Source organism: Bos indicus, chromosome 7 (assembly GCF_029378745.1).
Source record: "Bos indicus isolate NIAB-ARS_2022 breed Sahiwal x Tharparkar chromosome 7, NIAB-ARS_B.indTharparkar_mat_pri_1.0, whole genome shotgun sequence".
Classification (NCBI taxonomy): Eukaryota; Metazoa; Chordata; class Mammalia; order Artiodactyla; family Bovidae; genus Bos; species Bos indicus.
Genome location: NC_091766.1, coordinates 96,292,465 through 96,436,643, shown reverse-complemented (window position 1 = coordinate 96,436,643; position 144,179 = coordinate 96,292,465). Strand labels below are relative to the sequence as shown.

Here is a 144,179-nt window from a genome sequence, read left to right as displayed (position 1 = left end):
TGGGGCATCAGAACATGGGTGTGGTGACCGAGGCATCTGCACAAGAAACAGAGACACTGATTACATACTGGGGGGTGAACAAGCAAGTAAACCTCAATAAAGACAAAGTCATGAGATCCGGAGTCAAGTTTCTGACCATCTAGGAAGAGCAACCAATACAGAAGGGGCCAAGATGCAAATGAATCCTGAGGAATTTTGTTTCAGAATCTAAAGTCAGCTGCAAGAACAAATGGGTAAGTCGAGTTTACAATGTTCTAAATTTTAAAGGACTTGAAGAATTGATTATCAGGATCTTTTGAATATATCATAGTATATTTTAAGTCATATTAAAATGTTTATATTATAGTGTATTCATTTTAATAGATTTAAAGTTTTGAAATAAAGCTTCAAAAATATCAGTGGCATGAGGAGGGTAATTCACTAAACCTGGTAAATCCAGACCTTGGGAGACCTAGGGTGCTTTATTCCAGTTTCCCTCCTCTCTGGCCCCACTCCCTGCCCCTAGGGTACAGAGTTGGTATATCAAGTGGGTCCCCTCACCCAGTAGAATGCCTTCTGATATGACATTTAATCCCATTCTTATGGCTTTGTGCCCAGTTGCCCCACAGGACACTCATACATGGCCACCTTTCCTGTAAACCACAGGAATACAGGCTGACTACTGCAGCCCCCTGTCTGCTCATTGTCTCTCCCCAGTTGTCCTGTTCAAATAGCTCAGCAAATCAGCCAGTCAGCTGCAAGCCTTTTTTGCAGAATTTTTTGCAGATTTTTTGCAGAATCCCCATTCTCTATAAACAATTCACTTGGAAGCCAAATAAAACCTTCTTCTCTCTCTCCCTGCCTTCCTCTATCCACAGAGTTCTCTTACATAAACTGCTGCTGCTGCTAAGTCGCTTCAGTCGTGTCCGACTCTGTGCGACCCCATAGACGGCAGCCCACCAGGCTCCCCCGTCCCTGGGATTCTCCAGGCAAGAACACTGGAGTGGGTTGCCATTTCCTTCTCCAATGCATGAAAGGGAAAAGTGAAAGTGAAGTCGCTCAGTCGTGTCCGACCCTCCGCGACCCCATGGACTGCAGCCTACCAGGTTCCTCCATCCATGGGATTTCCCAGGCAAGAGTACTGGAGTGGGGTGCCATTGCCTTCTCCGCTACATAAACTAGAGGAGTCTATAGTTAGAAGGGGCTGGTATGTGGTTGGGAATTGCCCATCTGGTTTGAGCCCTGGAGGGTGTGTCTCACTCCAGCTTCTCCAGAATATGAGATGCTGGCTGTCCAATGTGTCCTTGGTTTTGTCCCCTAGTCCAGAGCAACAGAAAAAAAGAACGAGAAAAAAAAAAAACAAATTCAAAAGCCTAATACATAAACTAATGCAAAGGAATATGTAACACAAAACTGGTGCCCATGGTTAAAATCCAGGAGGAGACTGATTGTCACAGGAAACCAGAAAAAAAGGGAATTTACATAGGTGCTGTCTGAATATTTACCAAGACTGTATTCACATATTATTTGTGTAATTTAAAATAAATCAAAAGCAATGAAAAATTTAAAAACTAATTATTAACAGCCAAAAAAGTAACAGTGAATATAAAACACAGAATGAACTTTGTCACCATAAAATCAATGAAGAAAATTAAAAGATGAATAATTTGACAATATAAAGTAAATAAATGTATACCGGCTTAGCTCATATAAATAGATTTTTTTTAAAAAACATTAAAACCCTAATGGTTAAATGAGCTAAAAAATATGAGTTAACTATTCATAAAAGAAGAAAAATAATTGTATAAGTTTGAAAATTAACCAATATCTATTGCTTGCCTCGGGTATTGGATTATTGGTAGGGTTTCTTCCCTTCTTTTTTCTTATAAAATTTCTATAATAAATATTTACCTCTTTAAAATCAGGATAAAAAAAGAAACTTTTTAAACAGCCCCTCTCACTTTATCCAGCCCAACCCAGCAAAAAAATATATATGTTTATATATACCAAATATACATTTTTTATAAGAGTCTCAATACTAGTGAAATAAACAGAGAAGTATAGAAAGAGCCCTTTTCCCAAAGAGACAATTTTTTAAAAAAAGCTTCAACCTACCTTATAGATTATAATTGATTTTATACTAAAAAACAGTCACTGAGTCTTTATTACAGGAGTCTTATAAGAAATATCAAAACATACAAAGAAATTTAAAAGTTGTTGAGTTAAACAATAACTATGTTACTTTTTTCCATCAACTATGTCCTACAGCTTCTTACTGAGAAAGAAAATTTCTTTCCTCTGGCCTTCAATAATTCTGACATTTAATTTACTTCTTTTTTTATTTTGAAACTTTATGTGCTTTTTTGCCTTCACTTAATTTCTACATAAGAGGATCAGCTACTAAAACCAAAAATATCATAAATTTAAAAACTAAAATGTCAATCTGTTTATAGAATATGGATAATGAAAACTCAATACATTCATTACAGTCATGAAATATAAATAACTTTACATAGTATATTTCCCCAAGAATAAATGAACTATAACTTTTTTAACTTCTATAATGTATTTTCTTTTTAAACTTATAGAGCTAGTCTTGTGTCTAAAATTAACCCATGAATCAACTAGCCAAGTATCGAAGTATGGTCTATATCCACACAGAGAATTTTCTTCAAGAAGTTAACCCAAAACAAATCAAACATCAAGACACTTGCACCAATCATGCCAGCTGTCTGCTCTAAGGAAAAGTAGAAATGGAAGAAAGAGGCAGTGATCAAACAGAAGACATGGGAGACGCCTATGAATATTAATGGAGAATCCTGACTTATTCACAAAAGCATTCTTTGGCAATTCAAAGACATGAAACCTGCCAGTCAATTCAATCTTTCTATCCATGCAGCTGCTAAAACCCTATCAACTGAAAAAGGAATGATAAATTACATATTTCTTGAAGCAGAGATATGATCAAAGGAAGTAATGCAGTTTTATGATACTATTTTAAGAGTTTATACCAATCTTGAGTTATCCTTTTTAATTAAATCAAAAAGAACCAAGCTTTTTTTAACCTAATATAAAGTTAAATACTACGCAACAGGTACCCTGACACGTTTATATTTTAAATAGTGGGAAATTTTACTATTTTTCCCCACATTTGAAAGTATTACTTTCATTATTCTACTGTGGACTCAACTTCACCCAAACTGAAGAAGATAAACAGAGGAGTGTTAAGCAAACTCTTCTTAGTGAACTGAAAAATATCTCATCCAGTTTCAACTTAGAGCCTGTTAAAGAGGAGTTAGACTTTTAGCAAACTAAAAATCTGTCAAGTAGAAAATAGCAGGCAGTCCTCCCCAGAGATCTGTGGGCACCGGACACAATGCGAGCAAGTAGCGCGCCCCTGATCGCAGCGGGAAGGCTCGCAGACATGACACGTTCAGTGCCAAAGCAAAGGCTCTAATTAGCGAAGGGTTCCGGTCTGGCAGTCAAGGGCTTAACCTTCGTTGGGAAATAATGAGTCAGACAATGTTTGAAGCCTCCATGTAAGATTTAGAGAAGAATGGGGGTGCTGAGAACTGCCTTAAATGTGCTAAACTGACAGACACAGGTGACCGAACAATGAACTGCACACTTTTGGCAAAGGAGGAGAAAATATTTGGTATATGCTTACGTCCTCCTGAGCAGCGTTCCTCTTCAGTCCCTGAATTAAGATGAAACATATTGATAGGCCATATTATTTGGTTGAGTTGCTTTAAAGAAAGTAGAAGACTTGGTGGAGGATATATATTTTCTGCAAACGTTTCTTAGACAACCAACTTTTAAGATAAGGGAATATCTGGGAACTTCTCTGAAGATGAGAGACAAATCTCAGGTTAAAGGCTATAAAAAGTTCATTAGCAAACACAAATACTCTGTAATTAAACATGTACACCCATGGCGGATTCATGACAATGTATGGCAAAACCAATACAATATTGTAAATTAAAAAAAATAAATTAATTAAAAAAAAATCATATGAATTCTAAAAAATAAATAAATAAATAAAATTACCTAAACGGAAGGCCAAGCCAAAGACCCAAAGTCTAGGCAAATTAGAATACTTCCTTCTTGTCTTCTAATCTAAAAAATTACTACAGCTCCCCAAAGTTTCTTGTATGCATGATTTTTTTAATTCTTTTCCATTTGGGTTTATTACAGTATACTGAATATCCCTGTGTCATAATCTGGACCTAGTTGTTTACCTATTTTGTATATATAGTAGTTTGTATCTGCTAATCCCAAACTCTTACACCCCTCTTACTCCCTTTCTCCATTGGTAATGGTAAATTTGTTTTCTGTCTGTGCATCTCTTTCTGTTTCATAAGTAAGTTTATTTATGTCATATTTTAGGTTTCACATATAAGAAATATCATATGGCATTTGTCACTTTCTGACTTAGGCATACGTGATTTTTTACTCTTAACTGCACAAACTCTTTAAAGAGTAAAAATTATAGTACTTTGATTTTTTACTTCATGTAACTGAATCTAGGGGGAAAATACTCATATCTGATTGCTCACCCTAACAATATGCATTCTTTGATAAACTAAGTAAACAACTATTAATCACTGTTTTTTTCCTACTTCACCCACTCAATGTTATACCCAAAATGTGCTAAGTCGCTTCAGTCATGTTCAACTCTTTGCAACCCCGTGCACTGTAGCCCACCAGGCTCCTCTGTCCATGGGATTCACCAGCAACAATACTGGAATGGGTTGCCATTTCCTTCTCCAGGGGATCTTCCCAACCCAGGGATCAAACCTGAGTCTCTTACATCCCCTGCATTTGCAGGTGGATTCTTTACCACTGGCACCACATGGGAAGCCCTATACATAAAATAGTTAAGCCTTTTAGGATGTTTTATAAACTGATATATATATTTGAAAACTCATACATACTTACATATATATATTTACACACACCTACATACATATATATATACGTATATATATAGTCTATGTTATCTGAAAGCAAGTTACTCAATTTGAAAATCAATTGCTCATAGAGAGTGAATGTAAACATTGTGGGCAACAGAAGGTTTCAGCTATATATTGAAGGCATATATGTGTGTGAATACATATGTATACTAACATTTCGCTAGTGCTAATAATGCTGAGCTGTCTTCCAGTATTTGTTTAGAAGGTATAAAATCTCTCCACTCAATAGTAGAATGCTAATTAGGTAAGCTAAAAGATGCCTCTTAAGAATTATAAGCCCTAAGTAAATAAAGTAATAAACCACTAATAATAATCTTAAAGTCCAATAATTGGGGTTAAAATTTTTAAATGAAGAACACTGCAAAACAAATAACTGGTATAGGACTGTATTACCTTTCTAAAGGGCAAAAAATGTGAATTCTGAAATATATCTGTCCCCATGGATTTCAACTTAACTAAAGGATTGAAAATTGTACATTTGTTTTCCCAGTCAAAACACTGAGAATCAGGGTTATTGTTTTCTCTAATAGAAATATTTCTAAATAGAATGCATGCATAGACTCCAGAGAGAACAAGAAAAATGCCAGACTTGCATAAAGCTCGCCTTGTTTCTTTTTCCTTCCCTCTCTGGACAGGGAACAGAGTTCTCTTGGGGCAACATAGTAAAGGCTCTGATGAACCATGACTCCAGAAGAAACAAACGCACTTTATCTGCCCTATCACTTGTCAGGTGAAGGGAGAATTATACTTGGTGAACGTTCAGAAGCACCCTGAGCCTTCTATCAGACCCTTCAGTGTTCAAAGATCTCACGGAACAGAAATTCAGTTTAACCAGAATATTGGGGAAATGACTTGGTGATTTTAAAAGTTACACTAAGATTGAAAATCAGTTGCTTGTAGGGAGTAAATATAAACATTAAAGAGCACCGCAAGGTTTCATTAGTTCATAGATATAAAATTGGCTGTTAAAACTTTATATTGTACATTTTGTTCGCCAAGAACTTTATCTGGAAAATATAAAGTACTCCTATTTGTGACCAAAGAAGGTGATAGTTGTTATTACCTTCTACAGCATTGCTTTGTTTATTAACTATATACATTACCTTAAATTAATTAAGTACATATTAATTAATATAACTTGTTTCTTAGTATAATAGTATCACATATTGTATCATTATGTGTCTTCTCCGCTAGAATATAAGCTCTGCTCTGGTGGAGATAGTCTGTTCACCAAGCATGTAAAATAGTGCCTGGCATACTCCACAAAAATTGTGGAATGAGTAAGTAAAATGTAAAAGTGAAAATTAAAAGAAGGAAAATAATTCCATTGAAGACATGTTGAAATACAACAAAATCAGATAATAATTTTTAAAAATCGTCTCCAGAACGAGTTAATCTGTTCTCATTAAAGAAAAAGTGCCATACAACCAGGGTCTCCAGCATCGTTCTCAGCGGGAGAAAGCCTTCCTCATGGTGGACAAGTCTTAACACAGGGGTCTCTCCTCCCTGCAGACCTTGGCTCCAGTTCACCACTCTCAGGGTAGTAATCCCATACCTGGCTCTGGTACTTTCCATCTGAACTGATTCTACCATAAAATTTATACTGCCACTTATTCAAGGGAATAAACATGGATTAAATGTTTAGCCCCAAGGTCCTGGAAGGATATTTGAATAAGAGTTGGAGCCAAAAAATTAGACATGGATTGAGACTATAAAGATTTCTGTGTTCTCTCTGCTTATTCAAGCTTGAGTTTTGAGGTAACCACTGAAAAGTACAACTGCAGATTTTGGTTCGATCACAACTTGATCATTAAATATCATTTAAATATGAGCTATAACTTTCCCGAAACATACGAACAAGTCAAAATGTTTGGTAAGCTAGAGATAACAATTGAGTATATTAGACAAGTTAGGAAAGATTGTGATGAATTTTGTGACGAGTAAAATTGAATCCCTGTTTCCTAATTACAACACCTCTCCATCTCAACATGTACATCTCAACATGTACAACTACAACCTCCACCCACAGCCTCAGGGCCACTACTAAACAAAGTATCGCCTTGAAGACATCAATGACTTCCTACTCAACAAATCTTCTCAATGATTCTTTGGCCAGCATTTCATAACTTGTATTGCCTTAGTTTAGGTAACCTTCCACAATCCCAGATATTTTCCTGATTTTACAAAGATCTGAGACATTTAAGAGCAGTCCTCACTGAAGTTAGCCAATGGGGCTAAGTTTTCTCTTTTGTTCTTTTGATTTCCATTGACAACTCACACATTATTATAATATCACCTACTAGAAAGTGTGTTTTCTTCGAAGTTATAATTTTGATGCTCAATGAGCATTTGTTGAATTAGTGAATCCTATTCTAGCTATCATCAAAATTGTCATGCTTGTCACATGGAATTATGAGACGCTGCTTAAAAATATGCCAAAAGAAAAAGTTAATAAATATTAAATCTTAACAAGCAAAGAATACGTAAGCTTACATAAATACTTACACAAAGTAAGAAATCACCTAATATGCTTCCTATTAAGGGAATAGGGTTCTCATCCTCCAAAGCCCCATAAAAACAAACAGTGGAGTTGCAAAGGTGAGTGGTTCAGCCTTGCTATCATTGCCACTGCCTCCCATGATTCTTCTTTTTGTGCTTACTTGCTCATTGAGGCTAGAAAGTGAAAGTGAAAGTCACTCAGTCGTGTCCAACTCTTTGCCACTGGAGTTGACTGAGTGGGACTGACTATGCAGTCCATGGAATTCTCCAGGCCAGGATACTGGAGTGGATTCTCCAGGGGATCTTCCAGATGCAGGGAAGGAACCCACCTAGAGGCTGGTGTTAAATAACACAACACATTCCTGAATGTTCACTGTGAGACTAGAAGAAACAACAGGCACATCTCAGAAGACCCTGGATTTAGACCTGTCTTAGATCCATTTCTTCAGACCTCCAACACTATTCACCTACAGAACACTTTGAGCCCTTCCATTGCTTCAAAAAGCAATAGATTCAACACATCTTCCTATTCTAAATAAGGTTTTCCCAATTTTTTCAAAAGTTTAAAAAAATGTCTCTATCTTGCATTTTAAATAGCTCATCTTAATGATTCTTCTTTTTATTGGCCAGGCTATTCCCTTCAATTCCCACAGCCACCATATTAGGCTAGCTTCATAGCAGATTTGAAGTAAACATGTTTTTTATATGCTGAATCATACTCACCTCAAAAAATTAACCTGTTGAAGTCTTTATCCCTTCATACATTTAAAGGACTCATGACTAAGTCAGACTCACTCAGATGACTCCTCCCTGTTTTAACTGTTTGGGATCTTAATTACAGCTTCAGAATCCCTTCACTGTCATTTGATTGAATAACTAGGTGAATGTATGTATGTACACAGGGACCAGAAATCTTAAGGACCATCTTAGAGTTCAGGCTACTACTCTAATATTTTTGGTTTTCCTTTTAAGGAGGATAGAGTAAAAGTGGGTTGAAGGGGATAGAGAAGGGCTCTGTTTCTTAACAAATCCATTTGTTTTGTGGAAATACACACAAAAAATGAAAGTTATGACACAAGAGGAATAGTCTAAAATTTTAAATAGCATGAAAAACATAAACAGAAAAGTATAACAAGGAGGAGAGTCTGTGTTTTTAGTTTTAATTTTGGATTTTTCTTTTTGTTTGTTTTTTTAGCAAATCAAGTGACAAATCTGGAACCTTAAGTCAAAATGTTTTTTAAAAGAAAGAAAGTTTACCTTTTGAAAAAGAGAATTCAATTATATCTAAATGTAGAGTATAGGTCAAGTTCTAGCTATGCTTTCTTAGAAAATAAAAAAGGAAAGCCAAAGAAATCGTCCCTCAAAATCCAAATCCAATATTAGTTGGATTAGTTCTGATTATCTTGGATATTTTCTGGTTGAAAGTATATCTTGTTAAATGTCTCAGCTATACAATATATTTTAAAAGAGAGAATGAGTAAAATGAACCATTTCTAGTCTCTTAAGACATAAAGCTGTTCTAAAATTTTTCTCTGGATTAGTGATACAAAAGTGAAGCATTGCCCTCTAGAGGATTAAAACAGCTTTCTAGACCAGGCAACTATTTCATAATAATGTAATGTTGCTGTATACATACTGTCCTGCTAATTTCAGGTGTATGTTCTTCTGTGGGGCACAGAAAAGAAATAGAAAATAGCTTTGGTGTAAGGCGTGCCAAGAACCTTTTTTAACTTAGAATTTCTCAAGAGTTTGGTAAACTCTAATATTTGGTACATTACTTTATAAAATTTTGACCAATGTGTTTGCACTGTAATCATGAAATAAAGGTCTGTCTTAGAAAATGGAGAATTTTCAGTTTTCTTGAAATGTGTAGACTTAAATCTGATAAAGTCTGGTAGACTTTTAACCAGCCACTAAAGCAACAGAACCATGTGTATGTATCATACACATGATCTTACATTAAATTATAAAGTGACTACAAAACTGACCCATATAATTTTTCTACCATATTCAACCTTAATATCTAGGAAGTTTAAAAGGAAGTGAAAAAATAGAAGAGAATATAAAATTTCAATGGCTATTTTGGCAATCCATGTCAAGAATTTCCCTATTACCAGAAGTGTTTTCAGCCTAATCACATTCCCCCAAGAGTCAAAATCATAAGCCAGAGCTAGTTGTTTAAACATCGGGGTCTCTGCCTTTAACATAATTAATCAGTTATTCTCAAATTATTCTCCCCAAATGGGCATGTCTCATCCATGTTTCTGCCAGAATAGACTTTCCCTTATCTTCCTGTTAGGGTTTCATACAAACCTAAACAACTGCAGGCTTTAAAAATGAAGACGGGAAGGGAAAAAGGAAAGGAGGGAAAGAAGAAAGGAAGAAAGAGGGAAAGAGGGAGGGAGAGGAGGGAAGAAGAGAAGAAAATGCAGCTTAAAAAACTGTTGGCTCTTTGCATTTCTTTCTTCAGGTGTATAATTATTTCTTTTAACTTTCATTTCTCCAGCATTGGCAACAGTGAAGATCTGGTTGCTTCAATCTGCTTCCCAAAATGACAGATAACAGCCTGCCATTGCAGGAGACTTAAGAGACGTGGGTTTGATCTCCAGGTCGGGAAGATCCCCTGGAGAAGGAAATGGAAACCCACCCCGGTATTTATGCCGGGCATGGCATGAGGGCATGGCAACTCACTCCAGTATTCTTGCCTGGAGGATCCCATGGACAGAGGAGCCTGGCGGGCTACAGTCCATGGGGTCACACAGGGTCAGATACAACTAAAGAAATCTAGCGCACAAGCAAACTCTTCTTTCTGTCTTACTCCTGAGTTCCATGGCATATTTACATATTATAAATGTCTTCAATATTTACAGACCTACGAATACGTCACAAAACAGTAGGATGAAAGGTTTTGATGAACTATAGAGGGAAACTACCAACAGAAGTTTCTGGTTTGCCTCTCTCTGTGGATTTTTCACAAGCAAAGGATTCAGTTCAGTTGCTCAGTCGTGTCCAACTCTTTGTGACACCATGGACTGCAGCACACCAGGCTTCCCTGTCCATCACCAAATCCCGGAGCTTACTCAAATTCATGTCCATCAAGTCAGTGATGCCATCCAACCATCTCATCCTCTATCATCCCCTTCTCCTCCCGCTTTCAACCTTTCCCGGCATCACAGTCTTTTCCAATCAGTCAGTTCTTCGCATCAGGTGGCCAAAGTATTGGAGTTTCAGCTTCAGCATCAGTCCTTCCAATGAATATTCAGGACTGATTTCCTTTAGCATGGACTGGTTGGATCTCCTTGCAGTCCAAGGGATTCTCAAGAGTCTTCTCCAACACCACAGTTCAAAAGCATCAATTCTTTGTTACTCAGCTTTCTTTATAGTCCAACTCTCACATCCATGCTACAGGAAAAACCATAGCTTTGACTAGATGGACCTTTGTCAGCAAAGTAATGTCTCTGCTTTTTAATATGCTCTCTAGGTTGGACATAGTTTTTCTTCCAAGGAGCAAGTGTCTTTTAATTTCATGGCTGAAGTCACCATCTGCAGTGATTCTGGAGCCCAAAAAATAAATCCCGTCACTGTTTCTATTGTTTCCCCATCTATTTGCCATGAAATGATGGGACCAGATGCCATGATATTCGTTTTTTGAATGTTGAATTTTAAGCCAACTTCTTCACTCTCGTCTTTCACTTTCATCAAGAGGCTCTTCACTTTCTCTATAAGGGTGGTGCCATCTGAATATCTGAGATTATTGGTATTTCTCCCAGCAATCTTGATCCTAGCTTGTGCTTCATCCAGCCAGCATTTCGCAGGATGTACTCTGCATATAAGTTAAATAAGCAGGGTGACATTGTACAGCCTTGATACATTCCTTTCCCAATTTGCAAACAATCTGTTGTTCATGTCCGTTTCTAACTGTATGCTTCTTCGCCTGCATACAGATTTCTCAGGAGGCAGGTAAGGTGGCCTGGTATTCCCATCTCTTTAAGAATTTTCCACAGTTTGTTGTGATCTACACAGTTAAAGGTTTTGGCGTAATCAATACAGCAGAAGTAGACGTTTTCTGGAATTCTCTTGCTTTTTCTATGATCCAATGGATTAAACTACAGCAAAAGAGTAAATTACTCTTTAGAACAGGATCTGGAAAACACAGTCTCTTTTTTGCATCTTGAAATTCAACCATGCTGTAAAATTTTCAGTTACTTGTTTGGAATGCAAAGATTCTTTGACTAGGGTGTAAGGAATCTTAGGACACTAATTACTTGGAATCATGGAATCCAAATTGGCTAAGACTTATGATAATCCTGGTCTGTTTTCATCCTCTCTTCACCAGTCAATTATCAGATGTGGTGGTACCATCACAGAAGAAATGAAACCTTTCTTGAATACGTCTTAAAACATCCCTTCCACTTTCTCCTGACATTTGCAGAAGTTGCTTACTATTCTAAACTTGAAGTTAGCAAGCGTTTCACAAGTCCTTCTATTTTCTTATCAAATCAGTTGAGTACAATTCCATCATTGCTCGATCTTCAACCTACCCCATCCTTTCCTAGAAACCCACCTGGTTAGCCCTAAATCCCTTCTTCCCCACAACTCAGTCACCTCATCTTTGTCTACTGCCAAATAATTTGTCTTCACATACAGGATATAAAAATAACTCTCACTTAAGAAAATATCTGATAAACTAAGCAGAAATGCAATTAGAATAGACAAAGAATTAGAGAAGAATGAGATTATATATCAGAAATTTCTACAAAAAATATTGAGGAGTACTGACGTTTAAAATTAGTCCGTGATTCTGGCCACAACCCAGTTGTCTGTTCAAATCCTATCCATGATTTCTTTTCACACAAGCTTAGAAGATGCAGTAATGTTACACTAACTATCTTCAATAAATTATTTTCAAAATTAATCATGCTCTTTAAAGGTCCCCCTAAATATGATCAGATCCTAAATATGTGAATGACTGCATGACAGGTTAAACAATATACAACGAATACTAGTGTTCCAAAAATATCCAAACCACCCTGGAAAGAAAGGAGGCCTGGTACTATCCCCTCCATACGAGTGTGTGTGGGTGTGAGTGCTAAGCTGTTTCAGTTGTATCCAACTCTGTGCTATCCTATGGGCTGTAGCCCGCCAGGCTCTTCTGTCCATGGGATTCTCCAGGCAAGAAAAATGGAGTGGGTTGTGATGCCCTCCTCCATGGCATCGTCCCAAACCAGGATCAAACCTGCATCGCCTGTGACTCCTGCAATGCAGGTGGATTCTTTATCACTGAGCCACTAGGGAAGCCGACTATCCCCTTATTGTTATTCAGTCACTCACTCGTGTCCAACTCTGCAACCCCGTGGATTGCACCACTCCAGTCTTCCCTGTCCTTCACCATCTCCAAGACCTTGCTCAAACTCGCAACCATTGAGTCGGTGATGCCCTCCAGCCATCTCGTCCTCTGTTGTCTCCTTCTCCTCCTGCCTTCAATCTTTCCCAGCATCAGGGTCTTTTCCAATAAACTGGCTCTTCACATCAGGTGGCCAAAGTACTGGAGTTTCAGCTTGAGTATCAGTCCTTCCAATGATTACTCAGGGTTGATTTCTTTTAGGATTGACTGGTTGGATCTCCTTGCAGTCCAAGAGACTCTCAAGAGTCTTCTCCAACACCACAGCTCAAAAGCATCAATTCTCTAGTGCTCAGCCTTCTTTATGATCCAAATCTCACATCTGTACATGAGTATTGGAAAAAACATAGCTGTGACTATACAGACCTTTGTCAGCAAAGTAATCTCTGCTTCTTAATACATTATCTAGGTTTGTCATAGTTTTTCTTCCATGGAGTAAGCATCTTTAATTTCATGGCTGCAGTCATCATCTGCAGGGATTTTGGAGCCTCCCAAAATAAAGTCTTTCACTGTTTCTATTGTTTCCCCATCTCTTTGCCATGAACTGATGGGACCAGATGCCATGATCTTAGTTTTTTTAATGTTGAGACTTAAGCCAGCTTTTTCACTCTCCTCTTTCACTTTCATCAAGAGGCTCCTTAGTTCCTCTTCACTTTCTGCCATAAGGGTGGTGTCACCTGCATATCTGAGGTTATTGATATTTCTCCCAGAAATCTTGATTCTGGCTTGTGCTTCATCCAGCCTGGAATTTCACATAAGGCACCCTGCATATAAGTTAAATAAGCAGGGTGACAATATTCAGCCTTGATACACTCCTTTCCCAATTTTGAATTTGTCTTTTGTTCCGTTTCCAGTTCTGTTGCTTCTTGACCTGCGTACAGGTTTCTCAGGAGGCAGGTAAAGTGGTCTGGTATTCCCATCTCTTGAAGAATTTTCTGCTGGAAAAGATAGTAGGTGCTAGAACAGCGGCTGTGCAGGGCTGGAGCAACTTAGAGGAGATACCCCACGTCCAAGGGCAAAGGAGAAGCCCCAGAAAGACCGTAGGAGGGGTGAAATCGCATTTAGAATCAAACCCCATGCCTGCCAGAGAAGCTCAGAGGGCTCAAATATACCTTGTGCGCACCAGGACCCAGAGACCCCACAGAGACTGAGACAGAATTGTGTTTGATTGTCTTCTGAGGAGGTACAGTCAGCAGTGGCCTGCCGCAGGGGCAGAAGCTCTGGGTGCAGCAGACCTGGGTATGGCATAAGCCCTCTTGGAGGAAGTCACCATTAACCCTACTATAGAGCTGCCAGAACTTACACATGAGTGGGAAACAGACTCTTGGAGGACACAAACTGAACCTTGTGCACACCAGGACCCAGGAGAAAAGAGTAGTGACCCCACAAGAGACTGACTGAGACTTGGCCGTGAGGGTTTAGGAGTCTCCGGTGGAGCTGTGGGTCACCGGTGGCCTGCTGCAAGGTTAGGAGCACTGAGTGTAGCATTGTGTGCATGCGTTCTTTTGAAGGAGGTTGTCGTTATCTTCATTACCTCCACCATGAAAGTGAAAGTGAAGTCATTCAGTCGTGCCATGTAGGGTCACCCAAGATGGATGGGTCATGCTGCAGAGTTCTGACAAAACGTGACCCACTGGAGAAGGGAATGACAAACCACTTCAGTATTCTTGCCTTGAGAACTCCATGAAAAGTTCACTTCAGTTCAGTCGCTCAGTCATGTCCGACTCTTTGCGACCCGGTGAACTGCACACCAGGCCTCCCTGTCCATCACCAAATCCCAAAGTCTACCCAAACTCATGTCATTGAGTCAATGATGCCATCCAACCATCTCATCCTCTGTCCTCCCCTTCTCCTCCTGCCTTGAATCTTTCCCAGCGTCAAGGTCTTTTCAAATGAGTCCAGGTGGCCAAAGTATTGGGAGTTTCAGCTTCAACATCAGTCCTAACAATGAACACTCAGAAATGATCTCCTTTAGGATGGACTGGTTGGATCTCCTTGTAGTTCAAGGGATTCTCAAGAGCCTTCTCCAACACCACAGTTCAAAAGCATCAGTTCTTCGGTGCTCAGTTTTCTTTAAAGTCCAATTCTCACATCCATACATCACTACTGGAAAAGGCTTGACTATATGGACTTTTGTTAGCAAAGTGATGTCTCTGCTTTTTAATATGCTGTCTAGATTGGTCAAAACTTTCCTTCCAAGGAGAAAGCATCTTTTTATTTCATTGCTGCAGTCACCATCTGCAGTATGAAAAGGTAAAAGGATAGGGCACTGAAAAATGTACTCCCCAGGTTGGTAAGTGCCCCACGTGCTACTGAACATCAGTGGAGAAATAACTCCAGAAAGAATGAAGAGACAGAGCCAAAGCAAAAACAACACCCAGTTGTGGGTGTGACTGGTGATGGAAGTAAAGTCAAATGCTGTAAAGAGCAATATTGCATAGGAACTTGGAATGTTAGGTCTATGAATCAAGACAAATTGGAAGTGGTCAAACAGGAGACGGCAAGAGTGAACATCGACATTTTAGGAATCAGCAAACTAAAATGGACTGGAATGGGTGAATTTAACTCAGATGACCATTATATCTACTACTGTGAGCAGGAATCCCTTGGAAGAAATGGAGTAGCCATCACATTCAACAAAAGAGTCTGAAATGCAGTACTTGGTTGCAATCTCAAAACCAACAGAATGATCTCTGCTCGTTTCCAAGAAAAACCATTCAGTATCACAGTAATCCAAATCTATGCCCGGACCAGTAATGCTGAAGAAGCTGAAGTTGAATGGTTCTATGAAGACCTACAAGACCTTCTAGAACTAACACACCAAAAAAGATGTCCTTTTCATTAAGGGGACTGGAATGCAAAAGTAGAAAGTAAAGAGATACCTGGAGTAAGAGGCAAATTTGGCCTTGGAGTACCAAATGAAGTAGGGCAACAGCTAATAGAGTTTTGCCAAGAGAATGCACTTGTGATAGCAAACACCCTCTTCCAACACAAGAGAAGATTCTGCACAAACATGGACATCACCAGATAATCAATACTGAAATCGGGATGATTATATTCTTTGCAGCCAAAGATGGAGAAGCTCTATACAGTTAGCAAAAACAAGACTTGGAGCTGACTGTGGCTCAGATCATGAATTCCTTATTGCCAAATTCAGACTTAAATTGAAGAAAGTAGGGAAAACCACTTTTATACCACTTTAGGTATGATCTAAATCAAATCCCTTAAACAGTGGAAGTGACAAGTAGATTCAAGGAATTAGATCTGATAGATAGAGTGCCTGAAGAACCATGGAAAAGAAATGCAAAAAAGCAAAATGGCTGTCTGGGGAGGCCTTACAAATACCTGTGAAAAGAAGCAAAGTGAAAAGCAGAGAAAAGGAAAGATATAAGCATCTGCATGCAGAGTTCCAAAGAATAGCACGAAGAGATAAGAAAGCCTTCCTCAGTGATCAATGCAAAGAAATAGAGGAAAACAACAGAATGGGAAAGACTAGAGATCTCTTCAAGAAAATTAGACACACCAAGGGAACATTTCATGCAAAGATGGCACAATAAAGAACAGAAATGGTATGGACATAACAGAATCAGAAGATATTAAGAAGAGGTGGCAAGAATACATAGAAGAACTGTACAAAAAAGATCTTCACCACCCAGATAATCACAATGGTGTGATCACTCACCTAGAGCCAGACATCCTGGAATGGGAAGTCAAGTGGGCCTTAGGAAGCATCACTATGAACAAAGCTAGTGGAGGTGATGGAATTCCAGTTGAGCTATTTCAAATCCTGAAAGATGATACTGTGAAATTGCTGCACTCATTTTGCCAGCAAACTTGGAAGACTCAGCAGTGGCCACAGGACTGGAAAAGGTCAGTTTTCATTCCAATCCCAAAGAAAGGAATGCCAAAGAATGCTCAAATTACCACACAATTGCACTCATCTCACACGCTAGTAAAGTAATGCTCAAAATTCTCCAAGCCAGGCTTCAGCAGTACGTGAACCGTGAACTTCCAGATTTTCAAGCTGGTTTTAGAAAAGGCAGAGGAACCAGAGATCAAATTGCCAACATCCGCTGGATCATCGAAAAAGCAAGAGAGTTCCAGAAAAACATCTATTTCTGCTTTATTGACTATTCCAAAGTCTTTGACTGTATGGATCGCAATACAATAAACTGTGGAAAATTCTGAAAGAGATGGGAATACCAGACCACCTGACCTGCCTCTTGAGAAATTTGTATGCAGGTCAGGAAGTAACAGTTAGACCTGGACATAGAACAACAGACTGGTTCCAAATAGGAAAAGGAGTATGTCAAGGCTGTATATTGTCACCCTGCTTATTTAATTTATATGCAGAGTACATCATGAGAAATGATGGGCTGGAAGAAGCACAAGCTGGAATCAAGATCGCCGGGAGAAATATCAATAACCTCAGATATGCAGATGACACCACCCTTATGGCAGAAAGTGAAGAACTAAAAAGCCTCTTGATGAAGGTGAAAGAGGAGAGTGAAAAAGTTGGCTTAAAACTCAACATTCAGAAAACAAAGATCATGGCATCTGGTCCCATCACTTCATGGGAAATAGATGGTGAAACAGTGGAAACCGTGGCTGACTTTATTTTTGGGAGGGGCTCCAAAATCACTGAAGATGGTGACTACAGCCATGAAATTAAAAGACACTTACTCCTTGGAAGAAAAATTATGACCAACCTAGATAGCATATTGAAAAGCAGAGACAGTACTTTGCCAACAAAGTTTCAACTAGTCAAGGCTATGGTTTTTCCTGTGGTCATGTATGGATGTGAGAGTTGGACTGTAAAGAAAGCTGAGTGCCGAAGAATTGATGCTTTTGAACTGTGGTGTTGGAGAAGATTCTTGAGAGTCCCTTGGACTGCAAGGAGATCCAACCAGCCCATTCTGAAGGAGATCAGCCCTGGGATTTCTTTGGAAGGAATGATGCTAAAGCTGAAACTCCAATACTTTGGCCACCTCATGCGAAGAGTTGACTCATTGGAAAAGACTCTGATGCTGGGAGGGATTGGGGGCAGGAGGAGAAGGGGACGACAGAGGATGAGATGGCTGGATGGCATCACTGACTCGATGGACATGAGTCTGAGTGAACTCCGGGAGTTGGTGATGGACAGGGAGGCCTGGCTGTGCTGCGATTCATGGGGTCGCAAAGAGTCGGACACGACTGAGAGACTGAACTGAAGAATTATAGACAGAGGTTTGTGACATTGTACAGGAGACAGGGACCGAGACAATCCCCAAGAAAAAAAATGGAAAAAGGCAAAAAGAGTGTCTAAGGAGTCCTTAAAAATAGCTGTGAAAAGAAGAGAAGTGAAAGGCAAAGGAGAAAAGAAAGATATACTCATTTTAAAGCAAAGTTCCAAAGCATAGCAAGGAGAGATAAGAAAGCCTTCCTCAGCGATCAATGCAAAGAAATAGAGGAAAGCAATAGAATGGGAAAGACTAGGGATCTCTTCAAGAAAATTAGACATACCAAGGGAACATTTCATGCAAAGATGGCACAATAAAGGACAGAAATGGTATGGACCTAACAGAATCAGAAGATATTAAGAAGAGGTGGCAAGAATACACAGAAGAACTGTACAAAAAAGATCTTCACGACCCAGATAATCACGATGGTGTGATCACTCACCTAGAGCCAGACATCCTGGAATGTGAAGTCAAGTGGGCCTTAGGAAGCATCATTATCAACAAAGCTAGTGGAGGTGATAGAATTCCAGTTGAGATATTTCAAATCCTGAAAGATGATGCTGTCAAAGTGCTGCACTCAATATGCCAGCAAATTTGGAAAACTCAGCAGTGGCCATAGGACTGGAAAAGTCAGTTTTCATTCTAATCCCAAAGAAAGTGAATGTCAAAAAATGCTCAAACTACCGCACAGTTGCACTCATTTGCACACACTAGCAAAGTGATGCTCAAAATTCCACAAACCAGGCTTCAACAGTATGTGAACCGTGAGCTTCCAGATGTTCAAGCTGGATTTATAAAAAGCAGAAGAACCAGAGATCAAATTGCCAACATCCACTAGATCATCGAAAAAGCGAGAAACTTCCAAAAAAACATCTACTTCTGCTTTATTAACTATGCCAAAGCCTTTGACTGTGTGGCTCACATAAAAACTATGGAAAATTCTGAAAGAGATGGAAATACCAGACAACCTGACCTGCCTCTTGAGAAATCCATATGCAGGTCAAGAGGCAACAGTTAGAACTGGACATGGAACAACAGACTGGTTCCAATCGGCAAAGAGGAACATCAAGGCTGTATATTGTCACCTGCTTATTTAACTTATATGCAGACTTCATCATGAGAAATACTGGGCTGGAAGAAGCACAAGCTGGAATCAGGATTGTTGGGAGAAATATCAATAACTTCAGATATGCAGATAATACCACCCTAATGGCAGAAAGTGAAGAAGAACCAAAGAGCCTCTTGATGAAAGTGAAAGAGGAGAGTGAAAAAGTTGGCTTAAAACTCAACATTCAGAAAACGAAGATCATGGCATCTGGTCCCATCACTTCATGGCAAATAGATGGGGAAACAATAGAAACAGTGACAGACTTTATTTTTGGCGGCTCCAAAATCATTGCAGATGGTGGCTTCAGCCATGAAATTAAAAGACACTTGCTTCTTGGAAGAAAAGTTATGACCAACCTCAGATCAGATCACATCATATACAGAGAGACTATAAAGAAAGCTGAGTGCCGAAGAACTGATGCTTTTGAACTGTGGTGTTGGAGAAGACTCTTGAGAGTCCCTTGGACTGCAAGGAGATCCAACCAGTCCATCCTATAGGAGATCAGTCCTGAATATTCATTAGAAGGGCTGATGATGAAGCTGAAACTCCAATTATTTAGCCACCTGATGCGAAGAACTGACTCATTTGAAAAGACCCTGATGCTGGGAAAGATTGAGGGAGGGAGGAGAAGGGGATGACAGAGAATGAGATGGTTGGATGGCATCATTGACTCAATGGAGATGAGTTTGAGTAAACTCCTGGAGTTGGTGATGGACAGGGATGCCTAGAGTGCTGCAGTCCATAGAGTCGCAGAGTCAGACAGGAATGAGGGATTTAATTGAACAGAAGAATTTTCCGCAGTTTGTTGTGTTCCACACCGTCAAAGGTTGTTTGGTAATCAATGAAGCAGAAGTAGATGCTTGTCTGGAATTCTCTTGCCTTTTCTATGATCCACTATCCCCTACCGAGAACCAAATTATCTATTATTCCTGAACCATTTTAATAAGAGGTCACATTTATTGTGTAGCTACTGTATGCCACATCAGTCAGTTCAGTCAGTTCAGTCGCTCAGTCGTGTCCGACTCTTTGTGACCCCATGAATGGCAGCACGCCAGGCCTCCCTGTCCATCACCAGCTCCCGGAGTTTACCCAAACTCATGTCCATCGAGTCGGTGATACTATCCAGCCATCTCATCCTCTGTCGTCCCCTTCTCCTCCTGCCCCCAATCCCTCCCAGAATCAGGGTCTTTTCCAATGAGTCATCTTTTTGCATCAGGTAGCCAAAGTATTGGAGTTTCAGCTTCAGCATCAGTCCTTCTAATGAACACCCAGGACTGATCTCCTTTAGGATGGACTGGTTGGATCTCCTTGCAGTCCAAGTAAGCACTATCAAAGCACTGCTTTGTATATATTAACCAATCTTAAAGGGATGATTATTATGAGCAGTTTAAAGACAAAGAAGAGAAACACAGACAGGTTAATGATTTACTTAAATTCACCAGTGGCAAAGCCAGGATTTAAACTCATTCAGTGACTAAACAACAACAAAAGCTCTGACTGTGGGCCCCAACTACCTTGAAAAGTCTCTGAGAAGTCTCCAAAAATCTTTAAGACTGTGTGCTTAGATCCTAAACATACTGCACAGATTTCCCCATCTTGGCAAGCTAGTCTAAAAATCATACAGCACCATAATAATATTCTTTAGAATGACAATAAATATTTTAAATAAATGAAGAGAGACCCTAGTGAAATGAAACAGAAATTCTCTCAATATAAAAGAAGAAATATTTGAAATTGACAGGCTGTCTACGAATATTCTTAAAAATTTCAAAACAGAGAAAGGATTCTTACACTTGGAACTTGAAGAACTCTGTCTTTTCAAGATGACTCTAAGTTCCTCTGCATTCTGTGGAAAACCTAAGGGTAAGTTTTTCCATTCCTGAAAATTTCTAAAAATTCATTGTAAAAGCAAAATAAGGAGCAAAAGAATGTGAAGGAACTTAACTTGGAATCAAAGCAACAAAGATCTTAATTTTTGGAAAAGCATATGACATATCTATATAGGAAAAATAGTATAAAATCTGAAGCTGCCATGTGGCATAACTCTTGTTTACTTTTCTTAAAAAAAGGTATGTGTTTCATGACACTGTCAAAGAGATTGATTTGAAAATGGCCCATCTGGTACTACATTGGACAATTAAAATCCACATAAACTATTTAAAAATATAAATATAACTCATCCTTTATAAGAATTTGACTTTGGAAATTGCATTACTCTTAAATCTACCAATAGTAAAGAGTTTTCTTTGACCTGAGGGTTTTAAGAGGCCTGGAATTTTACAATATGAGGCCCCTGTTTAATAAAAAGAGTAACAAATGTAAAATTCTTTAAAATTGGAAATTACAACAAATTATAAATTTTTAAAAGCTGAAAAATACAACAAAAATTTCAAAACAATGAAGACAATATATTTTTATTATCTATCTATTGCCATGATACTTTTTTTCATATGTTTTTTTTGCTGTATACCCTCTAACCACTAAAATATCAATCATTTGAAACATCATTTCCTATGAAGACAGGAAATCTAATTTGGTATTTTATTTCAGCATGTCAGTCTTTTAAAAAGCCCCCTCAAGTGAGGATCCTTAAAGTTTAAACTTCATTATTTAAACCATAAATTCACCCCTATTTTGGACATAAGTTGTCAAATGGCTTTGAAATATATATACATTTTATTGAAATATAATAATGACTACACATAGCTTCTTACTATGATTGTGGTTTTTAACTAAGATATTCCCTTCAAGTCCTTCAAACAAACTTCTTCTTGCCTTAAGAATTCAATTCCAGATTCACGTTTTTCACACTAAATCATTTCCATTTCCATTCCATGGGAACCTTTAAAGCGTAATATATTCCGATCACTGACGTCATACCATGCTAAGGTTTCCAATTCTCATCCTGAAAGGAAAAGCAAATGTGGAGCTTTTTACTTCTCCTTTTCTTAAAAGTATGATAGATCTTTCAAACAAAAAAGCCTCTGAATCACAAATCTTTATAATTACTGCAGAAAAGGCACTTTTTATATATTGTGTTATATTCCAATAATGGTACCAATGGAAATAGGTAAGGAAATGTGTCTAAGTTTAATTTTTCTCTAAACATCAATTTCCTGAAATATCTTAGTTATGCAATGAGCTTAAAGGTAAGTTCATCAACTGTAGTTCTTACACAGAATAAAATATTACACACAAATTTCTTCAGAGGTCTTGAATACATTGTTATCATCAGTATAATTTTAGATTTATTTTATGTTTATATTATTAAATTTTATATAATTTTATTTTTATTCAGTAACAATAGCTACCAACATTCCCTTCAAATAACTCACCTCTTTGTTTTTAATTTTAAGAGAAAATTATACATATATTTAATTAAGGCAAAAAATATGAAATTTAATTATCACTGAAAATGTCATTTAAAATTCTAATTTTTCAGTTTTAATGGAAGACTAAAATACCCATCCATGCCCAGATGTCTATCAAAGGTACATTTCTCATTCCTTCTAATATGTAGTCACCAAAAATACGTAAAAAACATTTTTAGAAAGGGAAAACAGCTCTGAGATAAGTGCCACTTGATTAAAGTTCAGGTAATACATTATTTCTGTGTAAAAATTAAAATTGTGACTTTAGCTGTTTACCTTCACACTTGTGATAATACCTAGAAGAGTTTTATGTCAGAAGGAAAGACATCTGAAGTCACTGACAGACAATTATAATTTCTCTCAATATCTAAAAATTTTCTTATCAACAAGGACAATTAAGCACAAGTGTTAACTTAGAAATTAAAGGAATATTAAATAAACAGTTTAAGAAAATGAAGGAATGAATCAAAATTCTATTTGAAACCAAAACATTTTAAATAATTATACAAGAAATAAAATTAAGATTACTCAGTTTTAATTACAAGAAAAATGTAATGGTCAGATACAAGAATGTTGTGTTTTTGTACATAGTACTCCTCATTACTTTTTCATTTCTACATAGTTATTACACACTCAATACTTAACTTTTTAGTTATACTAAGCAAAGTAAACGACTGTGGTATTCCTTTATTTACCATGTGGTTAATGTAATGAATAAAATGTGCTCTGTGTGCACAAAACCAGATTCAAATATTTAATCAGCAGCTGCCAAAACTATCTAAAGTTATTTTTATCAAAAAGTGTACAAGTTGGGTAGGACTGTTTTGTTTTGTTTTGTTTTTTACTAGAAATTTTGTGCTCATTAGTTTTCACTAATGTAATTTGCAGAGCTCTAAAGCATCTGGTAATTGGAGCCAAGTTTCACAACTCACATCATCAGTACACAAATATTGACATTAGATGTCCATTTCATCTGATTTGTGAAATTCTGCTATTCCTGTCTTCCATGGTACCATGATAGAGACTTGTAAAATCTTTCCTGGTATTTTTGCCCTTATCATATAAAAAATCAAATGAGTCACACTTTGCTGTCAGATCAACAGAATAACAGATTTCTTGGTAAACATCATAGATATTTTCCCCAGAAAAACTCTAAATAAAAAATAGACTATTTATATTATCTATAACAGCATCTATCTTTTTTTTACTTCCTATAAATCAGTACACATAAGGTCTACTCTATAAATGTGATCCCAATGTTGTTTTCTAGTCTAAACAAATCCTTATAAAATTCTATGACCCTGCAGTTTTCCTGTAACATTAAGTTCTCAATTTCTTATAACACATGAATATATTATTTGCAATTTGAGTAGGATAAATACTCTTTGCAACTTTGCAAAGCACTAGAAATGAATGGGCTTTGGAAAGCACCAATCATAAAAGAGAAAATTAGCAAAGTAAATATCCTCTGTTATAAAATGTAGCACAAGAACAAAGTATTTACAAGAAAACCACTCTAATATCACCACTCCTTTCCTCCTTATTTCTCCTTTCTTTCCCAAATGTCCACAAGGCACAAAGAAATTATGACCAATATTTCTTTTCCACTAACATTAACCTTTTTCACTCTCGGTGGTGTATTCAGGGACTTCCCTCATGGTCCAGGGGCTAAGACTGCACTCCCAATGCAGGGGGCCCAGATTTCATCCTTGGTTAAGGAACTAAACCCCACGTGCTGCAACTAAGAGCTCAAATGCCACAACTAAAGGTCTAGCATGCTGCAACTAACACCCAGCACAGCCAAATAAATAAATAAGTCTTTTAATAAAAGAAAAAGAAAACCAGCATATACAGTAAAGGATTTATCACTCTGTTTGTAAGTGGCTGATCACAAGGATCTGAAGAAAGTGTCCACAGCCTCAAATTTGTCCCCATAATGTGCTCAATAATATCCACATACCAGAACAATCCTGCAGTGCCTTTGGTTTCTTCAAGTAGAACTGTTATCTTAAAATAATTAAAATAACCCTGTCCTATATTTTTAGAGGAGAAAATCAATGACTAAATGCTATTAAGATAAAAAGAAGTTAATAAAATAATTAAGAATTCAATGAGTTCCTATGATGAAGAGTGATACTTAATGCTCGAAATGCCATGAAAACATCTAATACTTTATGATATATCATACTTTGTTTATCATTAGCTCTCATTTGTTTATTATGAACAGTCTATGAGGTTGGGAGGTCAAAGTTTACCATAGTTTACAAGTAAAGATGGGCTTTCCTGGTGGCTCAGATGGTAGAGAATCTGCCTGATATGAAGGGGACCCGGGTTTGATCCCTGGGTTGGGAAGATCCCTTGGAGAAGAGAATGGCTACCCACTCCAATATTTTTGCTTGGTGAATTCCATGGACAGAGGAGCCTGAAAGGCTACGGTCCAAGTAGTCGTGAAGAGTCAGACATGAGCAACTAACACTTTCACTTCACAAGTAAGGAAAATGAAGATTAGAGAATTTAAGCAACTTACTTAAGGTCACACAGCTAGGAAGTAATAGAAGAGAGAGAGATGCCAAACTTGTTAATGATGCTTTCAGGACTATTTCTACCTCCACTGAATCCATATCCTTAGATTTAATTTCACAAAGTATTCATCACTAAAAAAGTTCTCAATAAAGGACCCATTATGTGCTTATACTATGCTGAAGACCATGATCAAATTTTTACCATTTCTGTAAAAGGAAGTACCATCTGATGAATTCCCCTAAAATTTTTGAAATTCCACTTGTATTACTTCTATTATATCTATTTTTTTAACTTTGTTTTATTTTGTAATGAGAAAAGCTATTAATATAAAGGAATGCTTTGGTCTTCTCTGGCAGTCAAGAAGCTCTATTTTACTGCTAACATTGAAGGCTGATGCTAATATAGCTATAACAGTGTGTTATTTAGAAAGGAACTAAGGCTTCTATTTTGGACCAGAACTAGAAACTGTGCACACTGTAATGCCAAATCAGTAACAATGAGAAATTTATTTAGGATTTTCCTCTGTAGTTTGAAAGCTAAAGCAGAAAATGTCTATTCTTCCAGCCCCTAAAATTATACCCAATTAAATAAAGGTTGGTAGTTGGCAATTACCAACCAACCTCCTCTGGATAATATGTGAACTTCTAAGATTCTCTTCCCATTGATGTTTTCCCTGATGCTTCTTTCACTTCCATTTACCACCTTAAATGTTCATGTCACCCAGAAAAGATGAAGGTATCTCATCTTTTTGAATCCCAGAATAAAGCTCAAAACTATTTTAGGTACAGAAATAAAAAGCATCCAACAAACTAAAATCACAATGTCTGGCAGTTGATGAAAAATTACCAAGCAGAAAAGTAAGCAGAAAAGTACAAGCCATAAAGCTTGTATTTATGAGAGAAAAATTAATCATCAAAACCAACCCAAAAATGACACAAATGGTAGATTTAAGAGGCAAGGACATTTCAATAGTTACCATCACTATATTCTGTTCATAAAGAAAATAGAGGAAAATTGAGCATGTTATGTTTAAATGTAAAAGACATAATACCAATCCCAAATCAAACTTCTAGATGTGAAAACTACAAATATCTCAAGAAAAAATACACTGAATAGGACTAATACCAGATTGGAAACTGCAGAAGGAAATCGCAAAGTAAAAGTCTGGAGACATACAATAGAAACTATTCAAAATGCAACACAAAGAGAAAAAAAGACTGAAAAAAAGTACATAGGGTATCAGTAAGCTATGAGGCAACTTCAAATAGCCAATATGTGTGTAATTAGAGTTGCTAAAAAAGAAGAGAAAGGAAGATAGAAAAATACTTTAAGAAATAAAGGCTGAAATGTTTCCAAATTTGATGAAAACTATAAACTCATAGATCTAAGAAATTCAACAAACCCCAAGCAGACAAACTCGAAGAAATTATACACAAGCACATCAAAACCAAGTTACTTAAAACTGATGTCAAAGAGAACATATTTAAAGCAGCCACAAGTATAACTTTTTAACAATAGTATGTTTTCCTGTGGTCATTTTTTTTAAAACCAATCTATACTCTTTCTGTAACTTTTCCAGTTAGGATCAATATTTTATTTTTTAAGCTAGAATATGATATATACATATAAATACATAAAATCTATGTAACTATAGATTATATAGATATGTATAACATAAATTACATATATATAAAATTCAGAAGCAGTGCTAGGAATACTTTGAGTCAAGAGAAGAGAAGTTCCTCTGTAATAAAATTTAAGGAGGCACTTACCTGACCCTGAAAGGGACTGGTTCCTTAAATTTTCACCTAGGATCCTCTCTTGCCTCTCCTTAGACCTGGCCTTGTTCTACAGCAACCATCAGAGAACCCCCTCTTAAAGAGTTTTACTCTACTACAAGCAACTGTATTCCAATAAAATGGGCAACCTGGAAGAAATAGACAAATTCTTTAAAAAGCACAGCCTTCCAAGACTGAACCAGAAAGAAATATAAAATATGAACAGACCAATTACAAGCACTGAAAGTGAAACTGTAATCAAAAAACTTCCCAACAAACAAAAGCACAGGACCAGATGGTTTCACAGGCAAATTCTATCAAAATTTCAGAGAACTAACACTTATCCCGCTCAAACTGTTCCCAAAAATTGCAGAGGGAGGAAAACTTCAAAACCCATTCTATGAGCCTTACCCTGATACCAAACCCATTACCCTGATACCAAAACCAGACAAAAATATCACACACAAAAAATGAAAATTACAGGCCAATATCACTTATGAACACAGATGCAAAAATCCTTAACAAAGTTCTAGCAAACAGAACCCAACAACACAAATCATAGCAGCATGATTAAGAGGGCTTTACCCCAAGGATGTAAAGATTCTTCAGTAAATGCAAATCAATCAATGTGATACACCATATTAATGAATTGAAAGATAAAAATAATATGACCATCTCAATAGATACAGACAAAGATTTTGACCAAATTAAACATGTATTTGATAAAAAAAAAAAAAAACTCTCCAGAAAATCAGCATAGAAAGTACCTACCTCAACATAATAAAAGCTGTATACAACAAACTCAGAGCAATCATTATCCTCAACAGCAAAAACTGGAAGCACTTCCTCTAAGATTGGAAACAAGACAAGGGTGTCCACTCTCCCCACTATTATTCAATATAGTTTTGGAAGTCCTAGTCATGACAAACAGAGAAGAAAAAGAAATAAAAGGAATCCAGATTGGAAAAGAAGTAAAACTCTGTTTGCAAATGACATGATACTATACATAGAAAACTATAAAAACACCACCAAAAAAAAACCTACTAGAGCTAATCAATGAATTGAATAGCCACAGGATATAAAATTAATACACAGAAATCCCTTGCATTCTTATACATTAAAACTGAAAAATCAGAAAGAGAAATGAAGGAAACAATCCCATTCACCATTGCAATAAAAAAAACGAAATACCTAGGAACAAACCTATCTAAACAGACAAAAGACGTGCATGCATAAAACTATAAGATATTGATGAAAGAAATCAAAGATGACACAAGCAGATGGAGAGATATACCATGTTCTTGGATTGGAAGAATCAATATTGTCAAAATCGCTGTACTACTCAAAGCAATCTACAGATTCAGTTTAATCTGTATCAAATTACCAATGGCATTTTTCACAGAACTAAAATTTAAAATTTTCACAATTTGTATGGAAACACAGAAGACTTCAAATAGCCAAAGCAATCTTGAGAAAGAATAATGGAGCATGAGGAATCAACCTCCATGACTTCAAATTATATACAAAGCTACAGCCATTAAGACAGCATGGTATCGGCACAAAAATAGAATTATGGACCAATGGAAAAAGATAAGCCCAGAGATAAACTCACATACCTACGGTCACCTTATCTTTGACAAAGGAGGCAAAAATATACAATGGAGAAAAGACAGCCACTTCAATAACTGGTGCTGGGAAAACTAGGGAGTTATGTGTAAAAAAAAAAAAAGAAAAAGAAATTATAACACTTTCTAACACCATACACAAAAATAAACTCAAAATGGATTAAAGACTTAAATTTAAGGCCTGAAACTATAAAGCTCTTAGACGAAAACATAAGCAGTGTACACTTTGACATAAACCACAGCAAGATTCTCTCTGACCCACCTCCTAGATTGATAGAAATAAAAACAAATAAATGAAACCTAATAAAACTTAAAAGCTTTTGCACAGCAAAGGAAAGTATAAACAAGATGAAAAGACAACTCTCAGAATGGGAGAAAATAACTGTGAATGAAGTAACTGACAAAAGGTTAATCTCCAAAATATATAAGAAGCTCCTACAACTCAATATCAGAAAAACAAACAACCCAATCCAAGAAAAAAAAAAATGGGCAGAAGACCTAAACAGACATTTCTCCAAAAAGACATACAATTGGCCAATAAGCACATAGAAAGATGCTCAACATCGCTCATGATTAGAGAAAGGCAAATCAAAATTACAATGAGGTATCACCTCACACCAGCCAGAATGGCCATCATCAAAAGAATCTACAAACAATAAATGCTGGAGAGGATGTGGGGACAAGGGAACCCTCTCACATTGTTGGTGGAACTGTAAACTGACACAGCCATTATGGAAAACAGTATGGTGATTCCTTTAAAAACTAGGAAACTACCACATGACCCAGCAATCCCACTACTGGGCATATACCATAAGAAAACCACAATTCTACAAGAAACATGTACCCCAATGTTCACTGCAGCAGTATTTACAATAGCAGGACATGGAGGCAACCTAGGCAGATGAATGGATAAAGAAGTTGTGGTACATTTCTACAATGGAATATTTTTCAACCCTAAAAAAAGAACGAATTTGAGTCAGCTGTAGTTGAGTTGGATGAACCTAGAGCCTGTTATACAGAGTGAAGTAAGTCAGAAAAACAAGTATTATATATTAACACATATATATATGGAATCTAGAAAAATGGTCCTGATAGGGACCTCCCTGGTTAAGTGAGTTGAGAATCCACCTGCCAATGCAAAAGACACGGGTTCAATCCCTGGTCCAGGAGGATTCCACACGCCACCAGGCAACTAAGCCTGTGTGCCCTAGAGCCCATGCTCTGCAAGTAGACAGTAGCTCCCACTTCCTGCAACTAGAGAAAGCCTGTGCACAGCAACAAAGACCCAGCACAGCCAAAAACAAAAAAGTAGTAAACTTAAAAAAAAAAAATGGTTACTGATAAACAGTAGAGAATGAACTTGTGGACACAGCAGGGAAAGGTGAGGGTAAGACAAATTGACAAAGCAGCATTGACATGAATACACTAACATGTGTAAAACAGATGGTTAGTGGAAGGTTGCTAAAGAACACGGGGAGCCCAGTCTGGCACTCTGTAATGCCCTAGTGCGGTAGGGTGAGGGGAGGGAAAGGAGAGGAAGAGGAAAGGTATAAATATATATGACTGATTCGCATTATTGTATGACAGAACCCAACACAAAATTGTAAAGCAATTTTCCACCAATTAAAAAACAAATAAAGTATTCAAAAGAAGCAAAAAAAAATTTACTGACATACATTAGAACCTCATAAGAAACTAAAGATTCCTAAAAATTCACTTGTATCCTAGACTTTATATTTTCCAGGAAATATTTAAAATTTACCTCATTTATCAAAAAACAAGCAAAAATTCAGTACTATTTAAGTGTCTGAATCCCTTGAGAATACAACACAAAACCTTTATTTTAGAAAGTTCATATCTAGCAAGAAAAGTTATCAAATGAACACTTAACAATAAAAAATGGTAAATATTAAAGGGAAGTATGGACTAGGAGTTACACAGGCACTGGAAAGAGAGGGCCTAACACTAACGATTGCAAAAAGGGTTCCAGGGAGAGTCTCTCTAGGAAGAACAGTTGTGGTAAGGGATGCAAACTTATGACTCCAGACCAAATATAAGAAAAAGCAGCAGTGCATGCACGATGGCGACAAGTCAGTGTGCAGGGAGAAGAGGCAGAGATGGGAACTATGGCAAACTGGAGCATGGCCCAGAAGATCCAGCCACTCAACTCAGCCAGTGAGTGCTTATGGGGAGCAGGTTCACCATAGTCAGATATTCTGATTTTCCAGAGGTTGGAAACTTGCATTTTTGTGCAAAATTTCTGAACTGTAAAGTACTTGCCATTAATTCACACTTTTAAAAAACACCACGCAGGCCAAACAAAATACATCTGTAGGCCAGATTCAGGACAAAAACCAGCTATTTTAAATCTCCACTTTTTATTTCTCTCTGAGCCCTGCACAAGAAATTTAGGAACTGAGGATCCAAGTATTCACATTAATACAACTTCTCAAAACCATTGAAATGTTTTTAACTGTATTTTTTCTTAACTCTTGACTTTCCCAGGTTGGAGAATCTTGATACATGGAACCTTGATACATTTCATGGCCCTGTATATAGGTTTTCCCCTATTATGTCATGTGTTTCTTAAGGAATATTAATCTAGAAGTGTTTCCAATCTTAAACTATACTAAAAGAGTAAAGATATAAACACCCTATTAGATATAAACACCCTATTAGAACATCCAACCAGAATTTATACTTGAATGATGTCAAAGGCCAAATGGTCAAAATGCTCTACTTTAAAATCTACTTTCTATTCATAAGATTAGTTAAAAGTCCTTTTAAAATTGATAATCTCAACTGAATATTGAGAGAATTATAATGCAAACACAAAGAGAAAAACAGCCAAAGTTATCAGTTGTTTAAGAGCTAATAATGAGTGCCTTAGTTTTTCCTTCTGCTGTTTCTCTTTCATGCATAAGAAAAATAAACAGATGGGATATTTATGAAATAAAAAAAAATCAAGTCATACTAAAATGAAGGATATCATTCTGTACACTGAAACTTAGGATACTACAGTTGGATGAAAAATCAAGAAATCTTTATTAAATCCTGCATTTCATGATTAACATTCCTTATTACTCAGAATTCATCTGCATATATGACTTGGTCACAATCCAGTAAGAATGAAAATACTGACCTTAAAAAGTTCAATGAAGGTAAATTAAATAGGAGATAATTAAACATATTCAAAATGAATTATTAAGAAATTAATTTATCACAGTTTGAACAGACCAATATGTGAATTACCTAAAAATGATCACTATCTTATTTTATGCTTAATCTGGTATTTCAGAACTGAAATATTTTCAGAAACAAACTATGACAATATAACCAACTTTTCTCTCATCATAACAGAATAAATTAAAGCATTAAAAACAAACTACCACTGCTGCTGCTTGGATTTTTCTTTACAGATGTAGGGTGGGGGAAGACTCAAGAAAGTAAGAAGTTTCAGGGTCATGAAAACATATGACCCTGATGATATCTCTTGATAAAACAAAAATTTACCCATGTATGCTGCTTCAGTTTAGTTCAGTCTCTCAAGTCTTATCTGACTCTTTGCAACCCCATGAACCACAGCACGCCAGGCCTCCCTTTCCATCACCAACTCCCAGAGTCCACCCAAACCCATGTCCATTGAATTGGTGATGCCATCCAGCCATCTCATCCTCTGTCATCCCCTTCTCTTTCTGCCCTCAATCTTTTCCATCATCAGGGTCTTTTCAAAGAAGTCAGCTCTTTGGATGAGGTGGCCAAAGTATTGGAGTTTCATCTTCAACATCAGTCCTACCAGTGAACACGCAGGACTGATTTCCTTTAGGATGGACTGGTTGGATCTCCTTGCAGTCCAAGGGACTCTCAAGAGTCTTCTCCAACACCACAGTTCAAAAGCATCAATTCTTCAGCACTCAGCTTTCTTTATAGTCCAACTCTCACATCCACCCATGATTACTGGGAAAACCATAGCCTTGACTAGACGGACCTTTGTTGGCAAAGTAATGTCTCTACTTTTTAATATGCTATCTAGGTTGGTCATAACTTTCCTTCCAAGGAGTAAGCGTCTTTTAATTTCATGGCTGCAGTCACCATCTGCAATGATTATGGAGCCCAGAAAAATAAAGTCAGCCTCTGTTTCCACTGTTTCCCCATCTATTTGCCATGAAGTGATAGGACCGGATGCCATGATCTTAGTTTTCTGAAAGTTGAGCTTTAAGCCAACTTTTTCACTCTCCTCTTTCACTTTCATCAAGAGGCTCTTTAGTTCTTCACTTTCTGCCGTTAGGGTGGTGTCATCTGCATATCTGAGGTTACTGATATTTCTCCTGGCAATCTTGATTCCAGCTTGTGCTTCCTCCAGCCCAGCGTTTCTCATGATGTACTCTGCATATAAGTTAAATAAGCTGTATAATTTATAATACATATAAATGTATGCTGGTAAGATAGAATAAAATCTGAATGCAATTAGAGTATTTTCTACTCCCAGTGATAAGGAGGCAATGATGGCAGCCGGGCTCGGGGCTGGGGGGTGGACTGTAGTTCTGAATCTCTGGCGATAACTCTAGCTTACTCAGAAAACCACGAGTTCTTTAAGAGCAGGAGCCAGGCTTTCCTGGTGGTTCAGTGGTAAAGAGTCCACTTAACAATGCAGGAAAACACGGGTTCCATCCCTGATCCGGGAAGATCCCACATGCTGCGGAACAACTAAGCCCATGTGCCACAACTACCAAGCCTGTGCCCCAGAGCCTGGAAGCTGCAACTACTGAAGCCCCCAAGCTCTAGAGCCTATGCTCTGCAACACGAGAAGCCACTGCAATTAGAATCGCACACACTGCAACTAGAGAGTAGCCCCAGATCTCTGCAACTAGACAAAAGCTGGGTCAGCAACAAAGACCCAACGCAGCCATAAACAAATTAGCAGGATCCATGTCCATTTTATTCATTGTGACATACCCAGCACCTAGCACACGGCAGTACACAACTACTTTAATACGTAAGTGAAATAAGTAAGCATATTGTGTGCTAGCCAATAATTATACGAATTAGTTGCTTAGTTGTGTCCAACTCTTTTGCAACTCCAAGGACAGTAACCCCCCTGGCTCCTCTATCCATGGAATTCTCTGGGCAAGAATACTGGAGTGGGTTCCCATCTCCTCCAATTATACTATAAATTTAGCTAAATATTTTATTCAGTATGGTAATGGAATGAGACTTCTGATTAATTCTGTTAATAGAAAAGTACCCTTTAAGTTAGAAACAGTTTTAAACACACACACACAGACTTTGAAATCAAGCTTATGAGTTTAATTTCTAGATCAGTTCAGTTCAGTTCAGTCACTCAGTTGTGTCCGACTCTTTGCGAACCCATGAATCGCAGCACGCCAGGCCTCCCTATCCATTACCATCGCCTGGAGTTCACTCAAACTCTCATGCATGGAGTCAGTGATGCCATCCAGCCATCTCATCCTCTGTCGTCCCCTCTTCCTCCTGCCCCCAATCCCTCCCAGCATCAGAGTCTTTTCCAATGAGTCACCTCTTCGCATGAGGTGGCCAAAGTACTGGAGTTTCAGCTTTAGCATCATTCCTTCCAAAGAACAGCCAGGACTGATCTCCTTTAGAATGGGCTGGTTGAATCTCCTTGCAGTCCAAGGACTCCCAAGAGTCTTTTCCAACACCACAGTTCAAAAGCATCAATTCTTCAGCACTCAGCTTTCTTCACAGTCCAACTGTCACATCCATACAAGACCACTGGAAAAACCATAACCATTTAGAATTACCTAACCTTTCTGAGTTTCAGTTTTCCTCACTGATAAAATGGCAGTAACACTGTCTATCCACCTCATTAAAGAGGGCAAGAGGGCTAGCAGAAAACACATGTGAGGTACATAGAATATCATTTGATCAAAAGTGATAGTTACTGTCTGCTTCCCCCCCTTAAAGAAATAATAATTTTTAAAAAATGAAACTATAAAATCCACACCAAAGTTTTAGGTGTTTTTTGTTCATTCAGATCATACTGTTACCAAAATGGAAGTCCCTGTGTCTGACACATAGTGAAGCCAAACAATGCCAAGACATTTAGAACAGAGCAAGGTTTATTGACGGCCATGCCAGGAGATGGGTGGCTCATGCCTTAAAACCCTCAAATTCTCTGAAAACTTTCAGCAAAACCCTTTTCTAGGAAAGGTGAGGGAGTAACAGAGTTGATTATTGCCAACTTCTTGGTGTCAGAGCCTTTGTTCTTAAGGTCAGTTCATGGTTTCCTAACCAAGTTTCTATAAATCTCCCCCAAACAAATGTGATTCTCTGTTATGACAAGAGCAAGGCTCCACCACATGACTTTCACCCTCTGAGATCCAGATCCTGCCTGAGGAGGAGGCAGGTCTCTAGTTCGCAGTTCCTTGGGGCCAGGGCCCTAGACTCTTTCCAACTGTCATCTCTGAAGGAACCAGGCACCCAGCACCCAACTGGTCTTCAGGTTCCTCAGGCCACCCAAACTGTGGGAGCCAATTCGCTCAGACTGCATCCCATGCAGACTGCCACTACCATTAGGTCGTAGAGACGGGATGGGGGAGAAGTTTAACCCCCTCGCTTCAAGGCCGGGGCTCAGCCAGTAGGCGGCATTGGTGAGGGCTCTGGAGCCCTGCAGGACACAGCCCCCAGTCTGCTCCCTGGGCTCCCCCAGCTCACCCGCTGGGCCTGAGGCTGCATGAGTTGGAAGCCCCTGGGGAGAAGGCTGGGATCTACCTCTTTCCTCACTCTCCGCCTGACGACCGCCACTCCACTGACTGGGACCTGAATGGGACCTCTAACGGTTGTTCCTTGACCCTTGGTCGCTGGTGGGAGGAACCCACCGGGAGCAGAGCTGACCAATGGCTAAGAAGGACCACTAACGGCCGCTGTTTTGCTGGGGGCGGGGCCCACCACGGTGCTGACCAATGGCTGAATGGGACCTGTAACTGCTCTAACCCTCCTGCATTAGTGTGTATGTGTTAAGTCGCTTCAGTCCCACCTGACTCTTTGAGACCCTATGGACTGTAGCCTGCCCGCAGGGACTTCCCTGGTGGTCCAGTGGCTAAGACTCCACACCTCCAATTCAAGGGACTTGGGTTTGATCCCTGGTCAGGGAACTAAATTCCACATGTTGCAACTAAGAGTTCACATGCTGCAACTAAAAATCCTGCATGCTGCAAAGAAGATCAAAGATCCAGTGTATCACGACTAAGACCTCGCACAGCCAAAGAGAAGTGCTTTATAAACTGTGAGCAAATTACAAATATTAAAAAAGAGACAGAGAGAGCAGACTATGGGAAGACTGCGAGTACAGAGTTGGTGGGGATACGATTATAATTTCAAATAGGTTGGTCAGAGTAGGTCCCATTGGAAAGAGAATATTTAGGGCAGGATTTGAAGTAGAGTGGAAACTTGGCTATGTGAATATCATTCTAAAAATGGATGCGTAATCAATAATTTTCTTAAGTTGTCAATTACTGATTCTCAATTCTAATTCTCTGTAATTGTTAATCATTATCAAATTTTTCTTATTTCTTCTTACTCAAAAAATTCTGCTGATCAAAAAGAACACTGTCATTTAGTGAGCATACATAAACATATTTTTAATAAATACAATTTAAGAGGCAAATTAAATTAAATTACCACTTTTAAATTTCAGAGATGATCCTTAAATATCTTTTTAAAATAATTCATTTTATTAAATGCATTGTTTCTCTAAATTCTCAAGTAGGTGACCAATATTTTTTAGCACAACATACAAATATGACTGCCATTCTAAGTAGACCAGCAGATTTGTGTTTCTTGAGAAGCAAGATAACTATAAACTATGCAAATTTCTACAGGAAAGCATAATAAAAAGAGTTGAGAAATAAGATTCTTGGAAATAACTACATGAATTTTTTAGCTCTCATATCTCTGTGTATGCTCCAAAAAAGAAGAAATTATATAATCAGACTAATGAAATAAAATCACTTAAGGAAACAGAGAAATGCTAAAAAACAGACAAGATTAGAAATGTTTAACAGAAAAAAAAAATGAACCATATAATTGAGCTATGAACTCCCTAACTGTTCTGAAAAATGTTCAAGCTAAATTACAAAATAAATGTTCAAGTATATATTTTAATATCCTCCCAGCACATTTCAGTATTTCCCTGAACCAATTTTATATACATGTAATTTATGTCCTTGTGTCAAACACCTGCATGTTATAAATATATTAGCACAAAAACCTATTTTGAGGATTTTATTAAATCAAAAGTATGTACTAGTACATTTCCATTCAGTTGAAGAAGTTAATACAAGAGTTGTTGGCTAGGTATGGTACAAAACTGAGCCAGGAAAAACATTCATATATTTATATACTGTAGCACCTGAAAATGTTTCATTTACACTGTGCCCAGAACCACAAAATTTATCAAATAAATTTTCAGACTCTTCCATCCAAGTAAAGGCTACATTTCCAAAGACACTGTAAGATTCATATTTTTAAAAGTAAGAATTAGCATTACATGATTATATCTAAAAATCATAAAAGAAGAAAAATAATATTCTGTAAATGATGAAAAATAATGTACAGATGATTTTGTAAAACAAAGTATCGTACACAGAGATTGGGGGAATAATGATCCTAAGAACATTTTATGCAAAAAAATCAAGACTGCATATGATAAGATGAAAAACCAGGGGGGCTCGGGATTAAAACAAGTTTATATTATTACAGGGAGACAAACATGTTGGGAGAGCCTGAAATTTTCTATTTTAAATTATTATTTATTTATACTACTTACAATCAGCCTTTTAATACAGCATGGAAAAATTATTAACACCTAAAAACCCAAATCAAGTCAGCCAGCACCCACAAGGACAGAGCCTAACTAAAAATTCACATTATTCACATATTTCAGTGGTTCACAACTAGGGGCAGTTTTGCCCCCCAGGGACTTGTGGCAATGTCTTGGAACATTTTTTGGTTATTACAACAGAGAAGGAGGGAAGGTGGCACTACTGGTATTAGTGGGTAGTCAGGAATGCTGCTGAACATCTTCAAGGTACAGGACAGAACTCTATACAAAAAACTACTCAGTCTAAACTATTAATATTCATTGGAAGGATTGACATTGAAGCTGAAGCTCCAATACTTTGGCCACTTGATATGAACAGCTGACTCATTAGAAAAGACTCTGATGCTAGGAAAGATTGAAAACAGGAGAAGGGGACGACAGAGGATGAGATAGTAGGATGGTATCACTGACTTGATGGACATGAGTTTGAGCAAGCTCCAGGAGCTGGTGACGGAGAGGGAAGCCTGGCAGGCTGCAGTCCATGGGGTCGCAAAGAGTCGGACACGACTGAGCGACTGAACTGAACTGAAAATATCAATAACGCGCATACTGAGACACTCTGCTATATAGATAAATGACTTTGTTTAAGACCCCTTCCCTGGGTCAGTCAGCTCTGCCCAGAAGAGCAAAGTCAAACAGAACAATGAATAGTGATCCCTAGAAAGAATCCCTGAGAAAAGGTCCATGTATTAGAAGACAACATGATTGGCCTGTCCAATTTGCTGAGAAAACACAGGGTACTTTCTTTGTGGCCATCACTCAGTCGTTCCTCACACCTCTGTCCCACCTGTCCAGGACCTCTATTTGGCTGACAGTTAATATGTTTGAATTCTCCATGTGTCCTCCTTTTTCATTTTTTATTATGGAAAATCCATACATACACAAAATTGAATAGAATAATATAATCATCACCCAGCTTTAACAAATGTCAACAGACTTTCATATTTCAATTTTGTCATTTTCATTTTTGGTTCTACCACTCCTGCTTAGTAGTTTTGCATGGATATTTAAAAGAAAATCTGAGACAACATATTGCTTGACCAATTAATATTTCACTTTCTTCCTATGTAATTAACCCCTGAAGAAAGATATTCAGGATGAACCAGATACGATCAATCTGGGAAATGGGCAACAATATAATCAGATAAGTTAAATAAAGTAAGGAATTAATGGGAAGGACCAGAACAGACATTCCAGATCCAGATATGATAGGGCAAGTCTTCCATGGCTATAAGAAGTGAGCCAAGGGCTGCACACCAAAAGATAGTGAAAAAACAAAGGCACTTATGGTGGATGCAGCCAGACATAGATAAAATAGTTAGACCTGCATGCAGAGTAAGGCAGCAGTGAGATGATGTCACATAGTTGCCAAGGGTCTGTATCAGAAATGTTGATAAGTCCTAATGTTCTTGCCAGTTCTAATCATTTGATAGCTATCTGGAGTGATCTTATAAAGATTTTGGCAATCAAAAGATGGGGAAAAAAAATCCAAAATCAGTGAGGAATAGGGAAATGGTAGCACCTATGCCACAGAGTTGCCAAAGTAATAAAACCTGGAAAGGAAACTTAGCTTCCATGTAAATGGCAGGCATTACCTGAGACTCCAGGAGACCAAAAGAAAGTCAAAAGTAGCATACATTATCCTGTAGTCAAATGAAAGGCTGGCGGGCTCCTTGGCATTCTGCCTATTCTCTGCCAAATGTGGGTGGCCCTATACAGACAAGCTTGTTCATAAAATACCAACAACATAAGAGCTTCGTGACATGCAAGCGAACCACAACTACGTCAAAATAAAAGAAGCCAAGATTCCTGCTATATACTTATGGGAAGGATTTAAAACCACAGATTTAAATCAAAGATACTCAACTTACAAACATACTGTCCAAAGGAAAGAACACCTACCCTGGCTTCTCTAGTTTCCAGTCTCCAAACAGTGGCCTCTAAGTTATTTTCAAAACACAAATCTGTTTATGTCACACCTTGCTTAAAATCTTTCAGTGATTTCACCTTACCCTAGAATAAAGTCCAAAATCCTAACACATCCTAACCTGGCCCTTGCCTAATTTTCCTCCTCCAGTGGTACAGCATTCTACCTTTCCCCATCCATACTAACCTTCTTTCAGTTCCTCTTCCTCTCTCAGATAAAAAAACATTGTACACCTGTAATGCCTCTGGCACTGCGTTAAACATTTTACATACACATTTCATTTAATCCCCTCAAAACCTTGTGGGATAGGCGTAGTTATCATCTGCACAAGAGAGTAAGTGCCTTGCCATGGAAGAGCCAAGTACAGTGCTTAATAAAAGGTACTACACCTCAACAAGTGCTTCCCTCGTAGCTTAGCTGTTAAAGAATCCACCTGCAATGCAGGAGATGCCAGTTCGATTCCTGGGTCAGGAAAATCCCCTGGAGAAGGGATAGGCTACCCACTCCGGTATTCTTGAGCTTCCCTGGTGGCTCAGACAGTAAAGAATCCATCTGCAGTGTGGGAGACCTGGGTTCTATCCCTGGGTTGGGAAGATCCCCTGGAGGAGGGCATGGCAACCCACTCTAATATCCTTGTCTGGAGAATCCCCACTGCAGAGGAGCCTGGTGGGCTACAGTCCATGGGGTCACAAAGAGTCGGGCACACCTAAGCGATTAAGCACAGCACAGCACATACTTCAACTAAAGCCTTCTGCAAAAGAGACTTGCCAAAAATATAAGAAATTTATTTTTAGATCACAAGTGTTTGGTCACATTTAAAAAAATTATTTTAAATATAAAAATACAATAATGTCTCCACTTAGGTCACAACTCTGACAATCTATAGCCTCCTATATAAGTTGGTTTAAAGAAAAAAAAAAAAAAAACAGCTGGAAGGCCTATTGTGAGACCCATGAACTTTTATAGCACAGGACAAGCAAAGTTATTAACACATTGCAGACACCAACGGAGTAAACCATATCATGATAAATGATACATGGATATAATAGCCAGTGAGAAGTAAAAGCAAGTAGACAACCTAGAAAGAATAGACCAGATCTTGTCTTTTTTGGGGTTCTTCTATACAATGTAAAGGTGTTCACTTTGGTTGTTATTTTTTTCCCCCTTTTTTTGTGAGGCCACATCACACAGCTTGCTGGATCTTCCCAGACCAGGAAGGGAACCACAGCCACTGCAGTAAAAACCCAGAATCCTTGCCACTATGCACCAGGGAAGTCCTATGGGCATTCAGTTTTAATGAATAATAAAACAACATATTCAACAACATGTCAGTGCATCACGGTTTAATTTTTGAGATTCAAATACCATTTAAGTCAAGGAAGTCAAGCATTGTGCAAATACTTTCATTGTAAATAAGTAAAGTAAAAGCTTTGAAATTTAAGCTTCAGTTATTTTAAAAGTCCTAAGTTATCCTATGATATGGCTAAATGAGGTGTTGTTGTACAATGTAACAGCCATCCAATTGTTAAAAATTTAAAGTATAATTTCTTTAAGAATTGAAAATTTACTGCACCAAAAATAGGACTTGAGGATGCCTTATATTTCTTTTGCTTGTCTAATTGCCCTAGCTTGATCCTTCAATATAATGTTGAATAGATGAGATTAGAGGACACATCTTCAACTTGTTCCTAATTTGGGGTAAAGCTATCAGTCTTTAACCATTAAGTGAGATGTTAACATTGAATTTTTTATAGATGCTCTTTATCAGGTTTAGGAACTTCCTTGTATTCCTAATACACTGAATGCTTTTATCATAAAAATATATGGATTTTTTTCAAATGTTTTTTCTGTTTTGAGATGACCATGGGATTTTATTCTATTGTGCAGGCTCCTCTGTCCATGGAATTCTCCATGCAAGAATACTGTAGTGAGTGGCCAGGCCCTTTTCCAGGAGATCTTCCCAACCCAGGGATCAAACTCAGGTCTTCTGCATTGTGAGTAGATTCTTAACCATCAAGCCACCCGGCAAAGCCCATTCTATTGTTACAATCTATTTTATTGGTTCCATGAGAGATGGGAATACCAGACCACCTTACCTGCCTCCTGAAAAACCTGTATGAAGGTCAAGAAGCAACAGTTAGAACCAGACAAGGAACAACAGACTGGTTCCAAATTGGGAAAGGAGTGCATCAAGAATGTATATCGTCACTCTGCTTATTAACTTACATGCAGAGTACATCATGTGAAATGCCAGGCTGGCTGAAGCACAAGCTGGAAACAAGATTGCCAAGAGAAATATCAATAACCTCAGATATGCAGATGACACCACTCTTATGGCAGAAAGTGAAGAGGAACTAAAGAGGGTCTTGATGAAGGTGAAAGAGGAGAGTGAAAAAGCTGGCTTAAAATTCAACATTCAAAAAACTAAGATCATGCCATTTGGTCCCATCACTTCATGGCAAATAGATGGGAAAACCATGGAAATGGTAGCAGACTATTTTCTTGGGCTCCAAAATCACTGCAGATAGTGACTGTAGCCAAGAAATTAAAAGACGCTTGCTCCTTGGAAGAAAAGCTACGACAAACCTAGAAAGCATATTAAAAAGCAGAGACATTACTTTGACAACAAAGGTCCATCTAGTCAAAGCTATTGTTTCTCCAGTAATCATGGATGGATGTGAGAGCTGGACCATAAAGAAGGCTGAGTCCTGAAGAATGGATACTTTTGAACTGTGGTGTTGGAGAAGACTCTTGAGAGTCCCTTGGACTGCAAAGAGATCCAACCAGTCAATCGTCAAGGAAATCAGTCCTGAATACTCATTGGAAGGACTGATGCTAAAGCTGAAGCTCCAACAATTTGGCCACCTGATGCGAAGAACTGACTCATTAGAAAAGACCCTGATGCTGGGTAAGATTGAAGGCAGGAGGAGAAGGGGACAACAGAGGATGAGATGGTTGGATGGCATCACCGACTCAATGGACAGGAGTTTGAGCAAGCTGCAGGAGATGGTAAAGAACAGGGAAGCCTGATGTGCTGCAGTCCATGGGGTTGCAAAGAGTCAGACACGACTGAGTGACTGAACAACAACATTTTATTGATTGGGTTTTGTATATTGAATCAACTTTGCATTCTTAGGATAAACCCCACTTGATCACAGTATATAATCCTTTTCAAAAATTTTCTTGCTTCTGTTTTTTAATATTTTGTTGTGAAATCCAGGGCTCTACATTCACAGAGATATTGGTCAGTAGTTGTCTTTTCTTGTAATGTCTTCATCTGGTTTTGGTATCAGAATAATACTGATTTCACAGAATGATTTGAGAAGTTTTTCCTCCTTTTCTAGTTTTTATAAGAGCAGAGTAATAAAAAAAAGATTTGTAAGATTTTATGTACTCATTAAGAATTCAGATTTTGAGTGAAAAAAGATAAAAAGATAATTATAGAAAGGATTTGCAGGAGCACAGACTTCTGCTTTGGGTCATTGTACAGTAACTAGTATTGGACATATCCATTATAAAACTGGGCAAAATATATGACTACTTCTTTTGTAAAATGGACAGCCTGTAGCACAAAAAGAAATAAGTCAGGTGAGCCTCTGGGGCTCTTTCTGCACCATGGCACAGTGAGGAGGAGCTCAAGTAGAAAGTATCATTCTCACTGAGCTGACACGGCGAAGACTGGAGATTGGGGTGTTTATTGCAGCAACTGGAATTTATGGAGCAGGAGTCACAGAGAGGGGAGCTGTGGTGAGGAGGTAACAGAGAAGCATGCACCATGGTGTCCTTCAGGGCTCTGGCCACAGCCAGAACTGTGTATTTCAAGCTAAGACTCCCTGAGAACTAGCCGACAGTAGCTATCAAGAGTCGAATGGAAAAAGAGAAGTCACACAAAGTTAGAAAACGTTTAGGGCAAAGGGAATGGAAAGATCTTGTAAAGTTTCTCAGGTACTCGGTTGCAATTCCCAACAGGATCTGCCCTAACAGTAAGACTCAAAACCCAAAAGAAGAGACAAACCTTAGGACTACAGACATCTAAATTGGACCTACACTAACAAACCATTATTCTAATTCTGACAGATCAAAAGGATCTTCCAACAATTTGTTTAATGGGAAAAACATTTTTTTCTTTTTTTAGGTGAAGTATAATTTATAATGCTGTGTTAGTTTCAGTATACAGTAAAGTGATTCAGTTAGGCATACATATGTATCTATTTTTTTCAGATTCCTTTGCCTTATAGGTTATTACAGAATATTGAGTATAGTTCCATGTGTTATACAGTAGATCCTTGTTGTTTATCTATTATATATATATATTTTTTTATATTTTATATGTAGTTGTATTTCTATATGTTAATTCCAAACTCCTAAGTTTCTGCCCCCACCCTCCCACCCCTTCCTTTGGCTTTGGTAACCTTAGGCTTGTTTGCTATGTGTATGGGTCTATTTCTATTTTGTAGATAAGTTCGTCTGCAGCCTTCTTTTTTAGATTCCACCTATAAGTGATATCATATGACATCTGTCTTTCTCTGTCTGACTTACTTCACTCAGTCTCTAAGTCTATCCATATTGCTATGAATGGCATTATTTTGTTCTTTTTCATGGCCAAGTAATATTCCATTGTAAAAGTATACCACATCTTTTATTATTATTTTTTTTATTGGGATACAGTCGATTTACAATGTCGTGTTATGGGTATACAGCAAAGTGAATCTTGTATGCATATACATATACCCACTCTTGTTTTAGATTCTTTTCCCATATAGGACATCACAGAGCACGGAGTAGAGTTCCCTGTGCTATACAGTAGGTCCTTGCTGTTTACTTACTTTACATATAGTTGTATGTCTATGTTAACCCCAAACTCCTAATTTTCCTCTCCCCCTTACCGTTGGTAATCATATTTACTACATCCATAATCATATTTTCTATATCTGTAATCATATTTTCTACATCTATTTATGTTATGTATAAAGTTAATTTGTAGCCATATTTTTAGATTCCACATATAAGTGATGTCATACTCTGTCTGACTTACTTCACTCAGTAGGACTATCTCTAGGTCCATCCATGTTACTGCAAATGGCATTATTTTGTTCTTTTTAATGACTCAGTAATAGTCCATTGTATATATGTACCACACATCTTCTTTATCCATTCATCTGTCAGTAGACATTTAGGTTGCTTCCATGTCTTAAATATTGTAAACAGTGCTTAAATGAACATTAGGGTGTATGTGTCTTTTCAAATTATGGTTTTCTTCAAATATATGTCTGGGAATGGCCTTGTAGGATCATATGGCAGCTCTATTTTTAATTCTTTTTAAGGTGCCTCTATACTGTTCTCCTTTCCTGGTGGCTCAAAGGGTAAAGTGTCTGCCTGCAATACAGGAGACCTGGGTTCGACCCCTGGGTCAGGAAGATCTCCTGGAGAAGGAAATGGCAACCCACTCCAGTACTCTTGCCTGGAAAATCCCATGGAAGAGAAGCCTGGTAGGCTACAACCCATGGGGTCACAAAGAGTCGGACACGACTGAGAGACTTCACTTTCACTTTCATACTATTCTCCATAGCAGCTATACCAGTTTACATTCCCACCAACAGTGTAGGAGGGTTCCTTTTCTCCACACCCTCTACAGTTTTTATTATTTGTAATCTTATAGCAATTTAACTAGCAAATTTAATGCATCAGGAAAAACAAATTTGACACCCAAAGGATAATAATGTAATACAAAAACATAATACAGAATCCTTATACCCTACCATTGACAATGTCCACTATCAAATAAAAAGACACTATATTTGAAAAAGGCAAGAAAATCTGGCCCATATCAAGAGAGAAAAGAATCAACAGAAAATATCCAGATATTGAGAGTAGCAGAAAATACTTTATAAATATACTCAAATACTTTAAAAAAAAGAGAGAGACACACACACAATAAGTGAACAGATGGGGAAGTTCTGTGGGGAAATGGAAACTATTCTTAAAAAGACTCAACCAAAAGTTCTAGAAATATAGATACACAGAGTTATTTAAGTCAGTAAGATAGCTGTAATATTAAACACTGTAATATATTTTTAAATTATTGTTAAAATTCTTAAAGATTAAATCAAAGTCAAAAGTGACAGATTTAAATGAGTATGCTAATGTCTAAGTGCAAATTAAATTATAAATGTCATTATGCAAAGGTCATTTTAAAAGCTAACAAACTAATATCAGAAATATAATATCCAAAAATAAAAAATACCCTATCAAAATTAAATTTTAAATGCTGGCTAGCATAACTACCAGATATAGTTATGCTATACATAATAACTACTAGAAATTCACCAGTAGGAAGCAATGCAATGGGTAAGAACTGTTGAAATGTTAACTATATATTTGTGTTATACATTCCTCATCAGAGGTATGAAAATGGTGGTAGAGACAGCAATGCTATATTATTTGGTATATTTAAATATCAAGTGGAGAATGAAATACTAATGTATGGCTCCTTGCTTAATTAAATTGTGATTTATGACACACTTATGTGCCATAATATATGTCAGGATAAGTGATCTCCTATTTTTTCAATGGCAAATCCAATTAAAAAGATTTTTTCCAAAATAAATATATAAACTTTTATGTAAGTGGGTGGAATCCCCATATATCTATTAACAATATCAAATTAGTTCATTTAGTTATATATTAAATTACACATAAGATTACATAGTAATCTAGAGATATTGCTTTGTTCCACCTAGAGTTTGATGAAACAATCTTATTCAAACTCTTCACATGTACGTTCAGCAACTGCTTATTCACTATTACCACAAGATTTCAGAATAGGTAGCTGAGAAATGGATAGACAACTCACCTTTATAAAGAATTTTGTTGATGAGGATTATGGAAGTATTTGAAAAGAGGATTTCCACTAAGAAAGTTGTCATTCTGACCCATTCTGGAGAAGATGTGAGTGGTATCCTCACTTTACCCCAAGCCTAGACAGAGAGATTTGAAAAAAAAAAAAAAAAACCTGGAAATTTCTCAGGTATTCCCTGAAGTCAGGGGACAAAGTAATCTATTGAATGACTTGTTCCTGAGAAAACTAAAGCAGATTATGATAGCAGAATAGACAGGGCTGCATCTGGGAAGTAATGCACTCCCCTCCAATGAATGACCAAAATGTGTGCATCCTAAAAACAAAATACAGAATTCATAGTAGATGTAAGAGTTGGATTATAAAGAAAGCTGAGTGCTGAAAAATGGATGCTTTTGAATTGTGGTGTTGGTGAAGACTCTTGAGAGTCCCTTGGACTGCAAGGAGATCCAACCAGTCCATTCTAAAGGATATCGGCCCTGGGTGCTCATTGGAAGGACTGATGTTAAAACTGAAACTCCAATACTTTGGCCACCTCATGTGAAGAGTTGACTCACTGGAAAAGACACTGATGCTGGGAGGGATTGGGGGCAGGAGGAGAAGGGGACGACAGAGGATGAGATGGCTGGATGGCATCCATGGACATGAGTTTGGGTAAACTCCGGGAGTTGGTGATGGACAGGGAGGCCTGGCCTGCTGCGGTTCACGGGGTCTCAAAGAGTAGGACACGACTGAGCAACTGAACTGAACTGATGTTGCCTTGGAATCACTCAAACCAAGATCCTATCCAAAACAACACTTGGCCCCCTATTGCACTCTGTCCATAGGATCACCTGACGAAAACTAGAGGAAAGGAGGAGAGGAAGCAAATTGGCCTCTTCCTGTGTGTGCCCTATTTCTGTCAGAATCTTCCAGCGATGACACTTGGCTCTCAGCAGAAACAGTTGATCTTAAAGCAGTAGTGGGTGGCAGTTTCACTCTCACAACCACCTTCCTTGTACCCTCAGATAGGTCAGTACCAGATGGCCAGTGCCCCTCACCGGAAGTGTTGGTCCAGCCTCCACATCCCTAAAGTTCCACAGTGACCCCACCTCAGAAGTCTGACTCCCAGCTCAAGTTCCCTTCTCTCAGACTTTAAGATACCAACCTCTTCCCTTTTGTACCCCCTGACTTAAAGAGGTTATCTGTTCTCTAATACTTGGTTAATAATTATTTACATAAAATTCTCCTGTAAAAATAATTGGTTTCATTTTTCCTGCTTCCTGACTAGACTCTGACTGATTCATAAGTTTCACTGTCTTCAGTAAAACCTGATGCATAGCCCATGAACATGGCATTACAGAATATGACATTATCCCCAAGTTCATGTTCAGCAAGTGGTGACCACAAAGAGACCCACCTGGCATGATACAGCTGTAAATGGGCAACGTTCTGTAAACCCTTTGAGTAATGCCCAACTAAATGTTGGGTGCACAGAATGGCCTCAAAAGAACCCTCTCTTGTTTTTCATGAAGACCTCTCCCACCAATCTTTTGACTTAAGACTCTTAGAAGTGAGACAGTCACCAGGCCCTATATACTCTAAATCTTCAGTGCCAAATGTGAAGTTCTCTAAATGGGTCTCTTCAAGGCCCCATCACTTGACTTGAGGTACAGGCCAGTACCACTTCCCTCTCCATGGAAAAGATGAGAGAGGAAATATCATTAAACATTGACATTTCTCTCTCAAGAAATATTCAATACAGGCCTTCATCTTTCAATCTTCAATATTCCTCAGCCTTTTTATCTGTAGCATTTATAAGCCTTGATCCCTAGAGCCTCCTCTGAAACCTAAAGTCATAAGGAAAAGTTTTCACTTGAAATCCTATCTGTATTAGCTAGGGTATAAATTAATCTTCTATAACAAAAGACCCCAAAATGCAGCAACTCAAATAAGGTTGAGTTTTACTGCTCTCTCTTGTTAAGAGAGCAATAAACTTCTACCTTATGGAAGAATAGACTTCTACTTCATGGCAGGAGAGCTTGCTCCATGATGTCACCTAGGACCAGGACCCTTCCACCTCTTTTTTTCAGACATCCCCTCAGAGTACTGCCACACCTGCATAGTTGAAGTTGGCTCACTATTGTGATGGTCAAAGTACAGCCTTCAGAAGAACTGAATTAAACAGGGAGACCTGCATATCCAATATTTTAAAGGCAAGACTCAGAGAGCATGTTTATAATTTGCACTCATATGGCATAGGAAAAACTTAGACATGTAATCACATCTAGCTCTAACAAGGCTTGGACATGTAATCTCTGGCGCAGGGGCCATGTGCCCAGCTGGAAGTGAGAAGACTCTATTGCTAGACAGGAAAGACATTTGGGATAATTAGCAGATTCTGCTAATGTTCACTTATAAATAAGTTCAAAATTCAAATAATACTAAAATGAAATTACTGAAAAATTTTAACATGAAATGTTACATTCAGAATATACTTTTAGAACTAAAAAGTTTTCTTTAAAAATTTAGTTCTAAAATATCTTAAACCTGCATAAATTATAATCTACCTTGATATTTAAGAAAATAATGTTGAGATCTACACCTGAAAACAACAAAAAAGATCCTCAGATGAGCCAGGACCTTTAGTGCAACGTTTTCAAACTCTGAACCATTTTACCAGAGCCAATAAAATTAAAACAATAAAAACAGCATAGTTTTCACTTCACCTCATTTTTTCAATCTACCTACCCTTACTTAAACAGGTAGGAAAATGCCTAGAGTGGGAGCTATGAGGAAAAACTCAAGAAAAGGGTACTGTTCATTCACAAACTAAATAATCAATCCCTCCAGTGACTATAAAGAGACCGTGTATTAAGTACTACAAGGCACCACCTCTAATATTTATAGAAATAGTGAAAGTCCTAAAAACTACCAGCTAACAGGTTATTTTTGGCTAAACTATACTGTGTCAGCTTTATTCCATGCAGGCTTAACATATGTTAAGATGTGTTCAGAAAAACAAATCTGTTCAACATGAACTAATATTCAGGCGGCAACCACAGATCAATTAAAGCCAACTTCTGACTTCCTTGACAGGAAATCCCTCATATGTCAATAAATGAGTTTGGACTATCAGAATATTAGTGACTATGGTAACCCAAGTCACTTTTTAAAAACCTAATTCCAAAGCTTCCAGATGTCCTCTGACTATAGATAGTTGAGAATTCCAAGATAACTAAACAATCTTATCCTTGGGAAACCTGTTTGAAAAGGGACACCTTTAATAATAAAAGTAGAATGATTTGAACGTGTCTCAAGAAGAGTGGTTTTCCCAAAGCTAGGATGAAAGAATCCAGTGTATAAACTGCCCTGTTAAGGCTAGACTTTGAGAAAGCATATTGAGGTATTTATAAATCTACCTATGGAAAAGAATTTGCAGCATTTGGAGGTCTGGCATGGTTACTGCCTTTCATTAGCTTAACTTGAACCCATTTTCACAACTGGGATCTTAGAGAATGTACATTTTTGGACCATCAAATTTTAAACAAAATAAAAATTTTAGATATATAACAACTTAAAGACAAAATGTAAAAACAACAATTTTTCATAGATTATAATAAAGTTTTAATTGATAAACACAAGTGACTAAATAATTACATTTTCATGTTACTTTATGTCAACAGACATTTTTAAGTACTTTTCAGGTAATTAAACCACCATTGCTCTTTTGAACACTTCATTGTTAATACTCTCTACTTGACCATTTCCTACTGAAAGTTTAATATCACAATTTATATAAAGTCTACTTTCATGAGGACTCCTCGTGAGCAAATAATGTTTTCATGTTAAAGACTAGCATATTAAGCCATATTAAAAAAGGAATGATAAGAATGTTTAACCAAGTTTGGAAGTTCGGCAGTAGCTTAGACTAAAAATAAAGCTGTTCTAACAGAGGGCCAATTAAATACCCCATAGTCTGAAGAATATTTTTAAAACTAAGATTCATTATTCAAAGAAAAAGTAATAAAACTATGTAAAATTTAACGTGTGGAAACATTTAAAATTCCACCATTTGAAAGAGTAACTTGGAATAATACATTAAGTGTTCTAATTTGGAATCAAGATAATTACACTATTTTAGGTAAACCAAAAGCCCTTACTTAATAAAAATCTCTATTAGAATAATGGGATTATCTTTAACTCTTATAGACAAAAAAAACACAACAAGAACAAAAGAACAGGAACAAAGCAAGGACACTCATTAAGTCAAATAAGGCAATGAAGTAGATCAAGAATATGAAACAAGTTATTTACTCTCTGAATCAAAGTACATTAAAAAACAAAAGCAAACCATAAGATCCCTACTCAGGTATTACCCTGTGCAGGTCTAAGAGACAGATAAATGGCATATTAAATCTCAAAAACATCTCAGAGATTGTGTCAGTTATTAACCTATTGTCTTTTAGCTCCAAACCCAGACTTCTACATTACACTTTCTGATGGTAGAGCTGAGATCCTGTAAACCACATTTCTGTTTTTCCAGCTGTCTCCACGTTGGATTCTGCTGAAAAGCAATCCTAGAAGGATAAAAAATCAACTTTGTGCATCTCATTTGCTTCCTTCAGGCTTTTTAGGTACATCATTCTTGTTGGCATTGTCCCAATACCTCAGTCCGGCAGCAACACCCTTTCATAGCAACATGTGAATCTAGTTTGCGGTTTCTGCCACACCTGCTAAACCAATCCTTATCTTATCCTCCTGGTAGCCGTGGTGTCTTACTGTTCTTTTTTTCCCTTACAGTTTTCCATTTAGTTTTACGCCAAGTTCATTATTCTTAATATTAAATTTTCTTCTTACATAATGAATACAGTTTCTGTCGTCTGACTGAACGTGGTCTGACTGGCCACCTCTCCAGTAGCTGCAAAGGACAACGGTGCTATCCAAGTCATCAATATGAAAATAGGTATTATTTCCATAAAATTCATCTTAATCAAACATTCTTGGTTCCCAGGCATGCACAGAAGAGGGTGATTCTCAACCAGAGCAGAATGGACATTAGGAGGCCAATTATTAGGACTTACATTAACCAAAGGTTTAGAAACAACAAGGCCAACCCTTTCACAATATAAAGGAACCGATGAATTCACCATCTATGGCAAAAAAAGAAAAAACAAAACAAGACTTTTCAGATGTGGTTAAGAATCTTAGAGGGCTCTAAATGCAATAGCGTATATTTTTTATAAGATACAGACAGAGAGACACACACAGAAGTGGGGAAGTCAATGTGATACAGAAGCAGAGAGACTGGAGTGATATAAACACAAGTCCTTGTGATGAAACCACAAGGAAAGAAATAGTCACCAAACCCTGGCAGAAACTGGAAGAGACAAGAAACAGATTCTCCCTTAGAGACTGCAGATGGAGCATGGTCCAGAACCATAAAATAATGAATTTTGATTGTTTTAACTCACCAAGTTTGTGGTACTTTGTTAAGGAGCACTAGGAAACCAACATAAGGATATTAAACAAAAGCTTTATGGAATACACCACATTTTAAGAACGGCAGGTAAGGTCTACATACACAATGAGTATAAAGAAAAAAACAAAAAGGGAAGGAAAGGTGAGAATTAGAAACAGAGGGGAAAAGCAGTGAGACAGAAAACCAAGGGAGCTGTGCAATGTAAAAAATAAAGTAATTCAATTAGCTAAGAGAACATGCTACTCAGAATTTATAACACAGATTCCTGAAGATCTTAAATGGCAGCCTAAGAAGTTTGAACTTCAGTCTAAGTCTGAACTTTAATTTCTGGACAGTCAAGATCCTCTACAGCTTGTGAGTACAAGCTCTGTGTGTGGTGGGGAAAAGGATAGGAGATAGTCTGGGAGGAAGAAATAGCGATGTAATAAATCCTTTGCACACCTTTATTATACTATTCTCTAACTTTATACTCATATCCTTCAACCACAAGGCTTAACTATTGGGACTGAGTTTCCCCAAGATTGAGAAAAATTCTGACACATACGTTTGGTGAAGGGTAAATGAGTTGATGGTGACTGCAGCCATGAAATTAAAAGACGCTTACTCCTTGGAAGAAAAGTTATGACCAACCTAAATCGCATATTCAAAACCAGAGACATTACTTTGTCAACAAAGGTCCGTCTAGTCAATGCTATGGTTTTTCCAGTGGTCATGTATGGAAGTGAGAGTTGGACTGTGAAGAAGGCTGAGCACCGAAGAATTGATGCTTTTGAACTGTGGTGTTGGAGAAGACTCTTCAGAGTCCCTTGGACTGCAAGGAGATCCAACCAGTCCATTCTAAAGGATATCAGCCCTGGGTGTTCTTTGGAAGGAATGATGCTAAAGCTGAAACTCCAGTACTTTGGCCACCTCATGTGAAGAGTTGACTCATTGGAAAAGACTCTGATGCTGGGAGGGATTGGGGGCAGGAGGAAAAGGGGTCGACAGAGGATGAGATGGCTGGATGGCATCACCAACTCAATGGACATGAGTCTGAGTGAACTCCGGGAGTTGGTGATGGACAGGGATGCCTGGCGTGCTGTGATTCATGGGGTCGCAAAAAGTTGGACACGACTGAGCGACTGAACTGAACTGAAATGAGTTAAATGAAGAAGACGTGCATTTTTTTTATTTTAGTCATTACTAAGCAAGGTATGGTAGAATAGAGCAGAATACTGAACAGTACTTGAATCACTTTTACTTTTCAAGAGTTTGAGTAAGATAATTTTATAAAAATATATATTAATGTTGAAAGTTTAAGATATTTGGGAAGTATTCCCTGATTAACCCCAGGGAATACTCCAGAATCAGCACAGCATGTTTAGCCAAATCCAATCAATTAATGGCTACTGTCTGGAGCAGAGTTAAGAAGTAAACAAAGATTTTTGCCACAACAAATTAACAATGTCTGCTAAAGTGCTGGATTAGGAGTAGACACTCAAAAGACGTGTTTCCCATCCCATTCTTATTCCATAAATTAGTAATTTGGTTTCTTTAAAAACTTTTCATTTTATGTCTTTTGTGAATTACAGAAAGAAAAATTCCATTTCAATAAAGATTTCCATTAGTTGAGCTTAGTTAATCAAAGATTTACTGCATTCAGGGCTTCTCTGATGGTTTAGTGGTTGAGTCCACCTTGCAATGCAGGGGACACCACAGTTTGTATCCCTAATCTGGGACGATCTCACATGCTAAGGAGCAACTAAGCCTGTGTGGCACAACTACGGAGCCAGCGCTCTAGAGCCCCAGAGCTGCAACTACTGGGCCCAAACAATGATATTACTGAAGGCCTCGCATCTTAGATCTGGAAGGCCCCAGCAAGAGAAGTCACTATGATGAGAAGCCCTGGCTGCAACTAGAGAAAGCCTGCCCTCAGCAATGAAAAAGAAGGCAAAGGTGTGTCAAAGGGATAGAGTTTGTTCTGCTTTCTTTATTTTCTGATTTCAGGATATTAACTATTCTGGCTGTAAAGATACAGATGATTTGACTATATGCCTTAGAATCCCAGTGCATGTTCTACGAAAGGGCTAGTTCTGTGATTCAACACAGCAACAAACTCAGATCGCCTTGGAGAAGAGGAAAATCAACACTTGGGTCAGTGAAAACTGGAGGGGGCGGGGCGGGGATGGAGGTGAGAATACCTGCAAATACTGAGTTCCAAAGTTTACACTGAAAGTTTTGAGCCTGGACCCAGGGAGAGGCTGAACAGCAGTGGTTTGAAATGTGGCCAAGCCAGGAGTGGCCCACAATTCTCCTCAAACACATGCAGTGCCCTCACCTCCCGTGATGGGTGAACCAAAATAACTGCCTTTTAAAGATTTTAAAATATCTACTTCTGCTTTATTGATTACACCAAAGCCTTTGATTGTGTAAATCATGACAAACTGTGGAAAATTCTTCAAGAGATGGGAATACCAAACCACCTTACCCGCCTCCTAAGAAATCTATATGCAGGTCAAGAAGCAAGTTAGAACCAGATATGGAACAGACTGGTTGCAAATTAGGAAAGAAGTACCTCAAGGCTGTATATTGTCACCCTGCTTATTTAACTTATATGCAGAGTACATCATGTGAAATATCGGGCTGGATGAAGCACAAACTGGAATCAAGATTGCTGGGAGAAATATCAATCAATAATCTCAGATACACAGATGACACCACCCTTATGGCAGAAAGTGAAGAGGAACTGAAGAGCCTCTTGATGAAACTGAAAGAGGAGAGTAAAAAAGTTGGCTTAAAGCTAAACATTCAAAAAACAGATCATGGCACCCGGTTCCATCAGTTCACGGCAAACAGATGGGGAAACAATGGAAACAGTGACAGACTTCATTTTCTTGGGCTCCAAAAATCACTGCAAATGGTGACTGCAGCCATGAAATTAAAAGACACTTGCTACTTGGAAGAAAAGCTATGACCAACCTAGACTACATATTAAAAAGCAGAGACATTAATTACTTTGCTAACAAAGGTCCGTCCAGTCAAAGCTAGGGTTTTTCCAGTAGTCACGTGTGGATGTGAGAGTTGGACTATGAAGAAAGCTGAGTGCTGAAGAATTGATGCTCTTGAGAGTCCCTTGGACTGCAAGGGGATCAAACCAGTCGATCCTAAAGGAAATCAGTCCTGAATATTCACTGGAGAGACTGATGGTGGAGCTGAAACTCCCAATACTTTGGCCACCTGATGGAAAGAACTGACTCACTGGAAAAAATGCTAATGCTGGGCAAGATTGAAGGTGAGAGTAGAAGGGGGCGACAGAGGATGAGATGGTTGGATGGCATCACCAACTCCATGGACATGAATCTGAATAGGCTCTGGGAGTTGGTGATGGACAGAGAAGCCTGGCGTGCTGCAGTCCATGCACACCACTGAGCAACTGACCTGAACTAAAAGGCTTAAAGTATAGTTCTTGAGATGAGACAAAAATGCAAACATTATCGTACAAGTTTTGTCATCCTTGTAAAAAATAGTTCCGTCAGTCAGTTCAGTCGCTCAGTCGTGTCCGATTCTTTGCAACCCCATGAACTGCAGCACGCCAGGCCACACTGTCCATCACCAACTCCCAGAGTTCACCCAAACTCATGTCCATCGAGTCGGTGATGCCATCCAGCCATCTCATCCTCTGTCGTCCCCTTCTCCTCCTGCCCCCAATCCCTCCCAGCATCAGAGTCTTTTCCAATGAGTCAACTCTTCGCATAAGGTGGCCAAAGTACTGAGTAGGCACCCTTTTTGTCCGGGTGCAAGCTGTTAACGATCCGGCTCAGGTTACATTTTTGTTTTCCTAGGGAGAAGTCCCTGGGCTTGTATCCGCAGTTCTCCGAAAGCCTTTAAATTAGGAGCTAGCCTCGGAACCTCGATAGCTCCACGGGGAACCGTCCATGTGCGCCCTTTCTCTGGAAAAGCGCAGGAGGGACGCCGACTGCAACCCCGTCCTCCAGTGTCACTCCAGACCTCACCCCAGGCAGCGCAGGCGCGCTGGTGAGTCCAGGGAGCAACTCCGACCAAGTACGCCAAGTGACGCCCGAGTTCTCTTCCACCTTGGCGGCCCGTCCTGAGCATGCGCAGGTAGACACGGACCCGATCCTGCGATTACTCTTACTGAACAGCCTTGGTTTTCCTGAATCCAGCTCAAGTTCTTTTTGTCCCTTTCTTGATGTAACTCACTTCATCTAAAGAAGGAGTTGCTGTTTGGAGATAAAACTTGGTCTTCTCATTAAATTACCACTCTGCTCTTAAGAGGCAGGTCACGGGCCTTTCGACAGCCGGTCCTGACAGATACGAAAAAAAAAAAAAAGTCCTATCATCTCGAGAACACTTAAAGAGTCAGCCAATTCAGCTGCATAACAAAATCAATTTACAAAAAGTACTCTGCTTTGTTCCATACTGTGTACTTCATCAGGCTCAGAAGATGTTTCATTGCCCCAAGGCAGTGAGAACGGAACATCCATTTAGTGACAAGGACCTGTAGGATAAACTACGCGTGCGCGAGCCGCCCGGCCGCTGTGAGAAGCGTGAGACCTGCGTTAACTGCGCTCCTGGTCTCCCCGGTTTGCCTGAGTTCCGGTCCGCCATGGGGAAGGTGAATGTGGCCAAGTTGCGTTACATGAGCCGGGATGACTTCAGGGTCTTGACAGCGGTAAGAAGTACCCCGTTTTTCCCCCCTTCTCTGCCCTTTTCCGCCGCGCGTGCCCTTCCTCTTGCTCCAAGTTTGCTGGGAGTTGAGCAGGGCCCTAGGCCCCCCCAGAACGCAGCCGACACTGGGACTGAAGAAAAGAAGATCGGAGAGTCGGGTTTTTCAAAAGCCTTTGTCCATAATCTTTTATTTTCCCCTACTTGAAGCAAAGGCCCTCTCTTGTCCTTCTTTTCTGCTCCCCCTCTCCAGAATCACATTCCAGTCTCTGTGGCCTGGGAAGTTTCTCTGACCCCGGGCTTCTTTTTCCGACAGAGAAGGGTTTAAGACTTTTGAAGAGGATTAATTGGTAGCTGAAGAAAAGTTATGACCAACCGAGACAGCATATTAAAAGGCAAAGACATTACTTTGCCAATAAAGGTCCGACTAGTCAAAGCTACGGTTTTTCCAGTAGTCACGTATGGATGTGAAAGTTGGACTATAAAGAAAGCTGAACGCGGAAAGATTGATGCTTTTGAACTGTGTGTTGGAGAAGGCTCTTGAGAGTCCCTTGAACTGCAAGGAGATCCAACCAGTCCATTCTAAAGGAGATCAATCCTGGGTGTTCATTGGAAGGACTGATGCTGAAGCTCCGGTACTTTGGCCGTCTGATGTGAAGAACTGACTCATTTGAAAAGACCCTGATGCTGGGAAAGATTGAAGGCAGGAGGAGAAGGGGAGGACAGAGGTTGAGATGGTTGGATAGCGTCACCGACTCTATGGACATGAGTTTGAGTAAACTCCGGGAGTTGGTGATGGACAGGGAGGCCTGGCATGCTGCAGTGCACGGGATCGCAAAGATTTGGACAGGACTGAGCGACTGAACTGAATTGCATTTTCTACTCACAAACTCAGTCACATAACATTCCTTCAGTTTCATTCAATCAACACATACTTAACGGATTTTTAGTAAGGTTTTAGGGAATTGCAGAGGGTACAGGACAGATAAGAAGGAGACAAGTCATCCAGTAAACGAATAAATAAGAGGGATATCAGGTAAAAAGTGCTATGAAGATGATAAGAGGATAAGAAAATAGAAACTCAGCATAATGGGGACAAGGGGGCTGAATACTGTTTTTAAACTGTTCAGTCAGACAAGACTGCCTGAGTGCAAGAATCTTGTCTGGTTTTTAAAAGTTTCTGGCACTTGGTAGGTACTGAATAAGTATTTGCTAAGTGAAAGAAAGAATGGGGGGCGGGCATAATAGCTCAATAGAAAGGAGCCGGCAGAGTAAAGTCCTTGCAAAGAATTGAAGGGAGAGGAAACTGCAGTGGTTAAGTGCGAAGACCCGGAAGCAGGAACAATTTTTGAGGAATAGAAAGGCCAGGGTGGCTGGAGTACAGTAAGTAAGAAGCTGAAGAGGTGGAGAAGGTGGGAGCCAGATAATATGCTATAGATATAGAGCCATACAGGCTTGGTAAAGAATTTGGAATAAATTCTAAGTATAGGGGAGCCCCTGAATTTTATAGTCTTAGTCTTACAGCACAAAGATCAACACATAGATTAGGCATTTGCAGAATAAAACACCTTAATTTAGGAGCTGTTATCTTTTGCTTAAATAGGCATTGCTTAAGGACTAAACTGTGAAATGCAAATTCATTGTAAAATTTGGAAGACAATTTTCTGCCCTCCCATAGATTCTGAAATTCAGCTAGACTTCCTCTAAATACCTACTGTCAAAAGATACCTTTGTTCTCTGCTTGCTCAGCGCGTTAACTCATCCCTTAATGCCTCTGTCAGAAGTAGGGGAGTCAAGAGAATTTTAGAGAAACAGTACAAAACATGGAAGGTGAATTAAGTTTAAAGTGTGAGTTTTGGTTGGGACATCAGAACGATGCCAGATTTCTCTTCCAAAAATTAATTTTTGCAATTCTTAAGTTCTTTTTGAAGCTCAGCAAGGAGTGGCCTACTTGTTAAAATATTTCAGTCTCACTTGAGACTTAGCAGTCTTGATATAGGTGACCACCTTTCCTTGACCTTCCTCCTTTTATTTCTCTGGTACCTCCTATGTCAGTAATCATACTTTGACTGGCTGTCCTTAACCTTTTGGTGTGAATTCCCACCCAAGTTCTGTCTCTAATCCCTCCTTTTTCTCCCATTATATTCTTGTTTAATGATCACACCCTTTCATGACTGTATCTCTTCATCAAATAATTAACAGTTTTTTTCCTGTAGTTATTACTTCATTCCCGAGTGCAGGTCACCCTTTCCAGTTTTCCTTAAAACATCTTCATGTGAAGTATCTTCTATGAAGGACCTTCCAACACCTCAAGCTCAGTGTGCTCAAATAGAATTAAGTAGCTTTATCTACCTCCTCACTCCTTTCCCAAACTTCATTAAAATAATGATTATTAATGTCTTGAAACTTGTCCTTCCTCTTCTTTTACTTTCACTCTTCATTGACTTTACCATTCCTTATCAAGTGCCAGTCTCTCCCATACTAATTTCTTTAATTCTTTCCCTTCACTACCATCACCTCTTCCCTATTCTGGCTTCTGTCTTCTCTGACTTAGACCGTTGTCTTTGTTCTCCAGTATACCACCTCTAGTTTTTGCCTTCCCTAAACTGCTTTGCATATTCCTGCTAAATTAATGTCCTTAAAGCAACACTTTTCATGAATTTCCCTTGACTAAACATCTTCATGAGTTTTCTGCTTTCATTATTATAAAATATGACTAGGGAAGGTAATAATTGTGTCTCACAATTGGTTCCGGAACTGCGTGGTCAGAGAAGTTTGAAAAAGTTAAGTTTTTAACAAGGTTTTGATAGACAACAACTCTATATTGGTTATGATTACATTTTGATTTCTTCAATTTCAGGTTGAAATGGGCATGAAGAACCATGAAATTGTTCCCTGCAGTTTGGTTGCTTCTATAGCTAGCCTTAAACATGGTGGTTGTAATAAAGTCTTAAGAGAACTAGTAAAACATAAACTCATAGCTTGGGAGCGAACCAAAAGTAAGTATTTGAGGCACCATTTGTGATTTTCCATGTAATTGGCTTCCCCCAGAGCAGGTATTCCAAAAGGCAGATAGAAGTTGTCAGGCTAAGAAATAAGAAAGCACTAGACCTAGAACTGACACAGCAGACTTTTACCATGTTCTACTCAGAGCAATCACCAGGCCCACGCAGATCAAAGAAGTTAGAGAAATAACTTCTACTTCCTGATAAGGGATCAGGAAGTTCCAGGTGCAGAAGAGCAAGTAGGATAGAGATACTGTTGCTACTGTCTTGGGAAAGTACAGTCTGCCAAAGGACTCTAGAGCATTACCTCTCAAACCATCATGGTGAGGGATGAGTTCTCCTTTCTACCTTTATAAAGGATCCATAGCTTTATAAAATAATATAAGTACTAGAAAGATCAGAATACAGGTGCATATTCCTTCTTGTTACACTTAAAGACAAAATAATTTTATAATATTGATACAAAAATATTTTAACTGAAACACTTAATTTCAGTTTGTATAGGGCTTCCCTGGTAGCTCAGTTTAGGTAAAGTATCTGTCTGCAATGCAGGAGACCCCAGTTCAATTCATGGGTTGGGAAGATGTGCTGGAGAAGGGATAGGCTACCCACTCTGGTATTCTTGGGCTTCCCTGGTGGCTCAGCTGGTACAGAATCTGCCTGCAATGTGGGAGACCTGGGTTTGATCCCTGGGTGGGGAAGATGCCCTGGAGAAGGGGAAGGCTACCCGCTCCAGTATTCTGGCCTGGAGAATTCCATAGACTGTATAGTCCAAGGGGTCGCAAAAAGTTAGACACAACTGAGACAAACTGATACAAAATTTTTTTAACTTAACCACTTAATTTCAGTGTGTATAACTTGTCACAGACTAGTAACAAGCATTTATAGACTGGTGTCAGTCTGTAGATTACCATTTGAGTAACACTGCTCTAGAGAAGAAATAAAAATTACAAGAAATGCCAAAACTCATAAGACTAGGTAACCAGTCTTTTTCCAGCTAAGACTTCCCAGGTTTAAATTCTTCTCTTGACATGAGGTGACTTGATGGTACGATATAACTAAAATATGATCTTTCTCATTTGATTTTGTCTAGCTGTCCAGGGCTATCGGTTGACAAACGCAGGCTACGATTACCTAGCTTTGAAAACACTGTCTTCTAGACAGGTGGTTGAGTCTGTTGGAAACCAGATGGGTGTCGGCAAAGAATCTGGTAAGTGCTCATAGTACTACTGAGTGCATTATTTGCTTTAGTTTATATTTCCCCTTGAAAAGGATTCATCTTTTTAATTTTCTATTTTTCTAACTAAACAGTAAATCGAAAAGTTGTTTGGAAGCAATATGGATTTTGAAATTACCCTTAGTTCGGTAAATTGTTTTTCCCTAAGTCTATCACTGAAAGTTCAGTTACACCAAGAATTAGTTTTCCTATACTAACTGAAATCTTTGGCAAAAACTTTATCTGTTCTTACTTTAATATCTGAAAAACTGGACATTGGTAATAACTTTTAAAAATACTACAAGGAAGTTCTAAAAACCACATTTTTTCATAACAGCAGTATGGTCAACAAGGCAAAGTTAAGTATGTGTAGAACACAGAAAAAAATTCTGAAATAGCATTAAAGAAATACTTATGTATTGGTTTTTTATGTATGATAAAAATAAAGAACAGAGGATGGTTTTCTTTATGACATGCTCTCTTATACACTGCTTTTTGTCCTACATAGTTTATCCTGTATAGTTACCTAATTTAAACTGAGACAGCAAAAAAATTAGAAGCAAAAGAACTATTAGAAAACCTAATTCAAAGGAGGTTGTTTTGGCTACTTCATGTGGTTTGCATGTCTAGTATATTATTATCCAAACTATTTATATTTAATAAGGCTTCCCAGGTGGTATGAACTTCCCTGGTGGCTCAGCAGTAAAGAATCTGCCTGTCAATGCAAGAGATTCGGGTTCAATTCCTGGGCCAGGAAGATACCCTCTCATAGGAAATGGCAACCCACTCCAGTATTTTTACCTGGAAAATTCTGTGGAAAGAGGAGCCTGGTGGGCTGCAGTCCATTGGGTTACAAAGAGTCAAAGGTGACTGAGCACACACACAATCAAGTTAATACTAGATTCCTAAATGTGAGAAGGTATGTAGGTGTGTATAAAATGCTGTAATGAAACACTTTTTTTGAGATACACTTGCTCTTAAATGTTTTTTATGTCCAGTTTTATCAATCCAAAAAAAATGGCTTTTTTTTTTTTTTTTAAGAACTTCATTACTTGCAAAATGATGAAGTACAGAAGAGAGTACAATGAAAAGTGAATCTTAACTCTTAACCCAGGTCTCCATCTCCTGTTATTACTTCCCAAAGCTATTCAGTTCACTTCAGTTCAGTTCAGTCACTCAGTCATGTCCGACTCTGCGACCCCATGAATCGCAGCACTCCAGGCCTCCCTGTCCATCACCAACTCCCGGAGTTCACTCAGACTCACGTCCATCGAGTCAGTGATGCCATCCAGCCATCTCCTCCTCTGTCGTCCCCTTCTCCTCCTTCCCCCAATCCCTCCCGCATCAGAGTCTTTTCCAGTGAGTCAACTCTTCACATGAGGTGGCCAAAGTACTGAAGTTTCAGCTATTACTGTTTATTTAATATCCTATATGTCCTAGAAATATTCTGTATGAATACAAGTATATAATGTTCTGAGGATGTATGTATCTTTTATAATCATAGGTGAAAGCAAGCAGTCCTTAACAATTCTACACCTTGATTTTTTTCCATTTAGTGCATCCATGACATTTCATATCAGCATAGATGTCTTCCTCATAATTGTCAAGTATTACATTCTTAGAAATATTAGAGCTAAACTTGGGTACATTAAGAATTTTGGTATTACCAAATTTCCTCCAATTTGTGTCAATTTATAATCTCACCAACATGAGAGAGAGGCTGTTTGTCTCATGAGTAATTAGGACATGTTCTAAATGTTAGTAATAGAATATTTATGACAAGATCTGCTCCATTCTGATTACTTTAGGATTATATTCTGACACTCAGTATTTATTCACTGAAACAGTTTAAGAATTGAACTTCACATTGCTGAAAAGGAAGGGTTTTTTGGTTTTCTAATTTTTTTTTTTTTTTTGGCCTCACCTCACAGCATGTAGGACTAGCTCACAGCCAGTCAAAGTGTAGAGTCTTAACCACTGGACCACTGGGGAAGTCCCATGTTGTAAAGGAAGATGTTATTAATCCCTTCTCATACAGTTCAGTTCAGTCGCTCAGTCATGTCCGACTCTTTGCAACCCCATGAATCACAGCATGCCAGGCCTCCCTGTCCCTCACCAACTCCTGGAGTTCACTCAGACTCACGTCCATCGAGTTAGTGATGCCATCCAGCCATCTCATCCTGTGTCGTCCCCTTCTCCTCCTGCCCCCAATCCCAACCAGCATCAGAGTCTTTTCCAATGAGTCAACTCTTCGCATAAGGTGGCCAAAGTACTGGAGTTTCAGCTTTAGCATCATTCCTTCCAAAGAAATCCCAGGGCTGATCTCCTTCAGAGTGGACTGGTTGGATCTCCTTGCAGTCCAAGGGACTCTCAAGAGTCTTCTCCAACACCACAGTTCAAAAGCATCAATTCTTCGATACTCAGCTTTCTTCACAGTCCAACAACTCTCACATCCATACATGATCACAGGAAAAACCATAGCCTTGACTAGACGAACCTTTGTTGGCAAAGTAATGTCTCTGCTTTTGAATATGCTACCTAGGTTGGTCATAACTTTTCTTCCAAGGAGTAAGTATCTTTTAATTTCATGGAAGCAGTCACCATCTGCAGTGATTTTGGAGCAAAAAAAATAAAGTCTGACCCTGTTTCCACTGTTTCCCCATCTATTTCCTATGAAGTGATGGGACCAGATGCCATGATCTTTGTTTTCTGAATGTTGAGCTTTAAGCCAGCTTTTCTCCTCTTTCACTTTCATCAAGAGGCTTTTTAGTTCCTCCTCACTTTCTGCCATAAGGGTGGTGTCATCTGAATATCTGAAGTTATTGATATTTCTCCCGGCAATCTTGATTCCAGCTTGTGCTTCTTCCAGTCCAGCGTTTCTCATGATGTACTCTGCATATAACTTAAATAAGCAGGGTGACAATATACAGCCTTGACATACTCCTTTTCCTATTTGGAACCAGTCTGTTGTTCCATGTCCAGTTCTAACTGTTGCTTCCTGACCTGCATACAGATTTCTCAAGAGGCAGATCAGATGGTCTGGTATTCCCATCTCTTTCAGAATTTTCCACAGTTTATTGTGATCCACACAGTCAAAGGCTTTAGTATAGTCAATAAAGCAGAAATAGACGTTTTTCTGGAACTCTCTTGCTTTTTCGATGATCCAGCGGATGTTGGCAATTTGATCTCTGGTTCCTCTGCCTTTTCTAAAACCAGCTTGAACATCTGGAAGTTCACGGTTCACGTATTGCTGAAGCCTGGTTGGAGAATTTTGAGCATTACTTTACTAGCGTGTGAGATGAGTACAACTGTGCAGTAGTTTGAGCATTCTTTGGCATTGCCTTTCTTTGGGATTGGAATGAAAACTGACCTTTTCCAGTCCTGTGGCCACTGCTGAGTTTTCCAAATTTGCTGGCATACTGAGTGCAGCACTTTCACAGCATCATCTTTCAGGATTTGAAATAGCTCAACTGGAATTCCATCACCTCCACTAGCTTTGTTTGTAGTCATGCTTTCTAAGGTCCACTTGACTTCACATTCCAGGATATCTGGCTCTAGGTGAGTGATCACACTATCGTGATTATCTGGGTCATGAAGATCTTTTTTATACAGTTCTTCTGTATATTCTTACCACCTCTTCTTAATATCTTCTGCTTCTATTAGGTCCATACCATTTCTGTCCTTTATCGAGCCCATCTTTGCATGAAATGTTCCCTTGATATCTCTCATTTTCTTGAAGAGATCTCTAGTCTTTCCCATTCTGTTTTTTTCCTCTATTTCTTTGCATTGATCGCTGAGAAAGGCTTTCTTATCTCTTCTTGCTATTCTTTGGAACTCTGCATTCACATGCTTATATCTTTCCTTTTCTCCTTTGCTTTTCACTTCTCTTCTTTTCACAGCTATTTGTAAGGCCTCCCCAGACAGCCATTTTGCTTTTTTGCATTTCTTTGCCATGGGGATGATCTTGATCCCTGTCTCCTGTACAATGTCACGAACCTCAGTCCATAGTTCATCAGGCACTCTATCTATCAGATCTAGGCCCTTAAATCTATTTCTCACTTCCACTGTATAATCATAAGGGATTTGATTTAGGTCATACCTGAATGGTCTAGTGGTTTTCCCTACTTTCTTCAATTTAAGTCTGAATGTGGTAATAAGGAGTTCATGATCTGAGCCACAGTCAGCTCCTGGTCTTGTTTTTGTTGACTGTATAGAGCTTCTCCATCTTTGGCTGCAAAGAATATAATCAATCTGATTTCGGTGTTGACCATCTGGTGATGTCCATGTGTAGAGCCTTCTCTTGTGTTGTTGGAAGAGGGCGTTTGCTATGACCGGTGCATTTTCTTGGCCAAACTCTATTAGTCTTTGCCCTGCTTCATTCCGTATTCCAAGGCCAAATTTGCCTGCTACTCCAGGTGTTTCTTGACTTCCTACTTTTGCATTCCAGTCCCCTATAATGAAAAGGACATCTTTTTTGGGTGTTAGTTCTAAAAGGCCTTGTAGGTCTTCATAGAACCGTTCAACTTCAGCTTCTTCAGCGTTACTGGTTGGGGCATAGACTTGGATTACTGTGATATTGAATGGTTTGCCTTGGAAATGAACAGAGATCATTCTGTCATTTTTGAGATTGCATCCAAGTACTGCATTTCGAACTCTTGTTGACCTTGATGGCATGGTCAGAATGTGGTCCACTGGAGAAGGGAATGGCAAACCACTTCAGTATTCTTGCCTTGAGAACCCCATGAACAGTATGAAAAGGCAAAATGATAGTATACTGTAAGAGGAACTCCCCAGGTCAGCAGGTGCCCAATATGCTACGGGAGATCAGTGGAGAAATAACTCCAGAAAGAATGAATGGATGGAGCCAAAGCAAAAACCATACCCAGCTGTGGATGTGACTGGTGATAGAAGCAAGGCCGGTGCTGTAAAGAGCAATATTGCATAGGAACCTGGAATGTTAGGTCCATGAATCAAGGCAAATTGGATGTGGTCAAACAAGATGGCAAGAGTGAACGTCAACGTTCTCATACATGTAGGACACTAAAGAACAATTAAGATGTATTCCCACTAAATTGAATTGAGCATTAAATACCTTTGGAAGCAATAACTTTTGCTTTGGAAGCAATAACTTTGCTCCCCTGTTTTCTTTGTAGTAGGTATTAATACATGTCATCACTTTGAATTGTAACTAAACTAAAATAAAATAAAAATATTTTGCTGAATAAGTATTTTGAGTTATTAAGAAAGATAAAATTTGGTACAACTAAAATCAAAGTTAGAAAATTAGAATTGATTAAACTTACTGGAATAAAAATATAATAATTATCCTTTTAAAATTTTGATTTTAGATATTTACATCGTTGCAAATGAAGAAGGGCAGCAGTTTGCATTAAAGCTTCACAGACTGGGAAGAACCTCCTTTCGAAATCTGAAAAACAAGCGTGATTACCATAAACACAGGCATAACATGTCTTGGCTTTATTTATCTCGTCTCTCTGCCATGAAAGAATTTGCTTATATGAAGGTACTTTTAATTAATTTTAAATTATTAACCAAACAGTATGTGTAGTTAAAAGGTTGTAGTGACACGCATCAGTCCGTGGCCTCCATATCTCCCTACTGCCTGTCACAGTCCTTACAGTCACTTTTAACTGTTTTGACTATTTCTGTTATTTGTTTTTCTGGTGGTTTCCTTCTATGCAAAGGTGTTTTTAGCTGTTATAAATGCATAAAGGCAATTTTTATGCAGCAATGTTAACAAGGTAGAGTAGCCTAAAATAATTAATGATATAAATGTGTGTGTGTGAATGTATATCTGTTCAGTGTATATATGTATGTCTGTCTCTAGTTAAAAACATCAGATAGTTACCTTCTTTGGAGACCTTAGTGTCTCAGATAGTTGACTACTGTTTTTTCCCCACAATGGAATAAATGTTAATTTATGAATTTGTATGTATATTAGAAATGGTAAAAATCTTAGTTTTTAACCTTTAACCTTTCAAAATAAGTTCATATAGATTTATTAAATATCTTTAAAAATAACCAAGTTAATTGTCTTCACTAGTAAATTAAAAAGTAACTGCATTTTTATTATTCTCTCCAGTAGGATTTATTTGTTATAACTTTAAAAAATTTTTGAATTATTAAGAGTTGTATGACCTGTATCATGAGGGAAGAATCCTCAAGGCAGTATAAAGAAGTGCTACTAATATCATACATACTCTGTTTTTTGTCTTATACCAATGGTTTATGTCCTGTGACCACAAACCATTACTCATCAGTAATGTGAGTAAGCAGTTTGGTAGGAATTGTTACACATTTCCCCCAAACTATATTAAATGTTTTCTTGGTATGTTTATAGGAAGATACAGGAATAGAGTCTGGTTGTACATAAATATGTTTTGTAAGTTTATTCCCTCTTTTCCCAAATAAAAATAAACTTGAGCTTTAACTTAAGGGTTATGGCACAGGGCTAAACCACTGTGACATTAGTTAAAGTTGTTATATACTTGTGAGCCGCCAAGGCTCAAATCCAAAACCATTTGGATTTAAAAATAAAAAATATACAACCAAGCAGACAGTCACTGGGGAGTGGGAAGTAGTTCAGTTCCTGTCTGAGGAGGATAGGAAAGAGTAGACAGCCTCATAAAAGTAACCCTGTTAAGCATACGCTGAGTGTTGGCTATGTGCCTGCCTGTCTGTTGAGGATTTTGCAGCATAGGAGAAGGAGGGTGGAAGTGAACAGTGAATACCAAAGGAGTAACAGTCTGTCTTAAAATTAGGAAGGTAACATAAACACACACCTGGAGCCTATTACAGAGTGAAGTAAGTCAGAAAGAGATACAAATGTCATATACTAATGCATATATATGGATTCTAGAAAGATGGTGCTGATGAATTTATTTGCAGGGCAGCAATGGAGAAACAGACATAGAGAACAGACTTATAGACTAGGGAAAGGGGAGGAAGGGGGGGTGAGACGCATGGAGGGAGTAACTTGGAAACTTACATTACCATATGTAAAGTAAATAGCCAGGTGGGAATTTGCTGTGTGTCTCAAGGAACTCAAACAGGAGCTCTGTAACAATCCAGAAGGGTGGGATGGCGAGGGAGATTGGAGGGAGGGAAGGGGACAGGGGTGTACCTACGGCTGATTCTTGATGTTTGAGAGAAAACAAAATTCTGTAAAGCAATTACCCTTCAATTAAAAAATAGAGTAAAAAACAGTTTAAATGTCAAATCATGTTGAGTTTAGAGAAACTTCTGTAGAGTAGAATACATAGGGTAGAAGGAGGTTTCTTGAATGGGAGCTCATATGATTTGTCTATAAGGAACAGACAAGACAGTATACTTTTCCAAAGAAGCCAGAAGGACCAAGACATGGATGTGAGCGTGAGCCATGGGTGATTGGTAACAGTCACTGAGGTGGCTGTACGACCGCACTCTAGAGTGTTTATTGGACAGAGTATTGAAGAGAACTAGGACTGGATGAAGTGGATTAAAGAGTTTTGAAAACTAGGAAAAATTATTCAGACTGAAATCAATGTTTACAGCGTTGTAGGTTTTTTTAAAATGGAGCATTGACACACGCATCTTAGTTGGTACTGGTACACTGAAGAAAGGTTTGGTGTGCAGAGCTAGAACCATTGTTGATGTGGTTGGGGTAACAATGACAAAGCCCTGTTGGAAATGGCAGCATTCCAAATGGCAGAATACAGAAAACCAAGGTATTTTGAAGGAAGTAATAACAACACGACTTTGAAAGCAGTAGGATAGGAAAAGTGAAGCATAGGGAGAAAAATGAATTTATGAATGGTAGGTAGTAACATTTGACTCACACTACCGGTGTCTGTGACCACAGTGACTCTTTGTCACACGATAGATTGATACTGTGGTCTGAAGAGAAAAGTCAGTGCTCTATAAAGTAAAATGTCCAGTGTCCTGAAATATTTCATTTCTTGATACACCAGAAGACAGTATTTCCTAAAACACAATTTATTTCCATTTGAATTCTTTAAGCACATTCCAGTAAATGACAGAAACTTACAAAATAGAAGAGGACATACATATCGTAAGAGACTAAACTTCTTGAAGGCAGAGACATTTTCACACTCACTTTTGTAACCATAGCACAATGTATATTTGGTAAATGTTCAATAAATGAATGTTTGGTTAAAAACAAAATGAATTGCAAAACTGATTTCCAATTTTATTTTTATGTACAGCTCATCCTGTGCTGTGAATAAGCCATACATAATCATGTGTTAACTATAATTTTGTGAAGGTTATGATTTTTTTTCCCCCCTGGTTTTGGACAGGTACACTTAACTTTATTGTTCCCTAAAAATTAATGACCTCTTCATTACTTTTTACCTGTTTTGCTATATTTTAGGCATTGTATGAAAGGAAATTTCCAGTTCCAAAGCCAATTGATTATAATCGCCATGCAGTGGTCATGGAACTCATAAGTGGCTATCCTCTGTAAGTATTTATTATTCTTAAAACCGTGAGTTCTAATAAATAGTTGTAAGGTTCAGTTTTTTTTAAATAAGTTTTTTTCATTAAATGCAGTATGACTTTGGGGAGGTTAGAAATTAACAAAAAGCAGTAGACTTAAAGGCAAATTGAAAATTCAGTTTCATTCTGACAATGTGGATTTTTATTAACAATCTAGTGTGTGCCAAGCACTGTTCAAGGCACCCCAATAAACACAGTCCCTGTCCTCACAGAGCTTACGTTCTGATGAAAGGAAACTTGCAATAAATAGGTGAACAAGGAATTATATGATACATCAGAGAGTGGTGAATGCTATGGATAAAAATAAAGTAAGGGTAAGTGGGACAAGAAATACTGAGATGGATGTGGAAGGCTGGGATGATCAGAAGAGTTCTCATTGGTAAAGGGACTTTTCAGCAGAATCCTGAAAGAAGCGAAAGAAGAAATGATGCAGATATCTAAGTACATTCTAGGCAGAGAAAAGAGCAAAAGTCCTGAGATGGGAGCATACCTTCATGTTCAGGGAACAGTGAGGAGCCACTGTGGCTGGAGCCGAGTGAGTCAGGGAGAAAATTGTGAGTGATAAGATCGGAGAGGCAGCGGATTATTGTGGTAGATAGGATATATTTAAATATGAAAGACAGGAAGTGTTAGTTGCTCAGTCATGTCGGACTCTTTGCAGCCCTATGGACTATAGCTTGCCAGGCTCCTCTGTCCGTTCTCCAGGCAAGAATTCTGGAGTGGGCTGCCATTCCCTTCTCCAGGGGATCTGCCTGACACAGGGATCGAACCCAGATCTCCTGCATTGCAGGTGGATTCTTTACCATCTACCAGGACTACCAGGGAAGCCCAACATTGAATAACTTGAAGGTTGCTTTGATACACTTCTGTTTCCTCACATGACTGCCATTGAGACAATATTACAGGGACTATTTTGTTTGAGACAGGAAACAATTGGAGGATTATTTTGGTGGCAATGACAGTACTAACCACTGACTGCCAGGGAATTCTCTAGCCATTGGAGGAGTTTTGAATTGAGAAGGGATATGATGTGATTAATACTGTAATGGGATCACTCTGGCTGCTGTATTGAAAATAGACTAAAGGAAGACTAGGACAGGATTAGGAAGAAAAGTTAGGAGATTATCACCATCCTTGAAAGAGATGATGGTAGTCTAGATCAGAATGGTAGATGTGAAGGTGAGGGAACATTGTCAGATTCTGGATGAGTTTTACAGTTAGGGCCTACATGATTTGTTTGAGATTAGATGTTGATAAGAAGGAAGTGGCAAATAAAGATCTGGGGCCTGAATAGTGAATTACTTAGAGGGATAAAGTTGCCAGTTATAGAAATGGGAAAGGCTGCAGGAAGACAGTTGGGAGTTAGAGAGTGGGGCAGAATCAGAGGTTCACTTGGGGACATGGTAAGTTAGAGATGCCTAGAAGCTCAGGGAAAGTCTAGATTGAAGTCTGTGAATGAGATCAAGAATGGTTAAGACAGTAGGTTTTAGGATTAGACTTTGAGGAGCTCCCAAATTTGTAAGTCAGGGAAAGGCTGAAAAACTAGCTAAAAAGACTAAGAAGGAATGATCAGTGCAGAAAGAGGACAGCCTTAAGAGTTAGTAGGCCAAGGGTCAAGTGAAAGGATATGCTTCATAGACCGGGAAGGGATTAGCTAATAGACCAGATTATGATGACAGTCAAGAACTGACCATTGGATATGGCAAGTCATTTGGAAGTCATTGGTAGTTTTGACAGGAGCTATTTTATTGGAGCAGGATGGATGAAAGCCTGTTTGAAATGGGTTCATTAGAATGGGAGGGAAAAAATTGGGTAAAGCACAACTAGAGGAGTTTGGTTATAAAGAATGTGGAACAAAGAATGTGTATAATAGTGGAAAGAAGATGTAGATTGGAGTGGGTTGTAGCTTTTTTTTTTTTTTTAAATAAGAGGTATTATGTCTATATACAGATAGGAATGAAGAGAGGCTAGAGAGGCTTGAAATGGAAATAATATTTATATGTAAATACACCCATGCTTGCTTTAATTAAAATTATGAATGATGACAAATGAACCTTTTCCATACTTTCAGATGTCAAATACACCATGTTGAAGATCCTGCATCAGTATATGATGAAGCTATGGAACTGATTGTTAAACTTGCAAATCACGGACTGATTCATGGAGATTTCAATGAATTCAATCTCATTTTGGATGAAGATGACCACATTACCATGATCGATTTTCCACAGATGGTTTCAACTTCTCATCCCAATGCTGAATGGTATACTCTGGACGTGGCTGTGTTTATGTGTGCTGCAGTCATTTTTAATTTATTCTTAACTTCTCAGCCTTGTCATACTGCCATTTGGGTTAATAACTGTTTTGAAGTGGCTGATAAGGATATCAGAGTGCTAGGATCTTTCCACCTAAGAACTTTTCTTACTCCTCAGTATTTTAGGGGGGGGGGGGGGATGCACATTGATCCAGTTTTAAAATTAATTTATTCATTAAAATAATATTGTTTATTAGAAGTCTGAAGAAACTGTTTACTTTTATAAATCATCAAAAGAATTTGAATTACTCTTGTGAGTTGACAGACTTGCAAAAGTCAAGCTTTCTTAGCGATGGAACTATCTATCCAAACAAACTTTGGGGTAAAACCCCAACTTTTAAAACAAAAGCCTGTTCAGCAGCAGGGACACAGAAGGGAGGGCCCTGGACACCATCCTTTCTGCCTTTTTCTGCTTTTCTCTCTGTTGCATAGTTGCCTCCAAGAGGATTTCACCCAGCATAATTTAATAATTTTTTATGGCCTTAATGAAAGTTGTGGCTTTATACTAAACCTCAGTTACCAGACAGATAATGATACTACCTCCTATCATTTTTAGCTTTTATTTTGTTAAGAGAAAGGAATTCACGTAAAACCTCATCCTGACACAGGGCAGAATCGATTTATATACTGTGGTAATCTTATTTCTCACATTACTTGACCATCTAAACAAGCCCAATTGTGAAATATGACAGAACATTTTCCTTTATGTGTTTGTATTCCATGATGCAATTGAGCATAATCAAATTAAGGTTGAGTATTTTTTCTCCTGTTCTGTCAATTCCATGTCATCCTGTCTCTCAATTCTCCCTTTCTGGACACCTTCTAGAGAATTTAATCTGTTCCTGCTATTTTATGGTTACCTAAAAAGCACCCTGATACTCAGAGGTCCTTCTACTCCCAGAGTAACGTGTCTTCGAATTATTATTTATAAGCCATAGCATTATTAATCTCTTGTAGATGTTTACTGCATATTAGCTAATGGGTAATAAAGATAATATAACCATAACATTCATTAGTCCCCAAACTTTTTCTTCTGAGTCACTAGTCTGTTTTTGTCTTCAACTTTCCCAGTTGACTAGAGGTTCTAGTGAACATAGCTGATGGGAACTATAACTAGACAGACTGAAAAGTAGAAATTGGTCCCCAAACTGCAGGCCTGTATCTTTTCCTTGTTTCGTATGTGTATCTGTCACAGTATGGGGGAACCTTGGGTTTATTCTAACCGTAGGAACTGGGTGCCCTTGACAGCTTATAGTCCTTGTTAGTTCCTCTGCTTTTAGTTTTAGTTTTTCAGATACTGACAACTGATTTATTTTTCTTTTGAGTAACATCCTTTTCTCTTTCATGTAAGGATAAGAGTGTTATAACAAATAGCAGAGATGTTGTCATTGGCTAATAAGGAAAAAGATGAGCAACAAAGTCTGTATAAAAAAAATGATTCTTGCTTTTGCAGGTATTTTGACAGAGATGTGAAATGCATTAGAGATTTCTTCATGAAACGTTTCAACTATGAAAGTGAGCTTTTCCCAACCTTTAGTGATATAAGGTTTGTACACTGTATTGGATAAAATGATAGAATTCTGTTAAAATACCTGATTTATTTACTTAGAAGTTAATGCTTTAATCTAAAAGTTTTTCAAATAGTGACCTGTGGTACATTATAATCATTGTTCAGTATCACTGCTGGTAATATACAAATGAAACTTAAAAACTATGCTTCCCTGTGGTCCATTAACCTTACTGAATTTGGAAGAGGAACATAGTTTCTTATAAATTCAAGAACTCTTATTCAATAGTGGATGCTCTGTGAAGAACGCGTTTTTAAGGAATATAGTCAAGTGTTTATCAGAAATGTGTTTTTCCTTTATTCACTATAGAAACTATCTTTAATTGATTCATGGAACATAATTCTCACAGCCAAATTTTCTCATTTTATATGCTCAATTAAGATGCTGTTTTCTGATTTGGGATGATTGACCTAACTTAAAATTGTTAGCCCCCTCTGAAAGTTAATTTATTAAGTCAGTATGCACTGAAATTTCTCTAATTTTTCTAATATCTGTTGCTCTTCGCAGTCCTTTTATTCTTAAATGACAAGTAACATATGTCTTTTATATTTGTGTACTTAAGTGATTTAAGTATTACCTTTTAGCCAGAGAAAAACCTTTAAAATCTATAAACTGTTAAACTCATTTGAGAGTCATGATTCATCCGAATACTAAATACACTTGCCCATGTCAGGTGGATTTTTTTCTCTCTCCTAAATGCGTAACATTCTTTTTTCCTAGGAGGGAGGATTCTCTTGACGTAGAGGTTTCTGCCAGCGGCTACACGAAGGAGATGCAGGCAGACGACGAACTGCTTCACCCAGCAGGTCCAGAGGATAAAAATACAGAAACAGAGGAGAGATCTGACTTCCCATTTTCTGACGAAGAGATGTCAGAAAGAGCCAGGGATTGTAGATCAGAAAATGAAGGTGGATGGAACTGTGCAGCTGAATCAGTTGACTGCTGTTGCAGGTCATTTGAAAACCTTGAGCAAATAAAGGAAGAGAGTTTGTCAGAGGACAGTGCTGATGCACACAGATTCGAAATGACTGAATTCAGTCAAGCTTTAGAAGAAATAGAAGGGCAGGTTGTTGAAAACAGTTCTGTAAGTGAATTTTCCGGGGAGAACAGACGTGAACGTGACGCCAGGCAAGATGGTGAGACAGGTCAAGGTGGAATCCTTGTGGGCCCTGAGGAGGATGAAGATGAATGTCCTCATCTGATTGCCTTGTCATCGTTGAGCAAAGAATTCAGGCCTTTCAGGTATAGGTTTTTGTTGATTGTATTTTCACTTTAATCTGGAGACCTATTCTTTGATTCTGGTAAATGAGTACTTTTTTCAAATGGCATGCCAGCTGTATTCTGCATCGGTATGTGCAGATAGCTCAGTCAGTAGAGCATCCTTTTAATCTGAGGGTGCAGGGTTCAAGTTCCTGTTCGGGTGCAACGTTCCTTTAGGGCTTCCTTGGTAGCTCAGCTGGTAAAGAATCCGCCTGCAATGCAGGAGACCCCAGTTCAATTCCTGGATCGAGAAGATCCGCTGGAGAAGGGATAGGCTACCCACTCCAGTGTTCTTGGGCGTGGCTCAGCTGGTACAAATCTGCCCGCAATGTGGGAGACCTGGGTTTGATCCCTGGGTTGGGAAGATCCCCCGGAGAAGGGAAAGGCTACTCACTCCAGTATTCTGGCCTGGAGAATCCCATGGACTGTATAGTCCATGGGGTCGCAAAGAGTCAGATACAGCTGAGCGACTTTCACTTTCATGCACAGAATAAAAGCAAATATCACTTTTATTATTAAAATTCAAATAACTCTGTCTACCGTTGACTTGATGCTACCACATGTATTCAGTTTTAAGCAGTTTTGCCTTAAAATTCAAATGATTACTTTCAAATAATAAATTGATGAGGTTTTAGATGTATGAATTGTTTGTATTTTTAAATAATTATTCATCTAATGTATGTTTGATTAATGTATAGTCTAATAAAAATGTAGTAAGTGTGCTCTTAGTATACATACTTAAAATGAATTTTCTGTGGTACTTTGAAACTTCTGTACTTATTTGTTAATGTACAATTAAAATTACCATTACATTATTTTTCTTGTAAGATTTTTTTTTGGACAAATTTCACATATTTGTGAATCAGCCTCAGCTTAGATAGCAAAAGATCTAAAATTTAACTTTTAGATTTGGGGTAGTTTAATGAAATGGCTTTATTTCAGAATATTGATAGTAATATTCTATAAATTAATCAAGCATAATTAACTATTAAGGATTAACTAGGTAAATTTTTATTTTATTATTAGAGATGAAGAAAATATGGAAGATACTAATCGACACAGAACAAGAACCCTGAGTGTTACTTCTGTGGGCAGTGTTTTAAGCTGTTCAACGATTCCTCCGGTAACTATTATTCAACATTTCCAGGATGCTTACTGGGTCACTCCTGTGGGCTTCCCAGGGGGTGCTAGTGGTAAAGAACCTGCCTATCAGTGCAGGAGACATAAGTGGTAACCCACTCTGGTGTTCTTGCCTGCAGAATCCCCATGGACAGGAGCCTGGCGGGCTACAGTCCACAGGGTCACAGAGCTGGACACGACTGAGCAACTGAGCACGCGCAGAACCCCACGGTCTGCAGTTGGTTGACTCTGCAGTTGCAGAGGCGCCTCTGACGCAGGCGGCTGGTTCTTCACGTTGTACTCAGATTTTTGACTGTAAAGTGTGTCCATGCCCCTAACACAGCCTAACTGTTCAAGGGTCAACTATTTTATTTTCCCTTTCATCATTCTTTTTTAAATATACTAATGTGGCTTTTTTTCCCACTTGTTTTTAACATAAAAGTTAAATTTGTAAGAGTTGTAAATTGTTCTAAATTAGGACATGCATGCATAGTAGTTCATTATCTCCTTATTTTCTTTAGCTGTTTGATATGATTATCTTACGGTCTCGCTGAAGTAAAGCACCAAGGGGAAGTTCAAGCAGAATATTTAGAAAACAAATTGATTTTTCTTAGAGCTATCCTGGAGGCCTCTGTCTGAACTCTGGTTTAAACGTGGTACACGTTCTACAGTTTTCCCAGTCTCCAATCTGTTGAGTGCTTTCTTTCCTAGTTTTATCTCTGTTCATACTGAGCTTACATTTTTATGGGACAGAATGATCTTAGGTAGTTATTTGGGTGGGTGGGGAGAGGACTTTTTATTACTAGATATGTCTTTATATCCTATTCTCCCACCTGATTGAGAATTTAAGTGTTAGAGTTGTGATTTGGAAATAACTGACTTCAGAAGTCTGAATGTGTTGCTCTGTTGTCTTGGTGATAAGTTAGGACACCAGGCTTATGATGCTGATCTGATTCAGGTTTCTGGTCTCTTGGGGTGAGGAACTGTGACAGTTGCCTAGTTTCCTGAGATAGAGAAAAGTCACTCCGATGTTAAACTTTCAGCCAGTCCTAACACTTTCAGTCATGAAACTTCTGCAATACCAACCAGGTGGTTCTGAAACTGTGACTTTCCTGAGACTGTATCTCATAGGGTATCAGCCTCTGTAGGAACTTGCATTCTGATTCTTGTTTCCCTTTCTCTTCTTTTACTTTTCTTCCCATTGAGAATCATCAGACTAAAATAAAGAGGGATAACTTGTTAAAGCCCGTCTGTCTAACTATGTGAAATAATCCAAAGTCTGCATTTAACTTGACTCATCCAGATTTTTACACTAATACACATACGGTCCAAGAAACACTGCATTAGGAAGACTGGTTTCCCTAGTTCTTTTTTACCTCTCACATCCATTAATCTTTACTTTTTAATGACAGATTTTTAATAAATGCTTCTTTGTGCCTAACAGAGTGAGGCATAGTAAGAAGAGCCCCTTGCTTTAATCCTTTCACCGTTCAACTTCTTTTTTTAAGAGAGGTTGGATGATGTAAGATTATATATGATTAAATAACAGGCTGAATACTCCAGAGGGGGAAAAAAAGGTTGCTGTGAAAAAAATATTCATCTTGCATGTCATTTGGCATTGGCAGCCTGTGTCTTAAGTGATAAAGAAATAATTTGAATTTATGGTCATTCATCATGTGAAAACATAAATTTCTCCCAGAAACTGTATGAGGACTTTTCCATGAGTAACTCCTGCCATCGAGTCGTTTCTACACCTAAAGTTATGAAAACGCTCTTGCGTGTATTTGACCAGTACTAAATGCTTTCAAACATAATTTTCTGCTGCAGAACCATGCCTCCTTTTACTTAGAAAGCAAAGGAATCAGCAGGTTTTTTTGTCTTGGGGATTTTTTGTTTTTTTTGTTGGTGGTGGTTTTGTTTTCCATCTTGTTGGGTTTGGGTTTGGGGGATTTGTTTGGCCGGTTGTTTGGTTTTTCCCAGTTTTCCTAGTGACACTAGGTGGCACTATGATGATTTGTTACTCAAAAAATTGTGACTGTTCACTACTGTACTGCTATACCCTGCTTTTTGCTGTGATCTGTATTTCGGTTAAGAATTTAATTCCTCCTGTTTTGTAGCAGTTCAGTGTTTTGTTTTATTGCTGGTTAATTTGGTATACTGTCAGTGTTTGGAACTTTTTAAACTCACGCTTTTAACAGAATTTTAAAATATTAGCAATGTAAATCTTTCTTTTATTGACCATTTACTCCTTATCAAAATGATCAGTTTTCAGTGATACTAATTCATAGTATCTTTCCAGGAATTGGTGAAACAGAAGGTGAAACGTCAGTTGACGAAACAACAAAAATCAGCTGTGAGACGACGGTTACAGAAGGGAGAAGCAAATACATTCACCAAGCAACGGCGAGAAAACATGCAAAATATTAAATCAAGTTTGGAAGCAGCTAGCTTTTGGGGAGAGTAATACATTTAAGACCTTGACTGTATTGCAAAAAGTGACTATGATCCGTTTTTAAGCCACCTTTAGTATTTTTTGGACCAAGGCAGATATATAAATAGGTAAATAAACGTTCTTTCATGGATAAACTTGGCTCATTCAATACATGTTTTCTGAAAAATAGATGAGAGTAATTCTCTGCTAAAGCAACTCACTTTTCCGAGTTATTTTTGTTAGGAATATTTGAGTATTTTTTGAAATCTGAATATCACTGTGCTTGTTGTTCCTTTGTTCTTTACCAGTACATTGCTTGGTTTCATATCCCAGCTTTTCCATTTACCCGTGGGAACTTTTAAGCGAGTCTCATTTCTTTCTCCCTCTTTTTTTCTCCTCCTCTGCCTCAGTTTTCGTAGTGTTGAAACTGGGTTTATAACCACTTTGTAGTATTGTTTTGAGGACTGTATGAGAACGCATGGAAAGCACTTGGAACAATGCCCAGCACTTTAAAGTGTACCTGGGCATCAGAATGATAATTATAATGATGTTTATATTTCCGAAAATTTGCTAATGACTTGGTTGTGTTTCATTTAGCCACTGGAAGAATTCACTGCCATCTATTTTTTTTAGTCTCTAGTATTAAGGATAAGCCAGCAATATCTATTTCCATTTCTTAAATTGGAAACATGATAATGGGACCAGAAACTTGAGACAGTCCCACTATGATTTTTTACTGTTTCCAGATTTTATGCAGCCTGAGCAGAAGTAGACTTAAGGGTAGGGAGGAGTACAAAGGATGAGAAGTGAAAAATTCTGATATCCTTAGCTGGGTGAGTCGAGAACATATTTCACATCAAAGTTAACAAATGTAGTTGACCCTTGAACAACACGGGTTTAAGCTGCAAGGGTCCACTTATACATGGATTTTTTTTTTTTTTTCCCCCAGTAAATACTACAGTCCTGTTTGGTCTGAGGTTGGCTGAATCTGCAGGTATAGGAGGGCTGACTAAAGTTACAGGTGGATATTTCGCTGCCTTGGGGGTTGTTTCCCCCAGAAAAAGAATACATAAGGCATGGTTTCTCCCTTAAATACTTTATTATCCAGTGAGATGTGAAAATGGGTTCTTAGGTACATGTAACTAATGGAAATCCAGTCCCTTCAGCATCAACATGGCCTGGAAGAGATGTCATCGGCAGTGGAGATGGCCACTAGATGGCAGTGTGACCCCGCAGTCACCAGCCAGGATGACCTTGAATTACTTGAATCTGTAGTTACCAGTGGCCAGGAGATATAACAGCAGATTATTTCCCAAGCTTGATAAATACAGCAGATTCCCTTTAACTTTTGCAAAACTAGGTCTACTGTCCATTCCCAGTAAACCTTTCTGATAAAATCACTTTAATAATATAGATGCAAGAAAATGTCAAATCCAAGTCCCTTGATAATTATACTGATTTTGAAAGTATTTACATAGCTTTGAATTTTAGGTATGTCTTTAAATGGAGGTATTCATTTTTTTTATAATCTATCTACTTTAGAGCATTTTAATAACAAAGTTGAAGACAATGTAATAGAACCACAGACTATTATGGAATATATTTTCTTATATTAAAAAGTTTCAAAAACAAATTGGGAATGAAACTATATGACTTCACTCTACTCATTTTATTTATTTGATCAGTCTACTTTTGGGTGCCTGTTACCTAACAATCTACAATTTGAGGAACTTAGAAGGCAAATAAACATAGTTCTTATTTTTAACAGCCTAAGATTTCCCGTTAGTCAAATAGACAAATTTAATTCTGGATCCAATCACAATAATGATTCTTAAAAGATGTTTTTAAGTGACCCTTATTTAGAATTTAGAGACTTTGCCTTATCAGACAAGATGTAACCCTCACATTTTAAAGCATCCATAGTGAACAATAGAATCTTCCTTGGTGGCTCAGACGGTAAAAAAGTCTGCCTACAATGTGGGAAACCCGGGTTCAATCCCTGGGTCGGGAAGATCTGGAGAAGGAAATGGCAACCCACTCCAGTACCCTTGCCTGGAAAATCCGATGGACGGAGAAGCCTGGTAGGCTACAGTCCATGGGGTCACAAAGAGTCAAACACAACTGAGCGACTTCACTCATTCATTCAGTGAATGCTAAGAAAAATTTTAAGTCTACTACTACTAATGTAGTGAAAGTATTGTGATTCAAAGCACTTGTTGAACCTGGGAGTTTGAGATAAAAATCCTGGTTCTGCCACTTCCCTCAGGTACCTCCCATACCCTTTCTAACCTCACTTTTTTGATCTGTAAATGAAGACATGTAATGGTGCCTGTGTCAGGGTTGTTCTGAAGACAAAACGAAGCAACAGTCATCCTTTAGTATCCTCTGGGGATTGGTTCCACGACCACCTGTGGGTATCAAAATCCTCTCTTGTTCAAGTCCCTCATAAAAATGCAAACACGTGGACTCCCTCTCAGCAGTTTCTGCCTCTAAGGATATGGAGGGCTGAGTAAATATGTATTACTCGAATGACTTAAAGTTACCAAAAGGGAGAGTCCAAAGGAATCTTTTTTCATGGTGTTTCAGCTGATTTTATCAAGGCGCACAGATGCTTTGCTTGCAGCCTTAAGTTGTCTACTTGGTGTTCCCTTGAAATAAGCTTTTCCTATAAAATAACAAATTGTGTAACTCGGGCTAAATTTGTGGTGTTGGTAGCCATTGGTCTGCTCTTTGGCGCACAGATAGCTGGCTGAGCTTTCTCCAGAACCATAAAGATCTTAAAAGGTACTAACTGTAAGGTTAGTGTAGCTCAAAATAATCATTCTCTTAGTTAAGTGCTCAGTAAATTTCCTGACGAAACACATAGTTGCCTAATTTAAAAACTCCAGGTAAAGCAGGAGGTAAAGCTGCTGCTTCACAGGTTTTATCAGCTGCTTCCACAGGATAGAGGGTCGAGTTGAGGTTCTCAGGGAGAGCATTCCCCTGAGCTGTAGGTCTGTTTCATGCTGCAGATGGAGTGCTCTGGGCGGGCTAAGGTTCACCACCTTTGTTCTTCGTCCCTCCTCAGAACGGCTCCCTAGAGAGCACGGGGCCATCTTAGTTTGACCTTGACGTGCTTTATGAAGTACTGGAACCATCTTTCTCTACTGTATAAGGCTGGGGATTGGTAAGGTTCAGGATAGTCTCGAGCTGCCCAGTTGCATAATAACCAGGAGTGGGAAACAATACTCAAAAGACTAATATTGATGTATTTAACGATCTTAGGTTTTTCTCTTAATATTATAATGATGACATTATAACTGTATAACATGGAATCAAGTCATTGTTGGTTTAATCTCATAAATAGGAGCATACCTCATAAATACGTTGTTTAGGACATTTGTCAAGTATTGTGTGCTTCCTTTTAGAAAAAAATACAACCACTTAAATGAATCAAAAAAAAAAAAACACCCTGATTACTGTAACTGCTGTTGTTGGTAGAAGAGGTGTCTACCTAAGAGTTCTACATTCGGAAAAAGAAAAACGTCCAGTTTTCCAAGTGTTTGGTGTGGTATAAAGTGACATCCGGGGAAGGGGTACACAGGTTTTTTTAATGAAATTTTTGTTGACTAAACGTCTCAAAGTAGACTATACTAAAGAGCCTGATATCATGAATCTAGTGCTGAGGAATTTCTAAGGACAAAAGTGAAATGCCAGAGTGTTTTGGTGAGCTATCTTGGGCAAGGGGGATTTGGTTAAATAGGTAGACTGAAAGAGCTTGCTAAGAGGAAATCATGCAGAAAATTCAGACGACAGAAATTAAGGTAGTAAGCTTGTTACACTGTATGTGGAGAAAGGTGGTGTGTGCCAAAAGTTTAAAGATGATTTTGAAAAATTTTTTTAATTTATTGAAGTATAGTTGGTTTTCAATGTTGTGTTCATTGCTGTATGGCAAAATGACTCCATTTTTTTTTCTTTTCCATATTCTTTCTCATTCTGGTTTATCACAGGATATTGAATATAGTCCTGTAGAGAAGGCACCTTGTTTACCCATTGTATATATATTTTTAAAAAGTTTAACTTGGCGTATTAGGAAAATGTATGATTATAGATTTTTAAGCAGTGCAATTATTTGGTTTTAAAAAAAGGACAAGTGGGTGGAACTAAAGGGAACTTTGTCAAAGTTAGACAGTGGATTGAAGGAAAACTAAAATCTAAAGTGTTAATCCTGTGTCAGCCTAAGTATTCCAACTAAGACAATCTGAAATAGAATCCTATCCTACGAGAGTTTTAGTCTTTATTGTCTTATTCTTGTTTTAGAGATAAGAAAACTTTCGGTGTAAACTTACTTCCCCAAAGTCACATTGACTGGATAAAGTTGGAAGTGAGAGAAAAGATAAAATTCATGCTAACAGCTAGGCAAATGGTAGGAGCAGCAGTGTTCTCGGCTGGTTTAGGGCTTTTCAATTCTACAAGTGATTAAGCGCCACAGACTGATTTGACTTCCTGTGCAGTGGAGATATGAGAAAAGACAGCCCTATAGCCAGACCCAGCTTTGAGTCCTGTCTTTCACAAAGTTCCTCCATTTTTAGAAAGCGGTTGGTTTTTCTTTGTTGTTTATCTTTCCGAAACAAGCCTTTGCATCTTCTCACAGGCCCAAGAAAACCCATGTCAGTAGACTGAAGCCCTGAGTGGAATTTCTTTGATGGGAGGAGGTGGACAGGAAGCAGGGTAATACCGAAGGAGTAGTTCTTTTTCCTTGAGCAGAGCTCAAGTCTGCTGCGGCACCTTGAGAGGATGAGAGAATATATTTCCCTCTGACTTGGTCGTTCTCCAGTTTTCAATTTGTGGAAAAATAGCTCCCCTTTCTATCCCTCCTTCTTTAAACAAATTTGGAAAGAAATAATGTTTCCTCTGTGTCAGCAGGACGCACGCTAAGTGCAGTGCTCTGGCAGTGACTGCATAGGAAGTGAAATGGAAATTATAGTTCACAGTGCGAAATGGATGGGCTTTTATCTTAATGTAAGCATATCCATAAGTGTGGCCTGCATTAAATTGAGAGTATACTAATGATGCAGTCTTTACCGGAAGCTTCATCTGAAATATATGGAGCTGTGAAGTTACTGGCTTGCTTGAACTTCATGTTGCCATCAACTAATCTCAGCTTTGTCATTTGTTCATAGCCAAAAACATTTCCCTTGGTTTGTTTTAATCTAATAACTAATTCTTTTCATAGTCTAGATTTTCATTTTAAATTGCTCACTGTTGCAAAGTTTTAAGCATTTCATGCAATTCATACCCAGAAGTGTGGCATTACACTAAGAAGAAAGAAGGTAGCTAATTAGCCCATGTAAACCGGTGTGTCTCACCCCCCAGCATGCCCGTTACAGAAGACCACATCTCTTCATTTATACAGAGTGGCTGAGACTCAAATGGAATTCAGGTAACTCTTTTAAGATCCAGCTGATCATTTAATAGCCATAGCTTATGTAGTTTTTTCCCCAACACTCAAATTTTTGTCCTGGACAGCGGGAAGCAGAGGCAACAGGGGTGGTGATCCTGTGAGAAAGTACAGGGAGAGGGAGAGGAACCAATAATCAGATAAAGTCTTCTGGAAGATAAAATACTGTTGTAAAGGCCACTGGCAAAGTCCACTCTAACAAGCTAAAAGAAAAATTTTAACTCTTCTTTCAAAGTACATAGTATCCTGGAAGTACAGCAAGCCAGGAGTCAGTTCCGTCTCCACAGAACACGTATCCCGTGACCCAAGAAGGTTTGGCATTGTCATGTCCAGTCTTGTAAATTTGAGCTTCCAGATTCTTCCACCTTTTAAAAAACTCTGAAATTTATCCTGGAACTGTTAACCCGTGAACTAACAAAGTCTTCCCCCAATGATATCTTTGTCCTCCAAAGTACTTTTTTTTTTTTAAATTTACAACATTGTATTGGTTTTGCCATATAGCAACATGAATCTGCCACAGGTATACACGTGTTCCCCATCCTAAACCCCGCTCCCTCCTCCCTCCCCGTACCATCCCTCTGGGTGCACCAGCCCCAAGCATCCAGTATCATGCATCACACCTGGACTGGTGACTCGTTTCATACATGATATTATACATGTCTCAATGCCATTCTCCCAAATCATCCCACCCTCTCCCTCTCCCACAGAATCCAAAAGACTGTTCTATACATCAGTGTCTCTTTTGCTGTCTCGTATACAGGGTTGTCGTTACCATCTTTCTAAATTCCATATATATGCATTAGTATACTGTATTGGTGTTTTTCTTTCTGGCTTACTTCACTCTGTATAACAGGCTCCAGTTTCATCCACCTCATTAGAACTGATTCAAATGTATTCTTTTCAATGGCTGACTAATACTCCGTTGTGTATATGTACAAAGTACTTCTTAAAGAATCAATTGTACTTCTCTTTAGAGACCAAATACCAGGATAGGGCTGAGTACTTGGTTACACAAAACAACCAGCGTGGCGTCGGCTCATTCAGGATCCTCAAATACATTGAAACGTAAGCCTCAGGTAAATGAGGGGTTTCCTTTCATTGTGCTTTTTGGTGAAGAGTTGACTCTGACTGCCCTGGCAAAGATAAAGGGCAGTTCAGTAGAGTGGTTCTGTCCAGTGGGGAGGGAAATTACTTCAGGAAAGCATTTTTCATAATTTGCTATAAAAATTAGAGAATATACATTCCTTTAATCTGTAAATGGGAGAATTAATTTTCTAGTTATGTAGTTTAACAGATTAATACTTAATATCCTGAATGTAGAAAAATATCAATGAACAAATAATCTGAGATAAAGTTCTTTCATGTGGCCTGTGTTTTTAAGCTTCTTCTGTCTGGTAATCTGAAGCTGCCTCTCCCAACTGACCCCTCTCATAAATACCTTCCTTGATGCAAACATTTCATTGGTCTCTTCCCAGAGGAGAGTAAACAAATTAACACTGAGCAGCCATTTCATTCCTTTTACTTGTTCCTTCACAGCTACGAGTAAACAAAGTTGATGCTAACCAGCCATTCATTCTTCCTACTGGCCCCTTCCTAGTTGAGGCTAAACAAAGCTGACACTGAACAGTCATCAGTCATTACCTCTGCAAAGTCAGTTTCTTCCTGGCCTTGCCCTTTTTCCCCTTCCCCCATACCCCCAGCAACACTACACAGGGCTCTGACCCTCTTTGGCCAACCTGGCATTTCGGACCTTCCAGTTCCCCTACACATCTCCATTGGAATCTGGAAGGAGCTGCTGTCAATCTTTCCCCACTGTTTTTGTTTTGAATAGTCCTAAATTGGCTCAGGCTCACTTACTGCAAGGAGATCCAGCCAGTCCATCCTAAAGGAAATCAGTCCTGAATATTCCTTGGAAGGACTGATGCTGATGCTGAAACTCAAATACTTTGGCCACCTGATGCGAAGAACTGACTCATTGGAAAAGACCCTGATGCTGGGAAAGATTGACGGCGGGAGGAGAAGGGGATGACAGAGGGTGAGATGGTTGGATGGCATCACCCAACATGATGGACATGAATTTGAGTAAACTCTGGGAGTTGGTGATGGACAGGGAGACCTGGCATGCTGCAGTCTATGGGGTCGCAAAAAGTCGGACACGACTGAGCAACTGAACTGAACTGACTCTTTGGAGTTGGCATACGTTGCGCTAACATCGTTCAGGACCTGTATTCCCACCAATTGCACTATAGCCTCATCTACCCACCAGCTCTCCTGTTTCACTTACCGCATCTTCCTCCTCCAGGGCCAGGCACTGCATGAAGTGACACCGCAAGCAGGAGAGTGGAGATACTTCCTGTTTTAACTGAAGATGATTCTTTGTTGCATTTATTCTGTTTATTTTAATTGATGGCTTGCCTCCTTATCAGTTTTACCTGTAATGAGCTAGTTAACAACAAGAGACTGCTCATCTGTATTATTAACCATCCTCTCTGGGTGCTTAGTACATGCTGTGGCGCCCGGCCTTCCCCTTTTACTACTGGCTGATAAGTTTTGAACACTGAATATATCAGTTGAATGCCATTTCTCATACTTCTAAGCGGTATTCTTAACAGGATTTCTAAAAACATCATTTTGTATTTTCACTATAGTCATCTACCCTGTTTTACTAATTGTGCTTTTGGCGTATGAATTAGAGATGGTGGGATCTAACGTGTGAACCGTAGAATCTGTACTAACATGGGCGCACAGCACAGGGCTTTCTCAGGCTCTTTCATCTTCATCAGGTGCTTTCTACATCAGAGAGAGAGAGTGGTGAGAAACCGAGTTGTTTTTCTAGACTTTCACAATACTGCTTTAAGGAAGGTGAGAAGTTTTTAAAGGGAATATGCAAAGGCTTCAGAGTGGACCTAATGAAAAAGGAGAAACCATACTATCCAACTGGAATGTTGTATATCCACCTTTGTAGAATTCCCTTGTTTTATATTATTTCTTAAAATAGAACCCATTACAGATCATGATTTTTTTTTTAAATAGTCTTTGCAAAGATGTTTTGGGGTTCTCTAGCAGATGTTCGGGCTTCTCAGGTGGCTCAGTGGTGAAGAATCCAGGGGTCCCTGGGTCAGGAAGATCCTCTGAGGAGGGAAGTGGCCTCCCACTCCAGTATTTTTGCCTGGGAAATCCCATGGACAGAGGAGCCTGGCAGCCTACACTCACGGGGTGGCAAAGCCTCAGACACAACTGAGCAACTGAAAACAACAGCAAGCAGATTCTCATAGGTTACCTTTTTAGAAAAATCTTTGGAGGTTGAAGACAGGTTTTAATAAAGGCTTACCCTTCCTTCTAGTTAGCATTAATGGTGCCTTTGATTTCACCCTATGAATATGTGTCCCTTTTTATTGATGAAGGGATACGAAGTTGACTATGGAAACAAAAGTGATCTGTTTGAAAACAATCTAGCTTTTAGGAAATAAATCTATGACTTTCCAGAAGTTTAGAAAATGTGTGTTAATATTTGTGCTCATTTGCAGTGTAGCCATAGAGTCTCAGATGTTGGATCTAAAAGAGAGCGTCTGGCACACACCCCTAATTTTTTAGATGAGGATTCCAAGTCCCAAGAAGATGAGTGACTTTCTCAAAGTTACACAGGTCACAAAAATCAAATCCCAGATCATAGTAATACCAAATGCAGTGTTTCTTCCACCACCGTACACATCTAGAGTACTACTGGAATTTAATCCCATTGAAAAGTCCATTATTGATTGAAATCCCAGCGTTAATCATTTCTAATTTTTCTACTTTTAGATTATCAGTCTTCTCCGAGAATTCTGTACTTTTTGTTGTTCTTGTTCTTGTTCTTCCAATGGGAATGTTTCCAATTCAGTTATCACACTGAAAATATTATGCATTCATTTATACTTCATGTCCAATCAATATATTAATAGTTTTTCATCTACAAGCCATCTAGTTTCTCTTAAATTATAAACTAGATGGCAGAGACATGGAAGATTTTGTATTACAGCACATGTAAAGTACACCTGTGTCTTAACGTGAAGTGTGATTTCTTTCAATTGATTTTCTTTATAATATCTTTGCACTCTGAGGCAGCCCTTGTGGAATATACATATTCCTGTGGGGATTTACTAAGTGACAGTCCTTATAATAGGAATTACTATTCTAGTCTCATTCCTTCTGTTTCCTTTTATTAAGCCCACGTCTTCTACCAACTAGCTGAAGAAACTGATCACATGGAAAACATTGTATATAGTCTTTAAAGGACTGCATTCAGTTAATCGTATGGTACAACATGATGATGGAATCTGGAAATTGGAAAGCAACCTCTTGTGCCTACCCTGGAAAAATACTTTAAATAAAAGTAAAGAAGTCCTAAATAATCCTTCAACTAACGTAGGTTACAGCCACTGAAATCAGTTCTTTTATATCTGGTGTAAAACCTTATTACTGCAGTGGAATTCTATGACATGTCTCCTGTGAAAAGACTATTTAATATTGTTGTGAGCAGTGTAGGACCTCAATAGAAAAGCATTTTGTTTTCTTCACATGTTTTCATAACCACCTATATTCTTTGAAACATATACTTTTACTTCTCCGGAAATTTTTAGTATAAAAAGTTATCATGAAGAGAAGTGAATGATATCAGAATTCATTAAAATCAATCTTGAGAATGATTTGCCTCGAAGGATAAAGAGGGAAACAAATGTTCCCAGGCAAAGCCAAAAGACAGACTATGAAATTTTACTTGCCACTGCCCATCAAAAGTGACTATAATTTGGGTGGATGAAAAAATTAAACACTTTGCTCCCAAAGAGATGCTCCTGAATTCAAACTGAAAGCATGATCTAGAGCCTGGCTACATCCACAATCTTTATAGTGCTTTTTCTTTACCAAAGAAGAGTTTAGATTATATGGATTCTAAGCTGGAAATTCCTTTGCTACTAAGGAAACTTTCTTGAGAAATCATCTCCCTGATTCTATTTACCCGAAGACAGCACATCAGAAGATGAACGACCAAAAGAAATATCAAAGTCGGAAAGCTGCACACCATTCAGGCAGAATCTGGTTGGAGAGGAAGGCTGTTCGCATGATTAGAGAGCTTCCCCAGCTAGCCTGTAGGTGGGTGTGTTTAACAGAAGGAAGCAATGGGAACCCTCCTGTCAGCCAGCCTTTAGAGCTAATTAGCTCAGCATACAACAAAGATAAGTGAGCCTGGGAGGAGGGCCCCCTGAGGGGTCTTTAGATTCTGGGAAATGTCTGATTGGCAGATGTTAAAAGAGATTCTTTGGTAATCCTGTGCATCAATGAGCTGCACAAATTCAGACCAGGGCTGCAAGAATCCAGGCATGAGGGCACTGTGCTGCAGGCTCGCACAGGCAGACACAAGATGGACAGAACCTTGGAATCCCTGAGACACATCATTGCCCAAGTCTTGCCTCACAGAGACCCGGCTCTGGTCTTCAAAGACTGTAAGTACTGCAGGGGAAAAAGTTTTTTTTTGACTTTTTTAGAAAATAGTCCTAAATGTCTAGTCACATCTTATTTAAGTATGTTTTCTCCTAAATCTCTGTAGTCGTGTGCTGTGGTCTAAGTGGTATTTAACTTGTTCCTGACTTCAGTCAGGAGAATGATTTCATTTCACCTACGGGTATCAGTCGCTGGGTTATTTTTTTCAATGATACATCTTGCTAACCGTTTAGAAGTCTGTCCTAAAGTCTAAGACTCGCCTCAGACTTGATGAACTTTTCCAGATGCTCTTTAAAATAAATCAAAGCTGATTGGTACTAGGATTAAAACAAAAAATAACTTGAAGACGATAATAAGATATATCCCCTTTTAAACCTGTTTAGTCCTCCATGCCATGTATTAGTTTTGTTAAAAAGGTACTGTGTTTGAAATGTTTTGTTGCAAACAAAAGTTAACAATAAATCACCACTGAGCTCTTAAATTTTGATAACAAATGATAACACTTTCGTTAAAAGGCCAATAAAATAAGATGTCTTCCCACCTCTGCAACAACACGTTTCTCCCCCCCCACACACACACACAGACTAACAACTATGCATGGCAGAGTTATTTCAAAATCTTTTTTTAATGATTATGAAAAATAATTCAATCAAGATTTCCAATTCTGGCAATACTATTAAACCATTTGTCATGTAACTTTGTTTCTGGAACCAATTTGATTTCCTGCTGCTGCAAGACAGACTATCTTCGCCTTGTATCTTATCTACAGTGGGGTTCATATTACAAAGGGCTTCTGAAACAGAACTTTGCTATGGAGCTGCCCAAAAGGTAAAATGCATATGGAATTTTTTTTTTTTTTTAACTTCAATAAGTTACAGCTTTCTTCTTTGGGAATCTCATATGTTTGTCTCCATCAAAACATCAATGGTTTGGATTTTTGCTTTCTGATTGCTGAATAATGTTCATTTCCAGATGTCCTTTTAGTTTATATTTCTCATATGTGTGATGAAGAAATGTTAGGCAATTTTATTCTATCAAATATTCTTCCTAGAAATTAAATTGTAACCAATTTGCCCTCTAAGGCATCAAGTGAAAAACCTGCTCTTTCTTTTTTCCTTCTTCCTTTATTTCTCTCTTGTTCTCTTGGTTTCCTAATTTTCTTGCTTGCTTTTAAATACTGTTTTCAAGCATGTGTCAGTAGCTGTGTTAGAACTAACAAAAATCTCTCCCCACCCCCTCCCGTCTAGCCTGGAATCTCTTCAGGTTTGGCATGTTTTTTTAAGTGAAGAGGCAAGAAAAGACTGCATATCTCCTATCATAGCACTGAATTCACTAGTGAAGGGTAAAAGGGCTCTCGAGCTAAGACTTTAATTGTAGAGGACCAGGGATCTTGCGCTGAGGGTTTGGATAGTGGAAACAGTAAAAAGAAATAGAGGTAAAATGTTTCACTGAGTTCATTGTGAATTTAAGAAACTTCATCTGAAATTATGTGGACCACTTTCTGAATCCAACTAAATCCCGGCAGCTGTTTACAGTTTACCAGAGAAAATAAGATAGAAAAAGGTTCAAATAAAACGTAACTTATGCCCTGTCATCTAGGCCTTTGTGGAAACTCTTTTATGCAGCAAAGAAAAGAAGTGTCACACACTTCGTTTATTAACACTGAACTTAAATTTAATCAGAGAGCACTGCCTGCTTACCCTAGAATGGGCTGCCACTCTGCGACTCTGCTCGCAAGGCTTAATAGGCTTGAATTTTAACTACTGAGCCTCTCCCTTCAGGTGTTTCTAATCTGAAAAACGACTAAATGAAAGGAAGCCAAATGGCAGAATTCTGTGCCAGGGGTTTTTATGTTATCGAAACATCCAACCACTCACCGTCCTCGTGGAATAAATGGGAACAGGTTCACTTACTTGCCGAGGCAGACTTCACAAGAGCCTATGCCGTGCCTTGGCAAGCTACCATGCACATGCCAGGGTTTAGCACATGGACTCATTTTCTTTGGCACACCCGTAAGTCGCTACCACCGCACGCCTGCTTTACCCGGCCTGTAAAAAGTCCCCATCAACCTTGAATAGCGGGTTCTAAGCAGCCTCCTCTCCTCTAGTCATTCCTGGCTCCTTCTCTCCCCCCCCCCCCAGGCCAGTCTTTTTCTGCCAGAAGGGAAGAACTGAGCACCTCAGCACATCACTGCCAACTCCATAAGAAAAATTACTGCCTTGCTTTCCTGCAAGATGAAAAGCCAGTTCAATCATGTTTGAAACCATACACAGTTGAACAAGGGAGCATAGAAAAATAATAACATTTAAATGTGTTTTTCTAAATTTCTCTTCTGTACATGCAAAGGTAGTTTTTTTTTTCTCTTTTTATTCTTCTGAAACATAGAATACAAGAGAGGTACATTTGATTAATTTGTTGCCCTCACTTGGCTTTCAATTTTGTATAAAAACAAGCAAAAGTAAATTGAATTTTCTCTTTAAGTTGTTCAGGAAAAGTACCCAGAGAGTTTTCTGGTCTGGGACCAATGCACATGGGGATAGTTATATTCATTTAAAGAAATAAAATATGAATGCTTTTCTCAGCCAAGGAGGTCCTCCACATGGCATTTTTTATTGCACTGAATCTCTAGTTTGTGTTAGGCAAGGTGTTCATCTGACAAAAGTTGTAATTTGTTTATTTTCTTTCCTGAAAGGAAATGAATTTCATGACATTTTCCCCCTTTCCTCTATTTCGAGTTTCAAATGAAAAACAATGGAAAGAAATTTTAAATGAGGTGGGCTCTCGATTTGTAATTTGTTCGTCTAAGCTGGCACGGGGCTGTTCTCCACTGCCTGAATGTCTCCACTTTGTAACAGGTATCTCCAGGAGTCTGTACCGCCCAGCAGAATCTCTGTGCAGAGGAAGTAAGGCATATGTCCATGTTGCCTTCCATTCTTGGCTTTGTGCAACATCCAATTTCTTTTCTTGTGTCATGCGTCACAACCTAAGATGAGCTATCCTGAAAGCAGCCTTTGTCAGCTGTCTTGAGTCTGTGTGTAAGCTTACTATCTGTTGGCCATAGTTTAACAGATTCTCACATGCTTGCCCAAAGGAAGTCACCACCCCCTGATTTCAAGATGTCTTCACGTTCAGATCCTATCCTGTTAACTCTTCAAATAGCAAGAGCATCATAAGCTTATCTGCCATCTTTGGGATCTTTCTTCATGCATCATTAGTAATGCTAGGATGTCAAGTCCTCATCCTGTGATTAAGACAGTATGCTAAGAATGTTTATTCTTCACAGCATGTCAATAATGTAGGTACTATTGTGATTTATAGTGAGAGAAGTGAAGTTGCTGGAGCTTAAGGTAACCTGCTCAAGGCCACACCTAATGAAATGATACAGCCAGGATTCAAATTCTATATTCCAACTTCTCACCTTTAACTGATACAAGACATTGCCTCTCAGAAGACTTATATTGCCACGTCATTTGTGTGGTCATGGCAGTGTCTGTCAGGAAAACAGAGGTGGGACTGAAATGGACCTTTCTGGGTATTTGGAGAGAGTCCATTAAATAAGCTTATCTGAGTGGCAATGTAACAGGAGAGTGAGAGGGGAAGGGAATTTTTGAAGAGAGAGAACAGTTTGCCAAAAGGCAGATCAGGCAATACAAGAACGACGCATCAGGGAAGGTGGAGACAAGGCTACAAAGGCAGGTGGAATCACACCCAAGTGCAGGCAACAGGGAGCTGTTGGAGCTAACAGTGATGCTAGATTAGTTCTGAAAGCATGGGGCATTATGTTGTATTGGGGAAAAGATTGTATTGACATCTGTTGAAGGTACACTTCCTGATATTAAGTTGGGGAGAATTGCAGCTTTTTTACAGCAAGAGTCCTTTTGCCCATTCAGGCAAGATACAAGAGCTGTAAATGTAAACATGCCTATAGGGAGAAACCACTGTCACTAAATAAAGCCAAAATTATGACAAACTTTCTCAAACAGATAGTTACAAACTATCTTAGTTGTCACTGAAACCCTGAGAATGTGTGGGTTTCTAGCACTGATTTATAAAGTAATGTGTTAGACTTCACTAATGTTCCCCAAAATTTTGCAATGAAAACAAATTAGGTGGAACCTTTACTAAACATTGCACAATGAGAAGAAAACTTTGTCACGTATTTGAAGTTTGTTAACTCTTCCATTTGAGGAGACACTTTTCTGTATGAAAGCTTATATTTATCCCAGTTAGGTGAATACCTCAAAAAGTACATTTTTACCCTTTGGAAAAATTGAACCAGACTATAGACCTTTTAAATATCTTAGTAATCGTGATTCTGGCTGTATAGAATGCAAGAGAAGAAAAATTCTCAAGAGTCAAGTATTTTCCCCGCCCCATGCTTTTTAGCATAGTTATCTCAAATCTATAAATTTGATGATACATTTATGGTTTCTGCATTTCACATAAAGGGATGGAATAGGAAGTGAGAGATGAAGGCACTTGTGCAGTAAAAGCCCTCCACGTATTGCGTTGCATTCCATCACAGAAAGTGTGCTGGAAAGAGCATGGTTAAAACACAAAAAACAAAAACCTCTACTTCTTGCTAGCTCATTTTGGATTAATGACTACATCTTAATTACAATAATTTGAACTCTGATAATTTTAGCATCTAAACTCTGGATGCCTGTTCTACTGAAGAAGACTATTCAAATGCTGCTGCTGCTGTTGCTGCTAAGTCGCTTCAGTCGTGTCCAACTCTGTGCGACCCCATAGAAGGCAGCCCACCAGGCTCCCCCGTCCCTGGGATTCTCCAGGCAAGAACACTGGAGTGGGTTGCCATTTCCTTCTCCAATGCGTGAAAGTGAGGTAGCTCAGTCGTGTCTGACTCTTCACGACCCCATGGACTGCAGCCTACCAGGCTCCTCCATCCATAAGCAAGAGTACTGGAGTGGGGTGCCATCGCCTTCTCCAATTCAAATGCTAGTTTTACTTTATTGTAGGATACAACTATTTTTATTTTGACTTATTTCAAGAGAAAAATGCAGGTTTCAGTTCAGCTATCTGTAACATAAGCACTGTTCTCCTTTTTTCAGTAAAGATACATTTGGCAGAGTTTAAATACTAATAGTGTCAGAGGAAAATTTTTCAAAATGGAAAAAAAGGAAGAGGCTTTTTGATCACTTAATGGCAACATCTGTCTTAATACATTTATTTCTTAATATATAAATAAGATTTAACAAATCAAAAAGAATATTGATTGACACCAATCCTGTGATCAAGTCTGTCGCTTCTCCATGGTCTGCAGTCTCATCTCACCATAGGCTTTTTTTTTTAACAGTTAAGATTTGTTAGCCTGAGCTCAACTTTAACAACCTCTGAAACTCATGTGTTAAGTTACAGCCCATAATAGGATACAGCTGCACAAGGGTGAGTTTCTAAGTTATGATTTTTCTGTTTAAATGATACGGTTTTACTGATTATGTGCTACAGATTGATTTAAGAAATGTAAGACAACTTTAGAAGCCTTTCATAAAAGAATCTTCTTTATTGAATACATTTCATATTGACATTTTAACCCCAAAGGCTCTTATTCCCTTTCTTCCATGTTCAAATGCTCACATCAGTTTAATCTGTCAAGGTAGTTTTTAAAACTCCTATTTTAAAAGAAAAAGGGGGAAAAAAGAATCCTACTGAAAGTTTAATAATGATAAAACAGGCAATTATTACAGTCCCTGTCGTTTTCTACATTCTCTTTCTGGTGTCCTTGGAATCCTGTTTGCACTATGGTTTCGCTTTGTTTTTCCCTTCCTCTGCGATGATAATCAGTTGATCCCTATTTTGATCCATCCCATTACACAGCTGTGGGAACCCATCATTTAGTCACCACTCCTTTGGCACTTACGGGCTGCATAGTGTAGTTTCCGTTTTTCTCACAGGGCTCTGCCCCATGAGTTATGGTTTTGCTGGCATGTTTTTTCCACATCTCAGTTGCGACTCCCAGGAGGGCAAAGCCATACGTTGCACTTCTGTGTAGCCACCAGAGGCGTCCCTCACGGGGCCAGGCACCTTGCAGGTGTACAACAGACTTTTTTGGTTGCTGATTCACTGGTTTTCTCCCTCTCCAAAAGGAGGAAAATTTTTCCCATGTCAGGTGAAATACGATGAAATAAATGGTACTGGGACTTACTAAGCCATCATCCATTGACACCTTAATCATAGCCTAATTGCACACAGGGTTCAGTTGACAGCTCTGTGAGACAGGAGGGTGCATCTTCTTCAGAAGAAGAAGGGGTTCTGAAAATAAACACAGCCACCTCAGATGACTTCCCCAGAGCACTGCCTCAGGTTGACCTTGGTATTGTGATATCACTCAGTCATGTCTAACTCTTTGTGACCCTGTGGACTGTAGCCCGCCAGGGTCCTCTTTCCATGAGATTCTCCAGGCAAGAGTACTGGAGTGGGTAGCCATTTCCTTCAGTGGATCTTCCCAACCCAGGAATCGAACCCGGGTCTCCTGCATTACAGGCAGATTCGTTACCATCTGAGCCACCCGGGAAGCCCCTGGCCTTGGTAGAGCAGCCCAAATTATCCCACCACACTGACACAGTGACTCAGATCGCCAGTTCTTATTTTCATTCTCTCAGTCTACCCTCAACTCTGAATCACCAGAGGCTGTGTACATCAAGCTGTCTGCGCCGTGTACAAAAACCCAGTTAAATAGCTGTGGCAGGGTCATGAATAGCTTTCTTATAATGACTATACCTGGGGAAAGTTCGTGACATACCTAAAGCCACATTTGCACAGATCTGACCATTTTAACTAAACGGAACTGGTCGGCAAAGCAACAGTGTTTGCTCTTTTGTTTGTTTTTTGTTTTCTTGGATCTTTGGTTGTTATCTAAAGTCAACAGTCATACAAAGTCTCTCTCTTTTTTTTTTAATTGGCATATAATTGCTTTACAATGTTGTGTTAGGTTCTGCTGTACAACCAAGTGAATCAGCCATGTGTATCCATATAGCCCCACCCACCCCCACCCCACCTATGCAGGTCACCACAGAGCACCGAGCTGAGCTCCCTATGCTATATTGCAGATCCGCGCTAGCTAGCTATTTTACACATGGTCGTCTATTTACGTCAAGCCTAATCTACCAGTTCATCCATTCTACGCTCCCTTCCCTTCTCTCGCTGTGTCCACATATCTGTTCTCCACGTCTGTGTCTCTATTCCTGCCCTGGAACTAGGTTCCTCTGTTCTATTTTTCTAGATCCCACATACATGCGTTAATATAGGATATTTGTTTTTCTCTTTCTGACTTACAGTGCAAATGCAATGCCCAGGGGTACGTGGGAAAGATATATACTTCCTAGTTGCTTAAATGGATTACATCAGGTTTCAGGTCTATGTAGCTCTTGTGATTGGATGACATCATCTGAACCATGATGTACATGAAAACCACGCTTGGGAGTTCAAGTGCTGCTGTTTAATGGTGGTATATTTAATGACCTTTTATTTTGTCTTTGTGATTCCATCTTGTTCCTTAATATTCTCTCTCTTAAAAAATTACCTTCTTAAAAAGTTAACTTGTACTTCCAAAGATTTTTTTTTTTTTTTTAAGTTTCATTTAACACAAGGAGCCTGGCCTGGAGCTCTGGAGCTCTGGAGCTCCTAGAGGGTCAGCTAGGAGGCGGGAGGGAGGCTCACAAGGGAGGGGATATATATAGATAGATAGATCAATTCAGTTCAGTTCAGTTGCTCAGTCGTGTCTGACTCTTTGCGACCCCATGAATCGCAGCACCCCAGGCCTCCCTGTCCATCACCAACTCCCGGAGTTCACTCAGACTCACGTCCATCGAGTCGGTGATGCCATCCAGCCATCTCATCCTCTGTCGTGCCCTTCTCCTCCTGCCCCCAATCCCTCCCAGCATCAGAGTCCTCTCCAATGAGTCAACTCTTCGCATGAGGTGGCCAAAGTACTGGAGTTTCAGCTTTAGCATCATTCCTTCCAAAGAAATCCCGGGGCTGATCTCCTTCAGAATGGGCTGGTTGGATCTCCTTGCAGTCCAAGGGACTCTCAAAAGTCTTCTCCAACACCACAGTTCAAAAGCATCAATTCTTCGGCACTCAGCTTTCTTCACAGTCCAACTCTCACATCCGTACATGACCACAGGAAAAACCATAGTCTGACTAGACAGATAGATACAATTATGACTGATTCACGTTGTTGTGTGTCAGAAACCAAGACAACATTGTAAAGCACTTATCCTCCAATAAAAAAAGTATTGTTTCAATTTCTCCCCTAAATGATTTATAGCTCAACTTTAAATTCTAAAGGTGAAAATCAAAGCAAAAAGAATGATGTAATTTTTTTTTTTTTGGAGAGTCTTCCAAGAGGTTAATTTTGTAAAACAACCCAACGGATTTAATTCCCTTAGAAAACGTGTTCAGGATGGAGAACAGGGACCAGATCAGAAGAAAAGAAAAAGGAAACAAAAGAAGAAATATGATCAGCTGCCCAACTGCTGCAGGAGCTAGGCACTGACTTTGGAGAATAACTAAAAGAAAGCTACTAATGCTGGGAACAAAGCAAGACTCTAGGCTGTCTCATATCTGTGTGTGGTTGTGGCTACCTTTGAGAGAGTGTCTACAGAAAAGAAGACGTGGCCCAAGTTTCTTACATGTTGTACACGACACATAAGCAGTGTCAGCAAGATTCCGTTAGCCTGATCAGAACTTGTCAGAGCCTGAGAATGGTTATAAATGTTTAGACAGCTGGCTCTGTTGGTCACTGTCCTGGTGTTTGCCAAGCCAAGCACAAGACCTAAAGGAACCCAATTTTGCATGAATGTCAAATTGGTAAGATGCCTTGAGCTTGCTCCTTAAATTATTTGGAAATCCTTTTCCTGTTTCTCCTCAACAAAACTAGGGGATCACATTTACAAAAACAAGGTATATGTGATTGAATTACTAGAACAGAAAATGCTGTTCATTTTATTTAAAAATATCACCTGCTAAGAATAATTTATAGTTAAAGATTATGTTAAAACATTACATACCATAAATCCATCTGTTTGGAGGCAGAGAATCGATTTGAAACTATGTTTCTCATCTTGAAAGCCTCTAACTAGTTTATCCTAAAATGGTAGCCTTTCCAATTTGTCTTAGTTTTTGGCAAAGGAAATTTTTACCCAGCTAGAATTTTTTCTCATGTAAGGCATAAAAAAATGGGCTCTTTTTTCTGATAGATTTATGACATACTTTTAAGATCCCTTATTGCTGACAAATGACTGTCTTTCCAGTCAGGACTTACCTCATATTAGGTAATTGAACTGGGCAATGAACTATAATATTTCTACTTTCCCGAAGCATAAGAGTTATTAACATTAATTTGAAATAAGCATCAGTTCCTTTCTGTAGTTTTTCCTAACAGCAGGTCTGTTACCATTAGCATTCATCAGAAAGTGAAAAATTGGACAAACATCCGTGTTTCCAGATTTTGAGACATGTAGTATTTCTTCCCTTTATTTTCTGGCTATTATGAAGCTTTGACTTTACCAGTGAATGATATTAAAAGAGTTTTCTCATTTCCATCTCTGAATTCTTCACATATCTTAGACACAAATTAAATAGCCCAATGTGTACAATTAGAGAATTTTCAGACTTCAGACTATTTTCAGAATGTTTAATGATATGGTTTCCAACCTAGGAACAGTCAGTTTCAAAGATGCAATGTGCCAGCATATAATCATGCCCTTTCCTTTCTTCCTTCACCTTCTCCAACCACAAATAATAGCTAACCCTCTAGTGCTTACTATGCGTGAAGCTCTGTTCTGAGCATTTTCCATTTTAAGCTTTACAGCAACCCTGTAAATACTGCCTTTTACAGAGAGAACAGGGGCATTCAGTAGGTATGGAGCACTCTGCCTGTTCCATCTCCTACCCACTCCTTGTAGATTTTTTTGCCTAAGCTCCCACCAGAGAAACACTTCTCCTGGGTTCACCCAGATGCACAAGAGCAGCCACACGTTTCTCCATGTGTCTGTGCCCTTGTTTTTATGAATGGAGCCTCTGCAGACAGCACAGCACCTCACAGACAAAGGACAAGAAAATCGGTGCCCCTGCATTTCTCACCCGCTTGCATAAGCCTGGGGCACCGGAACAATATAATTAATTTCCAATTATTAAAAGAGGCAACGTCCCCTTGCTGTGTTGCTTATCAAATCGTACCCCCTTCTTCATGGCATGCTTTCCTATCACTCCCACACACAATTCCTCCACTGAGGCATTACTATTTTTCCTACTCTTTTTGTCAAATGCCACTCTCACTTTTTTAGTTTCTACCCCCTTCCCCATCCTGGTCTAAATCTCATTTTTCTGGGGAGGTTCAACTTAGACTCTCCTCCTCTGCATAATTTTTCTGTCCTTTTCAGTCCACATTTATCTACATTTCCCCTTAAATGTACTTAGTTCAGTTCAGTTCAGTTCAGTCGTGTCCGACTCTTTGCGACCCCATGGACTGCAGCACTCCAGGCCTCCCTGTCCATCACCAACTCCCGGAGTTCACCCAAACCCATGTCCATTGAATCAGTGATGCCATCCAGCCATCTCATCCTCTGTCATCCCCTTCTCCTCCTGCCTTCAATCTTTCCCAGCATCAGGGTCTTTTCAAATGAGTCAGTTCTTCGCATCAGGTGGCCAAAGTATGGGAGTTTCAGCTTCAACATCAGTCCTTTCAATGAACACCCAGGACTGATCTCCTTTAGGATGGACTGGTTGGATCTCCTTGCAGTCCAAGGGACTCTCAACAGTCTTCTCCAACACCACAGTTCAAAAGCATCAATTCTTCGGTGCTCAGCTTTCTTTATAGTCCAACTTAGTTATTGTGCCATAAATTTTAGAGCTCTAAATATTACCTTAAAATCATTTCTGTTATACAATGTAGCAGTCTAATATTTTGTTAACAAATTATATTATGAATTCATTATTTCTGCAATCAAATTGTAAATCTTTATGTGCAAAGGCCTATTTTGAGTTGTGTTTTTTTTTTCTTTTTGACTCTATGCCATCAAGGTCAGGGTCCCCAGATAGACCAGGGCCTCATTGCTGTTTAATTTTGGTGTTCTGTTCCACTGATCCCAGAGAGACTACTTTCAAATCCTTTTCAACACTATGCTCCAGGCAGTCAACATAAATGGAGAACTGACACTTTAAGACAAAAGTACTTAGATCTCTGTTCAGGATAGCCACAAGCTCTAGTTATCATGAAAGTAAAATCCTAGCTGGCAAGCAACTAGCAATCACCCTACCCAGGGTTCATCTTCCTGCACCTGCTCAACCATCTCCAGCTGAGACATGGCTGCCACCAACACACCCATGCTGGGTGGGCACCATGATGGTTCTTATAAGAAATCTCCTATTCTAGAAGGAAGTCTTAATCTCTCCATGAATTGTACTTTAAAAGTACTCCAAGAGTACTTTCACCTCTCTTCTGTATGTTCATTCAATTGCACGGTTCAGATATGTAGTATTGTTTAGAGTCCAGATGAATTTAGCAACTGCTTCTACATGAACAGGCCTGTGCTAGATACCAAGGAGGATACAGAGAAGAATGAACCGGAGTTCCTGTCCTCTGGAATCACAATTTGCTGTTAGGTAAATAACATACAACTGTTCTCTATAAGATGAATTGTTATCCCAAGGCATTTCATTCCTCTGGCCAGAAGTAAGCCCAGCCAAATCTGACTTGATAAATTTAGCCAGGAGCACCACATCCATTTTGTTAGCATGCTTTATAGGAGATTAAGTGCTAAGACACTGGGCCACTGATGGAATAAGAGCACAGGAAAGGCCATTCATGTGGGTTGGAATCAGGAAGTAAGGCATGATGGAGGAGGTGGCATTTCCTCTGAAATTTGAGAGTAAATTGGATGGCTAGAAAGGAGAGGCAGAAACAACACTCAGGGTAGGAAGGAGGACTTGAACCAAAGCACAGGGGGAAAAACCGTGCAGTATGTGTTCAAGGGCAAGTGAAGTCCCTGCCTTTGCTGAAGCTAATGGAGGCTTTCTGCTAGGAAGGGTCAAAGGTTGGACGGTTAAGGTGTTCCACATTGCTGGATGTCTTCATTGGTCAAGTGCCTTCTGTGAAGCTTTAATGCTGAACTTTATGCTCAGAAAGAAAGCTGGAGGAAGGGGGAAACCTCACTTAACGAAAGACTTACTTGGAGATCTAGTCACTCCTCTGGAGACTCTCGTGTTCAAATTTCAAAACACAGTGAGAAAGAAAGTACCCACAATAATGCCCATCAGCTGCATAGCAAATTGTCTTCTTATTGATAGGAAAGTATTCAAAACCTCTGAAGAGGTTTGTTTTAGTCAGCTTGGGCTGCTGGAACAAAATACCACAGAGTGGGTGGCTTAAACAACAGAAATATAATGGTATTTCTCACAGATCCAAGATAAAGTTGCTGGCAGAATCAGCGTTTTGGTGAGAGCCCTCTTCCCGGTTTACAAATGGCTGCCTTCTTGCTGTGTCCTCACAAGGCTGAGAGAGGAAGCTGTGGTGTCTCCTTCTACTCTTATAAAGATACCAGTCCCATCGTGGGGCTCTAACCCTCATCAGTTCAGTTCAGTTGCTCAGTCGTGTCTGACTCTTTGCGATCCCATGGACTGCAGCACTCCAGGCCTCCCTGTCCATCACCAACTCCTGGAACTTATTCAAACTCATGTCCATTGAGTCAGTGATGCCATCCAACCATCTCATCCTCTGTCGTCCCCTTCTCCTCCTGCCTTCAATCTTTTCCAGCATCAGGGTCTTTTCAAATGAATCAGCTCTTTGCATCAGGTGGCCAAAGTATTGGAGTTGCAGCTTCAACATCAGTCCTTCCAATGAGCACCCAGGACTGATCTCCTTTAGGATGGACTGGTTGGATCTCCTTGCAGTCCAAGGGACTCCCAAGAGTCTCCTCCAATACCACAGTTCAAAAGCTTCAATTCTTCCGTGCTCAGCTTTATTTATAGTCCAACTCTCACATCCATACATGACTACTGGAAAAACCACAGCCTTGGCAAAGTAATGTCTTTGCTTTTTAATATGCTGCCTAGGTTGGTCATAACTTTCCTTCCAAGGAGTAAGCGTCTTTTAATTTCATGGCTGCAGTCACCATCTGCAGTGATTTTGGAGCCCCCCAAAATAAAGTCTGTCACTGTTTCCAGTTTCTCCATCTATTTGCCATGAAGATCTTTGCAACCCCATGGACAGTATGGTCCATGGAATTCTCCAGGTCAGAACACTGGAGTGGGTAGCCTTTCCCTTCTCCAGGGGATCTTCCCAACCCAGGGATCAAACCTAGGTCTACCACATTGCAGGCGGATTCTTTTTCAGCTGAGCCACAAGGAAAGCCCAAGAATACTGGAGTGCGTAGCCTATCCCTTCTCCAGGGGATCTTCCAGACCCAGGAATCGAACCGGGGTCTCCTGCATTACAGGTGTGTTCTTTACCAGCTGAGCTATTAGTTTACATCTAACCTCATAAGGTTACATCTAACCCTCATAAGGACTTCCCTTGTGGCTCAGATGGTAAAGCATCTACCTACAATGTGGGAGACCTGGGTTCAATCCCTGGGTCGGGAAGATCCTCTGGAGAAGGAAATGGCAACCCACTCCAGTACTCTTGCCTGGAAAATCCCACGGATGGAGGAACGTGGTGTGCTACAGTCCGTGGGGTCGCAAAGAGTAGGACACAACTGAGCGACTTCACTTCACTTCAACCCTCATAACCTCATCTAAACCTGACTATCTCCCTGAGTCCCCACCTTCTAATAACATCATATTGTGAGTTAGGGCTTCAGCATATGAATGTGTGAGAGACACAAATATTTAGTCCAGAACAGGGTCTATTATATGCGTCTGAGAAAGCAATGTGGAGCAATGGAGTGTGATTAAAAAATCTGATGTGCAAAGTCAACTCGGGTTAATTTGTTTTTGTTTTTGTTTTTTTAACTCTCAGATATTATAATCTGATAGTAGTTACAAAAAGGAACTGGATTTCATGCTATCATTCCTAGGATCTCCCCAACAATTCTCTCTCCTTCCACTTCTTCTCATACCCCTAGCGTCAGCCATTTGATATTCTATTTCTGTATAGTAATTTTTCCAGTTAAACATCAGTAGCCTCATCAAAGGTAAGACCTATGTATGGCCTATGAGTGTTAAACCCTGAAGTTGGAGGGTCGCTCAACTTGTCCTGACTCCAGCATCAGCCAGCTTGTTACCCATCTGATTTCTCTGGATCTCCAGCTCAGGATTCACTGCCTCTCTCCTGTCTGGTGTCAAGACTCCCCATGAATGATTAGTGTATCTTGTCCTGGCTTATGAATAAAAGCCCTTTTCCTTTAGTGTCCATTCAAACAATGTAGAAACTCTTCAAAAAGTATTTCACTAAACTTTGGGAGAAATAATGCATAGCCAGAAAAGTATGTGTTCCAGACTATAGGCCCCTGATCCCCAGGGAGAAGGCACAACCAGGCAGAGAGACTTGACCTTGACTTGTGTTCATGCCCCTCTTCCCAGGAAGCCGGTTCCAAGGCCTTCCTCAGTCTTTTGTCATTTGCTGTTGTTCCTCTTGTGGTCTCATCTTTAGTCATTTTTCCTTGAAAGGAGGGACTGGAATGTGAGACTTAATCACAGCCCCTTCTGAAGCCCGTGACTGTTGGGGGTTTACAGTGTTGCTTTTAGCCAGAGCAGAGTATTGGCTGAAGGTTGATCAGGACACCTGTTCACATGACACAGACTAACATTCACTGTGACAATTCCAAGCTGGAAATGTGTCGAATCATGTACATGGAGAAATACAAATATGAACCCTTTGCTTTGTTTGACTGCCAAAGACAAGCATCAGAAAAATGGTCCATCGAAAATGGTAGGTGAGGTAATTCTTGTGCAGGGTCCCCTACACTTTCCCTACCGACAACTTCACAAAGGCAGCACGTCTTGCATAACTTTCATGGCATCAGCTGTTCAACCAACATTTATTATGCTTCTAAAATCCTCCTGATAGATGTAGACACGCATGAAAACAACTTAAATTCCATTATAATTAGGAGTGGCTCAGAATGAGCAAAGAGGAAGACTATACATCCAGACCAAACTAAGTTAAAAATCCCAAGGCTGAGAGTTAATAGCTGTGTGACTGGACTGTACCCTGAGCATCTTTTAACTTCTTATCTCTAAGTTGTGGATGATAATACCTATTTCTAGAAGGTGTTGTAAGAATTAAATGAGAAAATGCCTAATACCTGGCATATAATAGGCACGTGATAAGGGAGACAAGAAGAGCAACTTCTTCCTACCTTACCCAAGGCTTCTCCAACTTTAATGTGCATCAGATTGCCTGAGAATCTTGTTAAAAATGTAGACTCTGGTTCAGTAGGTCTGGAGTGGGGCCTGAGACCCTGCATTTCTAACAAGTCCCCAAGTAATATCCATGCTATCTCTCAGAGAACTACAATTTCCAGGGGAAGGGTTTAGAGATTATTTTGGGTTTGTTTTCATTTTTAAGAAGCTATTTCTGGAGGCAGATCTTAAAAAAAAAATGAGTAGGTGCCAGCCAGGAAGATGACAGAGAATGGAAAGGCATTCAAGAGGGCAAACAGAAGTAAGGGGCTTGCTAGTAGCATAAAAAGCCTGAGAGAGAGGGGGGCCTGGGGTGTGATTTGAGGAGAGAAGTTTGGAATGAGAAAGAGAATCAAGATATAGGGCCTTCTATGACTTACCAAGGAGTTATTTGCTCTGCAGGTAATGAGGAACTCACAGAAGGATTTTAAGATGGGAGTGATTTAATCAACCGTGACATTCAGAAAGATTACCTGGGAACCACTGGGGATGGGTTAGATGGGGGGTGGCTGGAGTCAGAAGGGTACTGCAGTATATACGGTGAGATGTGAACCCATGAAGCAATGGCAATATTAATGGAGAGGAAGTGGTGATCAGAGACATCGGGATATGGAAGTGACAGAACTCTAGCACTTATTAGGTCTGGAAAGAGGAAATTAAGTTGAAAGTTCCTGTCAGTTTTCTGATTTGTGTGACTGGGTAGATGATAATACCACTTTTTAAGTGGCTCAGGAAAAGAGTTTATGGAAAAGCAAATGGGTTGAGTTTGAGCAATAGGTTGAATTTAAGCAACAAAAAAACGGAAAGATCTATTAACAATGCTGAAGTTACAGGAGAATGTAACCACTGGCATATATTATGGTAGATGGATGAATAGAAATAGTTTCTGTCATTCAAGAGCAACAGAGTGAAGCAAGAAAAGGCGAAGACAAGACTCTCATGCAAAACACCGTGAAGGGTGAGCAGAGGAAGAGAGACCATAAAAACGACTCAGAAGAAACGATAGAAACAGGGAGAATACAGTCAAAAAAGGCTAGGGATATGAAAGTTTCTAGAAGAAATTTATCAGCTGTGTCAAATGCAGCTAGAGGTCAAATAAATATGGACTGAAAGTTAGAATTAGTGACATTTGCCAGAGTCGTTTCAGAAGCTTAATGTAGCAGAACGCCAGATTGTGGTGAGTTAAAAATGAATGGAAGATAGAGAAGCAGAGAGAGTAATACAGAATATTCTTTCCAGCAGCTTGGGCTATATTGAGAAAATTTTAATAACTAGTAACCAAAAGTAGTCCCAAGGCCGAGTACTTCTTTTGATTGATTATTCATTTATTGTTGTCTTGGGCATACATATGGCTGCTGAGAAGCAGGGAGGAGAAGAAACATTTAAAAATAGAAGGTCAAGAGAATGACTATTAGAACAATGCCGAGTAGAAGCGACACAAATTCATGTGAGACTGAAGGAAGTAAGGTGGACCTGAGCACAGGCACAGATGGGTCCCTAGATGTGAGGAGAGATATTGCATGCTCGGTGGCCTAAGTTTGTAACGAGAAAGTCAGGATCATTGGCTGGTCCATGAAGGTGCAGCTGCTGCTGGAGTCTAAACTGGCCATGAGGCCTTTCCTCAAATTTGGGTGGTTTCTTCAGCAGACTTGACCCTTTGTTAGCGTTCTCTTTGACGCTGTCTGTGAACTTTGTTGTTACTACTTCAAAAAAATAAAGAAGCGTGTGTTTCATAAATAAAGCATCTTCAGATATGCTGATCTTGGGAATTCCAAACAACAAGCTGGCCCTCTTCCCTCTGCACTCCATTCATCTGGTTTTCCAGTCGACAAGAGGAGATAGAGATAGAAAGATGAGTTGTGTGTGTGCATGACATATGTTGCACTCTTCAGAGGTGATGACATACATAAGACCATCAAAGAAATCCTTCAAAGTTGCAGAATAAAAGATCTGAAAACTGCTACATTTATTCCTCCATAAATTTTACTTAGGATGTACTTTGAACTCTAATCCACACAGTTTTACATGCCAAAATTCTTGTGTTCATTTTACCTAGATAAGTATGAGTCTTCATCTACTTACTCCAGGTCTTAGCTGAACATCATTCAGCAATGAACTAACTTAAAATAGCAGCCTAATGGCCCTTGCTGACTATCAGAGCCACAGACCGCTGGTTTTGGTTTTAGGCTTCAAGACATCACTGCTTTAATCTTCAAGACATCACTGCTGAATTCTGGAGGTCACCTACAAGTAGAAAGACAGATCAGCTGGCTCAAAAAATACTTGTTTTCCTGGACATGGGAGGGAGTGAAAGATAGGGAGCAGAAATACAATTTAGGAAATAAAAGTTCTATTCTGAGTGACGTCAACTGGTAGAAAATATCACTTCAAATATTTTTGAATGAATGAAAAATGTCTGTAATTACCAAGCTCACCTTGACCAATCAGCATACATTTTATTGGTTAATTCAATTATCCCCCCTGACAGTCTTATATTTCCCAGTTTATTTCCCAAAACACATCTTAAATACTAAAAACTGCAGTTCTTAAATATATACAGACATCCAATTCCTTAGGCATCTCGATAATTTTCCTGAACTATGCCCTGTAAACTGGAAGCTGATCAGTGACCTAAGAATGAAGTAAAAGAGCCAGGTGCTCTATTCAACAGCTTAGAAGGTGGTTGTGAAATATTTTTGCCTCTAGATCAAACTGTGACTCTCCTAATTTCCTGCAAAATAGCAAAGCCCTACATTTTGAAGCACATATATTCAGAAATATATCAGGAGGATGTCAAAGGGCCTAGACACCATACTACACAAAGAATGTTTGAAAGAAAAAAGCTATTTAATCTAGAACTTGAGGAAACCTGAGAGCTTTCTACATTAGTCCGCTTTCATATACAAGTGAGAGACACCAATTCAAAATGGCTTAAGGAAAAAGCAGGTGTGTTGGTTCAGGAGCTCAAACTGTGACATGAGAACTGTTTTTCTCTCCCTGTCTCTTTGTTCTGCCCTTCTCTATGCTGGCTTTCTTTTCAGCCGTGATTTCCCCCTTTCTGGGGCAGCACCACACTTCTCTCCCATACCCTCAACAATCTAGTGAAAAAGGAGAATCCAGTCTTCCACTATTCCCAACAAAAATTATTGACCCTAAGTGACTTGACTTTCAGGTAATATCCATCCTTCAGCCCTGGAGAAGACATGATTGAAAGAAGGGTGGTTCTTTAAAGCAAGCTTTTAGGCTTTTCCTACAAAGAGGAAAAGCAAGTGCTAGGTAGGCAAAAACAACATATTTCCTATGCCACCTTCAAGTACATAGTGGGTTTTCTTGTGAAGATGGGGATTAACTTCTCTGAGGTCATAGTCCCAGAAATGAGAGATAGCCCGCTTGCAGGAACATTATAGGAATGCAGATTTCAGCTCACTCCCCAAAAGGACCTTTTTATAGTTAAAACCATTAGCATTTGAGACGGTCCACCTTACGATGTGCCAAGGACCAGGTCCTTCCACATGTTCAGAATCAGGGCAGATGAGCAGCTGTCAGTGGAGCTGTGCAAGGAATTCAGGCATGGAGCAGTTTCGCCTGTGTGACCTATAGGGTCTCCTTTGCCTCTACAATTCTATTATCCTTGTTAATTTCCACAATTCAATTTGCAGTAGAGGATAAACAAACCAAGCTAATTTGATCTGGAACTTCTGCAGGCTATCACAGGTCATTTAATCCAAAACACATGGCTGTGGCCATTACTATGTTTTCTGAAGTCATCTAACAGACGTGGTCCTTAACAAGGTTTCCATGTTATTAGTTTCACTCAGAGTTTGTTTTCCCGCCCCCAGCCTCTTGCTTATTACACAATTGCTTTCATTCTCTTTTAGATTAGGGTGGAGAGGAGCATGAAAGAGTTTTCTTCTCTCTGCTTTTCTCCTCTTAAATCTTAAAATAGGTGAGTTCCAATGAAAGTTTCATTGCTTGTATTTTTACCTTTGAATTTAGCTTTCCCTTTGCAGGTCTAAGGATCTATAAGAAATGGGATTCATGGATAATCATAGCTCTGGACAGAATTTTTAAGGAAAATTGTCAAAGAAGGAAGAGATTTTTAATTTGATATCAAAAATTAAATTGTAATTGTAACAGACTGCAATGTCATTAGAATTATGGTGCCAAACCCCTTCAGCCATGCTCATGAAAAATTAAACAATTTTGTGCTAAATAGTATTTGCCTCTTTCACAACTGAAAGGACTCCACCCCCACCCCACCAGAACATACACATACTCTGTTTTCCTTACACTGGAAATGACATGTTACATGATCCAACCCACAAATAAAATATTGTTTTTGCCAGGGTTATATCCACCCTTAATTACTGATTATTTTTCTTGTCTTTTTCAGTGAATGTTGTGTCGATGTTACAGGAATTTTGGGAAAGCAAGCAGCAGCGGAGGGCTGCGTTCCCAAGTGAAGGTGTGGTGGTCTACGAGTCGCTGCCATCTCCTGGGCCACCCTACGTGAGTTATGTGACCCTCCCAGGAGGAAGCTGTTTTGGCAATTTTCAGGTAAGAAACCATAAACTGATCAGTGAAAGTTGATGGAGATAACATAGAGTAAGCCTTTTTATAAAATGGTAACATCATTAAGTTTTCTTGGTTGTAATGAAAAAAAAGTTGTGCCATATGCCATTACATAAGAGAAAAATTGGTCAGAGGTTCTGGCTTTTAAATTGAGTAGTTTTTAATTAGGGTGCTATCCCCTGATATTGCTTTGTGGAAAATGAATTTTATAGCATTTTATTTGCCTGATAGCTGCTCCCTTTTCCCTCAAACATTTTGGAATAAGCCTTAGAGAACAAAGGAACTTGGGCAAAGTCCTTCCATCAGGGCCTTTCCATCAGTAGGAAATCTTCACGTTCATGAAATTTGTAATCAAATAGTAATCAATCTACTACACACCAGAGCATGAACCTACAGCAAAGGCTGAGAGTCACAGGGCTGGGTTCAAGGCACCTGTGCTAATCCCAAGTTCTGTTCTGAATACCTGTAGACCTTGGGGAAACGCTTATGTATTTCCCTGACTTTGAGATAGGAAGTAGTACCCATGCGGTTGGTTGGGAGTCATATGAGATATACATGCAACGTGTTTATCTGGTTATAGAGGTATTCTAAGTATTGTTCTGATCATTAGTATAAAGATTCTTCCAGTTGGTTAATTCTTTATTATGTTTATGAAAGGGGTATAAATGATGATACATTTCTAGCTGTACCCCTAGATGGTTTGTACAAACAATCAGCATCAGATTATCCAGTGTGTGCAACAAATACTCATTGAGTGACTAGGAAATACCAAGCACTGGGCCAAGTAATGAGGATATATGGTCCATACTTGGAGGAAAGAAATGTACAAAAAAAGTTATAGTGATTACATCATTATATTCAAGGGTCAATGAAGGCATAAAGGTAAGAACTTCTCAGTTTACCAATTACTTTTGTAAATAGCCCTTTGGTGCAGTGAACTTTCTTAATTTTCGATAGCTGGCAAAAATGCCTCAACTGTAGTTTATGGACAATGTGAAACTCAGAAGAACTCAATTTCCCCTCTTAGTTTTGACAACTAAGAAGTTCAGAGGCAAGATTTCAGTGTATCTGTTTGTAGTATAAATCTATAAAACTCTGCATCATGTAATTTTTAGGACTAATCACATACTTGATATTATTTATATTTCTACTTTTACTCTCCCTTTGAACTCAGTGTGCCTCACTCATTTTATTTCATCCGGTTACCATGTATCTGTTTTATATTATTTCAAATCCTTTGTGGAGTGAAGGGAAGATGTAGTTTAATAAATAGACCCACAACCCTACGTCTGCCTAGGGAAAGTCAAAAAAGAATTCACAGGAAGCAATCACAAACGGAGATGTGCAATTGAGGGTGTCTTTGCCAATTGGTGAAGGCAAGATGACATTCTCAGCCTAGCGAACAGAGTGTACACAGGCATGGAATGAGAGAACCACAGGCATTTTCGGAATGTGAGGAGCCTAAGTGTGTCTGTGGCAATGAAATGGTAGATGGTTAGGCTCTCACATCAAGCTGTAAGTGTCTTCATGCTTCGCAATGAAGAATAGGTTTTATTCTATATAAAATCAAAACCCTTGAAAGATTCTGAGCAGGTGCAAGATATATTCAAACATGTTTCAGAAGACTTACTCTGACAGTAGCATGGGGTAATTTTAAAGAATTGCTTTCAAAACTTCGGACACTGCCAGCCAGTGGGGTCTTGCCTTCTTCTGCCCTGAGCTGTGGTCAGCAGTAGATTTTTACATCTGACTAGTGAAAGTGAATTGCCTGATGAGGATGATTTGAAAGTGGTCTAGAAGCTTTAGAACCGAACTTGATGTAACCCTAGACACTTAGGCATGAATGAGGGACAGGGGAGGGGAAAGAAAGGCAGCGACTGAGAAGAGGATTCTCTAATCCTTGTGAGTCTGCGGGTCCATCGCTGAGCATTCAAGGTGAAGGCTGCCCACTCATACAGAGCTTGCATCAGACTTCCATTCAGGGGAGGCCTCCTAAGAAAACAGACCTACTCGGCCACAGAGCAAGGTCTTGCCAGCTGCTTAAATAATCTGGGTTTTATTTTTTTGTCCACGAATGTCAAAATCTAAAGATCACCAAACATTTGAAGAAAAGCAAAAGAAAAAAGGCAAACAAATAAAAGAACAGAAACAATTCAAACAGCAGAGTACCTAAAAGAGTATTACAAAAAGTATCTTCAGAAAATTATGAAAAGATAAATATCCCTAAAGTAGCTATGAAAAAAGAAGCAAGCAGGAAAACAGGAAATTTAAAATGTCATTGCCAGATTGGAACAATAAAATTAAAAAGTGAGTAAATAGATAAGTAGACATAGTCAGACTTTATTTTTGGGGGCTCCAAAATCACTGCAGATGGTGACTGCAGCCACGAAATTAAAAGATGCTTACTCCTTGGAAGGAAAGTTATGACCAACCTAGATAGCATATTCAAAAGCAGAGACATTACTTTGCCAACAAAGGTTCGTCTAGTCAAGGCTATGGTTTTTCCCGTGGTCATGTATGGATCTGAGAGTTGGACTGTGAAGAAGGCTGAGCGCCGAAGAATTGATGCCTTTGAACTGTGGTGTTGGAGAAGACTCTTGAGAGTCCCTTGGACTGCAAGGAGATCCAACCAGTCCATTCTGAAGGAGATCAGCCCTGGGATTTCTTTGGAAGGAATGATGCTAAAGCTGAGACTCCAGTACTTTGGCCAGCTCATGCGAAGAGTTGACTCAGTGGAGAGGACTCTGATGCTGGGAGGGATTGGGGGCAGGAGGAGAAGGGGATGATGGAGGATGAGATGGCTGGATGGCATCACTGACTCGATGGATGTGAGTCTGGGTGAACTCCGGAAGTTGGTGATGGACAGGGAGGCCTGGCGTGCTGCGATTCATGGGGTCGCAAAGAGTCGGACACGACTGAGGGACTGAACTGAACTGATCTGAGACATAGATCACAGACAAACTGATAAAGGATAACAAAGTAAAAACTAAATAACAAAGTAAATTTTCTGGAACTTAGAGCAAAAAGACAAAGAGATGGAAAAAAGACAGGACAGGAAACGTGGGACTAATCCTGGAGGTAAACATTCATCTAATAAGAGTTCTGCTACTGCTAAGTCACTTCAGTCGTGTCCGACTCTGTGCAACCCCATAGATGGCAGCCCACCAGGCTCCTCCATCCATGAGATTTGCCAGGCAAGAGTACTAGAGTGGGGTGCCATTGCCTTCTCCCAATAAGAGTTCTAGAAAGAGACAAAGGAAATAAGGGGGCGAAACAAATACTAAGAAATAAATACAAAGAAGAATTTGTATTAATACAAAGAAATACAAAGAAAATTTCTTTGACTTAAAGCAGCACGGATTTTCATATTGAAATGGCCCACTATATTCCAAGCAAGTTCATAACAAAAGTTACACAACTCTGTGACTGCATGAGACTTAGGGACAGCATTCTGTTCATGGATCAAAGGACTTTCGTCATTGATTTCACTGTTTGCGGGGATTTTGATTTCTTTTAAGGTAGATTGGATTTATATGTAGGATACCTTTGGGGGATCTGATATGAAATAGGGCCCAAACTGGCAAACCTGGTCAACAAAATCAAAAACTATATCTTTGAAAAGATAAATAAGAAAACATTTGTGAGTGTGACCTACTTATGAAGTTCTATCGCCACCTTCTCTTCATGTCTAAACCCTGCCTGCCTTCCCAGACTTCACTCAGATAGCACGTTCTCCATGAATTTTCCCTGAATCTTCCTATTAGAGGTCTCTACCTCCTCTGATTTTCCAAAGCAGTTATCCTTGTTTCTCTTCTAGTATTTAATGTTTTTTTACCTTACGCTACTTATGGGTCTTCCCCGTAGGCTCAGTGGTAGAGAATTTGCCTACAATGCAGGAGACTTGAGTTCAATCCCTGGGTCAGGAAGATCCCCTGGAGAAGGAAATGGCAACCCACTCCAGTGTTCTTGCCTGGAAAATCCCATGGACAGAGGAGCCTGGTGGGCCACCACCTATAGGGTCACAAAGGAGTGGGACATGACTTAGTGACCAAACAGCAACAACAGCTACTTATGTGCATGTTCGGTCTCTAGAATACAACGTAAGTGCCCCAGGGACAGAGTCTCTATCCTTATATCTAAAATGTCAAGTACTGTGTTTTGCATATAGTAAGTGCCTAATAAATGTTATTGAAAAGGAAAAAAGTGATAGTTGCTCAGTCGTGTCTGACTCTTTGCAACCTCATAAACTGTAGCCCAACCAGGCTCCCCTGTCCATGGAATTCTCCAGACAAGAAAACTGGAGTGGGTAGCTATTCCCTTCTCCAGGGACTCTTCCCAACCCAGGAATCAAATTCAGGTCTCCTGCATTGCAGGCAGATTCTTTACCATTTGAACCACCAGGGAAGTTGAATGAATAACTAAATGATGAATAACAAATCAAAAAAATCAATGAAGTTTATATTTGTCCTTTTTTAGAATATTATCACTATTGACTGATATACAAAACAGTATATACTACTATATACAACATAATACATCAACTAAGGTATTTCACCTAACTCTGCAAGATGGTGGGCTAGGAAGGAAAAATCAGTAACATTAAAATCAGCTGATATCATTGTGTTCCTGTCTGTGATTAGTTTGTAAAATGGATTAATTTTAACTTATTGATTTAAGAAAAAGCCTTCTAATTCTCTCTGACTTTCATTTATGCAAAGTAACTTTTCCTCCACCCACAATCTCACATAACCAATATTTGGCCATACTCAAGGGATGTGTTATGTTTGTTCATATGTAATAACTACATTTATTATAATGTACTTAGAATATAATACATTTGACAGATCTGTGAATAGATCTAGAGGATGTAAGTCTAAGAAATTTTAATGTTTTGTTTTTGTATTTGCTGCCTTGAGAACTATGAATTTCCCAATCATCCCATAAATTTCTATCCCAAATGGTAAGACTTTCCATATGTAGTAAATTTACCATCTTCCTTGTGGTCTCTAAAAAATAGGAAACAAAATTTTAAAAACTGAACTCTTCAGCAAGGTGGCCTCTTGGTGATTTCTCTGATCATTTCAGGGTTTCCTTTTCCTTATGTTTAAACCATCATATTTTAAGGTTCTCAGGAGGATTGTTAACATCCTTGCTTTAAAAGATCCAGAATTTCCTGAATCAAATATGTTTTGAAAATGTGCTTGGGTGATTGGCTGCCAAATCTTAACCCATTTGGCTCCCAAAAATGTGATTTGAGAAAGGAAAACCAGGAAGGAAAAAAGAGAAAAAGAAAATTTCTCCAAAACCAATGTCCGTACACTTTTCTTGGTTCTTCAGAGACCATCTTAAATGCTATTTTCACCACATAACATTTCATCATATTTTTGCCAGCAGTTGGTCTGTGAGAGCCTACATGCTCATTCCTGCAATGCCTCTCACATAATCAAATGTCACCCTTGTGCATTGCAAATCATTTCACTGTGGATTATTAACGCCAAGACCATGTGCTGGGACATGGAGAAATCATTATGCCAGCAGTAGCCTTCTTACTGAGCCATGGACGTCACCTCCAGTGGTGCCAAGTAATTGAAAATACTTGAAGTGGAGTATGGGACTGGATTGCAGGATTAATCCTTCTGGTTCATGAAAACTCTAAGAGATTACGCCCATTCATTCTTTAGAAAAGCGGTATTCAGACTGAGCTTAGTCTTCTGATTAATCAAAGGAAAGCAGTCAAAAGGCTCTGGTGGACACAAACCACTGGTTTTATGAAAAGAAACCTCCCACTGAAGTAAATGGGAGGCTTGTGTCCAAGAAGACTAATTGAAGAATTTTCAGTTAGTTTTTATGCCACAACCCCCTAAAAAACAGAGCCAGAGGGAGATAAATCAACCATAAATCTGTCTTTTAACCATGTCTTCATAAACGACTTTGGTATAGAAAAAGAGAAGTGAAAATATGAGTTGTTTTTGAATTTCTAAACAATAAAAAGAACAATCTATTGTTACTCAACTATTTTCTTTTAGAAAGTTATACTGAAACACATTAGTGCTTATTGTCTTTTATAAAAGAAACTGTCTTCTAATACTGCAGGCATTGAGTATGAATTCATGCATTTTGGATGTATTCTCTCCATGCCATTTTTGTCTAGGCAGTTAATCCTTCCCTAGCCACATATCATGACCATGAAAACTTGCAATAATTTCCATTTTTTACAATAAGAGCAACACAAGAGCCATCAGCTCAACGTCTGGCTCCCCTCTTGATGAACTCAGAAGGAAAGCCACTCATTGTTTCAGCAGCTGTTTTTGTTTCCAAATCCAAAAGGGGGAACTTAATTGAGTATTTTCTCTTATTTTATATTTTGATTAAAAGTTTTGTGATTCAAGTTTTTGTTTTCAAGCCAGTGACATAGGCTTCCCTATAGTCTGCTAGAATGATTTGGGTTAGTGCATTTTATTCTTATTTGGAATAAAAAGTAAAAACTCTTTTGAGTATAATACTACACCATGTGATTATTTATGTATATGAGTTTTGATCGTATAAAAAATATATCCCCTGGCTAAAACATTGATGTGATAGTTTAATTTATTTGACGTTTAGAACACTAATTCACTACGGTACCATACTTTTTTTTCACCTATTTTGTGGTACTTGGGCTTTTTGTATCATGCCAAGCACCATATAAAATTGAAACATTTAATATTTCCATAAAAATATGTTGATTGATTTTTTTCTTTTCTTTTCATTTTCACCCGGTATATGGCACGTGTAGCAAGGTCACACAGTTGGGAGAAGTAAGTGGGAAAACACTCAGAGCAGATGAGTTTCTTCCAAAGCACTGTCTCTGAGAGGCCTTCCATGTTCATGCTAGTTGGTTTTCACACCAAAGCCTTTGCCTGGAAAGACTACTCTTCTACAGCCAGTCACCTGGAAAAACTACTTTTCCAAGGTACATACTACCCAAAAGAAGGATAGGTACGTTTCATTTGTTTTAGTTACTTTCAGGGCTATAGTATCTCTAGTCCACACCCCTCCCCAAAAGTATATATGATGAAATTAAGGCTCAAAAAGAGTGAAAGGAGCACCTTAAAGCACACTTCTACATCAGCAGGACTAGGATTCAAGTCCTCCCCTGACTCTAGCACATGTGCTTGACTCCATGCCACCACCCATAAAGAAGGCTGAGCGCCAAAGAGTTGATGCTTTCAAACTGATGCTGGAGAAGACTCTTGAGAGTCTTTTGGACAGGAAGGAGATCAAACCAGTCAATCCCTAAAGGAAATCAACCCTGAATATTCATTGGAAGGACTGGTGCTGAAGCTTCAATACTTTGGCCACGTGATGCGAAAAGCTGACTCATTGGGGAAAAAAAAAAACCCTGATGCTGGGAAAGATTGAGGGCAGAGGAGAAGAGGGCAACAGAGAATGAGACGGTTGGGTGACATCAGTGACTGAATAAGCATGAGTTTGGGCAAACTCTGGGAGACAGTGAAGAACAGGAAGCCTGGCATGCTGCAGTCCATGGGGTCGCATAGAGTTTGACATGACAGCAACTGAACAACAACATTTTTAAGGCAATAAACGCACTTTACTATCAGATATAAAACATATTTTAGACTTTCATAGGTTGCATGATTCTTATTTTTGTTCTAAAGTATTAGATCACAATGAACTAAGTTTATAAAATTAAGTTTTTTCCCAAGAGAGAAGGACTAGGAGAAAATTTGATTAATTCATAGTCATGGCTAAATGGAATTGTAATGTTCTCTTTTTACTGATTATTAAATAAGGCCTAGCCTTAACATTCCATGCTCCAAAGAAAGATTTAGTTTCTGCCATGAAATTGAGACTACTGCCTTGCACTAATTCTGTTTTAATGTCAACTATTACTGTCTGAAATCAGCCACGACCTCTTCTTTGTCACTGGATGTGTATACCTTGACGCAGACGCACGACGTGCTATGCAATGTAACTTAACTTCTAAAGGAGGTATTTCCTGGTAGAAATCTCCACAGGAAAGCATCCTGTTTGGCAACTAATGAGATTCAAAGATAGGAAGATTAGTTAAAACCCCTTCCCATTTGAAAGTCATATGTCAGCTAATGATCCAGGCTTTAATGGCTTGCCTGTGAAACTGGAAGTGAGTATTGTTTTAATGAGACCTGGTTATCACCCAGAACTCTTTGCTGACTTTTCATCAAGCAAAGTGAACAGAGATAGTTATTGCTGTTCCTAATAGAACCTCCACATATAGTGAAAGATAATGCTTGGGGAAAGGCTCCAGGTAAATCGACTCGGGACAATCTCCAGAGGGACAATCCCCAGCCTTTGCTGTTAAACTTGAGGAAGATGCTCACAGTCTTAGGAGTTGCTGAGTGAGGAAGAAAGGCTGACTTCACCTTTCCCCACTCCATCCCTGCATCTCTCTCCACACAGTCAGAGCCAAGTCCTTTTACATCAAAGCAACTGTAAAAATAAACCAAAACTTTGAGCTCTGATCAATCCATCTTGTCTTCACCTTAACTTGAAAAAAAAGAATAAGAAGAAAAGAAAAAAGGGAAAAGAAAAAAAACCTCCAGGAGCCAAGCACAACATGGTTTTGTAATAGTTGCCAGGGACCTGGGTCTAGGTATGTGTGTAGAATAGCGTTTGCAGCAGAGGTAGAGGAGGAGGAGGCCAGGTGGTTTATATTATAAAAATAACATTCTGACCCACCATGTGCGTGAAACGTTTCTTTCAGTTGACAGGAACTGGGTGAGTTTTCCCTGAAAATTGGACTCCCAGAGCAGCCCCTCCCCCATTAGCAAAAACCATTGCCCGCCCACCCCCCGCTCCCCACCCCATTCCCAGCACACACAGAGCTCCAAATTGTTCCCAATGTATTTACAGCCAGCCTGACCTATGGGGGAAGAGACACCATATTAACTTGGGTGATTGAGTCTTAACGGTTGCCCTTTTTCTCATCACCATCTGGGAAGGAAAAAAAAAAAAAAGCTAATATATCCACAATTAGATAAATTGGAGCATATGCACATGTTCATGCTTAGACCAGGGCAGTCGAGGTCTTAAAGAACTGAAAGGGGGACAATTAGCATCAGGGCCTGGTTTGTGTGGCATTCTTTGTGCTGATGGCTTGCTGTCAGGATGAAACCGAGGTGTTGGTGACACTGACCAGAGCTGGCAGGCCGTACACACAAACTCTGCAAGTCGCTTGCTGAGACTTGGACTCGGAGTCATACCAGCAAATGCCCCCCACCACCTGAATGACAGGCTTGACAGCCTAAAGAATCTGGGCAAGAATTCTCACCTCGCACAGAGTCCGTTTATTTGGTTTTGCCACCTGCAAAGCCCCAGCTTGGGAGAGCCCCTTGGGTCCGACGTGCTATTGAGCAAAGGCCACTAAATAACACTGACCTGCTGTTGGCCCCAGAGAAGATGGCGTCTTCAGCTCCGAGTCTACATGTAGACACAGTCTGTCAAATGTATAATACATGACGGGTCTTTTGCAAAAAACCTGCTCCTTAACAACCACTTTTCAGCTCCTCAGCCACCACTGATAGGCACAGAATAAAGTGTACCTAACTTGATTTGGGATCTGCACACTTTTATTTTTCTTGATGTCTTTAAAATGCAAATGTGAAAAATTCTAAAAAGTCTATTGTTTAAAATGGAGAAAAGTCACTTATATTGATATCTTTCCACAGACTTTCTTTTGAAAGCCCTATAGTTGGGGTGTATGGACAGAAAAATATTAGTATCCAGAAACAGTCACTCAATACATGTTCTAATACAAAGCATGGGAAAAACTGTTAATAAAATGAGGAATACTAGGAAAGTTAATATTCAGAATATAAACTGTGTCATCCTGGCTGGAAAATGTTTCTGTGAGTAGTAATGCACTTATAATAATTTCAATTTTTATTGTTATCAATAATTAACAATAAAACTAGTATCTTATTAGGCATTTCTATGTTTATAATATGTACATGACTGCTAAAATTTTATTTCAATGAATTTTTAAAATTTCTGTACATCCTAAAAAAATGGACTAACTACCATTTTATTTCAGGACAGCCCACTGACTGTCCTGTTTATTTATTAAACCAATAAATCTTGGTTTAATTTTTCTGTTGTATAGTATGACACATGGAAAATTATCATGATGAAATAAGAACTGCTGAGTAAAAAGGAATATTGAGACTTTAGTTAAGTTAGAAGAGCCTATATAATTCCTAAAGGCTTAATTTTAGAAGAATAGTCCTAAATGATTTTTTTTCAACCTGAATGCTGCTGTCCCTAACTTTTGTGTAAAAGTAATTTCTCTAGTGAGAAATTAGGCTGTGTCATGTTAGCAGAGGTGGATATACTATTGCGATATTGAGATTGATAATGACATATATATTTGGTTTGGCCCCTGCCCAACAGCCCCTGACACCCCTAGGATTTCCTAAGTCATAAGAGTGATAAAGGTATCTTTTAGTATTCATAACAAATAAAGGGTTATACCACACCTGAGTTTATGTTAATGAAGTGGCTTTTGGGGAAGCTCATAGTGATGGCGCCTGGTTGCTAGGAGAATCAGCCATATAATGAGAAGTTTACAATTTTCAGCCCCGACCTCTGACCTGATAAGGGAGAGGAGCCAAAGATTGATTTATGCACCAGTGGCCAAAGATTTCGTCAATCACGCTTATGTTATGAAGACTCCATACAAGTCCTAAATGGTGGGATTCAGACAGCTTCTAGGTTGGTGGTGCTGGGAGAAGGTGTGGAAGCACAGAGTCCTTCCACACACACCTCGCTCTATGCATCTTTCTCTGACTGTTCCTGAGTTGTATCCTTTTATAACAAATCAATAATCTAGTAGGTAACTAATTTTTATGAGTTCTCTGAACTGTTCTAGCAAATGATGGATGCTGAGGAAGGAGTTGTAGGAGTCTGTCATTTTTAGCAGTTTGGTCAGAAACACAGGGCACAGCCTGGACTTGTGTGATTGGCATCTGAAGTGGGGTCATCTGGTAGGACAGAGCCATCTATGGAATCTGATGCTATCTCCAGGTGGACAGTTTCAGAATTGAGTTAAACTGTAGCATACCCAACCTAGACAGCATATTAAATTAAAGCAGAGACATCACTTTGTCAACAAAGGTCCATCTAGTCAAGGCTATGGTTTTTCCAGTGGTCATGTATGGATGTGAGAGTTGGACCGAAGAATTGACGCTTTTGAACTGTGGTGTTGGAGAAGACTCTTGAGAGTTCCTTGGACTACAAGGAGATCCAACCAGTCCATCCTAAAGGAAATCAGTCCTGGGTGTTCATTGGAAGGACTGATGTTGAAGCTGCAATTCCAATACTTTGGCCACCTGATGCGAAGAGCTGACTCATTGGAAAAGACCCTGATCCTGGGAAAGATTGAGGGCAGGCAGAGAAGGGGATGACAGAGGATGAGATGGTTGGATGGCATCACCGACTCAATGGACATGAGTTTGTGTGGACTCCGGGAGTTGGTGATGGACAGGGAGGCCTGGCGTGCTGCGGTTCATGGGGTCTCAAAGAGTCAGACATGACTGAGTGACTGAACTGAACTGAACTGTAGCATACCCAGCTGGCACAAGAGAGTTAGTTGGTGTGAAGAGGAAAACCCCACATACAGTGGTGACCAGAGACTGTTCTCCCTCTCAACCATGAAGCCAGTGAAACTTCTGCTGCATAGGTTACTTCAAATCACAGGCCAATTTTTAAAATGTGTGATTTCTTATTGCTTTTCTTATACAAAATCCCTCAAACTGTGTAAGCTTCAGGTCCCACACAAAACCTGGTTCCGCCTCTGCTGATTAGAAATGAGACACGGAACGGACAGAAGCTAGAGCAGCATTCCTCTAAGGATAGTCCTGGATCCACCTGCCTCAGAATCACTTGGGAAGCTTGTTAAAATGCAGACCCCAACTGCAGTCCATCTGAAGAGACTCTGACTGGGAATGTACATGTTATCAAGTTCCCCAGGTGATCTTACGATGAAAACTAAAGGTTTCGAATTTTTGGTTTGGACTGCTAGCTGAGGCTTAGCAATGGTCTTTATAACATACCCTGTGGGCTCCTAGTAGCTTGTCAATGATCTCACATCCAAAATAAAATAAAGAGCCAGAAGGAGCTGGTCTTGAGAGAATTTCTCATCCGGTGGAGCCGGAGAAGTTTAATTTAAATGACTTTTTGCTCTTGAAGGGTTACCAAATATATCTTAAAGTTGTTGAGGTAAAACCCTTAAAATTTGTGTGGTAAAACTCTCAAGTCTCTTGGCTCCATTCTTAACCAAGGGAACAATTCCAGACAGCACAAGAAAATTCTAACAGGGACTGACAGTTGATCTCCTGTTCTAGTCACAGCTGGTCTTTCTCCATTTTCCTTATCCCTACAGTCCAGGTGAAGAAAAGAACCAAAAGGACATAGGAGAGAAGATGATATTAATATAATTGTTAGCACATGCCTGCATCACTGAGGACAATTTCTTGAGACACTACACTACTTCTTCCTTGGCCTTTTCTTTTAAAAGGAGTTGAGTTCATCATGTGGGAATGGGAGGAGATATTCTTGGAATCTTATGTCAAAACAATCCACAGAGTACCAAGTATTTAGCTTGGGCTAAAGTATGACTTCCCTGGTGGCTCAGATAGTAAAGCGTCTGCCTACAATGCGGGAGACCTGGGTTTGATCCCTGGGTTGGGAAGATCTCCTGGAGAAGGAAATGGCAACCCACTCCAGTACTGTTGCTTGGAAAATCCCATGGACAGAGGAGCCTGGTAGGCTACAGTCCATGGGGTCACAAAGAGTCGGACACTACAGAGCGACTTCACTCACTCAAAGTACTATCTATACTGATTTGGGGAATGCTGGGAGAGTTTAGCCAAATTATATCTCTTCTCTATTCCAAGGTGGGTGACCATTTCTGCGACAAGCAGGAATAGTGTTGTGGTTAAAAATCTGGGCTTTCAAGTCTGACAGACAGGGGGTTTAATCTTGCTTTGATAATTTTTTAAGTTGTATGACTTTGGGCTATATAACCTCTGTTTTCTCAAGGGGAAAAGTAAGGATCACAATAAAATAAACCTTACAAGATTGTGGTGATAACTAAATGTGACAGTCGACATAAAACACTCAGCTTGTGCGTGCATGCCAAGTCACTTCAGTCGTGTCCAACTCTTTGGGACCCCGTGGACTATAGCCTGCCAGGCTCCTATGTCCATGAGATTTCCTAGGCAAGAATATTGGAGTGGGTTGCCATTTCTTCCTCCAGGGGATCTTCTGGATCCAGGGATCAAACCCACGTCTCTTACGTCTCCTGCATTGGTAGGTGGGTTCTTTACCACTAGCACCACCTGGAACAGCTTAGCTCAGCACCCAGCAACAAGGATTATTATTAGTGAGCTCTGCCTCAAGGAAATGGCAACCCACTCCAGTATTCTTGCCTGGAAAATCCCATGGACAGAGGAGCCTGGCGGGCTACAGTCCATGGGATTGCAAAGAGTCGGACACGACTGAGCAACTAGGACAGACAGACCTCAAGGGTGGGCTGAAGAAGTTCCCGATTACCTGGTGGGAGCAAAGCTTCTGTGTTAGCTATCTGTGGCTGGGTAACAGATCGCCACAAAACTTCTCATTGTCTCACTCTTTGTGAGGATCAGGGATCTGGAAGCCGCTTGGTTGGGTAGTTCTGGCCCAGGGTCTCCCAGAGGTTGCAGTCAAGCCTGGAGCCACAGACATCTAAAGGCTTGATGGGGTCTGGAGGATCAGCTTCCAATCTCCCTCAGAAGGCTCTTGGCAGTAGGAATCAGTTAGATTCTTTGCATGTGTACCTTTCAGTAGGACTACTCACAACACAGCAGCTCACTCTTCCTAGAGAGAAAGCAAGTGCGACCGGAAGGACCACAGTGCCTTTTATAACCTAATGTCAAATGTGACGTACCATAGCTTCTGCTGTATTCTGTTGGTCACACAGACCAACCCCATACAGTATGGGAGTGGGCTGTACAAGTATGTGAATACCAGGAGGCAGAGATCACTGGGGGTTCTCTCAGAGGCTGGCTACCCCCACCTTTAAATAGTTTCCTGAGCAATGCCACAGATGCTCTTTTTTTTTTTTTTTTTGGCTTTAATTTTAGAGCTGAGAGGCTTTGAAATGATTATAGTTGTTTATAATCTACCGGCAAATGAAAGGCATCCAAGCATCAAGATAAATGTCTGAGTGGGGTCTTCTAGCCTCTTGAAAAACATGTGGCTGCACATGCTGAAGAAATCCACAGCTGACTTTAGTAAAACCTTGACTATTAAATATTCCAGCCCTGCACTTTCACAAAGTGCAAAGGACAGAAGTTGTCTCTCTGTGTTAACAAGTAAGAATGTTAGCGGATAAGTCATGGTTTACAAATCTGTATTTATGATTGGGGTCTGGCTGACAAACAGCAAGAATAAACCATACAACCTGGGGAGTCCAATTCCAGCAGGAAGTTGCTTTGAAATAACATCATACTTCATTCACTCCCCAAATGATGTCTTTGACGACCAGTTTGGACACATCAATAAAACGTCCTGTCACTTACCATATTTTATTTTCTTGCAGCATTTCCCACTGTTTGATGGTAACTCTCACAGTGCCTGTGCTTACAGCACAATCCACACTCTGATTTAGATTTGCCAAGCAGATTGCTTTTGGCCAAATTTCTTGTCCAAACATAGGTCCTTTCAGTTTGAGAGTTCCCACTAAAAGATCCCTAAAGAAAAATATGCAGTTTTACTGGCTCGGATTTGTAGCTCCAAAATTTAAAAGAAAGCGGCTGGTTAACATTATAGACATTTTGAAGTACTTGTCTTTCAGAAATGCAAAGAACAATAGCAAGGAAAGCCTTTGATGGCTCAGAATTTATTTTATTTTATGTACTTATTAATTGGTACACTTTCTCCCCCATTTTAACCAAAGATTCTGTACATTGAAACAATAAAATAAGTAAAGACATGTGTCTTCTTTAAAAATCCCGATACTGGTTAAGTCTCAGAGTCCTTTTCCATGCTTTCTGGGTAAAGGCTTTTTCTGTTCTCTCAGCCCTGCAGCACTTTGATCTCAGAAGCAGTGCCATTTGGTTGTAAATGTATGTGGCGCCTTTGATCTAGTACTTAGCTGGTCTTATTTAAAATAGATAGCTTCTTTTATCTAAGTCGTGTTTACTAGGTCTCGCTCTATGAAAGATGGTTTAAATTGCTATTATTTAGATAGAAAGTTATATAAAGTTTCTTAAGAGTGCCCAGATCTGAATCTAATTCTCTAAATTCTAAAACCCCAACGGCATTATTATATGTTTCATACAGCAAATTCTTATTAAAATGAGCTGCTTTTACAGATGTCAGGTAATATTTGCAAAAACTCTGTTTGCTTTTTAACAGGAAACTGATTTTCCAAAGAATAATAAACATATCCTACACTCGGGCAAAACGAGTACTCTCAGAGCGCCTAACTAAAAGGCCAGTTTTCCCCTCTGCAATTCACATATTAGTATATTTTTCTATTACTGGATTATGAATACAACAAAGGGTATATTGAAATGGGACTTTTAAAAATTAATAAGTGTATATCTTAAATTCTCTTCTTTAAGAGGACTTCTTAAATACTTTGTCAGTCACTTTAGTGATGGGTGCTTTCAATTTCCTAGGCTATATTCAATTATTCATTCAACAAACTATGCTGCAGGTGCAAAGACAGAGAGCGATTAGGTCAAAGACTCGGCCCTTAGGTTGCTCACAGCCTGGGGTTGGGTGGCAGAGCACTAGTAGACAATTACACCTCAGTGTGGTGTGTGCCTCTTATGGATGCTGGTCTTCCCAGCCTGCAACTGGGAGTGCTCAGGGAAGGTCTCCTGGAAGAGGCGGTACCCAAGCTTTAGTGAAAGACTACTGACTCAGAATTCGTATCCTGTACAAATATTTCCAGCCAGATCCATAACTACAGAGACACCTCTCCCAGTCTCCACAGCCCTGGTTTGAGGCAGCTGGCCTAAACCTTAAGAGAGGTCCAAAGCTTGAAGGGCGTTGCTGCCTGAAGCGACCTGAAAAGCTTGTAGATTGCCATCCAACACTAAAGAGCAAAAGCCCAAACCATCTTTCACAGAAGCCACTTGGTCCTAACCTGAAAGTTAAAAACACGTAAGCCTGAGGTACTCTCATAGAGTGTTACCACATTCTGAGTATTTTCAGTGCTTTCTCTATATTAATGAATTGAGCCTATCCTCAACCCTACGACACAGGGACCACTATTATTCCCATTTAGAGAGGAGGAAATTGAGGCACAGAAAGACAAGTTTGTCCCTGGTTTTTCAACTAGTAAGTTCCAGAGTTGGAATCGGAACCCAAGGAGTCTGACTCCAGAATATACGTTTTTAATTATGGTATTAAACGTGTCTCCCATTTTCCTTCGTTCCTTACTTTCTTTTCTCTGAAATAAAGATTTGAGGAGGGCCCTGGTAATGAGTGCAATCACTGAGCACAGAACAGTTGCCATTATTACTTTTGTTATTATTTATTAACAGAGCGTGAAAGCCTCTCATACATAGTAGGCATTCAGTAACTGTGAAATAACACTAAAACATTTGAAGACTAACCAAGACATTTGCATGGGCTCTGGGGCTGCAAGAAAGTCTGCATGATCATCAAGGGGATTAGCAATGGCTGTGGAAGAATAGATGCGGACAGTAAATGTATAAATAGAAATAAATGTCCAGAGACCCATTGAGTTGGGGCAAAATGATGAGATGCCAGATTCTTTAACGACTCCTTTTCTCCTTCCCTTCTTAAGTGCTGCTTAAGTAGAGCTGAGGCCAGACGGGATGCAGCTAAAGTGGCCCTAATCAACTCCCTCTTCAACGAGCTGCCCTCTCGCCGGATCACCAAGGAATTCATTATGGAGAGTGTGCAGGAAGCAGTTGCCTCCACCAGCGTGAGTACCCACCAGGGAAGGGGGAGCTGGCTATACTGCGAGTACTGAGGCCTTTGAATCTTGGGAGATGCTAATGTGTACAAGTTCTTTAAGAACTGTGCAGGTTTGTTTTTTTTTTTTTTTTAACCCATTAAATCATTAATTTTCAACAAAAAGAGCACTTAGATTGAAAATCATGATATTGGGGCTGTCTCCCTAGCCATGTCTCAGCAAGATTCTTTAGCCTTCCTGGATCACAATTAATCACACTGTCTATCAAAGTGGATCGAATTATCCATCTTGATTTGTTTATTTGGGTATTTGCTGTTTGAGGAGCACTGATTCTTTTAGGGCCTAAGGATGCATGCAGTTGAATACCACTTTAACCTAGACATAAAGAAGTTCAGTTTTTCCCAAACTTGACTAATCATAAAAATTATCTGAAGCGCTTGTTAAAAGTGCCAATTCCCCAGCCAGCACGAGGTCCTGCAATCTATGTTTTTAAGGAAATACTAACTGCTTGAAGTGAAGTGAAGTGAAAGTCGCTCAGTTGTGTGTGACTCTTGGCAACCCCATGGACGATACAGTCCATGGAATTCTCCAGGCCAGAATACTGGAGTGGGTAGCCTTTCCCTTCTCCAGGGGAATCTTCCCAACCCTGGGCTCAAACCCAGGTCTCCCACATTGCAGGTAGATTCTTTACCAGCTGAGCCACAAGGGAAACCCACTAACTGCTTAGCTATGAGAAAAGCTGTATGCCTAATATTTGTTAGATGTTAGAGTTATCACACTTAATATCGATTACTTTATTCCGAGAGCTCGGGAAATTTCTGTAATAGATGTAATTAAATGCAAAGTACTTTGAGAGCCAACCTATGTCTTAGATATTTAGACAGGACATTTTCTCGCCAATCTAGGAGTAGATTATTTGCTCCATGAATTATTTGGTGCTGCTGATCCTTGTACCTCCAAACTATAAACCATTTTTACCACGGAGGAAGCCTTGGGGCTCACCTGGGGCAGGCATCTCCCTATGTGTCCTTAAAGTGCAGAAACCAAAGGGCATTACCAAAAGTGCAGAAACCAAAGGGCATTACCAAAGAGATAAGCTACCTTCTGCTTCACCTTTAGCATGGATCAACCCTGAGATTTTCACTCCTGCTTCCCTTAACCTGACTGTGCAAGTCAAGGTTCTGTCATTCTGGAGAAGCTACTGATAAGGAAGGTGACATTATCACACCAGCTGTGACCTTTTTGGCTGCCTTCCCCCCTCATAAATGCTCTTATCACACAGAGAAGCGATGAGGGGGAGAGCGGCAGGGACTGAGAGTGGTTGTCCTGGCAGAGAGACTTCAGGGAGCTCTGGTCTGTCTCTGCTCTGAGGATGAAAGGAAGCCTTTATTTTTCTACCCTGTAAATTTCAAGTGCCTTTGAGGAAGAGAAGTTAGGAAAATGATGCCTGATTTATATGTGTGGAATTTACTCAGGAGCAGGGAGGGGTCCTCAGTGTAAATGTAATTTATCATTTTTTTTTCATGGAAATTTCTAAGGAAGGAGAATATACATGGTTCATAGGCTTCTGGATGGATTTCCTCTGGGATATTTAAAAAGCCAACATAAATATTTCGGCAGTAGTGTGTTAATGTTATTGCATTCAAAAGCTATAAATTTGCGGCTATCTGAGGCTGGCAGCTGTTTGCTCAGTCTCACAAAGCCATTGCCCACCTTCCCAGGAATCCAAGGCCATGGGATATTGAAGGGCAGGCCCCAGTGCCATTCCAGAGCTCATGTTAGCTTTTTTATTGCCACTCCCCATAACCAAATATTGAAGGGGAATTTCATTTTTCCCCATCACCCACCCACCTTGTTTCTTAAAGATTAAGTGGCCCAGAATTGAAAAAATATAAACCAAAATCCATGTCTCCGGGTTGAACACCAGCCTATTATGAAAAGTTCCCATTGAGAATCACGGTGGTCAAACATCAACGTGAATCAGCCATAGGTGTATGTATGTCCCCTCTCTCTTGAACCTTCAAATTAAAAAATAAATAAATTTTTAAAAAAAGGATCATAGTGGTAAAATATGAATGGTCCATACAACTGGAGAATTTTTTCCCTGTTAATTACATAATTTGCTTGGTGATCATTAGAATCCTATGAAGCAAGTCAGCATTTCAAGATTTCAATAATGGATGAAAACAGCCTCAAAGGGCAACCATTCATTCAGTTCATTTCAGTTCAGTCGCTCAGTCATGTCCAACTCTTTGTGACCCCATGAACCACACAGCATGCCAGGCCTCCCTGTCCATCACCAACTCCCGGAGTCCACCCAAACCCATGTCCATTGAGTCGGTGATGCCATCCAACCGTCTCATCCTCTGTCGTCCCCTTCTCCTTCTGCCCTCAATCTTTCCCAGACTCAGGGTCTTTTCCAGTGAGTCAGCTCTTCACATCAGGTGGCCAAAGTATTGGAGTTGTAGCTTCAACATCATCCCTTCCAATGAACACCCAGGACTGATCCCCTTTAGGATGGACTGGTTGGATCTCCTTGTAGTCCAAGGGACTCTCAAGAGTCTTCTCCAACACCACAGTTCAAAAGCATCAATTCTTCAGCGCTCAGCCCTCTTTATAGTCCAACTCTCACATCCATACATGACCACTGGAAAAACCATAGCCTTGACTAGATGGACCTTTGTTGACAAAGTGATGTCTCTGCTTTTTAATATGCTGTCTAGGTTGGTCATAACTTTCCTTCCAAGGAGTAGGCGCCTTTTAATTTTATGGCCGCTCATTAGGGTGGCATTAATGCCACTACCAACAAAAACCCTATAGAGATGTGGGAATTTCTGCTTTAGTATCATTATTCTTTTTTAGTATATAATCAGTTAACATTCTAATGAAAAGCTAGATTCAAATCAACTTCAAAATCCTCTTCACTTAGAGATGGTGAGATTAAGGCTTTTATCCCAGATCAGCTGGACATGGTTATAAGGTGCACACCTGAAGGGTTAGAAGCACAGGAGTTTCACCGTGGGGCCACAGGATTCATTCATGACCCCCAAAGAAGAGGAAGAAACATCCGTGACGCTTTCCTTTCCTGCTTCCTTCCCAAGGGCACTTTGGATGATGCAGACGACCCGAGCACCAGCATCGGAGCCTATCACTACATGTTGGAGTCAAACATGGGGAAGACCATGCTAGAGTTTCAGGTACCTGCCACATGTTTATTTTGCTACACAGCCCCTAGAAGCCTGGGGGAATGCCAGTCTTATCACAAACAGCTCTCTGTTTATTTTGGTCATTTTAATTTAACCGTCTTAGAATCCAGCACTATAACTCTCTTTTAGCAGCACTGCAGTAGGCTAAAACAAACAAGTCAACAAGGCACGATCTTTGCTTCTTCAAAGAAAGTAGAAGACTTGAGCTAAGAAACAGGTAGGGAACATTACCATCTTATGACCCTGTTAAGATTTTACCAGCTTTTCAGTATAAAGCTCCCCTTTAAATCAAATCAAACAGCTTGAAATACTGCTCATGACTGTTTGGTTCTTAATTTTCAGAAGTTATAGATGAAGGTGACTGCAATGTATATTAAATAATTTCCCCATCCGTTATGGTATTTTTGTTAAACAAGATCTGCCATCTCCTATCATTAAGTAAATAAAAAAATTTAGCAAGCTCTAGCTGTTTTCATTCCATGCTGACAAGCAATACCAGAGCTAAGGCACTATATTACCTGTTATTTGTAAATTAATTATATTAGTAGTAAGAAGAAGAAGAATAGCTTACACTCATCGAATGCTCACCTTGTCTGGCACTGTGCTAAGCATTTAACAAATCTTACCATAATTTAACCTTTACGGTAAATGTATGAGTATTTATTATACCCATGTCATCACTGAAGGAAGTATGTCATACAGCTTAGTAAATGGCACAGCCTGGCTTCAGACCCAGGCAGTCTGATTTCTGAGTTCATATTTTGACTATTATCCTATACTGGGCTTGACAGACAAAAATTCAATAGTGGTTGAGAATGAAAAGTATGCTCTCTAAAAAATTAAATTTGAATACAGTTGACCATCCATATACATCAATGCTACTAAGAATCAATATGCAGTGTTATAATAAGGAGACTTTTCCTCCAAGATTTATATTATTTTAGGTTAGATTCCAAGAAGCAATCAGAATATAAAGTTTTATGGGCAAAAATGTTCATCGTGGTATAATTTACAGTGGTGGTGTAGCTGAACCCTAAAGCCAGCTTTCAAATACCATCTTTGGTACCTTTCAAACTCTTTTCCGATTACAGTGCCACAGCCACTTCTCAGGTGGATATGTCCATCCTGCCCATTAAAATTCATTAATTTCACTCACCACTCTCTTGTTTGATTAAAGCAAAATCGCTCTTTTCTCATCCTTTCCTAGGAAGATCTCAGTCATCCAGATTTCTCCTTAAGCAGTTGTGGTCTCACTGACCTTTGATGTTGCTTGTCTTGGTTTGCAGAAGACCCTGAAGCTCACCTTCTGGTGTAGACAGCGGCTTGCAGCAGCCAGTGGTTCTCAGCCCTGGCTGGGGAGTGGGTTCGGCTGCCCACCTCTAAATCTGTTTCCTCATTTGTACATAAATCAGGAAGAATAATAGTAGCAATAATAGCAGTGCTACCTCACTGTGCCATTGTGGAGATTAAACGAGACTGCATAGGGAGTTCAGAACGGTTCCTGGCATATGGCAAATGCTCAGTAAAAAATGACAACTGATAGATATATATTTCTGAAGAAGGACTGCTTTACTTGAAATGCCAGAGGCTACTGGATGGACTCCCCTGACAGCTTTATCTAACCTAAAGTCTCCAGAAGAGGACAAAGTAGCTTCCCAGCAATAAATGCTTCAGGGCCCTGCGTCTCCTGCATTGCAGGCAGATTCTTGGCCAACTGAGCTATGGGGGAAGCCCTGCTATAGAATACAAGAGTGAAACTGGCAAGAGTCATTTTTTATATCCCATAACAATCTAAAGTCAGAGGAAACATGAAAGGGAGGCGCATGACACAAGAGAAGGAACACAAACTAAAACAAATCATACAGGTCCAAGAGCCAAGCCTGTTCTACCACTTGTCGCCTGTGAACTCAGCCATTCTGAGACTCAGTTTTTCTCATCTACAAAATAAGAATCATGATGTCCACTGTGTAGACTTTTTGTGGGACTTATACAATGTGGCATTTATAAAGCATTTAGCACAATGATTCCCTAAGAAAGAAATCATTTATTTTAATTTCTCCTCTCTCCCTGACAGAAGAATATTGTACTTTTTTTTTTCCTTACAGAATGAGTGTTGCCTGGCCAAGAACATGGTAGCTTGTATGGGATTTAGTAACTCTTTTCAGAAAAATCAAGAATGATTTTTTTTAAATGCAGTGGGTTAGTCTGCCAAATATAAGGAAGGCAAAAAATTTTTTTTTAATTTTTAAATTCTGTCCAAGTACTATGAAAGGCTGTACTCAACCACCTTTTAGTAATACTTTTTTTTTTTTAATTGCCTTACGATGGGCTGCATGTCTTCTGTGTGGTCTGCGTAGTAAGGTATTTAAGAATGTGAAATAATAATTTGACTCATATTGTGGAAATGCTTCATAAATTCTTGTAAAGGAGGCTGGGTGCCGGATGAGAGACAGAGGTAGAGGAAGACATGACAGCAGGAAAAATCCGAACTCCCTCCTCCCAGTAGGGATGCTGGCAACCCACAGGGAGGGCCATGAAGTACATCCCTCTTCCTTCCTCCAGCCCCAGCTTGCCTGCTGGTTTCCTACACATTCCTCCGTGGCCTGGGTTAAATGCTTCAACTTGTTTCTGCTCATAATGGGAATTGACCACAGGCCTGGGCTGTCTGCAGTCAACACAGCAATTCAGTCCCCCTGGTGGGTAATAGATGTGTGTTTGTATCTAGCTACGGATGACTATACAGTCTAAAAACAAGCCTGGTGTCTCCTGACTGCCCTCAGGCTTTCCAGGGGGGCCTTTAAGGAGGCAGAGCTCGGAAGAAACCTGATCGGCTTCTGCTTACCTTCACTTCAGGGCGGGAGGCTGGGGTGCCTGCTTAAGGTAGCCTTGCCTCTCTCCGTAGAGAAACTGCCTCATGTTTGCAGGGGTGGGATGGTGGCAGCTCTAGCCACTGGGTCTTGTCAAGGTCAGATTCAAGGCAGACTTTGACTGAAGCTGGTTAATATATTTATTCTGAAGCCTAATGCAATCCAAAGATGAGCTGTTTATTTACATCTTTGCTAAATTCTCAAGGTTGCCTTTTAAAACCTCATCCCATAAACAAATTTCCTCTTAAATCCATTCTCTTGGGTTGGGAGATGGTGCCCACCTGCTTTTCAAGTTCTCCATTTACACTGTTTGTTTTTCTTATTCCTGATGAATCACAGAACCAAGCCAGTCTCCCAGACAGAGTTCCAGAGAGAAGCAGTGTTCATTTTCTCCCTGCGAAGTAGCTGGGAGGCCACACATCGTTTCTCGTAGGAGGCAACACCAGGAAGCTCTGTGAGGACAGACCCCAGTTGTTGTTGGGTTAGATTTAATGAATCTAATGACATCTGATTTAATGACAACATGAACCAGAAAAGCTGTAGAAGAAAAGCTACAACTCCAGTGTTCCTGAAGAGAAAGAAAACACAGGACTCGATTCACCATTTGATTTCGAATTTACTTATGGGGGCTCCCTGTGGCTCAGACAGTAAAGAATCTGCCTGCAGTGCAGGAGACCCAGGTTCATTCTCTGGGTCAGGAAGATCCCCTGGAGAAGGAAATAGCTTCCCACTCCAGTATTCTAGCCTGCAGAATTCCACGGATAGAGGAGGCTGGTGGGCTACAGTCTATGGGGTCACAAAGAGTCAGACACAACTGAGCAACTGCTGCTGCTGCTGCTAAGTCGCATCAGTCGTGTCCAACTCTGTGCGACCCCATAGACGGCAGCCCACCAGGCTCCCCCGTCCCTGGGATTCTCCAGGCAAGAACACTGGAGTGGGTTGCCATTTCCTTCTCCGATGCATGAAAGTGAAAAGTGAAAGTGAAGTCGCTCAGTCGTGTCCGACTCTTAGTGACCCCATGGACTGCAGCCCACCAGGCTCCTCCGTCCATGGGATTTTCCAGGCAAGAGTACTAATATTTGGTAAAGGGAACTGGCTACATAATGTATGGGGCCTGGTGCAAAATGAAAGTTTAAGGCCTTTTGTTCAAAAATTGCTATGAATTTAAAGATAGTAAAGCACTAAACCAAGCTGAAAGCCTGTGTGACTGCACAGATCACAAGCTCGTGAAACTGCCCTTGTCCCTGACACAAGATCCCCAGAACAGCCCAGACTAGGGTAAGAAGAGTCAAGCATTCAACTGGGGTACAAAATTTAAAGGAGCAACAAAAATTCAGTAATCAAGGCAAATAATATTATAATGTAATACATTTAAAACTCAAAATAAATGTGCAAAAATCTATGACAAATGAAACATCCAAATTTTAAATAAAGATAGGATTTAAATAACAGACCCTGAACTTATGCGACTCACCTTAAGTCTTGCTTCACTCACCTGGCCCTAGTCTTAACCCCACCTCTAGGCCAGCTTCTTGTTTATCTGTAAGCCCATGGAGAGGAGCCAGGCTTCTAGGTCAGCCTACGTTACAAACACAGCTCAAAGACTTCAGTGAGGAAGAAGCAGGACAGATAAGCCCACCAAACAGACTTCATTCAAAATGATAGGGCTTCAACAAGTAGAAAACAAGGCTGAGAAGACCAGGCAGTGAGGAGTCACGGGAAAACTAGGAACTGAGTCCTCACAGAAGCCCACAGCCACCCTCTCCTTGCCAGTCTTTCATAATGCAAGGATTTCCAATGGCATCAATGATAAGCACGCAAGGATTTCCTGGGGTTGAGCCAGGGTTCACACAGCTTCAGGAAGATCTGAAGATAGCGAACTTGGTCAGTTCAGGTCAGTTCAGTTCAGTCACTCAGTCGTATCCGACCCTTTGCGACCTCATGGACTGCAGCACGCCAGGCCTCCCTGTCCATCACCAACTCCTGGAGTTTACTCAAACCCATGTCCATTGAGTCGGTGATGCCATCAAACCATCTAATCCTCCGTCGTCCCCTTCTTCTCCTGCCTTCAATCTTTCCCAGCATCAGGGTCTTTTCCAATGAGACAGCTCTTCGCATTAGGTGGCCAAAGTATTGGAATTGCAGCTTCAACATCAGTCCTTCCAATGAATATTTAGGACTGATTTCCCTTAGGATGGATTGGTTGGATCTCCTTGCAGTCCAAGGGACTCTCAAGAGTCTTCTCCAATACCACAGTTCAAAAGCATCAATTCTTGGTCATGGGAGGGGAAATAAAGAAATGGGACAGGGAGAATGTGGAAATATTTCAGTATACTTCATGTAACGATGGTAAGATCTGTTATCCTCCTCCAGAGAGGAGGGCAAGCACTATAGATCAGGACACAAAGTAAGAAGGTAGAAAGAAGGTTATCTTTCCTAGGGGATTTAGGAACAAGAGCTGCAGGGAAGAAGAGGCAGTTGTGTTACTGCAGAGGAAAGAACTGCTTGATGACAGGATAGAAATTTAGACAAACCAGAGGAGGTGAGGAGGATAATCCTCCTCCTGCAGGCGAAAACAGTCCAAGTCTCAGTGGGGAAGTTTTATGAGAGGGGTAGGTTGCCAAGGGATATGAGAAAGATTTCCAGTTCTGTTCACAGAATTGTGAGTTCCACAGTGTTAGGAGGGTTGCTGAGTGACACAACAGAAATTTATATGGATGAGGGGCTTGGCACAAAAATAAGAATGAAAGCTTAGAGGACATTGGAGGGAAAATACATTGTGAAGGCGGGACAGTTATCAAAGGATGGAATTAAGAGCTCTGTTAGCAATAGGTTGTTTCTCAAACTGGGCCACATGGATACAAGGACGATGCCAGGAGGGTTACTGAAGTCACAGAATAAACTCAATACCTCTTTCTGGGTTGTCGACATTATGTGAAGATTGCAGGATGAGGAAAGGAGTGGAGTGGCATTCGTTGTCTTCTTTAAGGAAACAGACATATACAATAAAATGCAAAATTTAAGAGGAGTCTTACAATAAAACATTTGTCAATATTGTCCCTCCTGTAACACCACGGAGACTGCTTCATATCAGAACGTAAACAGCGTTCCTATCCATTTCTTTTTATGTCTGCAAAGCATTCGGTGAGTAGGCCTGAGGGTATAGCAAGGAGGGCAACACAAGTTTACCTTCCTCAGCCACTGGGGTTATCTTGGTAAAAGGCACAGTGGTGGGAGCCAGATAGATTATGGATTTGGTTGGGAACAAAAGATTCTCACTTTCCCAAAGCAGCACAGTGCTGTGACAGAGTGGAAATCTGGAAGGGGGCAGAGAGAAGTGGAGAGGAGCCATAAGAAGGGTGAGTTCCCCTGGCCCTGGACCCAGGACCCTGGGCATGCAGACATGGGGTCAGTGTGTGGCTCAGCTGGTGTCCATGTCAGATTCTAATTAATGGAAACACATGGTTCTGCCCTTACCAAGGTCTCTGTCTGTTCTTGGGCTTCCCTGATGGCTCAGACAGTATCTGCCTGCAGTGTGGGAGACCCGAGTTTGATCCCTGGGTCAGGAACATCCCCTGGAGAAGGGAATGGCAACCCTCTCCTGTGTTCTTGCCCGGAGAATTCCATGGACAGAGGAATGGTGGGCTACGGTCCATAGGGTCACAAAGAGTCAGATACAACTGAGCGACTAACAAAGTGTGTTCTTGTGGTGCTTACCGTGTAGTAATACATACACGAAATCCTAAACTGAAAAGAAGAAAAGCATTACATTCTAGGGGCAATTTAAACATGAGAATAGTGCTATTCAGACATGAGACATTTAGACATGAGAATATTTATTCTGATGATCTTATCTCTTTAAATTTTACCTCATAATTTCAAGGAAACTGTAATCTCAAACTGAGCTTATGTCTCCAGATTTCATAGTGAAAACGTTTTCCAGAGCAAGCAGACATAAAGACAATAAAAGTCCACTTTTTTTTTTTTTGAATGGGCATAGACATCTATTCAAATGTTAAGCTTTCATAAGTTGTCTCATCACCAGGAAGTTCCTTAACTGTATTGTTATTTTCCAATAGGTATGTGGCTGTGGTTTGTACTACCACTAATCCACTGTAGATGTTTCTCTGATCAAAAAAGAAAAAAAAAATGTAGGTAACTTCAATGCTGCTGCTAAGTCGCTTCAGTCATGTCCGACTCTGTGTGACCCCATAGACGGCAGCCCATCAGGCTCCCCCAACCCTGGGATTCTCCAGGCAAGAACACTGGAGTGGGTTGCCATTCCTTTCTCCAATGCATGAAAGTGAAAAGTGAAAGTGAAGTCGCTCAGTCGTGTCCGACTCCTACGGAAGACTGCTAATCCTAATCAGATTGGAAAAACAAATTCTTCAGTATGTTGAATACATGTTAGCTTGCACTCGGTATCATGCAGGGAAAGGATGATGCTGACAGAAAGGCTAAATGCTGTGCTCAGCCCTGGCCGTTGAATGTGAAAACTGTGGGTGGCTTTAATATTAATTCATCCTTATTGGTCATATTTTAAGGCATTTTCTTGACTGAATTTATAAACTCAGGGGTATTTTACAGTTTCTGTAGTTTGTCCATTATATGCTCTATATTTATTTTTTGGCCTGAATTTTTTAAAATTTAAATTATTTTCATATGGCATATTGTCACTTGGTTCAAAGCTCAAAAGGTACAAATGAGTGTCGGAGGAAAGTCTCGCTCCATTTTTCTCCCCAGAGGCGACTCATGTTGCCAGATTCTTTTGTATCTTGTCAGAACTCTTCTAGGCATTTATAAGCAAATATTTATAGGCATCTTCTAATTCTTTTTTAATCAAGTAGTAGCACTCAGTATACATGTTGGACACCTTGCTTTTAACAACACCACACAGAGACTCTACATTAGAACGAGAGAGCCTTCTCACCCTTTGTGATTGCCTTGTATTTACTAGGACGACCATGTTGTAAGGGAGAAAGAATCATTTTCTTTTTTATCCTTCTGAATTCTTAGCCGAGACTCCTGTAATGAAAGACAGATTCAGAAGAGAAAAACAGAAGTACACCTCACGTATGTGTGAGAGATACCCAGGGAAAAATGAGGACCTCCACAAGGTGGCTTAGAATTCAGGATTAAATTCTATCTTAATACGGAGGGGAGAGGGGGTGTGGGCCTCTCAGGAAAGCGCATGTGCGCCTGCTCAGTTGCTCAGTCATGTCTGAATCTTTGCAACCCACGGACTATAGCCCATCAGGCTTCACCTGGTGCTCTGCCCGTGGGATTCCCCAGGCAAGCATACTTGAATGGGCAGCCATTTCCTCCTCCAGGGGATCTTCCCCACCCAGGGGTCGAACCTGTGTCTCTTAGATCTCCTGCATTGGCAGGCAGATCTTTTACTGCTGAGCCACCAGGGAAGCCCCTTAGGAGAAAGGAGATAATCTTTAAGAAAGATGAATTGATCCTTAGAGGAATAGATAGGAGATATGATAGAGACAAAGTTTGGCTGAGCATGGAGTGGACTTCAGTTTCTACTTCTGTGATAAGAGTCAGTATACCCTGGTTGATAAAACTTCTGGAGAAGGGATCTATACCAATTAAGTTCCTTTTGGAGGATCTGTCTTTTGGGACATAAGGGGAGTTCAGAGAAAGCCTCTTCCTCTGTTTGCAGTTTTTAAGTAGTTATAGCTCAAAATAATCAATATACCAAAGTTGCATATTTGGGGGTGCTATATTATGCTACACTTCAGGATTTAACCATTCCTTTTTGTAACCATTTCATTTAACCATTCCTTTAAAAATGAACATTTAAAATATTGCCAGTCTCAGGCAGTTTTTTTTACATGATGCAATAAATAGCCTTGCCTACACATTATTCGAAGATGTGCTGGTATATTTATATAGCTTCCTGGGTGTAAAATTGTTACAGCGTATGTGTTTACACTGTTGAGAGGTATTTGTCCATTATTTAATAGTTCGTGCCAAATATAGATAAAACAGAGGAGGGAAGGAAAAACGCTCCGGAAGCCTACGACTGTGGTATTTGAAAAGTCTCAAAGTGTTCTGACAGTACTGTGTATTCCATTTGCCTGATATAGTTGGAGTTAGGGTTATGACCTCTTCAGCAATCACTGAGGCACTTTCTTTCACATTTCTGCTTTGAGACTAATGACAAACATTTGGGTTTTATAGGAGCTTATGACCATTTTCCAACTATTGCACTGGAATGGAAGCCTCAAAGCCCTTCGTGAAACAAAATGTTCCCGACAGGTGAGATTTTGCCAATAAAAAGCAGGTTTGTGTTGTATGGCATCTTCCACTGAGGTTCCTTTATTTGAATTTTTCTCTGTTTAGCACCTTATTTATTAAAAGCAGAGGAGATATATATATATATATATATATATATATATATATATATATATATACTGTGCTTAGTCACTCCATTGTGTCCGACTCTTTGAGACCCTCTGGACTGTAGCCTGCCAGGCTCATCTGTCCATGGGGATTCTCCAGGCAAGAATACTGGAGTGGGTTGCCATGCCCTTCTCCAGGGGATCTTCCCAACCCAGGGATCAAACACAGATCTCCCTCATTGCAGACAGATACTTTACTGTCTGAGCCACCAGGGAAGTATACGTATACTAACATGTATATATGTATATGCTAACATATATATGTAATATTATGTGCACATAACTATATGTGCAACATATAAGTGTACTAACATATACATACATATATATATATATATATATATATATGGTATATCTCTATGTGGTATCTCTCTCTCTGATATATCTATCTAGATTTAGATCTAGATATATCAGTCTGGTTGCATCAGGGTCTGACCACACACACTAAGAAGAATGTCGGCTGGCCATAGGACAGATTTAGACACCTGTACTGAACGCTAGAATGGAGGGATCAGTAAGACAGATTTCGTTCCTAAGTCAGATACGGCATCTACTCCATGCAGTGTGCCCCCTCCCACTCTTCAAAGCAGAAAGAAATGTGAGTCTGCGCCGCCTCCAAACCTCCTCACCGAGAACAGGTAGTTATTTATAGCAGGAGGATTCTTCTCACCCCCACCAAATGTTCCCAGTGGGTAACAGAACTGATTATAAAGGTGGGAGACATGGTATTTCCATCACTTCAATTTTTTGTTTTTGTTTTCTATAACTTCAATTTTTTTTTTTTTCCAGTCACTTCAGTTTTGGGGTTTGGAAGTTCCTTCTTTATTTTTCAGAGACAGGGCCTCACTATTTCTTAGCCATCTATGAAAAGCATCCTGCCCCCTTTCTTGTGGCAAAGGCAAGCCCCTCCCATGCACTTAATGGTTCTCACCCTACTATCACTGAAGATTTGTTCTTCCTTTATCCCACTAGATTTCGAGGATAGTAGTTTATTTTTGAGAATTTGCTAACAGGAAGTTGTATGAGGAGCACAGCCTCTACTAGGCAGCAAGATGAGGGCGGATGTAAAAGTTTTCCATGCGCTGCTGCCCCAGGAGTTTTTGTTCTTTGCCTAGAAAGCCTGGCTTTCAAAATGTCAAAGATGCAAAAGAAATGAGTAGCTGACAATGGCTTTGGCTATTTTTTTCTTTTCCTTTGATTTCATAAAAAGCCTTTGAAACATGCCGAGTTGGTTACAAACACTTTTCCGTGATTGTTTTTAATTTGTTAAGGTCATAAATAAATACCATATGTTCTTGAAAATAAAAATAAGCAACACATCCAGTCCACAAGGTCTTTTTAAAGAGCGTTCATCAAACTTATACATGACATTACAGTGTACGGGCGAATTTTAAACACGAGAATTGGAAGATAGTGACTAATTTTGCATTGTCTGCAGAAAGTAAGAGACAGTGCACATAAAGTTACCATTATGATATCAGTGATGATAATACCTATCTTCCATAATTGTTAGGGTCCTTCCCATAGTGACTGTGAGCTGTTTAGTCTGTCATCTTCGTTATGCTAACAACACAGCAGGTAGGAAGCTGACTCTCCTGGTGTCTAAGTCTTGTCCTGACTCAAAGCTTCCTGTTTTCTACAGTGGGTGTGACCAAACCCAGTTCTGCCCAAATCCTTCTGAGCAGTTGTTTCCTTCTATCTTGCCAAAGCAGCTAATGTTGGGCAGAAGGATTATAAATAAATGAGGTAAAGCTCATACTAATTGTTGTAACAATACAGTTTCAAAGGAACATATATTTTCCAGTGAGGTTAGAGCTCTGTTCTGTGAATAATTTTAGGTCATTCCTGGTGGCAGTGTTTTGATTCAACCTGGAGACCTTTACTTTGGGTACCAACTTAAGTCATTTTGATCCTTTAAGAGGTGTGTCCTGGGGTTGGGCTTCCGTTCATGAACATCAGAGAGGTTTGGTTGTCGGTAGAACCCCCATGGGTGTTTGTGTGCTGGGGTGGGGGGTGGAGGCATAGGAAACGAAGTATCAGCAGGCCATGAGCCCAGGTACTTTTGTTGCTCTTCACTGATGCCCTGGACCTTGTCTCTTGGTTCCCAGGAAGTCATCTCCTATTATTCCCAGTACTCCCTGGATGAAAAGATGCGCAGCCACATGGCCCTAGACTGGATCATGAAGGAGCGGGAGTCACCAGGAATTCTCTCCCAAGAGCTGCGAATGGCCCTGAGGGAGCTGGAGGAAGCCAGGAAAGCAGGACAAGAACTACGGTTTTACAAAGAAAAGAAAGAGATCCTGAGTTTAGCCCTGACGCAGATCTACAGTGATCCTGACGCTTCTTCACCCAGTGATGATCAGCTGAGCCTCACGGCCCTTTGTGGCTATCACTAGCAAGACCAGGTCCCAGTTGCCCCCAAGGTGGGCAGAAGCCGGACTCTCCCATGAGGAAGCTCATGGAGAGGTTTGGTCATCAGAGGCTTTAGCACTTCCAGATGCTATGTGAAGGCGGTAGTAATTCTCCTCACTTATTCCATGCACAGTATCTCAAGAATAGTAGGACCCTTATAGGACCCAACGTCCCCCTCAGTGCAGTTTCCCCATTGAGTTCTCAATAGTTCCACCTCAGGCCGAAAGGATGAAGACGGGATTGTTTGGAAAATATTTCCCAGGCCTGGCTTCAACCTGAAGCCTGGCTGACATGTGCCTTGCTGGATTACGTATGTTGTTTCAAAGAAAGAACCAGTGTAGCAACTCCGAAAAAAACACCAGCCAGGACTAGGGAAAGTAGCATGATAGCAATTAAAAAATACTTGGGATTAAATAAACAATATGGATTATTTTTTAAAATATCCAGGAGTCAGAGTTTCTTCTTAAGCTTTGTCAGCTGCAAGATCATTTACACTCCACTAGGTGTAACATACGGAGAAGGCAATGGCACCCCACTCCAGTACTCTTGCCTGGAAAATCCCATGGACGGAGGAGCCTGGTAGGCTGCAGTCCATGGGGTCACTAGGAGTCGGACACGACTGAGCGACTTCACTTTCACTTTTCACTTTCATGCATTGGAGAAGGAAATGGCAGCCCACTCCAGTGTTCTTGCCTGGAGAATCCCAGGGATGGGGAGCCTGGTGGGCTGCCGTCTATGGGGTCGCACGGAGTCGGACACGACTGAAGCAACTTAGCAGCAGCAGCAGCAGGTGTAACATAAAACTTCAGCGGGGATTTTATCTGGACATCCCACCATCAAAGATTTTGAAGTGGTAATGGTATGAAAATACTATATAAGTGTAATGGGGCTTAAATTGTCATTGTCCTAATTTTTTAAAGCCCGCTCTTCCATATGGGGATAAATGGCACCCAGGTTAGCACCTTACTTGTTTTCCTCAAGAAGAATTAATATCCAGTTTTTGTGAGTCCTCAGTCATGTGCATTTTTAATTTGCAAACAGATGAAGTGCTTTATTTTTATGTCTGCCACCTCAGTCATATATCTATACTGGGGACAGTTACTGGCATTTCTAAGACGACAACGTTTTGAAAAATTATTAGCATTTAACAGTACTTATATTTACATTTGATTTGTTTCTCCTGCATTAGAGAAAAGGAATTGTTAATTGTCTTTGTTGTTGTTCGGGAACTTAAGCCACCAGTAGCTCAGATGTAGTGTCACTTTCCCGTTTAAATTACTGGACTCTTCTCTAAAGGAGGGACAAAACATTGCCATGTCTCTTTTAAAATGGCTTGGGTCAACCAACTGATTAGAAAACCAAAAGCAAATGCAAACCATTTTTATGGTTCTCCGTCACTCAAACTTAAGAATGGCAGCAGTGCCAGTTTTAAACACTTACACATAGTTCCTTAGTTTTAACACGGGATGGATTATCTTGCATTTACTCCAATGTCAAATTTAATAGAAACACTTTTCTCAGTTTTCAATAAGATTTCCTTTTCTTCCTGTTTAGGCAAATGCGCATTAACTTTCATGAAAGCTGAAACCATTATAATTACACTAATGTTTACAAAAATGTGATAGTTGTAGCTTCATACCTAAATATCTACAATGCTAACTGTCACTCCTTGAATCCCCAAGAAACTGTATACTGAGCATGTATTTTGGAAGTAGCCTTATCAATAAAACTTAACTTCACACATCAGATTTCTCACCCCAGGGAAAAATTTAGCTATATACCTTCCCTACTCAAATGTCTTGCAGACATAATACTATATAATATTAGATACATTTTATTTAAAATATTGTTTTAACAAAAAACAATCAAATCCGTCCCCATGATGAGGCTAAATGCCACCTAGAAGAAATTCCCAAATAGAAATTAGAATTAATATCTGTAAGTGAATACATTTTAAAATTAAATCACATCCTATTTAAAGTAATGTTTTTAAGAAGTCATTACTCTTTATCATTTCAGAAAAGATACAGCTTCCCGTGTTAGGTGTGATGAAAAGTAGGTACTTCTGTACTGCATTTGCAGTCTTTAACAATGACCACCTCAGGCTGACATTATCTAACTAGATGCAGGAACAGGAATCGGCTAGAAAATATTAAATGTAGTCTCTGCCTGGCAGTTAGAAAAACTGTACCCATTCCGTACACTGGAAGCAGAGGCTCTGGCTTGGCCACTATTAACTTTTCCTGGCTGGTCAAAACTGCCCACTCTTCCCGCCATGGTGTGGGAGTTTCAGCAAAATAAGCAAAAGTCAGAATCTTTGCCACTCCCTTTGATGTTCATTTATCACAAATCAGTATCAGCTAAGACCTAATGTCTGTCGGTATATCACATCAGTTCAGTTCAGTTCAGTCGCTCAGTCATGTCCGACTCTTTGTGACCCCATGAATCGCAGCACGCCAGGCCTCCCTGTCCATCACCAACTCGCGGAGTTCACTTAGACTCACATCTGTTGAGTCGGTGATGCCATCCAGCCATCTCATTCTCTGTCGTCCCCTTCTCCTCCTGCCCCCATCCCTCCCAGCATCAGAGTCTTTTCCAGTGAGTCAACTCATCACATGAGGTGGCCAAAGTACTGGAGTTTCAGCTTTAGCATCATTCCTTCCAAAGAAATCCCAGGGCTGATCTCCTTTAAAATGGACTGGTTGGATCTCCTTGCAGTCCAAAGGACTCTCAAGAGTCTTCTCCAACACCACAGTTCAAAAGCATCAATTCTTCGGCGCTCAGCTTTCTTCACAGTCCAACTCTCACATCCATACATGACCACTGGAAAAACCATAGCCTTGACTAGACGGACCTTTGCAGGCAAAGTAGTGTCTCTGCTTTTCAATATGCTATCTAGGTTGGTCATAACTTTCCTTCCAAGGTATATCACACAAACATATGTAATTCTGGCCTTGAGACTAGCAGGGTTGAACAGCAAAGTAGACTATTGTTATTTTTCATTTTCTATATCTTCTCAATAACACACTGTGTTGAATGGGCCTGGAGTGGAGGATTCTCTACTTAAATATATAGAACCCTGGGTTCTAACATTTTGTGGTTATAAATTCTTTAAGAATCTGATAGAAGCTATGGACCTTATCCTAGGAAAACAGGATGAAACAATTACATTCAAAATTACACAGACTGTTTCAGAGTGTATGTGAAACTCCCCAAAATCCATACATTGCTCTGTTGAAAGGACGCCCAGTTTAAAACTCTTAATTTTTGCATATCTACTTACAGTTTCTTAAACTTTTCAGCAGGGCTCCAACATAACTCAGACATAGTCCCATTAACCTGTCTCTGAGACCAATGTCATCATCCTTAAATACAGAATTGCACTGATTAAAAAAAAAATGTTTAAAAATTAAAAAAAAAAGAATTGCACTGATTTGTGACAAGAGATAGTTTAATTTTCACAAAACCCAAATACCCCAGATTGTTATGAAAAAAACCGCTTAAAGAAAATTAGTCACTTAACTTGTATGAACATATCAGAATATCACAGATTTAATAAAGTCATTGTTCCTCTAATGATCAGAATTTGGTCGTCCATTTGTTCAATATGTTTGCTGTTACATTCATTCACCTATTTCTAGAAAAGGAAAAGAATCAAGCCATAGATATTCTTGAAATGCTGTACCCACATCAATGATAAATCTGATCAGCTAGGTCTCAGGAAAACAAGAAAGAAAACATAAAAGCTGAACACCTTTCAATTTCTTTAGAGAAAGTT

General features: G+C 39.4%; 2 protein-coding genes across 3 annotated transcripts; both read left to right on the top strand.

The window, feature by feature from the left end:
* Window positions 1–56,094: 56,094 nt before the first annotated feature.
* Window positions 56,095–77,830, top strand: RIOK2 (RIO kinase 2). The gene is made up of 10 exons (XM_019965462.2): window positions 56,095–56,252; window positions 59,106–59,244; window positions 60,344–60,460; window positions 65,815–65,990; window positions 68,859–68,947; window positions 71,055–71,246; window positions 72,751–72,843; window positions 73,586–74,107; window positions 75,152–75,248; window positions 77,544–77,830. The coding sequence occupies exons 1-10, from the start codon at window positions 56,187–56,189 to the stop codon at window positions 77,706–77,708; spliced, it is 1,656 nt and encodes a 551-aa protein (XP_019821021.2). The 5' UTR covers window positions 56,095–56,186; the 3' UTR covers window positions 77,709–77,830.
* A 9,911-nt stretch (window positions 77,831–87,741) lies between these two features.
* LIX1 (limb and CNS expressed 1) lies at window positions 87,742–143,977 on the top strand. Of its 2 annotated transcripts, none has more exons than XM_070794058.1 (6): window positions 87,742–88,595; window positions 108,353–108,516; window positions 125,372–125,512; window positions 128,605–128,700; window positions 137,769–137,846; window positions 140,098–143,977. In XM_070794058.1, the coding sequence occupies exons 1-6, from the start codon at window positions 88,514–88,516 to the stop codon at window positions 140,383–140,385; spliced, it is 849 nt and encodes a 282-aa protein (XP_070650159.1). In that variant the 5' UTR covers window positions 87,742–88,513; the 3' UTR covers window positions 140,386–143,977. The 2 variants fall into 2 exon arrangements, with proteins under 2 accessions (XP_070650159.1, XP_070650160.1); XM_070794059.1 differs by lacking the exon at window positions 87,742–88,595 and adding an exon at window positions 107,833–107,905.
* The last annotated feature ends 202 nt before the right edge of the window (window positions 143,978–144,179 follow it).

Coding starts and splice junctions, on each gene's coding strand:
- RIOK2 (XM_019965462.2), top strand. CDS start 56,187: ATGGGGAAGGTGAATGTGGCCAAGTTGCGTTACATGAGCCGGGATGAC. Junction 56,253..59,105: donor ACTTCAGGGTCTTGACAGCG/GTAAGAAGTACC, acceptor CTTCAATTTCAG/GTTGAAATGGGCATGAAGAA. Junction 65,991..68,858: donor AAGAATTTGCTTATATGAAG/GTACTTTTAATT, acceptor GCTATATTTTAG/GCATTGTATGAAAGGAAATT.
- LIX1 (XM_070794058.1), top strand. CDS start 88,514: ATGGACAGAACCTTGGAATCCCTGAGACACATCATTGCCCAAGTCTTG. Junction 128,701..137,768: donor AGACCATGCTAGAGTTTCAG/GTACCTGCCACA, acceptor TGGGTTTTATAG/GAGCTTATGACCATTTTCCA. Junction 137,847..140,097: donor AAACAAAATGTTCCCGACAG/GTGAGATTTTGC, acceptor CTTGGTTCCCAG/GAAGTCATCTCCTATTATTC.